The 144179-nt window shown below is 38.4% G+C and overlaps 4 protein-coding genes across 4 annotated transcripts; 2 read left to right on the top strand and 2 right to left on the bottom strand.

Moving 5' to 3' along the window:
• Positions 1–27963: 27963 nt before the first annotated feature.
• dnaaf4 (dynein axonemal assembly factor 4) lies at positions 27964–33046 on the bottom strand. The gene is made up of 9 exons (XM_067588707.1): positions 32703–33046; positions 32288–32435; positions 31592–31725; positions 31278–31494; positions 31055–31200; positions 30491–30600; positions 30256–30409; positions 28635–28740; positions 27964–28507 (listed from the first exon to the last, which is right to left on the bottom strand). The coding sequence occupies exons 1-9, from the start codon at positions 32823–32825 to the stop codon at positions 28389–28391; spliced, it is 1257 nt and encodes a 418-aa protein (XP_067444808.1). The 5' UTR covers positions 32826–33046; the 3' UTR covers positions 27964–28388.
• Positions 33047–40226: 7180 nt separating this feature from the next.
• On the top strand, positions 40227–55569 carry LOC137182473 (aminopeptidase N-like). The gene is made up of 21 exons (XM_067588704.1): positions 40227–40589; positions 41938–42244; positions 42938–43080; positions 43432–43568; positions 45620–45746; positions 46724–46878; positions 47701–47814; positions 47916–48059; positions 48267–48332; positions 48564–48629; positions 48740–48912; positions 49264–49340; positions 50680–50816; positions 50961–51016; positions 51411–51558; positions 51683–51774; positions 52691–52798; positions 52927–53094; positions 53189–53329; positions 54029–54110; positions 54538–55569. Exons 1-21 carry the CDS (start codon positions 40268–40270, stop codon positions 54694–54696), a joined length of 2922 nt encoding a protein of 973 aa, XP_067444805.1. The 5' UTR covers positions 40227–40267; the 3' UTR covers positions 54697–55569.
• Positions 55570–56833: 1264 nt separating this feature from the next.
• LOC137182474 (aminopeptidase Ey-like) lies at positions 56834–77588 on the top strand. Its single transcript, XM_067588705.1, has 23 exons — positions 56834–57101; positions 59048–59145; positions 63135–63251; positions 63966–64152; positions 64255–64397; positions 65597–65733; positions 65989–66115; positions 66767–66921; positions 67025–67138; positions 68410–68553; positions 69295–69360; positions 69501–69566; positions 70041–70213; positions 70513–70592; positions 70777–70907; positions 71063–71118; positions 72405–72552; positions 72755–72846; positions 73809–73919; positions 74003–74170; positions 74331–74471; positions 75573–75654; positions 76411–77588. The coding sequence occupies exons 1-23, from the start codon at positions 56959–56961 to the stop codon at positions 76573–76575; spliced, it is 2844 nt and encodes a 947-aa protein (XP_067444806.1). The 5' UTR covers positions 56834–56958; the 3' UTR covers positions 76576–77588.
• A 552-nt stretch (positions 77589–78140) lies between these two features.
• On the bottom strand, positions 78141–139869 carry LOC137182475 (synaptic vesicle glycoprotein 2B-like). Its single transcript, XM_067588706.1, has 15 exons — positions 139709–139869; positions 111241–111606; positions 106917–107143; positions 100488–100668; positions 98890–99041; positions 96757–96890; positions 96144–96233; positions 93847–93960; positions 92086–92174; positions 91829–91904; positions 91243–91331; positions 89162–89295; positions 85092–85292; positions 84199–84358; positions 78141–84018 (listed from the first exon to the last, which is right to left on the bottom strand). Exons 2-15 carry the CDS (start codon positions 111474–111476, stop codon positions 83835–83837), a joined length of 2067 nt encoding a protein of 688 aa, XP_067444807.1. The 5' UTR covers positions 111477–111606; positions 139709–139869; the 3' UTR covers positions 78141–83834.
• Between the last annotated feature and the right edge of the window lie 4310 nt (positions 139870–144179).

The following is a 144179-nucleotide window of genomic DNA, read 5'->3' as shown; positions in this document are numbered from 1 at the left end:
ATTCCTGTTTATTTTAGAATGGGGACCAGAATTCGAATCAGATTGAATTACATTTACAATTTTGTGTCAAATAAGATTAAACTTTCATGATCTCAGTGGGCCAAGAACAGTAAACAATTACAAAATGTATGAAGGGATGTGTGCAAACATTAAGATAGAGGCTGATCAGTTGTGTTACAACAGCTCTGCAACATATTGACACAAATAAAATGAATGAAAAAGATGCATAAAAAGTATGCAGATGTATAAAATCATTAAGCATGACAAATGGCAGAAATATTGCAGTACTGACAGAAGTACCTTTCAGAGATAGACAGACAAACCAACAGCCAGAGACATAAAGACTGAGGGGAGGAGACAGATTAGGCCAGGGAGAGGTCAGAGGTTCAAATCCCCAACAGAGACTCTGAAAAATGTAACCTTAAAAACTCCTCCCTGGATGGAGCATTAAAAGCCAACAGCCATTTTACTTGTGAGTGAGAGAGAGAGAGTACTAAGCGTATTATACTAAACTTAGCACAAAAAGTAAGGAAATTTGTGTTTGGTAGATTATTTCTTTGTTGTAACAATGCTTTTTGGCAATAAATCTCATACCTTTGGAAAGCCTGTTTATTTCCCTTTTAAATGGTATCACATTTGTAAGGAACATGCATTTGTGGGATGAGCAGCAGAGCTGAGTATTCGGGTTGCACCCATGAAAAATTTGCCAAATCTTCTCAAACAGCCTCTGCCATTGGCTCTTGTTTGGTGTTTGGCGGATTGGATGATTGAAGTTTGAAGAAACAAGACATATTGGCAATTTAAAAATTTATTTATTTAACAAACAGGAACCTCAGTAGCGTGTGGAAGAACCATACACAGCCAGAACAGCCTGGCACCTCCTCCTCATGCTAGTCACCAGCCTGGTCACACACTGCTGTGGGATGGCATCCCACTCTTCAACCAGCATTTGTTGCAAGTCAGCCAACATGGTTGTGTTGGTCACTCTGGCACGAACAGCAGGCCTAAGCTGATCCCACAAGTGTTCAATGGGGTTGAGGTCAGGACTGCAGGCAGGCCATTCCATCCTCTCCACTCCCAAATTCTGGAGGTAGTCTCTGATAAAGCCCGCTCTGTGGGGGCGAGCGTTGTCATCTTGGAGGATAGAGTTTGGTCCCAGACTGTGGAGATATGGGATTGCCACTGGTTGCAGAATCTCATTTCGATATCTCTCTGCATTGAGATTGCCTCCAAAGATGACAAGCCTCATTTTTCCAGTGAGGGAGATGCCACCCCACACCATCACACTGCCTCCAGCAAAAGATGTTACTCTATTGGTGCATCAATCAGCATAGAGTTCTCCGCGTCTTCTCCACACTTTGACCCTATGATCCAAGTGCTGTAGGCAGAATCTGGACTCATCGCTGAAAATAACGTTCCTCCACATGTTCAGGTTCCAGTGCACGTGTTGCCAACACCAACACAAACGGGCCTGACAGTATAGGGCAGTCATGGCAGGCCTCCTGGCAGCCCTATGAGACCGGAGATTGGCTGCGTGCAGTCTGTTCCGGATTGTCTAGGCAGTGAGCCGTCGGCCATATTGTCCTGCAAACCTTGAATGCAAATCTGTAGAAGACAGCCTATGGTACCTAAGTGCTGACAGGGTGAGGAAACGGTCTTCTTGGGGTGTCGTCTTCTTGGGACTCCCACTTCGCGGCCTGCCTCTGACATCTCCTGTTATATGGAACTTGGCCTTCACTTTGGATATGTTACTAGGGCTCACTCCAAATAATGCTGCAACTTGGTTTTGCGGAACACCAGCTTGAAGTTGCTCTATTGCACAGGCCCTATCCAGATCAGTCAAATGTGGCATGCCGATTCTTGGAGCAGACACCTACTGACCACTGTAGCAGGGCCCATGCTCACAGGTGCTGCCAATCAGGTGCCTGATTGGGTTGATTGGGGTAACAGAAGCTCAAAACAAGAGTCAATAGCAACAGCAAAATAAGCTGTTTGGCATTGGCAGAGAAGATTTGGCAAATTTTTCATGGGCGCAACCCACATACTCAGCTCTGCTGCTCATCCCACAAATGCATGTTCCTTACAAATGTGGCACCATTTAAAAGGGAAATAAACAGGCTTTCCAGCGGTATAAGATTTATTGCCAAGAAGCATTGTTACAACAAAGAAATAATCTATCAAACACAAATTTCCTTACTTTTTGTGCTAAGTTTATATTAAATGACTTGCCATGCCTTTTCCTCCAACCGTTGCCAAGATTTAGCCAAATTTTAAAGGAGAGGAAAATAAAGTCCAAACTAATAGTTTGAATTTGAACAATGTATTCCCAAAAGCGTAAAAAATAAAATCAACACATTTTAAGTATAGGCAGTAAGTAGTAGAAGCAAGTGGCAACCTCCAGGGCTGAAAAATGAAGCCAGTGTGGAAGCGCTAAAAACTGCAGTTCCTTGAATGGCCACTTTAGGCAGGCTCTAAAAGTCAAAAGAGTCAATCCCCATAGACTCCTATGCCCAACTTAAAATGCCAAACTTTACAGCAGAAATAAACATGTTTACAGCCTGGTACAAAAAACATTTTTTTGGTCCCTATAGCTAATTTCCCTTTCATGACAACTGTACAGAGGATGATTTTTTTTATTACTCAGCCATTTAAATTTTATTAAGCCATAATGTTATGCATAATTAAGAACGTAGCTTCTTTGAGTGACAGGTCACTAGCCGCTAGGTGGCTTGCTTCAGCAACCAGGCTTGATTCAACCTGCCTCAGCTCCATCTCTTTGCCCATTTTGGATTAGCTGGGAGTTAGGCGGAGTCAGGCACTGCCAAGATGGCAACGGCAAGCTCAAAATTTGAATGCAAATATAAATTGCAGACTGCCTGCTGCGCCACCTGACTGAAGCCAACCACATTAATATGCTATCCTGCGTGCCTCATCTATTCTAATTCTAGGGGAAACACTACAGTCTATGAGTAAAGGTAATTAAAAGTAAGCATAAGTAAGTATAAATGAGTAAAGCAGAGGTAAGGTTGCTTCCCACTATGACAAAGGCAGCCACCAGTTAGTCCAACTGGATGGATTTGGTTTATCAAGGATGCCTGCATGGCAACACTATACATAAAATAAGCAGAAACGGCAGATAGGTCGCACTACTGTGTTTAACAATATATCTTTAAACTTTACAGTTACGGCTGAAAATGACAAGAGAAATAAACAAGTTTGCCGATTTTACATATATCCACAGTTCAAATCAATTGCCAATTCTCTAACTGGAAATGACTGTTGTTCGGTCTGTTGTCGCAATATTACACTATGTTTAATGTTACTTGATTATGATACCTGCTCTGTTAGCACAATTTAGCTAAAATAGCTAATGTTAGCCGAAGTGTGCACTGCTCGGTGTTCCCAGTAAGCTTGCGTTAGCTTGGTTCCTTGGTAGTGGGGCGTGAAAGGCAACACCCCACACTCCTTATTTGCAAGCTCCTGGCTCCAAACGGAAAAGATGGCGCTGACCATGAGCTGCAACTCTGGGCTTCAAACTGGCTCCAATGAAACAAATGGGTGATGTTACACCTTACTAAGTCTATATATATTCTATGGTCTGAAAAACTCAAGTCTGAGCTTGGTTAAACGATGGAACTTAACATTATAATGTTATGAGCATGACAGGCTGACAGCTCTTTATTAGTGTCTAGGCTATGACCACTCTCTAACATAAGGTGTGCACATATTTGTGTGGTAGGAGAGATAACTACAGAATGAAAGGAAAGACTGGCTAGCTGTCATTTGTTTGGGGCTTACCTCAAATTAGTGGCTAGTTCAAGAAGAGGCTGACTGAGTGGCCAACTATTTATCGAAGACGTTCTTCTTCAAGTTTTCTTGTTTTTGGTTGGTCCAAAAGGAAACAAATTCAGAGGTAGTTGGCTCCAAGTGGTGTTCACACCACAAATTGACATGAAAGGTGGATCTGGAAGCTTAGTGACAAAGTGACCACTCGCAGGACTAGTTGGTAAACTGCTGTAGCTTGAACTAACCACTAACTTGCTAATTTGCTAGCTCACTATCCAGCTCACACTAGTCTCAGTCACAGTAACCCCCAGACTTACTTTCTATTTTCTCTCTACTGTTGTGTTTACTTCCCCTGAGATTTTGCTCACCATTGCACACCATTTCATTCAATAAAAAGGGAAAAGGGAAAATCACAAAAAGCAAGAGACATGTAAAATCAAAATTTAAAAAAAGAAACAGACTTCTTTTAATAGAACACTGACTAAATATTTTTGTGTATGGATTTAATATTCATATTTTGCTACTGCACTAGCTTACGTTCTTATGTACCTACTGTCTGTAAGCACTTCTGAGCATTATTTCAACAGTTAGTCTCTATTAGCACTTTTGTGCTCAACAAAGCAACCTGATCTTATGAGAAATTCACACATGAAAAGAACCCCAGACACTTTCCTTCCTTGACCCAAAGTAATTTAGAAGCCAGAAATGAATGGATTTATTTTTAATCATCAGCTAAAAACTGCAAAATATAAAAACAATAATTACACAATAGGAAAGATTGGGGCTAACCAGTACAAAATAAAAGGTAATGGTTATTTGTTACTTGAGTCATTGTGTGAGAGACACACGGACGAGAAGCAGACAGACAATCTAATCTGGTCTGCATTGAAAATCATCCCCTCTCTGCCTCTACGGCTCTCTTTAAACCTGAACCTCCCTCTAGCTACACCCCACCCCTCTCCACCCAGGACTAATCCCTGGTTCAACCTTTGATTTTAACTTCAACTTTCTCCCTTCATCCCGCCGTCTGCCCAAGCAGAGAGCGAGAGAGAGAGAGAGAGTGAACAGGGATAAAGTGACTAGTCAGCTTCCTGCTGCTTCTCTCTTCTTGTTCTTTGTTGGCTTTCGGCCCTTTAGCCTGCCTCTTTGCTCACTGCATGCGCACACACATGTTATGATATGCACAGTCTACACGTATATGCATGTGTGTGGTTTGATCTGGTTTCCTGGTGGACTCTATTGTGTCGGGGCAGGAAACAGCTAATCCAGTCAGATCCAACCCAGTCAGGGATCTGCTGGTCATATAATCTGACTGGCAGGAGCTCTGCTTTGGGAGAGCTTTACTTTAGAAATAAATAAAAATCTATCTTATTTCCATTGGGTTTGGTGTCTGTTGATGATAAGATAGATATCATTCCTATCCCTCAGATTTAAAGGAAAAAAAGGCTTGAAATTGCAATGTTCGTGTGAATTAATGTCTGTGAAATGGATATGGCTTCTTATGTTTGTGGGTCAAGTGAGGCCATCAGCTGAAAGCTGCCCAGTGTTAAAGCTTACCATGCAGTCATCAGTGCTTCAATGGCTGAACATTGATGTATGGATAATGCATTTGTGTTCATCCCACAAGTGTTCACTTCAAGCCTTTCTGTACCTGAAATTACATTTATATATTACAGATTTGCAACAATAAATGCCCTTTGAGAGAAATGTAATGTCACTCCAAATTATGTTGCTCCAAATTATGTTTCTGCAAAGTTGCAAAATAGTCATGTCTGAATGAACCTGGTCTGCCAATATGTCAAAAGAGTGATATTCTACAATTTCTCATTGTCAACAAATGCCATAAATTGATCCTACTAAGTTTTGTTTGTGTATCAAAGCCTGATATATATTCCTCAGGTTAGAGCTCCATTGTTGTCCAAAATCTATTAAGAACACATCACTGAGTGGGTGGGTGACATGTTCCTTCATTATCATGACTCAATCCCAATCACACCATCCTGCTGCCAGAAATACTCACTAGAGCAACAAATGTAGATTCATCCGCAGCTGAAAATAGTCCCCAACAAATGCACAATTTCCTTTTGATTGAGTAACGTTTGCTAAAAACTACAATGACCAGCTGTTTAAGAAAATGACTGAGCCTTTTTAAAAAATCAAACTATCTGTGATCTGTTTACGATTTATCTCTTCATTAGGAACCAGTGGGCTTGGGGTTGAGTGCCACAGACAGGGTAGGGAAGTCAGAAAGTATTGAGAGATGGACTAACACATTGTTGGCTTTGGTCTTTTCATGGGATTTGTTGACAATAAGAGAAATATAGTCACTCTTATCTGTTAAGGTCTACTTGACTTGCCATCAAGGTTGAAGTACTGTGATTAATGGTCCCAGTGTAAGAAAGCTGAATGCTGATGGAACAGGGCATTGCATTTTGTCTAGTCTCTAGAACTTGTTTAGATTGAGATTAATGGGTTAACCACATTTTTATGAAAATCTTATCCAACAAATATTTGGCATTCCAATAGAAAATACTGTGACATATTCCCTAGCTGTAATGAAATTCATTACTATCTTGCTTTTTAATGATTTACAGTGCATGTAGGAGAGTGAATAAAACATATTTCAACTATTTAATGGATCTCTTCAAGGGAACTCTTTTCTTCAACAAACTATATAATATGATGAGATTGGCAATAATTTGACCTATACATATTCACTCTGGCTCAAGCTGCTTATGCACTGTGGGGTTAAAATGATCCATACAGTAACATTATTAATTAAAGAACAATGGTGATGCATGTTGCTATAAGGACAATCTAAAATCCTATTAATTATTTTCCAAATTTTATAGACTGTAGTGTTTCCCCTAGAATTAGAATAGATGAGGCACGAAGGATAGCATATTAATGTGGTCGGCTTCAGTCAGGTGGCGCAGCAGGCAGTCTGCAATTTATATTTGCATTCAAATTTTGAGCTTGCCGTTGCCATCTTGGCAGTGCCTGACTCCGCCTAACTCCCAGCTAATCCAAAATGGGCAAAGAGATGGAGCTGAGGCAGGTTGAATCAAGCCTGGTTGCTGAAGCAAGCCACCTAGCGGCTAGTGACTTGTCACTCAAAGAAGCTATGTCCTTAATTATGCATAACATTACGGCTTAATAAAATTTAAATGGCTGAGTAATAAAAAAAAATCACCCTCTGTACAGTTGTCATGAAAGGGAAATTAGCTATAGGGACCAAAAAAATGTTTTTTGTACCAGGCTGTAAACATGTTTATTTCTGCTGTAAAGTTTGGCATTTTAAGTTGGGCATAGGAGTCTATGGGGATTGACTCTTTTGACTTTTAGAGCCTGCCTAAAGTGGTCATTCGAGGAACTGCAGTTTTTAGCGCTTCCACACTGGCTTCATTTTTCAGCCCTGGAGGTTGCCACTTGCTTCTACTACTTACTGCCTATACTTACTTACACTTACTTACACATGCTTCTTTGCGGTACTTGTACTTTACTTGAGTATTTCCATTTGATGCTACTTTATACTTCTATTCTACTACATTTCAGAGGGAAATATTGTACTTTCTACTCCACTACATATATTTGACAGCTTTAGTTACTTTTCAAATGAAGATTTGACACAATGGATAATATAACAAGCTTTTAAAACACAACACATCGTTAAAGATGAAACCAGTGGTTTCCAGCCTTTTTGGCTTTTGACGTCTTACAAAAAGCAGTGTGTAGTCGGGGTCACATTTCAGATGTCTATGAGTTGTTAATAGCTCCATCAAATAATGATTTTTCCCTCTAAACTTCTCATATGCTTTCATTTCAATAAATGTTCAAATGATCCAATATTTCACCAAAAATCAAAGATTAGAGGAAAAGTCCAAAAACTGAAAACAGATTTGTGTATCAGAACTTTGTTTTTTCTTCTTTCCTCTCCCATTAATCATCTCACGACCCCTCAGATTTATCTGCTGACCCTTTGGAGGGGCCTGACCCCTAGGTTGGGAACCACTGGACTAAACTAGCTAACTGTATATAAAGTAATGTAAACTAGCTCCACCTCCAGCAGCTACAACAGTAACATGCTGCTTCACTATTAATAATCTAATGATGTCATATATAATAATATATCAGTCAGAGGGACCAAACCACTACTTTTACTGCAATACTTTAACTAATACTTATGTAAATTTACTGTGGTAGGATTTTTCATGTGAGACTTTTACCTGTAATGGCATGTTTTTAAATTGCAGTATTGATGATTTTACTTAAGCAAAATATCTTCTTCCACCACTGCTATTTCAAATGTCTTTAAGTAAGTCACATACTTAAACATAATACACATTGTTGCACAGTGAAAAGAAACACACATACGTCATTGTTGGTCAATAGGTGCACTTTCACAGATAATGCCCCCAAACCTCTTGCTTGTCTTTTCTTTCTTTTCCTTTTCTTTTCTTTTCTTTTCTTTTCTTTTCTTTTCTTTTCTTTTCTTTTCTTTTCTTTTCTTTTCTTTTCTTGTCAGGATCATAAGTTCCTTTCTGGGGGAAAATGTCACCAGGCCTTGTGAGTAGAACATAATGTGCATTTTCACAGTGGAGATATTCAAATGGCTCAAATGGCTCATTTAAATATCCATTCTGAGAAAAACAAACACTTTTCATATTACAAGCAGACTGACAGTCTTACTGAAAATCACTTTTGATACTACAAGCAGAGCATCGTGTCCATTATCATTGAAGAAAAATTCAAAAGGCTGAATGACTTGCTGAAGGCTGAATTCAAAGCTGCACATAAAGAAAGAAAGATAAAAACATTTTCATTTCCTGTTTGAAAACTGTGTCAAGTCATTCTTTCTCATACAGCGAGCGTGCACGGAGACACACACGTGCATACACACCAGATTATGGTCATGGCGCCCAGCGTGAGTGCCATTCATTCTACTTCCTATTTCAGCTTTGTTTGATAATTTCAATTGGACTAAAGTCAGCAGCCCACGCAAAACAACCTGCATGTACACACACACACACACACACACACAGTGACTGACACACACTAGAATAAAGGAACAGCCAGGAGGATATCCCCATTTCTTCCATATCAGGGCTCCTTTGAAAGCTTTGACTCTGAGCTGAATGAGAGATTTCACTGAAGCCATTCACCTCAATGATCTGCTCTGATCTACTCACAATCAACCATATCTGTCATACATGGCTAGGTCTGAGTCCCAGGAGAGAGAGAGAGGGAGACAGAGAGAGAGAGAGAGAGAGAGAGAGAGAAAGAAAGAAAGAAAGAGAGAAAGAAAGAAAGATGTGTCAACTCATGCAAATCAATAGTGTCTAGATACGTTCACGTGCCACTCGCACTCTCCCTCTCTCTCTTTCTCTCTCTCTCCCTCTCTCTCTCTCTCTCTCTCTCTTTCACACACACACACACATACACGCACACACACAGCTGTTAGGAAGTCAATAGTGAGTGGTGGGACACTGGAATGGTCTTTAGTTCTGCCTTTTTCCACAACCAGACAGTAATGGTATCAATTTACCATGGGCATTACCAGCATGAACACACACACACACACACACACACACACACACACACACACACACACACACACACACACACACACACACACACACACACACACACAGAGCGAGTGATCCCTTAGTTAAAGGGTGATTTCATGGGGGTGTCTTGAGAAAGGAGAGGAAAGCTAATGTGTAAATCCCTGCCTCCCAGGTCCAGGTGCTTCTATGCTCCAATGCTTGTCAAAGTCAAATGCAACATTTTTCAGTCCATGCAAGTATAAAACCATACTATTTTTCTGTATTTTCAATTGACATTGAAAAATATTCAATTCAAATGTGTCTAAATCTGTTCTGCATTACCATATACACACATCTTTTTGTAGTACAGTTAACACACCATTTGCACTGGCTATTACAGTACCATCTATATCTGCATTTATGTATACCACTACCACACTATCTTCAGGTAACCTCATGGCAGCATTCAGTTATTCTAAATGAATACTAAATATATACATCTATTTTAAAGGCACTGCCAACACAAAGTTACATTTTAAGTGTGTTTTCCTTCAAAACATGGTATAACCCCTCTATCCCATATGACTATGAAGAATAACACACTCCTCAGAGGCAAGTCGTGATCAGTGGGTAATAAGGCCCCATGTAATGTATTATTTTTAATAACCACAAGGTAGGTTGTGGATTATCACTTATCTTATTGACATATTTACAGAATCTCTTGTACTTCATTGTATTCATTCTACTTTGTCATCAGATTCAATTTTCAAGTGACATTGGGTCTCATTTTTGTATTCCTCTCCTAAACCTCTCTGACTTTTTTCTGAGGTTTTCGTACAACTGTTCCCAGTAGGATTCAACAAACTCTCTTAACTGCACAAACTTGTCATAAATCACTTGTTTCAGCTTGATGAATGTCACCTGTTCATGAGGAGGTGAAATTCCCTGATATTTCATCATTAGCATATTTGACACCCCTAAAATGTCCATATACAGGTCTGTTTGTGAAGTTTCATTCACAAAAAATTTTCCCGAAGAGTAAAAAGAAGAATTTGAGGTTGTTGCTGTCAGAAATCAGCAGACACATTTATCAGTGTCGGACGTCGTATAAGAGGAACTGAAACAATAGACAAGATATTAGAGAAGAGAATATTACAGCCTACAGCAAGTGATGTTACACTGAAACACCCTGAGCCAGATGTTTACTACTACGGACATAAAAATCATCACACTGAAAAAACCTCTCAGTAAACAGTGATAATGCTTACCAGAATATTCATTTTGTATTATGTCTGTTTTAGTTATATGTTTTATTTAATTAAATGTCAGAGTCCAATTTAAAGCATTATGATTTTAGGTCAAACAAGTTCATCAATTACTTTTTTCTGTCAACATGATGAAAAAAATGTTATTAATTCATAAGTCTGGGAAAATGTTGATACTGAACATATGAATGAAATATTCAGTGACAACATATTTCAATTTTTTACACCAAAATATCAAATCTTGCAATACAATATCCACTGTTAGTAACTGCAGCAATATTAAACATTTTTATGGTTCTGTTTAGGCAATGGCAGCACTTGGTTAAGGTTAGGGAAACACTGTGGTCTTGGTTTGATACTGAAAAAAGTCCCAACGAATTGCAGCTTGAGACACAATGTTTATTAAAGTTTAACCAAAACCACAATCTTTCATTCATCTTCAATAAAGTGCTTTTGTTTCCTAAATCTAACCACACTAATTATGTGAACCTCAGTCTCTGGTGTCAAAATCCACCCCCCCACCACCTCCCTCCAACCTCAATGTGGTATATAAATGTGGTGCTCCAAAAACTACAAACATGATCCAGGCAGCGATTATATTTGTTAACACAATGTTAAAGGGAAAACTATTTAGTAGTAAAAGTGAACCCAAAAACTACTGTCTGTCCCAAACATTAAAACACTTTTAAGCCTAGCTGTGTACCATGCATTTGTGTATCAGTGTGTGTGTGACGCTGCATTGATCTACTACAGGTTTGATGTGTGTGTATGTGTGTATGTATGAGAGAGAGGGAGAGAGAGAAAACCAGAGTGAGAGAGAGTGGTGTGTGTGTGTGTGTGGCCTGCCCTCCCTACATCTTTAATCCCTGTAATAGAGTGAAGATCATGAATAGACCTCTAGCCTGCCCAGCCTGCTCCACTTCACCATATGTCAGATAGCGCTGCAGCTCTCCCCAAATTATCATTCCCATCATTTACTTAATATCCCCCTCCGCCCCTCTATCCCTCCCTTCCTCTCATCCATCCATCCACCCATCTACATCTTTTTGTGTTGAGAAAATTGTTGCTTTTCAACTTGAAAAGAGAGGAAGGAATGAAGGGCAATCCTACGTGACCAATTGCATTCTGACATAATAATTCTCTCCCTAGGGAGATAGAGGTGGACATAAAAAATGAGTTTTGTTAAATATCTAAAGTCTGATCCACAATACACTGAGGTAGTGGAGTGGCCTTATTTTTTTTTCAGAAATGGCAGCCATTTATTGTTTTCACCTGCAGGTTGGTGTATTACTAAACGCTAACACTGGTCAACCACGTCTTATTACTTATTTATGCCTATTCAAGTTGCGTGAAACCTAACTGCAATAAATTGAAGTGGCTTGAACCTTTTACTTTCCTGCAACAGCCAATCAAAATGCTAATATCACATGTTAATGTCACATGACATTCAATTAGCTACAGCTAGAACCTGCTGACATTTAATCAACTGTTAACAACAACCATGGAAAGCTAACAGGTAGTAAAAATGACCCAAAAAGAAATCACTGTGATTGCGCATAAAAATTCATTTCATGTTTCATGAAAGTAAATAGATGAATTCATACATGCTTCAGAAATAAAACTTACAGCATAGTTCACCACATGACCACAAGTAGCATACATAGTTTCATGGTGCAATGCTGGTACTCAGCTAGCTACTGTAGCTATGCTAGTGTTGAGGTACTTTATCATTGTTTTGTTGGTCAAGCCTATATATATGTGCCAAATAATATCATACTTATGAGTATGATATGTAAATAATGTGTAAATAATTACTTTCACTTACTAATCACAGATCTTGTGCTGTCTTATTTGTGAGATTTGTGGACCCCTGACAAACCACAAGCAACCACATTCGTAAGTTAATGGGATTGAGTTGTGAAGTGGGAGAAATAATTATCTGGTATCCAGGTTCTCAAAGTTCCATTCATGCTCTGCACTGACAATGTCAGGTGACTGAGTGAAAAAGCCTTGATAAAACCCACTGTATACTACCTGCCCAGCACCTAACAGCAGGCAGACAATGTTAGCGACTAGCAGGTGACCGTAGTGGAGCATTTAGCGGTAAGAACCATATATATCCCTCAGGTGGAGACCAAACCAGAGTTAGGATGAATATTGGACTTACATTCACTGGCTTTACAGATACGACTGACAAAGTGGCCAAAAAAGAAAAATACACAATTAATGGATCTTTAAGGAGAGAAGTCAAGTACAACTTCCAGGGAACATGGTGGAGGAAGCTAAATATGTAAGCTCTGCTCTGAGAAGCTAATAAAGCGTGCTTATGAACTGGAACCTGTGACACAGTGCCCTATTGAGAGAAAACTGAATCTATATTGTAGAAACCTGATAAAACATTGGGCAGTTTAAATCAGTTCTCTTTCAGATTCTGGGTCACTTTTGAATGAATTCAGCAACTACAATATGGAGTGGTACAACAAGCATTTCAAATTTTCCACAGACTGTCTTCTTCTTTATAGCAAAGGCTACTGAGGCTTGTGGGTACTGTAGTATTTGCAACTATCTGGTATATCAAACTAACTGATTACTCAGAAACTAAGTTGAGTGACAATATAAACCTGTAATATCATGAAATTATCCAGAGTCCTTTGCTTTTGTGTGGGGAACATTGAGGATATAATAAAAAGAAAGCAGTGGTGTGGGAGGATTTTACTCAACACTCCTGCATTGAAACCCACATCACTTTTTTTCTGTTTGCCTCTACACTGTAGTTTGATGAAGGTTTTTCTATAAGGCCATCGAGGCCCTGCTAAGCCACACAGAGCTCTATACATACAAGGCTCTGCCACCCGAATGCCTGGCTGATTATTCTCCTCAAGTGCCGCCGCTGCAGCAGGACTTTGAAGTTCCACATTCATCCATCTCTTTCTCCTTTCTCCCTTCTCTATCAGTGTTTCTGTCTTGCTCACGACTAATACCATAATGATGTAAAGAGGCAGAGGAGGAGGGGATTTGAATTAGAGCGCCATCTTTCTCTCTCATTGCTTTTAATGGCTCTTATTGTGAGAGCTGTCAGGTCACAAGGGCTCTCTGAAGGAGGGATAGGGCCATTCCTTCTGCCACTCTAGAGAAGGGATGAAGGGAGAAGTGGATCAGGAGAAGGAGTATGGGCCGCATAAGTGGGGTAAGACCAAAGTAGAGAGATGTGAGAGGCAGAGAGAGAGAGAGAGAGTGCCAGCGGTTGTTGGGTTTTAATTAAAATGCTCTAAGGAATCCTGAACAAGCCTCTTCTTTCTTTTTCTGAGTTCAGAGCTTAATGTGTTGGAAAACTCATCTGGGTTATAATGGGAGAGGGATGAGAGAGGAGTCGAAGAAGAGGATGCTGAGAGCAAATGAGAGGCTGTTTACAGATAAAGCCATTACCGTCCCTCGTTAATCAATTAACTCATTCTTGGATAATGAAAAGACTAATTAACTCCTGGTTAAAAGGCCATGGGAGGTTTGTGAAGGAGAGATGGTTGCTGAATTAGAGAAGTGCTAAGAGGTATATGACGAAAAAACAAATTGAACAATAGAATGAGCAAATCAGTCTTTTACAACCAGACTCTGCTCATTTAAAGTAGAATAAAGCGTTGCTTTAAAATGCAACATAAGTGAAAACATTTAAAGTGTTTTCCTGCGTGTTTTTCTCTTCTCCCTCTTCTCCCCTCTCCTTTCATTCCTCAAATATACCCTTTCCTTTCCTTTCCTTTCCTTTCCAGGGGAAAGCAAAAATGTTAAAACCGTGGTACTAAAACTGTGAAATAGTTCTTAATTGAAAAAATAATAATTTGTTACGACAGTTTTACCAAAACCCTCTTGATTATTTTAGCATGAATAATCATAAATAACATGCAGAAACAGCATGTAGCATTTAATTATGCAAGTCTACACTAATGTCTGCATTTCAAAACTAAATTACATTATCACCCACTCTTTCTTCTCTGATTTTGCTTGACCTGTTGCCAGTTGAGCTGATTATGATGGAGCATCTGTGTGGGCAAGTGTTGAAAGAATATACCGGCCACCTAGCAGATTCCTTTATTGGAGGTGTAGAAAGTGTAGGAGTGTGAATAAACTCCAGAACTATACCACACTTACTTCTCACTTTTGCAGTTTGCCACATGTCCACTGACATGTAGATTATGCCATCATGGTCATTTGGGTCAGATTGAATACATGTTGCAAATGATGCTCTCTAACTCCAGTTCTTTCAACTGCGTACAGCCCCTTCAGCATGAGGAGAAGCAAATGTCACACAGTTAAACCTGATTCCCTTGAGGTTTTGAACAAGCAGTGTCTTGGACATGGTACTATACCAATCAAGTACCTCTTGCATGGAGATGATGCTCAACTCAGGGCCATGACACCTCCAGACATTATGTGATGCTTCTCTACTCTAAAAGGCAATAGGTAATTTAGGAGGACTTATGGTACATTGGGGAGTTAGAAATAAGTCTGTCCTACTGTTAAAACAAAATTTAGACTAAACTGAAACCATGGAGGTACTATACAAGAGAAGCCAGACCAGGCTGTTCTTGAAGAGGTTTGAATCATATAATGTATGCTGAATGCATTTCTACCAGACAGTAGCACAGTGACATATACAGACAAGGCAGCATTGTTTAGGTGATGTTAGAAGGTTCATCAAATTGTCTGACAGCCACGTATTGAAATCTGATCATCTGATGTTCAAGTGGAAGTCTTGAAAAAAAAAAATCAAACCCCTAAAACAACTTTAAGACCCAAACTGAACCCAACCTGATGGTAGGAATCAGGGCACGAAGCACTGTCCTCTGTGTCAAAATCTAGATTGTCCTCCTAAGAAAAATTGCAGTCAGTTGTTTCCACAGCCTGTATATAAAGATGGGCGTAGCTAGGTGTGACATCACCCGTTGGTTTGCATTGGAGCCAGTTTGAAGCCCAGACTTGCAGCTTATGGTCAGTGCCATCTTTTTCCGTTTGGAGCCAGGACATTCCAAATAAGACATGCAAGATGTTGCCTTTCATGCTCTGGAAACACGCCCCATTACCTCAGACCCAAGCTAATGCTAGCTTACTGCAAACACCTAGCACTGCACACTTGGGCTAACATTAGCTACTTTAGATAAATTGTGCTAACAGGGAAGGTATCATAATCAAGTAACATTAAACTTAGTGAAATACTGCGACAACAGTCTGATTTAGTGTTTGTCCCGGAGCCAGGGAGAGCAGCAGGTGAGCCAACTGTCAATTACACCTGTCAATCACAGGTGTCAATCAACGCCCACACAGCAGACATCAAAGCTACTATGAGAAGTTGAAGCTTTTTGAATGGGAGCCGGTTGGAGTCAGAATCTAGCAGCCGTCAGTGCAAAACAACATAGCCTGCTTTTGCTCAAGTGACAGAAGCCCACTAGTGGCCATAGTAATAAGATGGGGAGCTAAGGAGGAAAACAGATGACATTATTATAGAGCGACAAAGTTAGTGTAGGGAGGAGAGTTGGGTGGATGGATGGGACAACAAAACATCCAACCTTAACCACGATGGTCCCCTAACCTTAACCAATTAAAGTTGAGGAGGTAGCAATTCGAACCCAAACCTCAAACCTAACCAAACCTTAACCATAGCATTGTTATGTCATAAAACATTATTTATTTTCCAACAGTGATTTGTAGTGGTTTTGGAAGGCACAGCAAAATGATGTTATCCTCATGATCGACCTATGTCTGTATGTGTGTTTCTGGGATTTCATCCCCACTGGCAAATATGATCCAAGAAAGTGAATAGCAAGCAATACAAGACTGACTTCACAACACGTTTGTGTCCACAAGTCCTAACTTGAAAAAACTTTACATGGACAGGAGTATGTGTTTGCATTTCTTGAACATGCACCCCTGCAATTACTTTACAGACAATATTAAGTCAATTTTCCCAGGGAATTTTTAAAGTTTAATTTAATCTTCTTTTATGCTACACTCACTTTGTTTTTCTTTTTCTCTTTCAGTGTTCCCCCGTGTCTCTGTCCTCTAACTGTGCTGCTCACTTCCCTGGAAAATGCAGTGAGAAGGGAAGTTTGTGGGAGTGGGTAGCAGTTAGATTTAAGTATCCAAGCTCCTTTCATCCAGAGAGAGAGACTCTATAAAAGAGGCAGTGAGGCATGCTTGAGGGCACGGAGTGATCTGCTGGCTTCTTCTACCTGAGAGGAAACACAGGACAGGACACACACACACACACACACACACACACACACACACCATACCAAAGGGCTGTCAAGTGCAGCTGAGAGAGGCTGTGAGTGGGGTAATAACAATGGGCTCCTGGGGCTACAGGGTGACCCCTAGGAGTCTATAATTCAGAAAGGGGTTAGTCTATCATTCATGCACTCACACACACACACACACACACACTCTGAACAGATTCACAGAGGCAAGACAGGCAGTTCATTATCAGTGAGGAGAAGCAGAGGGAGGGAGGAGGAATGAGGGAAGATAGAGGGAGGGCTGAAAGAAGAGGAAGGAGGACATAGTAAGGCAGGAGATTAGGAAAATAAACACATTTCTATAGTGAGTTACAACAGCAAAATAAGCTTCAGTTCCTGTATTAACAACATTACAAGCAACCAACAATGTGGAGAGCAAAGGTCAGGTCCGTAGAGACAACACGGTTTAGATCCCTGAGGACTTGTGTAAAAGAGAAGTGCAAACCTTTGACTTCAAGCACCAGCAACAGAACATGTTTTGGGGTCTCAAATCCTAAAGTTGTTATATAATATATATAATCTGTCATTTATGAATCAGAACCTTTTTCACATTGTCTCATTTTTGAACTGATGATTCAACGGGCAAAATTTCATGTGGAAATCAGTTAACTTTACATAAGGAGAACTAAAATAAGGAGAAGTAAAATTCCAAGTGAAATCAATTCATCATTCTCAGAGATACATTAAGTTTTAACTTAGAATTGCCTATTAGCTTCAGAACATTTATGAGTTTAAAGCACGACTTAAACCTATGAGTTTAATTAATACAACGCAATAACCAAATTGATGAAATTAGGTTTGTCTACAAAATATATTAGCTTTTTAGTATACATGACTGTAGTAGAAACCCCTCTTTTAGCTAGTATGAATAAAGTTATATAACAGAGACTAGTTATGTATCATAATCATAAACAAAACCATTTTCTCAATAATGAAGCTAGACCAGGCTGGTGGCTTTGTGAGGCTGTATTTATTAGTGCTTCGAGTTAAAAGCTAATGCTAGCATGGCAACATGCTCACAATGGCCCTCATCAATCAATCAAACGTAAAAACCAGTGCAGATCCGAGCGCTGAAATCATCTCACTACAGAGTTCACGTGTGATTCATGAAACGTTCGTATCTCACCACAGCATAAGAATGATCGGGCATCGATAAACGTGGCGGCTGAAAACAATCGTCATTTAAATAATCCCCTATATATTCTGGGTTCAGAGGCCTCACCCCTAGAGTTTACGACATGGAGATGCGGAATACGGCCAAAAAGAGAAACTTCTCAGAGGATGAAATAGAAACCCTAACGTCGCAAGTCCAAAAGAACAAGTTAGTTCTATTTGGCAGCCTGAAAAGTGGCATCAAAGGAAGTCAGAAAAATGCAGTGTGGAAAGAAATTACTGCTGCGGTCAATAGCATTGGCATCGACAATTGAGCTCCAGCTGAGGTTTGAATATTTAATTTATGCATCCGTGATATCTATTTATCTATCCATCTAATATCGCAATTCTTTACATTTAAGTGAAGAAAAAATGGTCAGACCTCAAAATCGCCACCAAAAAGCATGTTGCTGCCCTTAGGCACAGCACCATGCAGACTGGAGGAGGCCAGCCGGACCCTGGCCTTGCATTGACAAGTGGCGGAGGAGACACAGACGCACCACGTGTGTCCGAGCCAGATAATGGTAAATATTTAATAGCCTAGACTACTAGTATTATTTGTGGCCTGGCCTATATTTAAAATGTACTCTGTCGGCTACACAAACTGGTCCAGCGGCAGCCCCACCGAGCCAGGCAACCACCAGCTGTGAGGGCGCGTCCTCCGCCCCCCGTGCTGGCCCACCACCATGACCCTGGATTCTGACAGCAGAGGTCCTAGAGAAACAAACCGAAATTTGTAGGTCAATGGTGGAGATAAATCGTTCACTTCTAGCAATCATTGAAGAGCCTACTTGCCAAACATAAGTATTTAATACTTTACATTTTAGAAGCGATGAATGAGGTCCTGTCTCCTTTGTATAGCCCCCAGATAGGGCATAGGTTCATCTGGTTGCATCGGAACATCAAATGGCACCCTGTTATCCTGCGCAGTATTGTGCAGAACCCCACAGGCCAAAATTATGTTGCAAACTTTTTCTGGTGTGTACAGTAGAGTTTCCCCTGCTGATCCTCGATAGAGCCATCTGCCCTTAAGCAGCCTGACACAGTGCTCCACTGTGGCCTGTGTGCGTATGTGCGCACAATTGAATCTGCACCCAGTGGGGTTACCAGGTATTCTGTGAGGGGATAGCCTTTGTCACCTAGTACACACCAAAATGTTAGTCATTCGAATACTTTTAGAATATTACTTTAACACAGTAGTTACTCACTGAGGAGATGGCTCCGGCCCTGCAGCACGCCCTCCTACGTATTTTTAAGTGATGAATATGTGGCTGCATATGTTTAGATAATAATAATAATAATAATAATAATAATAATAATAGTATACATATAATTCATAAAATTCAACATTTTAGATGCCATATTTAACCTAACTATAAGTCTGGGAACCTCTGTCTGTCTGTGTCTGTCTGTCTGAACGGACACTGCACTAGTATGGTCTAATAACAATTATCCGACACAGCCAGATTTACTACTTTGCACCGCAAGTCCACGCTGACTTAAACACTTGTGTACACGAGTTGGGACTTGACGTGAGATTTGATATATATATATATATATATATATATATATATATATATATGTGTGTGTGTGTGTGTGTATGTATGTATGTATGTATGTATGTATGTATGTATATGTACATATATGTACATATATATACATATATGCAACTCAAAACACAGCAACCTAAAATATAACTGCAAAAAAAACAAATAAAGGCAATAACAGGCCACAGCCTCATATACAGCCATAGCTACAGTGTATTCACGACTGAAAGAATACATATCACTGCAAAGCAGCTCAGCAAATACACTAGTGAATTTAACTATAACCTACTAGCTAACAGAACTATCAAGTTGACTGAACAAACTACTCCTATTTTAGTCAACATACAATTTGGTTGGTTGATAGAAGTTAAAGCCTGGAAGGGGTTATAGTGTTGGCTCTGACAGGGGTATACAGTGATCCCTTTTTGTTCTGTATATAAGATTTTTGCCTTGAACTCGGAAAAGAAGAAATGTAATGACTCATAAATTATTTTCATATGATACAATACAATGTAGAAGTAGCATATAAATAGTGCATATAATTTAGTAATATATGCATACAATCTCTGCCAGTTGGTCTTTCTTCCAACAAATGTTGATATTCTGGCTCAAAGATGGCAATGATTAATATGCAAAAATCCAAGCTTTAAAACATCAAACAACATTTTGAGTAATGTGATGTCACAGTTGTCCCAACACAGTGCTATAGAAGATGTTTAGTTAGTAGAATATTGTTCTATGCACTGATAAGAAAACTATTATTGCATTAATGTGTGTACTATTTGCTCACTAACTTAAGAAGCCAAAGTCAAACCTCAGAATTAGAAACTGACTTAAAGAAAAGATTTTATTGACCCCAAAAGGAGAAAGTTACAGCAGTGCAGGAAACAGGGAAACAGATAAGAATAAATGCAACAAAAAACTACACTGATCAATATATTTGATATTAACTGAAATTTTATATAAAAGGCTTTCTCATGGGGTTAAAATCATGCAGAATTAACAGCAAGTCACCTGTTCTAAGAAAGCTATTTAGCCTCAATTAGCTCACAGTTTTGGTTTCAGAGTACATTCGTGGTTCAGTCTCATTGCCAGAAACCTTTTTCCAGCACACACACACACACACACACACACACACACACACACACACACACACGCACACACACACACACACACACACACACAGACAGACACACACACACAGTCATGCTTCCATCACTTCAGAGGACATTACATTGACTTACATTCATTTCCTGGAGACTTATCCTAACTTTAACCATGACCACCACATGCCTAACCCTAACCCTTACCCTAACCTTAACATAGTCCTAAAAGAACTTAAACTTTAAACACCACCTGCCAAGCACCAAGCAGCAGACAGACAAAGTTAGAGACTAGCTGGGGAACACAGTGGAGCATTTAGCAGCTAAAGAGACAGATATTTTTTCTCAGGAGGTGGTGGAGACCAAAACAGAGCTTAAAAGAGAGAATATTGGACTCACATCATCAGGTATGACTCCAAATCAATGCTAATGTTGTCCATGTGTTTTGATGTGTAAGTAGGCCATTGCTTTCAAACATGTTAGCTGTAAAAACGTTATAAATCAGTGATATGGTGGCAGTTGGATATCTGTCAACTCATTTTGATTTTTATCTGCCCCCTAGTGGTCAAAAATTGATGAATGCAGCTTCAAGGATATTTGTATAGATGAGAGAATCAAATATGTTGTGTTTTTACTGTAGCACAACTAAGTCAGGTAACATATCACCTACATCAAGACAGCATACGGTTACTGGTGTGTGTGTTTTCATGTGTGCCTGTGTGTTAGCAGATACCACACAGAGCTGTGACGAAAGGAGCAAAATACAGACATTTCACACACACACACATACACACAGAGACACACACACAGAGAGAAGTTTTTCAGCTCATTAGGCAGAGGGTTGCGTGTCTAATCAGGTTTTGTATGGATGGTGGAGGGTCATTATGATCTAATTTACCTTTAGTGGTCATTCAGCTGGGCTGAGAGGGAGGGAAGAGGAAGGAGGAGGAAGGAAGGAGGTGGGAGGGAGGGAGGGAGGGAGGGTAGGCAGATGAGACTGGATGGAAGGAAGGAAAGGGAGGAGAAGGAGAGGAGGAAAGGAGCAAGTCAGTTGCATCTCTCTTTCTGGTGATAGTCATTCAGTCATTATATTACTGTATTTTTAGTTTTGGCATTGTGTGGGTGTGAGCGGCTAAAATAAAGTGTAGCAGGATGTGTTACTGGAAAATAAAGTTGATTAAAGAGAAATTAGTAATGGGAAATTCATTTTATCTTTGGAGTGTAAAACGTATAAACATGTCTTTAGCAATCAGTAAATCTGAAGCTGGTAAGTTTATTCCCATTCAGTGATTTATTATACTGTGGCAACCAGAAACAGATGATTGTATGATAACATACAGTGTGATGACCATAACTTGGGAGAGACTCAGCGACCAGACATATGTCCGTTCTCTTTTTAAGAGCGGCTGGGATTGACACTAAAATGAGAATAGCTTGTCCACCTTAAAGGTCCGTCCACCTTAAGTGAGCCTGGTCAGGTTAGGCTAACCCATTGTCACTAACTTCGGAGCTAACCTCCTTCACTTTTCTAGAAATTGGGGAAACAACAGACAAGACTTTTCTTGGTCTTGAGAAGCTGCAGAGTTTATTAATTGACACACTGTAGCCTGACCTCTTACTGCTAACCTTTATCTCTGCTCCACTCACATTTATGTCACTTTTCTGCTGCTCTCCACACTCTCGCTACACACACACATTACACACTGCCCTGTTCCTTAAAGGAGCAATGTTACTCTCATAACAGTATCTTTCATGTAGATGCCCTTGGAAGAATGAGGAGAGGGAGGATTCTGGGATTTGATGCACTAGTCGATGACTCAAAACAATTCCACGATAATGTAGAGTGTTATCATGCTTGCACAGTGTGTGAGTGAAAATCATTAGTAGCCCATTGGTATTAATGATCGTGTGAAATTTTAGCAGCGGCGCTCACAGTTCTGCAGTAGCAGTGTATGAATATAGGGGAAACACTGTGTAATGAGTGGAATGAATTATGGATGTGTAATTATATGACCGGGAATTAGATAGGAGAAATTAATTAAAACAAATGAAATGAAATTATTCGCATAGGAATGCATAATTAAAGCTGCACTAATCAATATTCTTGTATGAACACAGATATCACATGTATGGTGAAAATTGTCAGTTGGAATGACAAACTCAGAGATTTATCACCCAACTCTGCATCGTAGCATCTTCTGGCTAATTGTTCTGGTTTTATGACCCACAAATTTACCTTTCTGGCTCACTCTCAACACCTGGTTTCCAGCCACAGTAGATAGCAGTTTTCATTGAAAAAGCTGTGATAAACCCACTGTACACTACCTGCCCAGAACCAAATAGCAGACACACACAGTTTGCAACTGGCTGGGGAACACTGAAGTGAAGCATTTAGCTGCTAAAGAGTTTGCTAAGAGGCAATAGTTTGCAATAGCAATATCATTCCTAAAAGGCCATAATATACCATGCAGGTTCAAAGGTGAAAATAAATAAATTATATATATAATTGTATAACTGTAGAAACTAGGGAAAGGCTATGTTACTGTTCCATTGTTAAGCTAGGTTATCCTAGCTAAATGCTGGAACTAACTCTCACACTGACATGAACCTGAAATGAATCTTCTCAACTGACATTTCAGTATATTGTGTTATAAGGAAAATGTCTTTGTTTTATTAATGCGGCACAATTTGCTCAAATTAACCCCTGTTTCTCCCTCTTTATTAATGAGCTTCACTTTCAAAAGAACAAACACAACCACAGAGTTACGTAGAGGCCAACTGGTGCTAACTTTGGACCCCAGGAGCTGGTTAAATTCCAAGCTGTTCTATGGTGCAGGAACATGTATACACGGGGGTCGGCTGCCTTTGTTCAAGTGTGTTAAATGGGTTAAAGAGTGGTGTCCAGAAGCAGCAGTGTGTGTCCTGGTCAGCGTGCAGGGATAAAGGCCTCCATATGGTGCTGGTCAGTCAGCTCCAGCACCCAGCCAGGAGGGCCGACCACCTGCCAATCACACAGAGCTCTCACAATAATAGGAAGGAGTTACTCGGAGCCTGCCCACACACACACACGCACGCACACACACACACACACACACACACACACACACACACACACACACACACACACACACACACACACACGCACCCACAGATACACACACACACACATATTGACAGAGGTGCAGAGCAAATATAAATTTCCAAATAGCATACCATGAACATTGGGGTCAATATGACGACTAATAAGGAACTAATAGTATTATTGTTACTATTACAAACACATAAAAAAAGACTATTGTGTGATGTCTGATGTTATCTGGAATTAAGATTTGGCACGACGCGCCCAGCTTTCATACATTTACTACTGGATATATTTGAAATTCCAACGTAGACATAAAAAATTATTTATGTTTTGCAAAATTAAATGGTATTATTTAAAAGAGTTACAATTTTCTGAAAAACTTATGAAGTTGTTTTTGATGAGGTCATGTGACCTTGAAGTTGCTAGGCTTTTATTGGGCCCCTGGCAGACACATGTCCCCGTTAAACCAATTGATAATTTATGGTGGAGAATCATTGGACTATAAGAGGAGGGATGTCAAATTGACTCATGCTCATACTCATACTACAACACTGAATGAGTATAAGTACATGCTAAATTATGCATGAAAGAAAAGTGAACTTGAAAAATCAACTCAAATTCAACAAAATTTCCCGGCACTTGGCTCTGGAAAAAGGATGTGATGTCATGTTTCTAATGCGAGTAATACCATGTACTACAAATGGTGATGAAACGCATTTGAGGTAGCTAGATGTAACAGGAAACACTTGCTTGAATTTGTCTGTTGTGTGGGTTTCAATACAATGAATGGGAAATGGAGCAAATATTTATAGGACGGCAGTGTAATGTGTCCATAGCTTTACTGGCTAGAGTGCTGCTCCACTGCAGTGCACTCAGTGCTGCTGCCACTGATGGTGGGAAGATACATAAATGAGTACTCTGCTGCTTAGCAGCACTCCAGTTGGAGGGAGAGGAGGAAATCTGGCACCATCTTTGATTTTAAAATGATTTGTATTGACTTTTTGTTTGTTTTTTTGTTTTTTTTTTGAGGTGGTGGACTTGCAGTGATACATAGAAATAATTTCAGTTGTTCACCAGTATCGTTTGGTTGCTTCTCCATTTTTTGAGTCTATTTCTATTTCAGTGTCTTGGTTTTATTTTAAAGGTGCAGTATGTAGAATTTAGTGGTATCTAGCGGAACGAACTTGGCAAAAATGTTTTAATTAGTGTATAATGACATGAAAATAAGAATTGGGGTTTTTTTTTTACCTTAGAACGAGCCCTATATATCTACATAGGGAGCGGGTCCCCTTCCACAGAGGCTGCCATGTTGCACTGCCATGTTCCACAGTAGCCCAGAATGGACAAACCAAATACTGGCTCTAGAGAGGGCCTTTTGTGTTTTTCACAAGTTTCAGGCCGCCGTAGGTTCTCCTAAACATCTGGAAGGGGAGGGGGAGGGGTGTTCAATTGGTTGCAATCTACAACCTCACCACTAGATGCCACTAAATCCTACACACTGCATCTTTAAAGAACAAATTGCCCATGTTTTAATCTACAGACTATCGCTAAACAGGGTCATAAAGCAAGAATCCCTTTTAAAACCATTAACTCTGTAATCAGTCCCTCCCCAGCCATCCAGTTGAATCATCCCTAGAGAGATGTGAAGAATTTCTTCATTACTTTTAAAAATAAAATAGTATGGATTTGGCAGCACATGAATACAAGTTACAGAGAGATTGATGTAGATTCTGTCCATCTTCAACACTAACACTACACTACACAGCACTCAGACTGATGTGGTCAAGGTCACTAATGACTTACTGCTGTAGATGCGGGCCTGTGCTCCATTTAAATTCTCCTTGAGTTCAGATCAGCTTTTTACACAGTGGACCACAATGTCTTAATCAGCCATCTGAAAAACTAAGTTGGCGTCAGTGATGTGGCTCTGGATTGGTTTATCTCCCATCTCTCAAACAGCTCCTCTCGGTTAAGCTGGGAGATGCGTCCTCTTCTTGTGCTCCCCTCTTCTGTGGGGTCCCCTTTTATTTACCATTTTCATGCTGCCCCTCTGGCATATCATGCGTACACATAATATTGATTTTCACTGCTATGCGGATCACTGTTATGCAACTGTATGTCCGGACAAAGCCTGGCAAAATCAGAAATAATGATAATCATTCCCTCAAGCCTCAGTCCCAACATTATGAACAGTCTCTCAGCTATAGTCTGGGTGCCTTATTTCATAATGTGAAAAGAGAGGCCTGGAACCTCTGTGTATTTTTTGATTGACAGTTGTTTTTTGATGCTCAGGTGACTAGAACTACGGACAGCTGCCCGTTACTGGCTGCCTGTGACTTTTAGAATTGATTTAACTTCCCCCCCCTATATCTGTGACCTACTCACATCTACTCTCATCCTATAGCAGGGCCTGAATGATTCCTGAATATCACCTTGTCACTAAGGGTGACTGGACCTTTGCTGTCCGGGCCCCTCAGCTGTGGAACTCTCTGCTTGAGGGTCTCAGGCAGGCAAACTCAGTGTCTTCTTTTAAATCTCTTCTTGAAACTAATTTTTATCTTCTGGCTTTTTCTTAACTGATGGTAATTTGCGTAACTATTCTGGATTATTTTGTCTTGATTTTTATGATTTGGATTTTATTACATTTTTATACTCCTTGTTTTAACTGTACAGCACTTTGTAACTTTGTTTTGAAAGGTGATATATAAATAAAGTTATTATTATTACTATTTAATACATTGTTAATATAAAATACCGATTAGAGCCTCTTTAAAAGGCCTATTCTGTAAAATACACACTCCTGATTGTAGTAAAATGGTCTAAAAAATATTCAAAAACGAGATGTGAAAGATGCAGATATTTCATCATTCTTTTTAGTTCCTAACAATATTAAAGAAGCCTTTCAATATGACTTTAGATACTGCAAGTGCACAAAAACAACAGGGTTTAGTTATAAACATAGTCAAATATAGCATACAGTGGAAAATGGTTGTCAGTAATGGTGTGCAGAAACACAAATTTGTGAATATTATACCAAAAAACTAAATGTTTTGACATTGTGCCTGAGAGTGTTTTGCCTCCTGTTCCAGACACCTACTGGGGAAAAATTTAATCTAAATTTTCTACCAGTCTTAAGACAGCTAAGTATTGTGGTGAATTCCCCGCAGGACCGTGTGTATGTGCCTCCATTTGCTCCATTTCCAAGCACTTGCATTAATCTTTTGTAATAACACTTGAGGCCTCTCGCTCGTCTATGAACGCTGGAATTGTGTTTATCTTTTCAAACGCTTAGAGAAGTCATTCACCGACAACCATTCACTCAAACTGCTCTGCCACAATGCAGCTCTACTACAAATCAAAGCCTCTTAATGACGCCATTCTTTTGACTGAATTTCAACCATTCGTAATTCTTTGGGGAGCTTTCGGCACATTTGATTAGGAGATTAAAAAAACAGAAAATTGGTCGCAGAAAAAAATAAGAAAAGCAGCTTTGCGGGGTGTTTATAGATTTCAATTGTGTCCACTGACAGAGGGCAGGGTGTGTGGTCGAGGTCTTCAAGTGCTACTTCACAGTCACACTCACATGTTTGGAAGGATTGGAGCTCTGATCTGCTTAGATCAGTGGACTGACAAAAAATCTTTTCTGGTAGCTCACATTTTAAAGCTGATATACTCTGTTTTGTAGAATGCTAACCTGCATTGAGTTATGAGTCTGTATTATGTCATATTAAAGGCATTTGAGAAGGCAGCATGTCAGAACCAGCAGCTAATAAAAGAGCTGTCTGGTAAAAAATAAAACACCAAGACATCACTTTTTTCAGAATCATCTGGCATCCCAACCAGGCTTCCCATGACCCAGCAGCACTGGGTCCTGACCCACTGTGGGCTCTGATCAGTTGACCTCAATTTGCACTTCAGATTCAAAGTAAAATGACCGGTTTGAACCCTGGCAAAAAAGGGCGTCACAAAAAGTCTGTGTTAACAAAGAAAAGCACAATATTGTAAATATGGTCTTTCACATGACAGCACTTTATAAAATGCTTATATCTGGTCTGATTATCTGGTCATGCATCCAGCATTTTGCATCCCAAAAGATTTTGCTTTTCTTTTTTTTTTTTTTTTTCACTAAAATTGTGATTTAAAAACTAAGCACTACTTTGGCCAGACATTTGAAAACACTGACTTCTTATATCAAAACTTTTCAATTAAAGCTGTTGGTGTTTACTGCATATTTGTAATGATATGGAAAAAAAGATGTAAATACACTTAAAAACACTTTGCTGATTTATATTCGACTGACATTAATATTCAAACATTTACATTTGATTCCAGGAGGTGCAACATTTGTCCACATGAGGGTGCTCTGCCCACACTGACAGAGGTTCTCCCATTCTGTCTACATCAAACTGCAACACTGCAACACACTTACATACATTTTCAGATCTGGAGCAGCTTGGTGCCTGCCTCACCCTGGTTCTAGCAGGGATTAAACCATAACATTTGACTCTATAGTTAGAGACATGTTGCAGCTTTTTGTTGTATGTGATCATTTATTAAACCCTGGTGTAACAGAAAAATAACAAACAATAAACATCCATATGAGATATGTCCATCTGCTGTGTCTCACTGTGTCTCAGGGTCAGCTGCAGTGCCTTGTATAATGTCCCTGATTCTTTGTGTGTCTGCCTGCAGCGCTTCATTGTGAGGGTCAATCTTCAGAGCTGCTTGGTAGTCTTGGAGCCCTGTGAAAACACGTCACAGCTATATCAGCTGCCAGCACAAAGTTGTTCTGCTTTGTTATTGTCAGTGTATTTTTAACAATAAAGTACAACATTTTGATGCATAGAATAAAAATGTTGCTGTTCAAACCTTCTGCATGGAGCTGCAGCTTGCAGAGAGCGGAGCCTCGGCGCACATGGGCTCTGGCTCTGGCACCTGCGTTGGCAGCAACAGGTGGAGTCAACAGTTCAAGAGCCTGCAGAGAAATATGTGGGAAGCTGTTTATACACATTTCTCATACAGTAAAAGCTACATATTTTTGGAATACATTGGGCCTCACTCAAGAAGCACTCGTACGAACAGATTCATTCTTAAAATGCACGTACAAGTGATTTAAGAACATTTGTGGTGTTCATCAATTTTGTCGTACGGTGGTCCAGACCTGTCGCACGTGTCATGAATAGATCATCTCTGCCTCTCTTCACTGGGGAGAAACACCTGATTGACTTACAGTTATAATGTTCTAATCTGAATTCATTTGGAGTTTAAATTTGATACCGAAATTAACAAAAGTTTAATATATAACTAAAACAAATGTAATGCAAAGTTACTGTTTTGTTTGCCATATTATCATCATCATGACTGCCAATTTACTGAGAGGTTTTTTAGATGTCAGGATTTTTATTGGCATATTTTGGCGCAGCAGCTTCTACATTTCAGTAGTTGCTATGAAACTTCTCTCACTCCAACAGCTGCCTCTGTCTCTCTGCAGCTCCCTGTCCAGCATCATGTTGTGTTGCAGCTGACAGTGTAACATCACCTGCTGAAGGCTGTAATATTCTCTCCTCTAATATCTCTGTGACTGTCACATGACCACCTCTCATATTAATCATGGAGTGATTTGCTTTAGAAAGATGTTTTTTTTTAGCATTATGGAAGTGATCTTCTGATTTTTGTAAAATCTTGTCCGTGCATTTATCTTCAGTTAGACTTGACTACAGTCTCCTTAAAAAATCGATCAGACAGCTGCAGGTGATTCAGAACGCTGCTGCTCGAGTCCTCACTAAGACCAAGAAAGTGGATCATATAACTCCAGTTCTCAGATCTTTACACTGGCTTCCTGTCTGTCAAAGAATTGATTTTAAAATACTACTGTTAGTTCATAAAGCACTGAATGGTTTCGGGCCAAAACGCATTTCTGATCTGCTGCTACATTATGAACCATCTAGACCTGTCAGGTCATCCGGGACAGGTCTGCTTTCTGTCCCCGGAGTCAAAACTGCACTGTAACATTTATTCTTGTATTTTATACCTCTCTTACTTATGGCTGTTTTTAATTGCATTTAAATGTTCTTTTACTGTGTGTTTCTTTTGCACTTTGCCTTGATGCTGTTAATGTTTTATATAAAGCACCTTGAATTGCCTTGTTGCTGAAATGTGCAATATCAATAAACTTGTCTTGCCTTCTAATGGCCAGTATGAACAGGAGGAATGATTACATCCTATCCTTTAATGTTGATGTGAAAATGAAAAGTTTCCAAAACTCCAATACGTTACTACAGGTGTCAATAATTTTTCACCTCAGTAACTTAATTGCACTCTTCCTCTTCTTTTTTTCTCACTTTTGACATTTTACTCCACAAACTCAATGGAGATATGACATTGATGTGACATAAGTATCACCTGTTGTCTTGTGTAGTTTAAATTTTATGTATGGAGCAGTGGAGCACAGACTGTCACAGACTATGTGTAACACACAGACAGTACAGACCTGAGAGGAATCTTCAACGGCCTTGTGAAGGTTTCTTAACTTCAGATGACACGCAGCTCTGTTTGAATACAGAGCTGGAATCTTTCTGTTGAGTCTGATAGCCAGGTTGTAGGCGTTCACTGCAGCCAGGTAGTTTCCAGTCGCAAAACATTTGCTGGAGGAAAAGGAGTTTATTTAATGATTTCATAATACATAAAAACAAGAGTTGACGTTAACAATGGTTTTGAATACTCACTCTCCTTTCTCCTTTAACCAATCTGGATTCCTCTCCTCCTCCTTCAGGTCCTTCAGCTCATTAACATCTGCATTCACTGCACATCTGGCTTCTGCTTGTTTTTTGAGCCACTGGTTGGATAAAAAAAAATAAATGCTATGTTATTTCATAGTATTATGTATAAAATATCACTTTGATGGACCCATGAAATATGTCCAAAGTGATCAAAATGATATTTTGCCAGCATAACTGAATTAAACTGATATGTAAACGACATGTATTTGAAAGTGACAGCTTGCCCATATCTGGACAATTTAGACACTTTAACTCCAAAGTATAAATGCAGATACTAATCTACTTCTGGACAGTACAGAAAAAGATTTAAATAAAATTTATCTTGCCACAAAAATCTAACAAATAACATAATATAACAGGTAGCTGTCAATTAGAGACACAAGTAACATATGTTAACACTATTGAAGGAATTGTATTTGCAGGAGTCTACATTGAATAAATCACAATTGTCAGCTGTAAATAAATTAGATTAATGATTTATTTCATAGACGTATCACTTCATGACTGTACCTCTTCCTCCTCTGGCACTCTGGACTCTCTGAGGGCTGTTGGGAAAACCCGTGGGGTGAATGTGACTCGAATATTTCCAGAGACTCTTGGAGGAGGCAGATCCACGTGTTTTTTCTTGCTCTTTGCTTCACTGCTGCCCCTTCCATCTAAACACAGGAATACAGTGATTAACATACCGAAACCAAACAGTAAGGCACATTAGATCGTGCAGGAAATTACTGACCAAGTTTGACCTTTCTCCCGCCTGAACATCCGTTCTCATGCTTTTCTGTCACGGCTTTCACCTTGTCTTGATCACCTCTTTGACTTTGGAGTTTTAGTTGGGCTTCTTCCTCTGCTTTTTCTCTCTGCTTCAGCTGCCATGCTTCCAGCTCTGCTGTGGTCCTCTCTCGCTCAGTGTCCTTCATTTTCTGGATCCTATCTCTTTCCTCCTTTTCAAGCTGTGAACAAATATGATCAGTTATTTAAATAAACATCCTTCTAGACATCAGAGCAGGTATTAAATTATCATTTTTGGACACTTAGTGAGTATCTTACCTTCATCATTGTCTCCAGAGCATATTTCTTCTCTGTATGCTGTTTCTCTGCCTTGGCTTTGGACTCTGCAGCAAGCTTCTCCTGGTGTTTCAGCAGAGCTCTTTCTCTGATCTCCTTCTTTTTTTCTTTATCATCTGAAACATATTGACATGTAATGGCAGATTTATCTGTGTGTGAAGGTTTGGGAGAAATTTAGTCAAATCAAGCAGACATTAAAAATCATATTGATGGGGGAGCATTTAGAGTCAGTGTTCCCTTCTAAGCAGAGAGTTGGGTGTAACAATTTAAGAGCCCAAACTGAAACACTAACATACTGATGTTTTCAGCTAATATTAGCTTAATCCATATATGTTTGTTGTATGTATTGTCAATCTTAAAAAAAATCATTTAAGTCATTTATCGAGCTAAAATTCCCAACATCTGGTTCTCTTTCTGCTTTTCTACATACATACATGCATAGAGAAATAATAATGCATCTGAGAAATAATAATGTGCATTTCTGACTATTTTCAGACACTTTATTCTCTCTCAGTACCTTTGTCACAACTCTATAATAAACTCTATAATGAGACATCCTTGTCAAAACTCTGACAAGGATGTCAAAAAATAATACATGTCATGGTTTGGGTTTAGTAGCAACAAGTCCAAAAGTAAAACAATGCCCTAATGAGCTGATCAATCCATGCACTCTCTTACTTGTGGTTATCATCAGCTGCTCCCACAGTTTGTTGGTCCTCTTATGCAAACTGATGACTGCAACTCCATTTCCAATCTTTGCTGTGCTTCTGTCATCATCTACAGGTTCAGACAGGACGGCTTCAAACAGATATGGTGGGAAATGCACCTGAGCAGGCAAGAAAGGGGAAACCATCCCAGAGTTCAGTGTGACGTACTGTATTGGATGAAACTCCTACAAGTTTAAATGTTATTCAAACAATGTCTAAATAAGGAGAGCAAGAATTGCCTAAATACTTTAAATAGTATTTGCAAGGGTTTTATTCGTGTATTTCGACGTGTTTGTGTGTAACTGAATTATTGGCAAAATGAACAGTGCGGTGAGACTAGCTACATAAAGGGACCGCCACGTTGTTGTTAATTAGGTTAACTTTACCTTCAGGTACTCGTCTGTACACAGAATATCCACCTTCCCGGCTTTCGCTCCTTTTAAAGGCACATTTATATAAACCGTCGAGTCTGTCTGCGTCCATGAGTAGTCTGTCACCAGCAAAGGCATTTCCAACACTGCCAGCCAGAGTCAGCCTCCTGCTGGAGTTGCACTAACAGCTAGTTGGAAGTCGCTTAAAACCAACTGCGTAAAATGTCGATGGAAAAAAATGGACTTCTGTGATAAAGGACGAAGAGTAATGAACGGTAGCTACCATAATACATTTACCAGCTACAGGTTCTAGTAGGCCTGCTGCTGCATGGCGTCTTGTCACTATGGTGACCAGAGAGCCCGCATGTTGCCTTCATGTCTATAGGAAACATCACTATTCCACAGTGTAATATGACGACGATGATTTATCGTCTAATTTTCTGTCGTTACACCTTTTAAAATTATACAAGAGGTAGTAAAGATCATCGTAAATCACATTTTTGATTTATAAAACCTTAATTCTATTTGTGGAAAAAGAAAAGAACACATTAGACGAGCTCTAGAAAAATAAATATTGTCGCCTATTTATAGTATACTTTGACACTCAAATTTGGATTAGATTAACTCGTCCAGTGGTTTTTGAGTGGGACGTTTGGCAATTTACTGTATCCCACACTGAGTTAATGATTCCTTGCTGTCTGGGTATTTATAAAAACAACAACAACTACAACAGCAGCAGCAGCAGCAGCAGTACAATAACTTTTTACTTTTTACTCTTTACAGCACAAAGGCAGAAGTACATAGTGCATGTCACATAGGAAATTAAAGGGGTTATTATGGGTGATGCAAAGGTAGAACTTGTGGTAGTCTAGTCATACCAACTTATGAATTGATTTATATATAATTTATACATAAATAGACAAAAAGCAGTAGACAAAAAGCCTTAATGCAGGTGTACAGTGCAGGTAGAATTTAAGACATAAAGCTGTCTCAGCAACTGACGCCTTCTCCTGTCCGTCCTCTTCTTTCTCTTGTCAGTGACATCCATTGGGGAGAGGGTGATGAATCCCTTCAACATATTCAAGGCATTATCTTAGCAAATTATTAATGGAACCTGTTCAGCAGTATTATAAAACTGAAAGCTTTCTATAAATGTTCTTATATGTCTTAATGATAGGTCAATATAATGATTATTAAGTTTTAAATACCTGGAATGCTGAGTAATGACCATAAATCAACAGTTAAACAAATTTAATTAATCTGACTCATAAATCAGATTTTTATACAAGCAATTAATGGTTTAGGCTCTGTCTGGTGGGAATGCTGAAGTCATGCTCAACTGTTAGTAAAACCACCAGACAGGAGTGAAGGTAAAACACTGACACATGTATAAGACAATGTTATCAGCCTGGTCAACGTGATACCTTTCAGGCATTTTCCGCTTTACTGTTGAGGCAGCTGGATCTTCTTTACAGAAGGCTGGTGGTGTTCAGTGCTTTTTAAATATACTTAATTTGTTGAGGTATCATTTCAAAGTTATTATAGGCCTTCCTCGCTACAATAAATGTATATTTATTCACTTGTTTAATTATTTGTATTCAAAGGTGATTTAAAGTTATTGATAATCTCTGTCTGTCTCTTCAGGCAAGAGGTCATGTTTGGACCACAGATGAAAAGGAATAAAAGTGGTCTTTTCACTTTAGTATGATACCACCAGAACTGTAGAACCAGACTCTGGTCTGAAGACGTTTCTATTATCTCTGATTTGTCTTGGTGTCTGCAACCAGTCTGGTTAATTATAGTGGCTTTTTTGCCTTTACTACTTAACATTGCTGGCTGCTCTAGTAGCAGACTGAAGAGGTTGTACTGCTGTCAGTCACGTGTCAGTTTTCTAAAGAGATGCAATGCTTTAACATCACCTGCACTGTCCTTTACAAGTGTTGGTAATGCTGATTTTCCTTTGTGTGTCTTTGCCATGTGAACAAGTGTTCTCATTTTAAACATGTGAAAAGATATCATACTTTCATAGTTAGCATGTAAGAATATTTAATTTCTAATGGAATTTTATCATCATCATCATTTATCAGTCGGACTGTCTGTCAGTTGGTTGCTTGGTCCACCACTTCGGTCCAGACTGAAATATCTTAACCATTAAATTTTGTACAGATATTCATGTTCCCCAGAGGATAATTATAAAGACTTCAATGATCCCTTGACTTTTCCTCTAGGGCCATCATCAGAGGCCACCAGAGGAAGTTCCCAGGATATCTTTTCGTTACATGGCTTCACTGAGCCTAACACTGGCTGTCCAGATAACCAGTACGATGAAGCAACCTATCAAATAGCTCAGTCAACTCTGCATTTTCCAGCTACAAGTGCATTCATGTGAAAGAGTTGTTAATTATGAGTGACATCATCAGAACCATGAATGAAGTACTTCATACAGTGTGAGATGAAACTGTGATGCCAAGTACCTGCAGAAAACTTTTATTTAGGGACAGCAAAAAGTCATATTCATCGAAGTGAAATGTAAATGATAGCCTGTAATCATACAACAGAATAAGAAGATGTAGAAACACTAGAAATAATTTCCACGTATTAAAAGTAGGCTAAGTCTTAAAATACACGTAGGAATTATTATATATGACTTAAATATTGAGTGAGTATTCCTGCTATTTAGTTGGATGATGAAGAAACCATTCTGAATATGTCATATAAAAAGAAAACTGAACAGAAACTTAAAAGTAATGCCAGACTGTTTCTGCTACTGAAGCAAAGAGTGGAAAAGTAGTTAATGACTGATGAGGTCTATCTGACCCAAATGTTGCATCTATAATCATGGGAGCCAATTATCAATGTAGATTATTTTTCTAATAAAAGACAACATTTGGTTTTTATTTCCAGCTATCATCACACAGTTGTCTTATGTTATTCTGATCTGCAGTGATGGAATCAGAGTGTAAAATCATCCACACTGTCAGCTGTCACTCTAGGGATAAAATAAACTTACACAATTAAAAAATGCATTATTATGTGTTTAGTGTCATAAATGATCTCTTCATTTGTTAGAAGCTCTGTTTTAAAACTAGAGTGGAAATAGAAAGCCTGGAACAATAAAATGGTTCTACTCACCTATAAAAATATATATTGCTCTTTTTTACTTGTCACTTAATTGTAACTCAGGACTTTTATTCATGTTGGGATCCTGTAGGAATGATGATTATTTTTTTCCAGTGATATGATTGGTCAGTGGTCGCGGTGTTGACAGGTTGTGAGCCAATCCTCTGAAGTTAACCTGCTCCGGATTACCATGGTGATGTAGTCCAGTAAAAAGTGAACCACAGTCATAGGACTGAAAACCCAGAGTTGAAACTGAAGTTACCTCGCTAACCCCAAATCCTGCTTCGTAGTACAGGCCTCTGGTCAAAACTTCACTTTGTCCAATACTTTGGTTTATGATCCAATACCTGCAAAACTAATCACATTCCCATCAGCCTCAGCTGTACTTGATGTTTAGTGCTACTTAGAAAACGTTAGCATGCTAACACACTAAACTAAGATGTTGACAATGGTAAACATTATACCAGCATGTGAACATCACCATGTCATTGTGAGCATGTTAGCATGCTGATATCAGCATTTAGCTGAAATCCCCACTGTGCCTAAATACAGCCCCACAGAGGTGCTAGCATGGCTCTAGACTAGTTTTGTTAAAAATTAAACTATATTTCTATTTCTTTTTAAAGATGTGCATCTTCATTAGGAAGCAATGGCCTTGAGTACCAAACAAAGGATAAGGAGGGAGAGGTGGTTTTGGTCTTTTCATTGGATTTGTTGACAATAAGAAGCTTAGAACCTCTCTCCACTCTTCCTCAGGAGATGGAGTTCACTCCGTTGTTATCTCCATGTCATTTCCATAATAACTCCGCAAACTGTCTGTGAAGATTCTCAGTCATCCAGGTCATGGTTGTCCAAGGAGGGTTGAATCGAGGGCAACTGGACTTCTTGGTTGTAGATACTTGAAGACATTTTGTCTCTTATCTAAGAGGCTTCTTCAGTTCTAACTGACTGGCGGGTATTTAACCTCTGTGTGGTCGTTATCAAGGTAATTGATACCACTTGGTTTGTTAGTGCTCCTGGCTGTTGTAATGACCATTTGTTAGAGTCGTCAGAGCAACCTGAGGCTAAGTGTAACTCAGCAAACTATAGCCATTGAGGAAGACAATTCAATGTATTGGAAACTCCAGAAAAAGTTAGTAAAAGGACCATGAGTTTATTTGTCAAACTTGCTTTCCAGTATCAAGAATAACTTATCACCTTCAAGAAAAATATAGAATAACACCACATCTTTAAAATCAACTGCCTAAATCAGGCTTTCTGTTGACCCTCAGTCAGAAACTCAAAGGCTCTGCATGTCATAATTCTATCACCAAACTGCACGGTAAGTAAAAAAGCTTTCCCTTCTAATCTGTCAGTGAACTCTTTCTTTCCTTTGACCTGACTATCAAAGCCAAAGAAACCTTTATCAGAGTATTACAGAGATAAAAACAAGGCCAGAGATAGCATCACAATTGCCAAGGTGATATTTTACAGACTGTGTGGTAAAACCTGTCTGTTCATCTACATTTACGGGATTCTATCGTAAACTCCAACATCATATCATGTGTCCTGAACAACAACTTATAAAACTATCAAAACTTTCTGTGTTGGACATATTGTTCTTGGTAGGCTGTTGATATCACAATCTCAAAGGAGAGTTTGAGTCATGTGAGATAGACCTTTAAACATTGGCTGTATCTGTACCTGTACTTTCTTGGCTTTATAGCACGTGTAGCATTTCCACATCTTTCTCAGATCTTAGGAAACACTGCACACTTTAACAAGTGCATGTATTTACAGTCCCCTTTAAACCTGAAAAACACATTGAACTACAGCTGACCCCAGAGTCCCCTCTCTCTCACTATAATAAAAGCCATATACTATCTTGGGCTGCAGGTATACTGTCAAGGTGAACTGGAAATATAAAATCTGTTACTCTGGTTACACAAACCACAGTAACATTTGAAGTGGTATGATAAAAACACCTACAATAATCAAGTCAAACATTACTCAACAGACATGATAAAATGGTTTATAAGACAGAACAGTTAGAACTCTATTCACAGTGTTGTACTGTATTGGCAGTGCATTGTGTTGTGCAATGAATTGTTGGACAACAGTATCCATCAACTCCACACTCAAAAATTAAGGTGGTTTATTCTGCATGTCTGCTTACTGGTATATTAACGCTGCATCAATTAATTTTCTGGCCACTTGGGGTAGTGGATCTGAAAACACTGACATACCAACAACTGACATATTTTCACCATATAAAGTTGTTATGATGAACATGTCAGCAGACGACTGATGAATGTAAGTCCAGTATTCACTCTCCTTTTAGCTCTCGTTTGTTCTCCACCAACTCTCCACCAAAAATATCTGGCTCCTTAGTTGCTAAATGCTCCAAAGTGTTCACTGGCTGTCTTTAACATTACAAGCTGGAAAACCAAAACAATGAGCTAAAAGAGTCTAAAAGGTGTTGTAGAGCTTAGGAGAACTACAGAGTTGGGGGATAATTCTCTGTGGGTTTGTTATTATGAGCAACCAATTTCACATTACACAAATTCACTTGGTCCATTGTTAGTATAAAAATATTGATAAGCGCAGCTTTAAGTGCAGTTAATTTTGTCATTTGTCAGTGTGAATGCACTACATACAGTCTGCAAACATACTACTTCATACTACATACTAGCTTAAATATACTTATACTATACAACAGGGACAGAGAAAGGGTCAGTCCTCCTTCAGGAAAACTGTGGTGGTTGATGTGTAAGCTCAATCACATAGGAAAAAAATGGCCCCAAAATGTAAGCTCTTTACAGGTATAAGGAGATATTGATATCTGATAAAGCCAGGGCAACCTATCGTGATGGTCACTTTCAACTATTTCTTCAGGTTTTCTGAACTGGCATAAACATCCAAGACATCCAAGAAAAAAGACTGAAGCCACTGACTAAACATTAAACTATTAGAACATCACCTTAAAACTTTAGTCAAAGTTGGGAGCATTGTCCAGTTTTCTGCATCATCCACTTTAAATCCCTGCCAAAGTGCCGTTGCTTTTGCAATATAAGAGGAAAAAGCCTTCTTTGAAAAATTTGTGAAATGATTCTACCTGAGAAGGAGGGTAGAGGGTTGATTTAGAGGCAGAGAGGCAACAGTAACCGGAAGGGTTAAGGGCTGCAAATGGATAACTCCTCTCTCCTCCTGCTCATCATGTGCTTTACAGCTTTGCATCCATAAAATGACATTCATAAAATGGTAGGGTTATGAAACTGCTCCCCTGTTAAATTCTAACTACAGAATAGTACATCAGATAATTTCCTGGGAGATTATGAAGAATGAAGGGAACAACAATGTTGTTGCCATTTCCTCAACAACATGTGGGCCCTATTTGCTAGTGCAAACACAGTCTTTATGCATTTTTCCTCATACGCAGGCCTTTTTTTTGTTTTTGCGTCTGCGCCCTATTTACTTTACTTTTTCGTTTTTTTCATATCTAAAGGATTTATGATGAGCCTGTACTAAAGTAACAATTTCAGTGTATGAAAGGATGCAGCCTTTAAATACAGAGAGGCTTTTGGCTTATTTGTCCCACAATTTTCATGACCCCCTGACATTTGATTATTACAATTAGGATTTTTCATGATCTTGTGATCTTAACAGAGCTTAAGGACACAAATGTCCTCTGAATTTTTATCTCAGGGAATATGGGGACCTGAAGAACAGCTTATATATACAGTATGTTTTATAATTTTAAGTTACACATAGTGAGATTTTAAAATATACCAATATTTTTTAGACTCAGCATCCTTAAATTTGACAAACTTTTAAGCCAAGAAAAATCAAGAAATACATAAATGAATAAATAAATAAGAGTTTTTCCTACCAGCACAAAAATCTCTCATAACATGAATGAATTAAATATACATAAATATACAAATTAACTGAAAATCTTACAGAATTTTCCGGCCTTCAAAATGATCTGGGGTAAGAGGGGGCTGGGCCCACTTAGATTTATGGCCTCAGTGTTTCCAAAATCTTTGCTATGGCCATGGGTCTTAAAATGTTTCAGTGTGTAAAGTGTGGATATGATGTACATTGATTTACATGAACTTTTCTTCTGTTTAAAAGGCTAGCGATTCAAATTATCTCAGTGACAACAATGCTGATAGTCAAGTGTAGTTTGGATGAACTGGAATAATGTCTACATTATGATATGAAAACTCTATAATTATGTCAGAAAATATAATTTAATATTGTTAGTATTGTAAGATTATAGTTAAAGGTCAGTTATTATAATATCTGACAGAGCCAGTTTTGTCTTCATCAGGTGGGGTGGGTGTTTACAATCTCACTGTTAATGTATCACCTGGTAAAGTGAATGGGAGGGGAAATGCTACCCATGGCTACATATAGAAGTTCACCTTCTACCCTTGCATGCACTGTCTCAGTGTGGGGCTCCATCGCAGGCAGACAACATGGGGAAAGGTTTCTACATCAGTAAAGCTGTTGGGATAGTGGTCATCATCGTGGGTGCAGGAGCCCTGGCTACTATCATAGCTCTGTCTGTTGTTTACTCGCAGGAAAAGGCTAAAAATAATGACAATAATGAAGTGTCGCCAACGGACGGAGGAACAACAAAACCACCTGTCACGACACCTGCCCCATCCAATGAGCCTTGGGACAAGTATCGTCTGCCCAAGAGCCTGGTGCCAGACCACTATAACGTCACCCTGTGGCCCCAGCTGACTCCAATTAAATCAACAACAACGAGACAAAATGAACTCTACATCTTTACAGGTAAGGCTTTATGTTATGGACAGATGGTTTTCTTAGTAGCATTCATCTGGTATTCAGAGCCTAAATCAATCCTCATCGTTTAACAAGGATTAAAACCAACAAGAGTTTGTAGGCATTCTTTTGGGAGGAAAAGGGGATGGAGATAAAGGCCGATAGAAGGCTGATAAGTTATATCTCTAAGGTAGTATGATGTAAAAAGAAAACGAGACATAATGAAGAAGCACTCATCTTTCAGGAATCCTTCTTCTTGTAGCTTGCAGAGTTTGTGCATCAGGCTGTATCCCATAATGTGCAGAAGACTGTTTTTGAGCCAACTTAGAAAGTGTCCACCTACCTCTTGGTGTTCATTATCAGCGACTTGCCACAGTGTCCTTTTTGTTACTACTGCCAAAGTAGTAGTGCATGCTTATAATGTGAGTTTTATGGACTAATAAAGAACACTGTTTCTTATCAATCTCTCAAGTATAATTTATAAATGCATTTCAAAGCCCCTGTTCACACCTGATACACCTATTCAGGGTTGTCAATTAAATCGTTTCAGTTAAAGTTGGGAGAGAAAGTTTCATAAGGTCACTTAACTTCATATAATGTGTGTTCTCCATGTAAAACTAACTAACCAGGGAGAGTGGTCATAACTCTGGAGAAGATGTCAGTCAGGTATGGTCTGTACACACCCAGAAGATAATTGGTGTGTGAGTGGGCTGCAGCTTTAAACATGTTATTGCCTACAAATAAAAAATGTATCAAGTGTATATTATACCAGTTTGAACAGCAGACATAAGAGAAAAAATGGAGGGAAAACAACACACCCTGCTTTACCAATGTCCATTTTAAAGGGATAGCACAATGTATAAGAATTTACATTGAGCTTGACAGCTTATTCTTGACCTTCGAGACAACAACATTGACTGTAGAAAAACATGGACAAAGTCAGTGACCTCACTTGTGTCTTTCTGAAGGGTGTTTAAAACTTTGATTCAGGTTTTCCATTCCAAGTTTATCAGTCAATAAAACTGTAATGTGAGTAAATGGGTTGGGTTTTAGATGGAACTGAGGTTGGATGAGCAAACTGCATGACATACATACACACATTACAAAGAGTGAAATAAACTTTTAAGACATTAACATCTCTTTGAAGACATTTTAATTGCCACTTTTTAAAATTTGAACAGAAAGTTTAATTATTTACTTGATTTTTAAAAGCCCAAATTACATAATTTCAATCATATCTAATAATATAATTTAATAAGTCAATGGATTTACATTCTCCTCCACCTGCTTCATCTTCTCCTCTTACTGCTGATACTTCCTACTGATCACAATTAAAGTTACTTCCATGTTGTTTCAGGTAATTCCAGTGTGGAGTTTGAGTGTGTTGAGGAGACTGACCTGATCCTCATCCACTCCAACAAACTGGACTACACCAAACTCGAGAATGGCCAGTGGGCAACACTCACTGCAGTGGGTAGTGAAGTCAAAGCCCCCCAAATCAAGTCTTCCTGGCTCCAGAATGTGACTCAGTACCTGGTCCTACAACTGGATGGTAAACTGATAAAGGGCCATAGGTACCAACTCTACACACGCTTTACTGGAGAACTGGCTGATGACCTGGGAGGCTTCTATAGGAGCGAATACATAGAGGATGGAGTGAGAAAGTATGTGCATTGGGTGTCAGATAATAGGCCTTGAAATATAACTAGTGCAAAAATAAGTCCAGAAAGTTTCAGAACTAAGAAGAAATGTTCCAAATGAGTTGTTACACAGGACATATGTTAAACCTTTTAAAGAAGTAGGATGACATTTTGGAAAATATGCTTGTTTGCCCTCTAAGAGTCAGATTAGATCTAATTATGTCAGTTTTGTGTCTGAACCAGCTTTAGCCTAGCTTAAAAAAAACTCAAAACTGTTTAATTTATGTTGTTAACAGACAAAGTTGTCACCAATACCTCATAGCACACAGTTGGTTCTTTTTGAGATGCCTTGCAGTCAACAACAATCAACACTTGGTTGAAGAGTGGCTCTGGTACCTAATGTTAACTGGACAGTCTCCTTTTAACATTTCTATTTCTCAATGTGTAATTTGTGATAAACAAGATACAAGATGTTAGTCAGTTTTGGAGCTTTTGGAAAGTGGATTATTTTACTTTTGATAGTGCTAGACTGGCAGTTTCCCCCTACTTCCAGTCTTCTGCTAAAGGCTTTGCAGGCCTATCTCTGTACTTGATGCACAGAGTTGAAATTGATATCAATTTTCTCATCTGGCTCTAAGTACACCAAACAAGCACATTGCTAGAAATGTCAGGTTTGTTTCTTTAAATATCAAGCTTAATTTGTCAATTTTCTGTCAGGGTTGTTGCTACTACTCAGATGCAGCCAACAGATGCCAGAAAGGCTTTCCCTTGTTTTGACGAGCCAGCCATGAAAGCTATTTTCCACATCAGCCTGATCCACGACAGTGATAAAGTAGCCCTGTCCAATAGCGAGGAAAAAGGTTAGTTACACTACAATGATGATTGGACAAGATTATTGTTGATTTACAAGTGAATATAACAGAATTTATATGGTTGACTAAAACTGTGGACAGAAGGATATTCTAAAGTGACACGTTTTTGAAATTTGAACTCAAACATATACAAAACAAAAACCTGTCAAAACTAGTTCTTGACAATTTGAAAGTTAACTTTGTGATCTTGGGTAGTAATATAAATAATGATCTGATATGATAATGATCAGTAATAAAGAAATTGATGCCAATGATTCCATTAATTTTTAGGCTATAGTCACTTTTTGAAAATCAAATCAAATACACATATTATTATATAATTAAATTTCTCTTCTACAGAATCAAGCAGCATCACCATCCAAAACAAGAATCTGCAAAAGACTGTTTTTAAGCCAACCAAGAAAATGTCCACCTACCTCTTGGCGTTCATTGTCAGCGACTATGCCTTCATCAATAACACCATTGATGGAGTTTTGGTAATTTGGATTTTGTCCCTATTTCATGAATGTGGTTTGTATTTCCAGGAGACTTAGCGGCATGTATTCATCCAGCGTCCTTTTTGATACTACACAGGGGACGCCATAATAGTAGGAATTTTAAAAATCCTGCACATGGTACTTTAAAAGAAGTAAACAGGTGTGGTTCATTTTTATGCCATTTTCTATGGAGAAATTCCATTATTGGTGACACAGGCTATGTAACTTTGTGATTAGATATTAGCTTGTTATCAAGCTAAGCAAAGTATAGTAAGCTAAGACAAAAAATAAAGTAAATCAAGTTTTTTGCATATAGTAGAAGCAACTTTGATGGTTAACATTAACATCAGCAGACATGGTAAAGTTAGCTGTTTACAAGATAAATAGCTGAACCTGAAAAGTCAAAAACTTGTGTGTTTCGGTTAAACTAGCTGACACTTCTTAAGCTGCAATTACTTTTTGAGCTTTTTTCAGCCATTTTTCAGTTGACTTCCCCCCTAAAATCCCTTGGCCATTCTTCTTTTAAGTAAAACAAAAGTCCCATTCTTGTAGTCATCCAAGGGATGTGATTGTAACTCTGAGTTTGTTTTGGAGAGAGGCACACATATTAATGATGTAACACAAATACAAGTTAAAGCTACTTTGTGTAGGATTTGCAGATTTCTAAGTCTGGCACCATCCGTTCATGTATCTAAGAAGACACTGTTGCACAAAGCAATGCATAATATAGACTGCACCAATTTTTAACAGGATTGAAACAGTTTCACTGGACTCTGACAATAACTAACAACATCTTAATAAAAACAGATATGTTTTGATGGTCCACCGGCCAAAAAACATATTTTTTGGCTGTCCATCGACCCACCAGGGTTTGTCCCAGTATGCCTGATGGCCAGTACACCACTGGCCGTAACCTACTGTTGCGGCTATAAAATGGCAGCCTGCAAGCTACAGAAACGTTGAATATCTACGTTTCAACACGTGAAATACGTAGCATATTAACATTTCAACAAAACGTATCATATCAAAATGTCAACAAAACATATTATGTCAACATTTCAACAAAACGTATCATCTCAACATTTGTAAAGTGACGTAGTTCACATTCGATCTATATGAGCTGATCTTTCCTGGGAGGAGGAGGGGTCGGTGGATGGTTAGTAACTTTGTTGGCAGCAAGTTGGAAGTCAGCAGAGAGCACGGTTAGAGACCACCTTGAAACCAATGTCCACTTCCCATTTCAACTGAAAAAAGCAGGTGTTTTTAGTGAGACATCAGGACATTTGCAGCCATTTTTCTGGTGAGAAAACCGGTTGTTTTTAGTGAGACATCTGCTGTTTTTATTTTATTTTTTATTTTATTTTAACTCAAACCATGATCTTTCCCTAACCCTAACAAAGTGGTCTTTGTGCCTAAACCTAACCAGACCTTAATTACAGCATTGTCACACCATAAAACATCATTATTCAACGGGTAGAAATGTTAATATGCTACATTTGTTGATATGATATGTATTTCACGTGTTTAAACGTATATATTCAATGTTTCTGTGGTTTGCAGAAACGTTCAATGCCGATGTTTTCTTCTAGAGATTGGGTTGAAAATGGTGGATAAATAGTTTTGAGCGTCATACGACCCCCACAATGTTTCACTATCAGAATTTGATTAATTTGGTCCAGTAACATTTAGAAAGTCTAGAAGAGCAGCATGATTAAAGGCCAAACAGCCAGCACAGGAATGTCGCGCCCGACATGAGACTTAAAAACTTTATATACTTTGAAATGAGAGATTTATCTCGTGATAGGCTTAATCAACATTGTGTGAACTCATTTGACAAGGGCTGAAATGTAATGTACAGTCATTTATATGTAAAAGTTCCGCACTGCAGGATTAAATCTCATTAAAAAAATCTGCACATAGTAGCTTTAACATCATGCAATTAAAAAGCTGAGATGAAGTTAAAACCAAGAAGATTCAATGATTTCTGATAATTATATTGACAGAAAAGCATTTTTTAAATTGTGTGCATATTATGTTTGGTGTGGTTTTAGATCCGGATCTTCGCTCGGAGGCCTGCTATTGCTGCTGGGCAAGGACAGTATGCCCTTAACATAACTGGACCCATCCTTAAGTTCTTTGAGAATTATTACAATTCCACATACCCTCTGCCCAAGTCTGGTAAGTCCACCACACATGATGATTTGACATAGGTCACTATGGAGTCAGCTACAATTCCTTATTACAATTGCAATTAACTACAATTGCTTGTTTTTTTTTGAAATTCTGTGTTTTCTTAATCTCTACAATGGAGGTGGTGAATGCAAATAATCCACAGTCAGAATGGCTCAGGTTGAAAAATATCTGAATTTTCCTTCAATTAATCAACACAACCCCATTTAAAACTTTCTGTACATAAAATTCCATGCCCTCTTTTCTCTGAGGACATGATTCATTTTCATGATCTATATGTATCTTTATTGAATTTATGCAATTAGATGTATTGCCTGAATAGCTTTTATTATGAACTCTCCTCCACATGTATTAAGTACAATTACCCAGTCACACATGTAATCCTCTGATTTAACTGCCCCACCACACCTCAGTGGTCAATAGTTCTTGCCATCATGTTTATTGCCATCATGTGCGTTTTTATGGTCAGCCCCAAATATATTATTCCTCATATTGTAGACTGAGACTTTGGCTGTCACTTCCAGTAAAACAGCTGTGTCAACCATTTCGAGCACCATATAAAACATTTGTCCTTCATTCTGTTCTTATCGTTTATTGATGCTAGACTTATCTGCTAACCCATGGTTACTTGTATCTCTCAGTTTAGAATTTTAATGACACAGCTGTACAGTGTCAATTATTAACAGATAAAACTTGATAAGTTGATTAAACAATCATGTACCCAAATTTCCAAATGTCTTCCCAGCCTACTGTTGAAGTCTCTAACTGAACTTTAAAAGGTGCCTATTAGAAATATTTTCAATAAGATTACCTTTTATAGAGATTTTTTAAATGTGTGAGGAAATAAATGATTCTGGGTCATCATCTCTCCAGATCACATTAGATTTTAATTATGAGGATGTGTTCATTTTAACTCAGCTGCATTTAGAGATAATAAACCACAAATAATCTCCTTCCTAATGCAGATCAGATAGCTCTGCCAGACTTTAATGCTGGAGCCATGGAGAACTGGGGTCTGATCACATACAGAGAGACAGCTCTGCTCTATGATGAAGAGTTCGCCTCTAACTCCAACAAGGAGAGGATCGCTACCATCATTGCTCATGAACTGGCTCACATGGTTTGTTTTTAACTCTGCCAACTTCATAATGTCTAACTGGTCTAACTCTTACTAGCTATTATGTTTCACTCTTTTATCTAAATAGTTTTAAACTGAAGAACTGAATTTGGAATGATTCTGCATGACCTTGAAAGACCTGAGGCCTTTTGCATAAAGTCTGGGTCGAGTCTCAAGTTAACTGAGACAAGTCAAAGTGAAGTCTTGAGTTTTGGACTTTTTTTTCATGTTCAAGTGAAGTTTTAAGTCCCTGAGGGCAAGTCCATGTCAAGTTCAAAAATGATCAAAACAGATTCTAAATCAAGTCTCATGTTTTGTCAAAGCAAGTCTTATGACAAGTGCTTGTGAGCAAGTACAAGTCAAATCAAAACTCTTTGTAAGCAAACATCATGTAATTTTCAAGTCTTTCATGTTAAAATTTTGAATTGAATGAATATCAAGATTGTCCTTCCAAAGCTGTATCGTTGCCATTTTTTAAACAGCTGAGACCAAGTTCTTTTAATGTATATATATACATTATATAGAAAGAGGTTCTCCGTGCATTTTTAGCAATGTGCAACTGAATCAGGTGCTTATCAGAAAAGACTGATGCACACTGACTGATTTGAAGGCTTTAATAGTGCAAGCAGAGCACTTTCAACACAACAGTTTCTTCATCAAAGTCTTTTAATGATTAGTCATTAAATATTCAATCTGTGTGGCTATGCAAAGTCTGCCTATCCCTGTCTTACTCATTTTTTATTGCTCTGGAATTTTACCAATTCAAAGCTTCTGGTTTGCTTCTTGCTGAATCATTCAAATTTTCTGTTTGTGCTGTTCCATCAGTGGTTTGGGAATCTGGTGACCCTGAGGTGGTGGAATGACTTGTGGCTGAATGAAGGCTTTGCCTCCTATGTTGAGTATCTGGGAGCAGACAAAGCTGAACCCAACTGGAACGTCGTAAGGATTACCCTCCCACCTCATTAATCTGTGTCATGCAGGATAGTGATGACAGTGATCAATGAAGTTTTGACCATACTGTCTTATGTTTCTCATAACAGAAGGACCTTATCGTGCTCAATGATGTCCACAGGGTGTTTGCAGTTGATGCCCTGGCCTCCTCTCACCCTCTGTCCTCTAAAGAAGAGGACATCCAGAAACCAGCACAGATCAGTGAGCTGTTTGATGCCATCTCCTACAGCAAGGTAACCTAAACAGCAGCTGAACACATTTCTCATCTTTAGACCAATCTGCCCAGATTATGCTTTCAGTTTCTCTCCCATAGTTCTCTCCCAAGTTTGCTTCTTTTTTCAAATATTTAACAAATTTGTCACAGTGCCCCTAAAACACAGATGCCTCATCTGATCTTGAAAACATTTAAAAAGCTAAAAAATATTTTTTGTTATCCTCAGGGAGCATCTGTTTTGCGAATGTTGTCAGATTTCCTTACTGAGGATGTCTTCAGAATGGGACTCACGGTAAGGACATATTATTTACCTGAAAACTTTTTTAGATGCAATTGTAAAGTTTAGTCCCCTTTATTTGACACTGTAAAAAAGTTCTAGCATAACAGATCCTGTGTGGTGTTTGGGTACACATGTCCTTGACAAATTAATTCTCTATTAGTGACATAACTGTGTGCATTTGATGACCCAAAAATACTCTTCCCAACACCCATTTATCTCCAATTTTTTCTGTCCGTCCTGCAGTCCTACCTGGCAAAATTTGCATTTGGGAACGCAGTCTACACAGACCTATGGAGCCATCTGCAAATGGCAAGTTCATTTCAATTAACATTTGGCCAATATATTAACCAGAAGGATCTCCAGTATATTCCAATCTGCTGTAGTTTGTCACATCAATGTCCCTGCATCTGCTTCCACAGGCTGTTGACAAAAGTAGCACTAAACTTCCTAACACTATCGACAACATCATGAACACCTGGGTGCTGCAGATGGGCTTTCCTGCAGTTACCATCGATACAAAAACTGGAAGGGTATCCCAGAAGCACTTCCTCCTGGATCCAGACTCTGAAGTTACTGTTCAATCTCCCTTCAAGTATGTATACTTCTTTTTTCATCCCTCCCTCTCAAGTTATTATTTATGTGTTTGTCTTTAATACTACTGCTGCTATGTAAATCACAACTATTATAACTCCTATCACTGTTACTACTTCTGCTGCTTATACTAATACACTGCTTTTATAATAATACAGTAATACTACTATCTTTAATACTATTATAACTACTAGTATTATCACAAAAAATAATACGCAGTGAAAAAGAAAAAAATATTATCTATCATTACTTTCTACTATTTTTTACTACTTGTCATTTTCATTTTAATGTCGTCATGATACAACTGATGCAAGTACATGTAGATTTAATAACACAGTTGTTAATCCCACAGCTATAAATGGATTGTTCCAATCAAGTGGAAGAAGAATGGAGGTGAAACTCAACTACAGTGGTTGATTAGTGAACAAGGTAGGTAGGATACACCCGTTTGCTGATAGTTTAATAAGTAGAGATAAACGTTTTTTGGCTTTTATTGATGATCAAGACAAGTCATTTGTATTCACTGGTTCCTTGATTACAAGCAAGTGTTAAAGGACATTAAAAAAAAAACAACTTCTCAGGATTTGACCAATCAGCAATCAATTATAAGTCAAAATAATGCAATACAGCATTAGAAACATAAAACTAAGCTCCAGACAGATAATAGCATGTTGAAAATACATTAAAGAATTATCTATAACATAACCCAAACTAGCATAACAAGAAGCCTAAACGCTTTGAGAAGATGAGGAAAAACAATCTGGAAGAATGAAAGAAACATGAATGGGCCAGTTGATTATTCATGACTGTATTGCACAAGTTTCAGATTTGCCACCACCTGTGGGGACTGGCTGTTATGACAAATATGTTTTTATAATGCTGTTCTAGAAATTACATTCAAAGCGAAGTATAGTATTGATTGCAAGGGGCAACACAATATTTCAACATTAATGATACTATGAAGAGAAACTGCTCTGCACAGGTACAATGCCAATGATTAAACTGGGAGCTGATTAAGTGCTAAAAGATAAACCAGCCTTAGCGCAATTTTGAGAGTTTTTTTGTCAGTGTCATTCTGTCATTGCCAGTTCCAGACTACATGACAACGTTGGTCAGTTGACATTGTTTTTTCCCCCAAAATGATCCACGTGAGCGTCTTCTGATGTGGTCTCCCTATCGGCAGGTTGACTGTTTACTGATCTACCATTTCTAAGATTGTGGTTGGGTAGGCACAGAAGCTCCTTGGTTAAGGTTAGGAAAAGGTCACGGTCATGGAAACCAACACTGATGTTGAGAAAAGAACAAAGGTCATCTGTATCAAAGTCACATTGATTGTCTTGCCTCCCTTGTAAGCTGCTTTGGATAAAAGCGTTGCCTTTTACAACGAAGTAGTGTTATGTTGTTATACCACCGCAAAACCTTATGATAATATATATATAGTATAGTAGTATTATAGTAATTCTGCTTTTGATTAAAAGAGTCAACAGTTATAATTCACAGTTGCAAGCTCCTTGTTAGGGAAACATAAACATTTTATTTTATGCATTTGAACAAATGACCAGTGCTGTCATTCTATGGTGAGGACTGTCTCATTATTCTATTGTACTGTAGCTGAAAGCTGAAAGCACAGATTGCAGACTGGTTCTTGTCTTGGCAGAAAGCTCACAGGCTGACTTAGCAGAAAATCCAATCATCAAACAATAATCTTAAATTTTTTGGTCTTATGCATGACAATAATTGATAACTCTGACCTCCCTCTCTTCTGTAGCCAAATTTGAAGAGATGAAGGCAACAACAGAGACTGACTGGGTGCTGGCTAACATCAACACAGTGGGTTACTACAGAGTAAACTATGACCAGGGCAACTGGAAAAAACTACTAAATATTCTGAGCACCAATCATACGGTAAGATATAGCTGTCTGATGGGCATTGATATGACCTGCAACTTTTCTGGATAACTTACAATAATTTATGACCTCTGCTTTCTTACACTGATTACATACACTTGATCTGAGTTGTTTTAATAGTAGTGACTCTTGTTTCTGTAGAGCATTCCAAGGATCAACAGAGCTCAGTTGGTGGATGACGCCTTCAACCTGGCCAGGTAAGCTCTGCTACTGCTGTAATAAATAGATGATTATAATGAAAGGAATGGATTACTGAGATGTGGAACTTGTTTGTTTTTGTCAGTAAAGCCAAAATACTTCATTAATAATGGTCTATGCATCACATTAATCTAAAACAGGGTTTATGGGGGAAATGGTCTAAAATTAGTCAAATATAACCACTACACAACATTGTTAGCATGACACAGATGCTGCCAGTCATTTTGACTCATTACTTTACCGTGACTATACCAAGGTAAACAACTATTTTGGCAAAGTATTGGAAAACAGGGTAAAACTGAGACACACAAGGCTATTACTGTACTAAATGATGATCAAGATGTTCAGAAATGTACATGGCTCCTTCATTTTCACAATCTTGTAATCCCAAAGAGCAAAGCTTATCGACACAGTGCTGGCTCTTAATACCACCAAGTACCTGAACAAGGAGAGAGAATACATGCCCTGGGAGTCGGCCCTGAACAACCTGGACTTCTTCTACCTCATGTTTGACCGCAGCGAGATTTATGGTTACATGCAGGTGTGCTTTCTTTCAGCTAAACACATCAGCATAAACATCAAAACAAATTAAATACAAAGAATTAACTCCTGTGCTTCTAATCTTCGTGGAATTATCACATTTCTTTGTTCTTCCTTGTTTTTAGGATTATCTGAGAAAGCAGGTCACCCCTCTGTTTAACTACTATAAAAACATGACCGACAACTGGAGCAAAGTACCTGATGGACACATGGACCAGTGAGTAAAGCTATCAAAAACATGAGCATACTGCTCTTGAGATCATATTTTTTAGGAGATGCAAAAAAAATATACACTTGCAAATTAGAGAGTTAAACATTAAAACAGTGTCACTGTATATACAGTTTGTCTCTCTCAGCAATGTGTTACACCTCTTCAAATGTTCAAAAGTCCGCCCCTGAGATCATCTTAGTATAAAGATGCTTTTGGAAAACAGGATCCCGGTTACAATGTGCAAGTAAAAGTACGCTCTGTTGTTAATTACATGAAAGATGTATAGTACCGTCTTTTGACGAAACTTGGTCAGTACTATTGTCTAATTTTAAGGACTATATAAAGTGTTTGATATTGTAACATTGTAACTGGCAGCAATAAAGGTCCTGATTTCTTGGGGCAACAGCTGTAGTTCATTGCACACAGCTCTATTTTAAGTTCTTTTTACATTTTGGTTGGGAACTGGTCAGTTGTCTCTGCAGCATTTAATCAATTTTGTATACTGATGGAATTCCTACCTTGTTAGCATCACTTTAGTAACATAACTGGCCAGATGACAGTCACTGTTTAGTTGTAAACATATTTAATGTACTTGATAGCTAGTAGAGGCTAGCATCACCACTGGCTATTACCACTTGTCCTTCTAGATGCTAACATGAATTATCTTGCAAAGCCATAACTAGCCCCACTGAGATGACAGCATTTTACCTGCCCACCATATGAAACTTTGGAGCAGTTGCTGAAAAACATCATGCTAACTATGACTAGGGAAATCTAGTCAGTACTGTTCAGATGATCCTTCTCAAAATAAAATTGTATTATCAACAACACTACTACAAAGCATTACTTCTTATCCTCTAATACTAAGACTCATACGCTTCATCTTTTCATTCTGGCCTCTTGTTAATACTCCTTCCTGCAGGTATAATCAGGTGAATGCTATCAGCCTGGCTTGCAGGACAGGTCTCGAAGAGTGCCAAAACCTGACCAAGACATGGTTCAAGAAATGGATGGATACTGAGAAAAATGAGTGAGTGTACATGTCAGCCCGATGTAGAACCTGTTGCCTCTTCACTATTTTAATTACTCTTTACTTTACTTAATGTGCAACTTTCTGTCTATGGTGGACTGAACTTAAAAAATGTCATCTTTCTTCAGGATTAATGCCAACCTCCGTTCCACTGTGTACTGTAACGCCATCGCAGCAGGTGGTGCTAAAGAGTGGGAGTTTGCTTGGGAACAGTTTCAGAATGCCACCATCGCTATTGAAGCTGACAAACTGCGCTATGCCTTGGCCTGCACGAAGCAACCCTGGCTACTCAACAGGTCTGCTCACACACAGCCTTATTAATACTATAATGCAGTATACTACAGCATATTACTGATCGGTACTCACACATATACTATACCCCTTCTTCAGGTACCTGGATTACACTCTGGATCCAAAAAAGGTCCGAAAGCAGGATGCCACATCCACCATTGTCTACATTGCCAGCAATGTGGTTGGCCAGTCTCTGGCTTGGGACTTTGTCAGGGCTCGATGGTCATACATTTTCACTCAGTGAGTACAACACAGTAGTTTTTATTCTCTACACCACTATATTCCCATGAAATATAAGATAAGGCACCAATTGTTCAGTCTACAATTCACTTTTTCCAAATGAGCAGAGCACTCAGTCATCTCTCCACAACAGTTTAAAAAGTGCTAAAATGAGCTTTACAGTTCTGAGTGAAATTTGTGTAAATATATATATATGGCTTGTGTTGGGTAACACAAATCTCAGTGACCTTTGATTTTCACAGGCTGAACTGAATCACAGTCCCACAATAAAATATTCATTGTAGCATAATCACATAATTGCTGAAAGGCAGCTTTATAGTCAGGTTTATTATCAGTGACAGCTTTTATTGACAATGCGTGCTCAGTTTAGCTCTGCCTGGGCCGACCTTTGCTCTTGACTCCTCATAAACCAATCAGGCCTCCCCTTGTTAAAGCATAACACAGGTGCTGAGTATATTTCAACACAATTACATGAAGCTTGAAATATGATAAAAGATGTACATGTTGCACTGGCAATAAAAATTTGCAGCCTCTCTTTGATTTACTGTGCATTGTACACTGTAAATACAGTTAATTTCTCAGCTGACTTTTTAGTGAAATTCAATGCTCAGTGAAAAGAAAAATATTCTCAAGTGACTAAACTGTTTACTTGGATACAACTGGCCCTGATTATCCTGTATGTTTTGTTTTCACTCACAGGTATGGTGGTGGATCGTTCTCCTTCTCCAACCTCATCAATGGAGTTACCAAACGCTTTTCCACTGAATTTGAGCTTCAGCAGGTTAGATATTCTACACCTTGTTGTCCACAATGTTTCTTCACAGAGAATTTTGCCCTGTTTTACCCACAATCAAACACATTTGTATCTCTACTTTTAGATATTGTTAGTTATGATATGCTATCAGATGTAGATGTATAACTTACCTTGCCCTTATAATACCTTAACCCTTCACACCATCTTAACATCTTGAGGTGGTGTGACTGGGGTTGTAGTAACCAAAAACATAAGCCATTACATACAATTTTACACACTCAACCAGTGTGTAAAATTGTATCTCTAGTCAGACTGGCCTTAAAGTTGCTTGAATCTGGGCCCGTGTCGTTTTAGGACAACAGACCTGTGTTGTTATTTGTTGCTGCCTGATTTCAAATGGCTTCATCACCTTCCCAAGCAAGACACTCATTTTATGTTTTGTTTATTGTTACAGCTGGAGCAGTTCAAGGCAGATAATTCTGAGGTCGGTTTCGGCTCTGGGACCCTGGCAGTGGATCAGTCCATTGAGAGAACAATCGCCAACATGAAATGGATCGCAGCAAACAAGCAAAATGTTCAGAAGTGGTTTGAAGCAGAGGCAAAATCTTTATGAGGCCTTCACTTCATGTAATTTAAAAATGCTCATTGTATGTAAATGTATCACAAGATACATTTAAATTTACTCTAGTTCTGCTTGACAGAGTGTGAAGTGTACCAAAAAAAAGGTTTTGACATATTTTGATCCTCTTTAAAACAAATTTGGAGTTAAATTTGCTGGCAGGGTGTTTGTTGTATACCTCAGTTTGTTTCAAGTCAAGCTGATTAGAACAGAAAAAAGAGAAACAGAGAATTACCATATATTAAAAAATCCTTGAATGTGTAGTACTAATTACAAAATTAAATATCGATACTTTGAGTGAGAAGGCCATGAGAATTTTTGTGTTGTTTTTTTTTTTTTACCTTATTGTAAAATCATAGTTTTTAAAATAAAATGTTTGTATTCCTTAGTGTCAGAAATTCAGAATGTTTTCTTGTAATGTTTGAAAAATTATTTAATGATGTTGTAATAACAAAATAATTATGTTGTGGTTATAACATGATTATTTTGTATATCTGTGTCAGTTGGAGTAAAATATGAGACATATTTAAACACACACCCTCATTGGCCTGTTGAAAACAACAACAAAATTAACTGCATTTTTACATTTGTACTTTCTTTTCTATGTTTAATATTGAGCCTCTGAAAGTGGCAACACTGAAAAACGTTTTTTTTCCACACATGTGCAGACATTTCCTGTCACAATACAAAATAATCTGTGGAACAACTGAATTGTTATTGAATACATTCTTTTATTCATTGTTCAAAATCTGCAAGATAATAATATAATAACCCCCATCTTGTACTGATATTGTGGATATTTGTAGATATTTCAAGGCAATGATTGTACTTTATTCTGGAAAGGAGAATAAACAGATTTGTTAGGAATTTACTGTATCCAGTCATTATTCCGTTCCTATGGATGATATTCCCGCTGTAGATGTGGTTGAATAAGGGTTTTCATGACTAGTTGTGCAACTGAAATGTCAATATTTTATGCTTCTAGACAGTAATCTAAATATCCTCTTGTTTCTTCCTTTTGTAAACTCTTAGCTGGTGGTAGAAATGAGCATGTGTTAGCTAAAGCTAAAGTTCAGATATGGGCTACTCTTTGTTTTGTGCAAATTCTGCACAATTTACTGTGAGTTATTAGTGACGAGTGAAGACAGTTTAGTACAGCAGCACTTGTTGGATTGTTTACAATTTAAATATTTAATGATATAAGTAATATCTTATGTACTTTATTTACCTGCACTAAAGAGGTTGCTCCTAAAGTGACAAACTTACTGTATGAAGAATTATCACCTGCAGCTCCCTTCAGCTCTATGGAGCCTGTTAGTGTCTTTCAGCCCATTGTTTTAGTTTTACGGCATACTGCTCTCATCAACCAAGGCAGCTGTTTTAAGCTAAATGGCTCTGATAAACCTACTGTACATTACTTGCCCTGCACCAAACAGCAGACATAGTGAGCAACTAGCCATAACAACTTTTTAAGGTGAGGATATATTAAAGTTGTATTAACTTGTTCTGCTAATAATGCTAATAATGTGAATAATGTTCTCCCTAATGACCAAAAAAAAATCAATTAATGCAGCTTCAATGTAATATTGTCTGTCCATATTCTAGTACTGCTACTTCTGCGTAGTGAGTACAGTATATAGCACATTTGTTGACTACTCCCTTTTCCCCGGTCAAAAAGCTTTTTTATGAACTTCACTATGAAGTGCAGAGAGTTTTATCTAGCGATGATAAGCTAATCAGCATTGTGTGAACACGTATGGCAAGGACTTTAATGTAACAGATGTTAATTTACATGTGAAAGTTCCACACTGAAGATTTAAGACATACAAATTTGACGTATTAATGCAACCGCAGAACTAGATGTTTTGGTCCAATTCACATTCCATATTTTATGAGCCACATGTGAACATCCACTAAACATTACTGTAGTTAATATATCACTCTTATCACACTTAGATAATATATCTCTCTTATTACACTTCTGAGCAGATAGTTATCAATAGTTTCCACCATGACAGCTGTTCTGTCATAATATATCATCCATTTATTCCAAATAGTGAGAGAGCTTGATTATAGAGGAACCGGGGGGGGGGGGGGGGGGCTGTTGTAGTTAAATGCTGGCAATCACTGGTGTTTGTCATTCTGCATGAGATCTGACTAAGAGAAGCAGGCATACTTAGTCGTGGGAGACTTTCCTCTCATTCATTCAGTCTGGATCTATCTGTGGAACTTCTGTCAGCTGCTGTTTGTTAGGCCATGGGGAAAAACTGCCGAGTCAGCAAGCTGTGCATTCTGTTCGTGGTCTTAGCCCTAGTTGCTGTGGCAACCATTGTCACATTGTGGACTATTGCCCTGGCAGGAGGAGACAATGGTGATGATGTCACAGCTCCTTGGGACAGGTAGGATATTGACATTTTACATATTAACAGATCTGCGTCCTTGAAGGGAGATACATATTGCTGCTCTACAGATCCAACGTATCTCACAGGATAGTGATCAATGGTGCAATATGAGTTAGAAATAATCCTGGATCAACATTCTAATCTTGGTTTAATTTAATCCTTGTTAGTGAAACAAAGACTACAATTCTTAAATGAATGAAAGACACACAAATGTACAATGTCCAAACCTCAGCTGCTCTGGAAGCTCTTTCCCATTGGCATCAATATTTCCCCATGACTACACATGAGAGAGCAGAGAGCTGCCCTACAAAGTGGTTTTTAAATTGTGCATATTACTTTCAAATAAACTTTATTACATTTGAAAGCAAAATGATTAGGTGTGCCTTGATATGTTACTATGGTGACACAACAGGCCTTTTTCTCAGAAGGCATTTTGACATGTCACAGTAAGAACAGCACAGGTGTAAATCATAACTTCAGGGTCCTGGTTTTGTGCATGTCGACTCACTGTTGCTGCTTTTCCTACTATGACAAATTGAAATGTCTGTTGTAAAAAAATGCCTATTACACTCATTTCATTTATGAGTCTTTATATCCAATTGCAGTAATCTGAGGTATCATCTGTTGACTGTCTGCTGTCCTGCACTAACAATCACACCTGTCCCAGTGTTCAAAATATGTCGATCGTGAGGAAAAGGATTCCGTGCACACTTTTTTATAACAATTTATAATATTTTGTGCATTTTATATTGTGCAACACCCTTTACTGCCTGATGGGTCAGCTTGCTAAATAATACTTGGCATAACGTCATACTATGTAATCTAGAAGATTACTGGATATTGCGGGGGGAGGGGTGGGGAGATGATCTTTGCTCTAACATGGTGCATTGTATTAACAACTTCTATAATAGTAATAATAATAATAATAATGATAATGATTGCACACAGCACATACTGTTTACATGATGAACATCGGCAATCCTGGTCAATATTTTCTACATTTCATTTAATTGTTTTCAATTTCAAATTTAAACCTGCAGCGGCTCTTCTCACCTAGAATATATTTTACATATTTTTTTATTGTAAATTTCTTTCTTTCTTTCTTTTTTGTATTATTAAGGATTACTTTTACTTTTGTGTATATTATGCACAATATTATGCACAGGCACAGTATAGACACTGTACCTCTGAAATGTAGTGGGGTAGAAGTATAAAGTAGTATAAAATGGAAGTACTCAAGTAAAGTACAAGTACCTTAATTATGTGCTTAATTACAGTACTTGAGTAAATGTACTTAGTTACTTTACACCACTGCCACAATCTTACTGTAGATCAGAAAACATTCATAATGGTCATTTTGGAAAGCAAAGACAAATGACCTATTCTGTCATTTAGGTTGGAAAACCTGTTGGGAATTTTAGTTTGGGATGATGATGATTTTGTAAATGTGAATAAAGACTTACACAGAATATGTATTATTTATCATATATATTACAAAATCAAACTGGGATTTTATTTAAAAAATATTGTGAATTATGATACAAGGTAAAGTTACAGTCAAATTCCTCATATGTAATCTGATTACCTACTTGGCAATAAAGCAGGTTCTGATTCTGATTCAGATGCAGTGCAATGTAATGCACATGGACTGGATAAATCTGGCTCATTTGCATCATATTGATTTATTGATGCCCACATAAAGAAGAACTGTGTAAATTCTGCAGTGTTTATGAGTATAAGTAACAGGCCTGATAGGGCAGATTTATTTCTTAATGAAGGTTACTGTGACACAGCAGTGTGTGGAGCTTGAGAGGAGTCAGCTCCTCAGACAGAACAACAATAGTGACGTAGGGTTTGTGACATCCAGGGAATGTCAAGCCTTGTCCTGCTTCTGAAAGAACAAGATTATTTCATTTAATAATCCATGTACGTATCTCCCTCAGGTACCGTCTCCCCACTGCTTTAGTCCCTGAATCCTACAACATCACTCTGTGGCCTCGTCTCAGCCCTGACCCAAACACTGGCCTCTACATTTTCACAGGTGAGTCACAGCAACAGCCCCACACATGGGACTGTGTGTACGTAATGTGTGCATGTATACCGTAATCCACTTTATGAGTTGTTGTAGTTTATTATTTGGTGTACCCACTTTTCTCAGACAATGTAAAGAGAGAGTGGCGCCATCTGACTACTTCCTCCTGTCAGTTATAACAACAACAGCAATCAAGACAATATGAGGATAAAGCAGAGAGTTCTTTTCCACTTAAGGGAAGTGAATTGCACTTCTTATTCACTGCACATGTGTGGTAGCTGCACTGTCTTCTGGTATATTGAGGTTTCCTAAAGACATGTACTTGGGGGTTCTGTCCATATGCTGAGCAGTAAATGCTGAACACACTGTCATTTTAAACAAAAAATAAAATAATTTTGTTTGCATTTAACAACAACTTAAACCTAATGAGACCCATCGGGGTGTGGTGGCTTGCATTTGCAAACCATATAAACTGGTGAAACAAATGTTTAATCATATAACACAGGAATTCCATTATAAAATGGAAATGTAAAACACCCAGTGGACATTTATGAGGCCAAAAATTCAATGATGGATTGGTTTTAAGTGGTACTGACTGGGCAAAAAGGCTTTTCAAAAAAAAATCTTAGAAGCTTATACTTGAGAGGGATAACTTAGGATTTTAATAGTTTAGTTATTTTAAAAAGTTCTGTATTTTTTGCATTTTATAAGCAGTTTTTAATATTTATTTTGGTCTTAGGTACTCTTCATATTTGTATCTATATTCTGTGACTGTGTGGCAGTTTTTACTGTGTTGTTTTTGCTGTGTTGTCTCTGTTGGAGATGGAGCATCGTTTAGACTGAGGCTGACCATTTACGTATGTGTCTGTTCCTCACTGGATAACTGTCAAAACATCTTTTTTCCCCATTCTGTAAACATGTAATAAAATACTGAATGTTTTATTACTAACTGATGTGGGAAAAAATGACAACCTTGCAACACATGTACGACATCTACTCCACATAAACTGTCACTGTCACTCAGTCTTTGCAATAAAATCTTCTAAGAATTTATGACTCCAGTTGTTACAATTAGAGTTCCTCTTGTTCCAGGAATACCAGAGAAATGAGTCCGCTAAATTTTACAGCTCAAACACCAAGTGATTTGCTAGAAGTCGATTTTTCACAGTGAATATTTAAAAAAAATCAAAAAAGACCTTTCTTTAAGAAAAATGAGAGAGCAATGATGGTTTATTGGTTGACATGGGCCCTATGAAGAGCATACTGTACATTTGTAGCCTACTGGTGTTTCACAAATGAACAATATATATGTAACAAAACATGTAAACAATATATGTAAAGGTGCTGTATATTGTTTACATGTGAACTATGAAATGCAGGATGAAAAACGACATATTCAACAATAAAAATAAACATATGAATGAGTAGATGAATATGAAAAACAAATTCATAAAAGATGAAGTGAATGCATAAATAAATATTGGAAATTAATTGGGAAATAATAATAATTATTATTATTATTATTTACTTCTCCATTGCTAAAAATGGACTATTATTTATTCATTCATTCAAATGTTTCATTATTCATATGTGTATGCTTTTCAGTTTTAATTTATTTATTAATTACTATATACTGTATATATATTTTTCAGTATTCAGTTTTGATAAATAAATCATTTTTCATCCTTCACATTAAAGGGCTAATGAATTGTGACCAAAGTGCGAAGCAAAGCTGTTAGAAACTGTTCTATCATTAAAAAACATTTTATTTATTTTATTAAAGTAGGCTATGAGTTATCTGTATGTATTTATATTCATTACAGAAACTATCAGATGTCCTGATTAATTATTAATTACTTCATTATAAAATAAAAAACATACACATATAATAATGTCTTTTAAACAATGCTTATTATTCATTATTTTAGAGCTTTGGTCCCTGGCTGGCCTCAAACCACCAACCTTTCAGTATACAGCTGAATGTGCTAACCGACGCATGCTAGTAGTTGCCAGGTTGTTTATTTCCTGCAAAAATCGATTAGTCTATGAAGTTTTTAGGAACACATGCAATTATCATGTTGAATAGCGTTACATTTTAACTAGCCACATTTTAAATGAAAATGGTAAACCTGGCAACCCACTGCCATTAATCTATGTTCAGCTGTTAACTGAGATCTTCACATTCTTCAACATATTATCCCTAGTTAAGCTGCCTGCACTCTGCAAATCATCTCACATCATACTGTAGTTCAGTGAGTCTCTATCTGGAATCTATTTTTTAGAAGAAGGAAAGATGACCACGCTCCCTGCCTGAGAGGTTACCATAAAAAGTTCGAACTGTCCTTCCTCTCAAACAGTGGCCGTGTTTTAATTGTCTAAGCATGGACTGAGTTGCATTATTCTTGTAATGAATACAAATAAATACATTTACTGCTTATTATACTATTAGCTACTTAATTCTGCAAAGAAAGCCAAACTTTACTTGTCCCCTGCTATTTTCACTGGTAGAAATAAGTAAAATAATAGAAATGCAAGAGGTAACAAATAATGCAATTAACTCTCACATATACCATGTAAAACAATCAAACAAACAAACAAAATAAAAATAATTCCATCATATATAGACAAATATCTGAGCTATTGACACATACAAATATCAAATATGTTTGAGTCATACATAAACATAATTTAAGACCATTTGGGGGTTCAGATGAGGTCAGAGAGCATTAACAGGACAGGGTTTGTTCCACCTCATTACTGACAGATAAGCACCACAAGCTGGTGCTGTTGGCCCAGAAAAGACAATGAGTTCCAGAGGTTTATCTAACATTGCTTGTAGTCCTGTAATCCTTCTGTGTAAATGATAGGCATACATAATGATAGGCCTTCTCTGTGTTGCTTTTGAAGAGTTTTGGAGGCAGAATGACCCTGCTTGTGGAGTATAATGATATAATACTGTTCACAGCAGCTCTTTTAAACATTTCAGACAATGTAGAGATGATGAGATAATAGAGTACCGGATAGTACAATATATAAGATAGAAAAAAACAGTGGACACTTTATATTGAATGCAATGTCCTATTGATAGAAATCGCCAAATTATTAATTTTTTTTTTGAAAGTACTGAACTATTTCATATACGTCTTAAAACATGTCTGGAAGGGATCTTTAACAATCAGTAAAGAAATACAAAAATTAATATGAACAAACATTTTAATACATAAAAAGTAAAAAATATACATGAATGCTGAAATAAAGTAATTACATGCATAATTGAATGGATCAATACATAAATGTTAATTAATAATAAATAAATACTTCAAAAGTCTTTAATTTAGTGCTCCTGCCTGGTTTACCCAACGGACCCTCGAATGAAATGGAAATACTGTTAAAAAAATTGGAGAAATACACTTATAAATAAAAACATAAATGTAACAAAACACAAATAAGTACATGTACATTTGTATAAATAAATAAAAAACACTTTTATTAATTTATCTCCTGATTAATTACCAGCATTTATTCACAACTGTTTTCATGTAATGGCTTAATTTTGTATTAAGTTTTTGTTTATTTTTATTTTTAGATTTGTTGATTACATTTTTATTGATTTACTTCTTCATTTGAGCATTTATTTTATTATCATTGATCAGTAATTTTTTTTGTCCAGCATAAAATAAAAGTAAAAAGTAAAAAAAAAAGTACTGTAATGCAGGTGTACGTAATCCACTTCTGTCTGCCATCCCATCTAACCAAAAGCTTCCCCCTTTTTCCTGAATTCAGCTGAACTACCTGCTCCATATGCGCAGTATTTAAAAATTATTCTGCTTTTTTCTTGAATTATTCATTATTCTTAATTATGCATTACTATTTATTACATATTGTTTGTTAGAGCTCATCCTCATTTGGCTTTTGTTTTTTGGGGGGGTTTTATTCGTCTTTGAACAAGATGCATTATCCAGGATTCATGTCTGTGCTGTTCTCCATACATCCATCAGGTAAATCCACTGTGGAGTTTGAGTGTGCAACAGAAACAGATCTAATCCTGATCCACTCCAACAAACTCAACTACACTGTGCAGGAGAACACACACATTGCCACGCTCATCGCTTCAGGTACAGTGTACATGTACACACACACACACACACACACACACACACACACGCACACACACACCCCCATGCACACTAAGAGGGAGAAAAAGTCTTAAGACGGAGTAAAGTAAACTTGTGAGAGACACAGTACAAGTCGAGATACAATATAAGCTTTTCACAAACACAGACAATATTATTTTCCATTAATGATTATTGAGCACATCTACAGTATGTTCTTGTCTTCTGCATAAAACAGTCACAGCTGCAAAATAAACAAAATAAAAAACAAAACTTATAGATGTTTTGAATTTCTTTATAGTTCTTCAGTCAGACTTCAAGTCTGACCTACTTTAAATAAATGAGCGAGGGAGGCAGGGGGAAATCTGCACTGATCTCTCCTAGAGAGCAGTTTAATTTCAGTTTCAATCAATTTTTTAACCACATTTTATGTCCTATATATGTCATATAAAAGCTGCTTCATGCTGCAAGAAGACATGGTTTTAAAATGAACAACTTGTGATGGATATGGATATTAAAAAACAGCAAGGCATTAATAATCAAACTAATATTCAAATGAAATATTAATAAATTCCCTTTTTAGGACTTAGGCATTTAGGAGTAGGAGTAGGGTGAAAGCCCTGAAAAGCTTCTGTTTTGTGAAGTCTTAAGTTACTGTTTGTAGAATGGCTTGTTTCTGTCTTTTTTTCGGATCCCTTACTTCTATTCGTTGGCCAGGTGGTGGGTCCGCTCCCGGCATTAAGTCCTCCTGGTTGCAGCCTGAGACGCAGTACCTGGTTATCCAGCTGAATGGTAATTTAAATCAACAACAGAAGTATCAGCTGTACACTGAGTTCACTGGAGAACTAGCTGATGACTTAGCCGGCTTTTATAGGAGTGAATATGATGAGGATGGAGTCAGAAAGTAAGCTCTTTATTCTCTCTTTGTCTATTTCTATATGTAGATGTGCTGTGGTGAGATCACTTCAGTTAGTATTTGTGTTCAGAATGTTTCACTCATTCTCAGGATTGTTGCCACCTCTCAGATGCATCCAACATATGCCAGAAAGACCTTTCCTTGTTTTGATGAGCCAGCTATGAAAGCTGTTTTCCACATCACTCTCATCCATCCCCCAGGGACTGTAGCCCTGTCCAACGGCATGGAAAGAGGTTGGTGCGGTTTACATGTATAACAACATGTTGTATTTGCAGAAACACACAGTTAGAATTATTAAACTAAATCATGCATGCAAACCAGATAAACAGCTTGCAAATTCCATAACCAGCCATATGCATTTCAGAGAATTCAGTATCTATATCCAAGCAAGCAAAGCAGGAAACTACCTCAGGGGCCCCAAAAGGACATGCGTATTCCTGGTGCATATTCCTGAATAAATGTGTGTTTCATCAAATTAATACAAATAATTGACATGATACTAACTATTAATCTGCAGATTATTTACTTGATTAATCCATAAGTCATTTAGTCTGTAAAATATTAAAATAGTCAATATTTTTCCCCACGTCCATGGTGATGTCTTCAATTTGCTTGTTTTGTCCAGCCAAGAGTCCAAAACCAAAATATATTCAATTTACTGTCATGCTTGATAAAGAAAAGCAGAAAATCTTCACATTTAAGCAACTGAAACCAGAGAACATTTGGCATTTTTGTTTGAAAAGTGACTAAGACAATTAATCAATTAACTAGTTGCTGATTAATTTCCTGTTGATCGACTAATCGTTTTATCCTTGCGGCTCTAGATTTATTCATACTGTATAGCACTTTTCTAGAGCAGAAGTCTCAAAGCGCTTCACAAGAAAAGACAATATCAAGACATAAAATATAGTATTCTACTATTGTCAAAATACACACTAATAGATTAAAATTACTGCTTTTTTCTGGTATTGCCTCTTTGTTTATTTGTTTTATTTCGGGAGACGTCATCTGAAATTTCATTGTACCTGAGTACAATAAAGATCATTCATTCATTCATTCATTAAACCTAAATGATCCTTGTGTGAAATTTTGATGATGGAGAGCTCTGGAAAGAAGCTACAGACAGCTGCCACAGTCAGTATAAGATTAAATGAGAGTTTGCAAGCAACTGCCAGTGAGAGATCAATAAGATCAATATTGCTATAAGTGAAAATACTAGAATGAAAGTCTAGAATGAAATGATCCAAGTGGGAATACAGAGAAAAAGAATAAAATCAAACCCATGAGGGAACATGTTCAGTATATACTCTGTAACAGAGACTAGTGAGGATCATTTATAACTTTCCTAAAACCTTTTCTAAAAATCTAAATCACATTCATTTGTAACCCACTGTTTAGCATTCATCTAACTGTGTGTTTGTGCTCTTTTCAGATATTGTTAACACTACTATTGATGCAGTAACAGTGACACAGACCAGGTTTGAGCCCACCAAGAGAATGTCCACATATCTACTGGCCATCATTATCTCTGACTACACACACCTGAGTGCTACACAAGGAGACACTCTGGTAAATGTTGATTATTGCACTACTTGGTGAATTAAATTTTAAAAAATGGATGAAAATATTCCTGCAAATGCAGTCGTCAAATTCAAGTTCCGTAATTGCTTTATTAAAGCTCATAATTCTTTTATAAATGTTACTGTAACAGCCCCCCCCCCCCCAATGTTTTTTTCACAAATTGCACCCTGTGTGTATATATACTGATATTGATAATACATAATAATACATAATACATGTAAGTGTTTGCTGTTATGTGTTCAGATCCGTATCTGGGCTCGCAGGAAGGCGATTGAGCAGGGACAGGGAGACTACGCCCTCAATGTGACTGGACCCATACTGGACTTTTTTCAGCTGTACTACAACATCTCCTACCCTCTGAGCAAGTCAGGTCAGGCTGCTTTATACTCATCTGAGGCCTGGTCAGTGTTGGCTGACCATTGTTGTGACTTGTTTTCTGCTTACCTATGCAGCTACTGTTTTCTGTGACTGCCCATTTCACACACATCTTTTTGACTATTTCCATTCTGTTGTTTGAAGAGTCTTGAATTATACACACCTGTTATGTCACACAGACAGATCCTGATTTCTCACTTGGGAAAAGAAACTGTAAAGTTATGTGACTCAGCAAGGACAAAGAAAATCATAAACAAGCATTGAAAAGTAAAGAAAAGACCAAAAAACATAATGATAAGCACAAAAAGTGATAAAATAAAAAAATGGGTTTAGTTAAACACAGGCTGCTGATAATTCAGACACACCATTAATACTGGATTTCTTCTGTCAAGAAAAGACTAGTATGGTAAATAATAGTGGTACACAAACATATAACATAGCTATATGATGATGTTGCCAAGGCTGAGGGTGATTGCTGCAGGGGAAGTGTGATTGTTTTAGTCACAAGCTTATCACAGTACTGCTGTGAAAATAATTTGTTTTTATTATAGTTGACATTATAGTTGACAGTTGATTATTTTTCAGTGCTTCACTCTCTTTAGTTCAGTTCCTTTGACCTGCATTAAACTTGCTCTCTGCCTCACAGATCAAATTGCTCTGCCAGACTTCTATTTTGGGGCGATGGAGAATTGGGGTTTGGTGACATACAGAGAAACCAACCTGCTCTATGACCCTGTGACCTCCTCCAACAGAAACAAAGAGACCACTGCCACCATCATTGCTCATGAACTGGCACACATGGTGCACTGAATTTTATATTGTGACTATGACCTGATGACTATGAAATGATTTATTGGCTGATTAGTAAACTAACTGACTGATGTGGTTACATTCTGTGTTGCAGTGGTTTGGTAACCTGGTGACTCTGAGATGGTGGAACGAGGTCTGGCTGAATGAAGGCTTTGCTTCATATGTGTCTTATCTGGGAGCAGACAGGGCTGAACCTAAATGGAATGTGGTGAGGATTTCATCTCAGTCTTTGTCTGTTGCCATATTCAATTCATTAGCCACCCACAATACGTGAATACCCTGCCCTCTTCCTTACTTCTACTGTTTTCTGTTGACCAGTAATGTGTTATTCATTTTATATTTAATTAAAAAGTTAAATCTTGAATTTATGTATTTTTTTCCTTTTATGCATAAAAATGTACTCATATGTCAGTGTTTTAATGTGTCCATATGTGTATATACAATATTCTTTATGCTTATACACACAACTTATATAGACTCATACACACTTTGGTTTGCACATTTTGAAAATCATATAAAAAATTGGAAAGTAAAATGTTACCGCATCTCTGCCATAATAAACCATACAATTTGAAATAGTTAAACGCTGTACAAAATTTTCAATGGTTTTTCATTTCATCAAAATTTTGACCATTGGTACTCTTTCCAGCTGGTATTGACATGTCATGATTGTATGCCAGATCTCATTTTCCACTATTACATTTCCCTGGTATCAATATTGAATTCCCTTGCCAGAACACACACTAGCTTGCATTTTACTACTGTAACATCCACATTCTCCTTAGTTTGAATTTCCCTCACTCCTCATTTGTTTATCAGGCATGTTTAGAACTTCCTGGTTTGATCCATGCACTATCGTCATTTAAATAGTGGCTGAATTAGAACTGTACATAGCCACAGTATTGCCTGACTGATACTGAATTTTTGAAGCTGATACTGATACTACTATTTGAGAGTTTTCAAGGAGAAAATGTTTTATTTAAATTAAATTAAATTAAATTATTATTAACTAATAATATGAGCCAATACTCAAATATTACATTAACATTTTTGACAATCCCTTAAACTAGGTCTATGAAGAATAGGGACTGAGATACGAACTGAGCAGGACATGTTACAGTTATAAAATAAACTAGTCAGTGCTCTCTGATGGACAAATAGTGTAATGGAGACACTGTTTTTAAATTACATCACACATGTCTTTGGCTTTTCTGCAATGCCATTTTGTCATATTTGTTGACAGACATATATACCAATAGCAATATATCTGTGATAAGCAAATATCTGTCAATATATCAGCCTTGCTGAGTCATCATTTGGTCTCAAGTGGAGAGTTATTGCATTTATACTGAAGAAAAGAACATGGTGTATTGATGGTTGTATTTATTAACTTATTCTTCTATGAATCCATTTTTTATCAGCTCATATACACAAAATATAATAACTATCTAAATATATTTCTGTGTCTGTTTGTTCCAGAAAGACTTGATTGTACTTGATGATGTGCACAGGGTCTTTGCAGTGGATGCCTTGGCCTCCTCTCATCCTTTGTCTTCTAAAGAGGACAGTATAATTTTGCCAGATCAGATCATTGAGCAATTTGACGCCATCTCATACAGCAAGGTACACAGTAGGGATGCACGATATTGGATTTTTTGCTGATATCTGATATGCCAATATTTCCAACTCATTGTGGCCAATTGCCGATGCCTATACTGATATATGTACATATTTTTTTCCAGCTGGCTGAGGAGACTATTACACATGCAAGCATAGATTGTACTAAGTATGATCAAGAAAGACAATATATGAAGGAAGAATTTAGGAAGACTGGAGTTCAGGAGCTCAGCATTAAAACTTTAATGAACCTGCCAAGTGGGTGGAGCAGTACAGTTTTCTTTGAGTTTATTAGACAGACAGGATTAATGTGTAGGATTAATCTCTGGTTCACACTCCGGAGCAGAAGGTGGCGGTAATGCACCTAATATGCTGGTTGCCAACCGCCATTATAAACCAAAAAGAAGAAGATTTTTTTTTCCAAACAGAGTGGTACATCCTGTCAGCCGAGGCGGTGGAGGAGATGGCGACATATCAGCCTCTCATAATTGGCAGAATTCACCAGAATTCGCCGATGCCGATATTTCATTTTAGAGCTTTTATCGGCCGATACCGATAACGTGCCAATAATGTCATGCATCTCTAGTACAAAGGCAATAACAAGATCATCTTATATATTTCAATTATTATCATTACTTTTTTAAATATATCCCACACCATAAACATGTACATTAAATATGCACTTACCATTATTTTAAACTCTTTTGTCCTGATCCATTGCCTGTGTGTGTCTCTGTGTCTCCTCAGGGTGCAGCAGTGTTGAGGATGTTGTCCGATTTCCTCTCAGAGCCTGTCTTTGTCCAAGGACTCAATGTATGTTTCTTAATTTATTTTTAGACAAACAAACATTATATGTACATTTTGGTTTGGCGTTAAACACCCTGCTGAGATGAATCAGGGACAAACTGATTCATGTTTATGATTCATAGCATTGTGTTTTCTTTTGTCCCCAGAGATACCTCAACCGCTTTGCCTACAGTAACACAGTAGGGAATGACTTGTGGGAAAATCTAGAAATGGTAAGATGGAGTTTGACTGTATGTTATTAATGTCATACCTAGAGAAGGCGTGAAATGATTTTAATAGATCTGTCAGAGCTGGTAGTGACTGTGCAACATTTATTAAAAACAAAACTGTATCATCTGCATATAGTGATACATGAGTATAACTCCTGATGGCAAAGGCCAGATAATAAAGGTCACAAGGGCCATTTTTTGTGAGTTCCTTTTGATGGAGGAAAGGAGTTCAGAGGCTAGGTTACATTAACCATGTTTTTTTTCTACTTTTGCAAGTAGTGCTCTATGTGAAAAGTGCCTTGAGATGACTTCTGTTGTGATATGGCGCTATATAAATAAAGATTGATTGATTGATAGTATATGCTGTACTGCCATAGTGACACTATAGGTTATGTTTAAATGTAACACAAATTTTCTAAACTAGATACATAAATGAAAATGTTTGACTTTGTAGATTATTTTCACCTTTGTCAACAGGTGGTGAAAGCCAATAATGTATCCCTTCCTCATCCAGTTCATGACATCATGAACCGTTGGGTGCTTCAGATGGGCTTCCCTGTAGTTACCATTGATACTGTCACAGGAGAGGTATCCCAGAAGCACTTTCTGCTGGACCCAGAGTCCAACATCACAGTTGAATCACCTTACAAGTACGCAACACTGCTACAGAATTTCACGGCAAGATATAGATATCTGAAGGAATTTTCTTCTCCTCAAAAGTAGTCATCCTGAGTTACATTACTTATTGTGACTCAGACAAACAGATCATTTTTAGAACCAGCATGAATGGGTGTTTGGACTACAATGAATTGATTTTGATTTCCTTGAAATATGTCTTAATATATAGAGATACGTATTTGTCTTTTCTTCCTCTTCTATCTGCTACCTGCTGTCCTCCCTCACTTGCCTCAGTCATGAATAAATGTTAAATGCATTTCCTCCTCCACAGCTATGAGTGGCTGATTCCTGTTAGGTGGATGAAGTCCAGTGAGGTCCAGGGAGATGTCTGGTGGCTTATGGAAGAGACAGGTATGAAGTAATATGGATTAATACATATGTAAAACATGGCAAGGACCAACCTTTTATATAAGAAGTTTGCAAAATACCATGATTAAAACATATGTTTTGCAAACATGATTTTGTTTGCTACCGTATGATAAATAACTGCACCTGGATACCCATTTTCTATCTCACGCTGTCTTTTCTCTCTCAGCTGTAAACGTGGAGATGAGGAGTGGTGATTTGTGGGTTCTAGCTAATATCAATGTGACTGGTTATTACCGAGTAAACTATGACCTGGGGAACTGGGAAAGACTCCTCGCTCAGCTTAATGCAGAGCACCAGGTACACAGTGAGATGTTAGAGTCTGATGGATGGAGGACCAAATTTGTTGTTCCTTAAGTCTTCATTCTCTCCTCATTTCTTTTTTTATTTCTTAACAGATTATATAGCAATTGTTTGTATTTCATATCATGTTTGACACAAAATCTGTTGTGCAGGTTATACCACTGATAAACAGAGCCCAGCTTGTGGATGATGCTTTCAATCTGGCCAGGTAGGTAACTTTATCCACCTGGAGATTTTCCTGCACTTTCACTTAACTCAGTTTAGATGCTTGGACTCATTAGTGTCTGTGAGTTAGAACCCAAATAAAACCAAAGCAACGTCTAATTACATGTTATCATTGTTAATGACAGAAAAGACCTTATCCAGGAAACACTGAACATACCTGCCATACAAAAGAAAATGTTCTGAAATATCAAAAGGGCTAAACAGCTAAACAAGATTGAAAATATAAACAAGACATGAACATTTTTTCTATTCTTAAAGCATAACTAGTAGTGGGGCCAAAATGAAATCTTTATCGAATATCATCAAAGGAGAACTCCACTGACTTTCCACATCATCGTGTGTTTTCAGGTAAACAAGCCCTTTGTGTTTCCAGAGGCAGCTGTGTGAAATCTGATAAATGTCCTCAAGTGATGTCACTTGAATCAGCGTCGGTTGGGGCTGAAGACTACAAGTTTGAAAATGAAACAAATCTGACAGAAGTGATGTTACCAGACCTCTGTAGTTCACTAATCATCTCTGCTGGAGGCTAGCAGCTCCAGACTATATTAGCCGCTACTAGCTTAACACACCATAATCTCCAACTTAAAATGTCAGCAGTGGGTAATGTGGGAATCAGGTTTTGAAAAGGTATAAAACCTGGAATAAAAAAGACGATAGCTCTGACTCTGCTGCATTGATTTAAAAAAAACCTGTTCATTATGAGTCCGACAATGTTATAGGAGTGCAATGCTAAATCAGTGGAGTAGTCTTTTGAGGGAGCTAGATGAAAGTTCATGGAGTCATTAAAATCAAAAGAGTTTGTCCCCCTGCAAGAATGACTGTGCTTGCCTTTTAGATTATGAGATTGTTTGTCCAAAGATGACATTTTGTCCCGAAAGCAGCCCTGAATTAATTTTTTTTTTTCTCTCCAAAAATGGAAAGAGATCGTCCTCTGGAGAGCATGAAATTTCTTCATACATTTCATTGCAATATCCCCATTAGGTTTAAATATTTCTTTTGTGCAAGATGAAAATTTGGCATTTTGGTGGTGCAAAAAGTGAGGATTTTTTCAGAGAAGAACATACGTAAGAATTTCTTATGTACCGCAATCTTGGACCAACAGAGAGACTGATTACCCATGTTAGACCAAAGTGCTCAAAAATACATACTCTAGTTCATCTTTATTTGATTTATCCAAACTACACAACTACATCAAAGATAGACATCTCATCTTAACTTGGGTGAACTTTATATTAAATAATCAAGACCATGTGTCTGCTCTGTCTGCAGGGCTCAGCTGGTCTCCACCACTCTTGCTCTGAGGACAACCTCCTTTCTGTCTATGGAGACTGAGTACATGCCCTGGCAGTCTGCTCTGGACAACCTGCACTATTATTATCTCATGCTGGATCGAACTGAAGTCTATCAGCCTATGCAGGTACAGGACATTATCTGTGAATGTCTGTGACAAAGACTGAAGTTTAGGTTTAGGAGGATTTTTTTTAGCACCTGGCAGCAAAGCAGCTCATGGACCCTTCAGGCAGACCCATTGTTGTCTGTATGCCCCCTGGTGGCCATTAGGAGGCAAAACATTGTCTACAAAAAAGTGTCCTTTACTCTCCTGTCTGTAACACTTTCAGGACTACATGAAGAAGCTGGTGACTCCACTCTTCCTATATTTTAAGAATATGACATCTGACTGGACCCGTGTTCCAGACAGACACACTGACCAGTGAGTATACTCACCCAGATACACAATGTAATACACACCGAACAAAAAAGCACTGAAATTACATAAAAAATTAATCACTGACATTACCTGTAACATCTGTGTGTGATTTTGAAGCCTCTAGTCCTCCACAGGAAAATTGAATTAGGTCAAGATTTTTACAATTTGTCACTTTGTGATTTGGCAGAGCAAAACTTTTGAGATCAAGATTTTCATATTATTAGCAGGGTTTGAACCTCTCTAGAATTGTTGCAAGTCTTTGGAGAATGCAAATAGTCAGTATACATTTTAAAGACTATTATTTCCATTATTCACTATGGCCCAGACAATATTTGCGAATAGTATACTACTATACAGTACCAAACCACATGCTATTCTCTGTTATGCTATGCTGTGCTACATACTGTTACAAAATATATGCTATGCTATAGTTTGTTATTCTATCCTATACTATACTATTCTATGCTGTGCTATATGCTATATCACACAATACTATATGCTATGATATTCTATGCTATATGCTGTGTTACACATATGCTATGCTATCCCATACTATACTATGCTATGCTATTCTCAGCTCTGCTGCGCTACATGCTATAATATACACTATATGCTATAATACTAATACTATACTATGTGATATACTATATACTGTGTGATGCTGTTATATGCTATGGTACACACTATGCAATACTATACTAAACTATAGTGTATGCCATGTTTTGGCATACTACACTACACCTAGCATAGTATACCCATAGTATGGCTCAAGACCTTTCTTTAAAAGACAATAATATATACTGAATGTACTATATTGCTCTATTGATTTCAAAGCTTTAATTCTTACTTTTTCAACACCCAAGATGACCCACAACTTTCAAGTAGGACATAATTTTACCACACACAGATGTATTTGAGAGGCAGAGAACTTAAGTTATCACTGACCATGTTTGTCTCTCCTGCAGGTATAACCAGGTGAATGCTGTCCGTATGGCCTGCAAGACTGGAGTAACAGAATGCCAAAACCTGACCACCACATGGTTCAAACAATGGATGGACAACCCTCAACATAATTTGTTAGTCTTTGATAATGCCCCTTATTTTAACATACTTTTTTGTTTTATGATAATCATTCAATTCAATCTGATTTTGTTGCCAGGATCAATCCCAACCTGCGTTCTGCAGTGTACTGCAGTGCCATGGCAGCAGGTGATGAGGCAGAATGGAAGTTTGGCTGGTCCCAGTTTAAGAATGCTTCTTCAGCCAGTGAGGCCAGCAAAATTATGTCTGCACTGGCCTGTACAAACAACACACAACTGCTGGAAAGGTGTGTGTGTGTTGTCTTTCCTTTAAAAAGATCAGGAAGGTAGTGCAGGAATGTAATAAAGAAGTTAGGTAATGGAAAAAAAGGAAATGCTGGACAAAGTACAAGCTTGTCTGTTTATACTCAGTTATTTGTGTCATATCTGTCTTTTCTGGCTGTCCAGGTATCTCTCCTACACCTTAAACTCAACTATGATACGTAAGCAGGACGTCTCCTCAGTCATCACATCTGTCGCCAGCAACAGAGTGGGACAGAGTCTGGCTTGGGACTTTGTCAGGGCACAGTGGAAATACATGTTCACACAGTGAGTATTATATTCAAGGTGATAAATACACGGGTGTGGCAATTTTGGGGTGAGTTGTAATGTGGTTCCAAAGGATGCTGAGGTAGAGCAGGTAAGGTAAAAAGCAGCTTCTTTGGCCTTTGTTCAACAAGACTAAGAGTCTACAGCCATGCCAGCAGTGCTTTGATCTAAATGCTAACATCAGCATGCTAACATGCTCACAAGGATAACTCTATGTTGCTCTATATCAGTTATAATGTTGTCTTAATTTAGTATGTTGGCATGCTAACATTGGCTAATTAGCACTAAACTTTATGTAGAGCTGAGGCTGATGGGAATGTTATTTGTGGTGCAGGTATTCTGTCATGTAAGTAATGGATAATTAGAAATTTGGACCTCCCTCGACCTGCGAGATGGCAGGTCGAGGGAGGTCCAAAGTCTTTACAAATCATCCCTTGGGGACCATGAATGTCTGAATCGAATTTCATGGCAATCCCAAAAAACAAAAATGTTGGCACTTGTAGAAAAATCAGAGGATCACTTAAGTCATTAGATTTCATCCTGGCGGGGGCATATACAGTATGTCTGTGCAAAATGTCATGGCTATTCACCTAATATTTGTCAATATATTTCACTCTGAACCAAAAATGTCAACTTGCTGTTGGTGGTATAGGAAAAGTCAGGGGATCACCAACGTCAGATTCATCCTTTGGGGACCATGAATGTCTGTACAAAATCTAATGGAAATACATTTAATAGTTGTTGAGAAATTTCAGTCTGGCCCAAAGTGGTGGACTGACCCACTGACAGACCGACATTACCATCCCTTGAGCCATGCTGCTACCATAGCTAAAAACATGGTTTGTAGTCAGTGAAGACAAACAAGGGAGTAGTCGAGCAAAAAACAAAAATAGGCAAAAATCATAAGAAAGCAGGCGGGGCAAAGGCTGGACATCTACATTCGACAATCTGGCCAATGGAGAGAGACAGTGGCACGGTAAATATACTAGTAATTGATCGGGCAAGTGTGCAGGCAGGTGATGGTCAGGTTAACCTCAAGCCTGTTCACCTCTTGAAAGTCTGTTTTACTCTCTTGTTTGACTTGAGTTTATATTTTTCCAGATACGGGGTGGGTTCCATCTCCTTTGCCTCTATTATCAGTGGAGTCACAGCAAGGTTCTCTACAACTGCTGAACTACAACAGGTATGTCCACCACAATTAAATATTTTCCTAGTTCACCTAAAGGGCACACATCATGCACATTCCCAGGTTTACAATTTTATTTTGGGGCTCTACTGGAATGAAATAAGGAGTTTTTGAATCGTAAATCTTTGCATGATTTACAGTTCAAAAACTCCTTATTTATCTTATACTTGTCATTTATGGAACCCCTCAGTTCAGCTTCTGTCTGAAACAGGCCATTTTAGCTCCTGTCCCTTTAAGGCACCCCTCCTGATGAGCCAGATGATTGGCCAGGCCACGGAAGCTGCCTCTCAGCAGAGTTCTGCCAGCTTCAGAGACTATGTAAACAAACAATAGTAGTAGGATTTCACTACTCTTTACTCTTTACCAAATATATAAATTTCTCAAATATATTCATACATATTCTCGCTGAAAATATGCAAGTGGACAATGCAAACAACCTGTGGAACAACCTTAGTAACAAAGGCCACAAAATGGATAGCTGTTTGTGGGCATGTGCGAATGATCTAACATCAGTTTGATGGGGAAGTAGATGTAATTTTGCATAAGGAGGCCTGGGCTTTTGATTTGAAGGCATCATTTTTGACGTAAGTTTTGTAACTTCGACCATGTTTAAAATAGACATCCGGCATAAAACAGTGTAAAAATGACAGATAATCACAAAAAGCATGAGTTGTCCCCTTTAAGATAAATTACTTGTTAGCCTATGAATGTCAATCTGTAGTCTGAACTGTTTCCCCATGTGTCCTCTGGCAGCTGGAGGAGTTTGTGGAGGAGCACAGTGCAGCAGGGTTTGGCTCAGCTACTCTGGCTGTGGAGCAGGCGTTAGAGAGCACCAGAGCCAACATCAACTGGCTGCAGCAGAACAAACGTGAGATCCTGGACTGGTTCACCAGCCAGACTGGACGTCAGATGGGCTAATACACAGTCAGGAAGATAGAGCTAGGAGTTGTGACTCATCTCACAGATCAAAAGTGTTTTCATGTTTTTCATTGTGAACAAAAAGAACAATAAAACAAATGCACAAACTCCTATTGAGAAGCAACCAGAGTTGCTTCTCATCAGGGGATGAGAACTTCCTCCTAAGACCGAGTCCTGAGTCGTAGGAGGAAGTATATCAGCCTCTATTTCTGCACTGGAATCTCACTTGAAAACTTTCAATTTTTAACCTCTTTTGTGCATCTTTTTCAAAGAAATATGTCCAGGAGATACTGTAAAATCTACTACATGTTGAAATATAGTCCTCAAAATGTTATTGTAACAGTGATTATACTGTCCGGTCCAGTTTTAATAAACCCTTAAACATCTGAAAATCAACAAAACTGGCTGTGCTGTTATCAACCTTTTCAACAGTATAGCTTGAATACATCTCCATGAAATCCTCATGCTCTATCTGGGAGCAAACTTGGTACATATGCTTCCTTCAAAAAAGAGATTTCTGCTTTTACAATTTTCTATGTTTCAGATCTTAATAAATTGTGTATTTCATCTGATGCATGCATGCTTGCAAGAAAGTATGTATTGGAAATTTGTTTTAGCATCATAAAGAAAGTAAACCTGGTCATTTTAAAGGAATACTATGGTTTACTACTTGGGCTTTATGTTAACAGCTTGAGTCATCAGTTCTGTTATTTATGAAACTTGTACTCACCAAAGTAAATGCTGACCTTGCAGAACATGATAACATCACTAGAAATAGGCCCAATGGAGCAAAAAAACACGACTGGTCAGATGATCACTTTTTTCTGATTCACTGACACTGACATTTGTTGGTAAAAAATAAGTATATGTTATGTCGCATATAATCTTCCATTGTTCAGGAAAATTGTCTGCACATACAATAGGTCATAGCTGAGACAGAAAGTTGTTTTCCAAATAATTTTGTGTAATTACAGATTTGTTTAACACCTACTATAAAGTATCTGATTGTTTGATTGCTTGTGTTTTTTACTTGCGACATTACATGCTTGCTCTCTTTCAGTTTTACCTCCAAATTGATCTATAAGTGATCTTATCAGGCTAAAGTGTTTGTTTGTGTTTATTACCCCATTGGGCCCACTTTCAGAAATTGGATACTGTATGTATGGTTTGAACTAACCCAAAGGTTAGCTTAGCTAAGCTAACTTATTAACTTTGACTAAACATAGTTGTGTGCACAGTTTTATCATCATATCATTTTGGTCTCGCTGAACAGACTGGTGCTAACGTGGGGGCTGGAAGTGTGCGGACAAGGTAAGCTGCCACCTGAGGAGGAGAAATGTGATTCCAGGCAACTCCAAAGTTTTCTTACGCATGCTTTGGCTTCTTAGCTGGCTAACGTTAGCCACTGGCAAGGCAATATCCAGGAATCATTGGAGGCTGTGAGAACAAAGTAGCTTCAGAGAGAGGAGGGGACTTAATACAGTCATGGGGGCTAATGTTAAGCTAGCTGTTGATGGTCAGTAAATACCTCTAAACTGTAGGCAAACCATGGAAGCAGACGCATGTTAGTGCATTGATGAACTCATTTTATTGGTCTGATTTGTCACAGCCACAAATACACACAGGTAACAAACAGAAATCAAATCAAACCATAAAACATTTTGCACAGAAGAAACTCTCCTCCATCAATGAAAAGAAAGACAATGATTCAAAATACAAAATATTTAAACAAAGAACAAATTATGGCTTTTTCTTTTTTTACAGTGGTGCCAGACAGACAACAGGTCCAAATAAAGACGTGAATAAATCAAAAACATACTATTCATAAGCCATTTCATTGTGATTATTGGAGCCATGATAATGCATCTACCAAACTAAAACAAACATTACTATCAAGACTTTTAAAGATAATCTTACACTAACAGATTTGGGCTTTCTAGCCGTACTGACCCATCCAGTACTAGTTTCGGTGATTGGAGTGGATAGTTGATCATTAAGAGAAATTTCTAAATAGGCTTTGTGGTTTGTCAGTTTGAACATCTCAACCATGAGGTCTGGGTCAAATGAAAATCCTGCAGATGGCACTGTAGCAGAAATAGTGAGGACTGCAGCAAAGCTTTTGCTCATTCTTAAAACTTGATTTGGGATGTTACAGTGCAAGAGAACAGAATCTTCTCTCAACTGGGATATAAAAGGAAAACTCACATGTTGCAAATGCCTTATTATAGTAGTGGTACAACTTTCCACAGAGCAGCAAAGTCTCAGTTACCAGCAGTCTGAGACATCTCTTCAGGTAAACTGTTAGTTAAAGCTTTGAAACTTTGAGTCAAATGAGAGATTTTTAAAGTAGGTTTATGTTTTATGATAACACATTGGCAATATTGCAAGCAGTAAAAAGGTTTTTTTTAAAAAATGTAAATAAAATTTACATTTAAAAAAAAAGGGGGAAAGGTTGTTACGCACGGACTCTATTGTTATGCAAGGACTGTCTTGTCTCACACGGTGTTGGGCAGGAGCATATTACTCGTTAACATTTTATAGAAATGTGGTTACTTTTTCAGTAAAGGGTGGTGTCAGAGATTACAATTTGAAATTGACATTACAGTAACTACCTCTCCATCACTTCAACATGTTGGAGCTCGGCTTGTTTGCTCTCTTACTATGTTCAGTGCACAGATTGTCTGGTGCTGCAGTGGAGTCTGTTTCTCCATTGCTTTGTTTCCCCTTTCCTTAACCTATATCTAACCTTCGTCCTAACCCCAGTAATCTCTGCAAAACCTAACCTAAGACCTAACCCCAACAACACACAGGGAAGCACTATTCTAAGGAGGACGAACTACAAAACAATACCAGGTAACTTCAAAGTTGTCTTATTTACAGAGTATCTTCTTAGCTGTCTTGATAACGTTATCCATTGGTAAGCCTACAATCAGAAATCAGCTGGTTTTGTTCATAGCTGGAGGGTGTGTGAACCCTGGTTTCTATCTCTACATTTATTAAATACAGAAAATGAGACCTGTGGGTGTAGCAGCTTTAGAGTTGTTGGAAGGCACCTCTAAGGAGCTGGGCTGAGTAAAGGAAGCAATGTAACACATTTTGTAACTCATTTCAGCTGTTAAGTCCTAAGTCTATTAATGTAATTGAGTTTCAAGTAATGAGTTACTTTTTGCAAGTAACTTGCCCAACAGTAATCACATCACTCTGCCACTTGCACCTTTGCTTTTGAATTATGAGCTTCAATATACATATTGAAATCTAAGTTGTTTTTGACATAATAACTGATGCTTTATTCCCATGTATAACCATTTTGACAGATGGTATGTGAAATCTAGGATGCTAACTACTGCATGTCTCTATAGAACCTTCTCCAAAATACATTTGATTCAAGACATTGCATTTGGCTGAGGGAGAAATATTGTGAAAATTTGACAAGTGAATAGTAATCAAGTGTGATTAATAAGAAAATCACAAATATGAATACACCATCATTGAACGTCTAATATTGTTATGTTCTGTGATAATTAATTATTTATTGCCTCTTTCTATGTTAAGTCTTCTGAGCCATTTTCATGATGAATGACTATATAAATAAAGTAGAATTTTCATTTCAAGGTGTAATCATATTGTCAAAGAAGCTCCACAAAGAGCTGCTGTTTGATTCTTAGTTAGAAGAAAACTCAAACACTGCTGCCAACACCCAACACCTTTAGACACAGACATGTTCAACAATTCAGCCTCAACTAGACAAGCAATTTTACAAAACTGCATTGTTTTCTTTTTATTCTTTTGACCCACCACCCACACTACACCCATTTAGGTTTTTCTTATCACTGATGAAAGAGATTCATTCCCGCTCTCTTGAACTGTTACAAATGCACATTTTTGCTGGCGCACAAGACAGGAAACAGCTTATGAATGTGTATCTCATAAAAATAAAGAGATGAAAGAAAAAAAAAGCAACAATCTATCAAAGGAGATTCTCATCCTACAGTAAAAAACCTTTTCAGCTCCAAGATCACAGCCAAAGTATGATCAAAGCAAAGCAGACGACAGCAGAGGGAGACTGAGGTTGAAATCTGCCTCATGCGGTCAGTAACAGAATATGCTCGGTTCAAATAGAAATGACTCTCTTTGGAAGACACTGAACACAGTCAAGCGCTCTCACTGTTGACACAATATCAGCTTTGTGTCACATGCAGAGTGGAAATCCAACCATTGATGCTTTATTTATCTGTGCAGCTGTTCCTTTCTTTTTTTGGACCCAGACAGTTTTAAACATACACACTATGTTGAAGACACATTGAAACATAGCCAAGAGAAAACATTAGACAAACATGCATCATTTACACAACCAGTCGCAGCACAAAACCCTTTGTAATAAATACATTTTCAACATTAAGCTGTACAAGAAAAAGAAAACAATGAACTCATTAAGTACTGTTCTGTACTGTATGTGGTTTGAGTTTAGCTTTTGAGAGTGTTGATAGAGAAAGTGATGAGATGATTTTTGAAACAAGCAAAAGAGTAAATCCGGGCAAAATCTGAGTGGTGATGATAAAAAATATGAAACTGCCTATAACTGAAAACAAGTCAGAAGATTTTTTTTTTTTTGAAGGGAACGGACTAGTTGACTTATTTGATATGACGTGAAGTGAACAGATTAGGCTTGATGTGATTTGCAGAACAGCCATTTTGTTCATTGTGGTGGACATCAACAAACAAACTAATCAAAGCTAAAGTGATGAAAAGGATTGTGAAATGATGAACACTGATGAGGTTAATAAATTACAAAGTGACAGCCAATTCAAATGCACTTCGATTTCACAGCTGATGGTTACAAACTGGCTTTCATTCATCATGTACCCAAAACTGCCATTTATCATGTAAGGTATTTCACTATTTTCTTATATATTAATTTAGGTACTCAATAAAATGGCAAATGTAATAACAAATGCCCATCACAACCAGTCACCAACAGCCAAAAACCCTAAATATCAAATTCAAAATTTACAATGATACATAACAGAGCAAAACAGCTAACATTTGAAGTTTTTACTTTATAAATGACTTAAATCATCAATTATCAAAACAGTTGTTGTCTGTCAACCACATTCAGCTCTACCTCAGTCATTTTTACTACTGCTGTCAGTTTTTTAAAGGCCAATCAAAAACCACACATGTGCACAAACTTTATTCACTGAGCCTGCTGTCAACAGGAACAATGGGAAATCTGATGTTTGCTGAGCTTCAGTGATTAAATCAATTTCCCTTTGACTTTATGACTGAGAGCACAAGGCAATTTATCAATTTTCTTGTTCAGTTCGTGAATTGCATCGGTTAATTTTGTTGTCTTCCACTTGGACTTCTAACCACAGACGGCTGACTTTACATGACAAATGGCAGATGCTTTCATGAAGTCATGTTTGTATATATCAGTATACCATTGATCTCCATTCACAAGCATTTTCATCATCATTTTCAAACAGGGAAGGCAGTATGTGGTCCCACTGCAGGATTTTATATTGTACATGCAAACAGGATGCCAAACCAACAGTGATGGTTAGTTTCCTCCACAGGATGGTGCAATAATGCCATTACTCATTTCAGGCCAAGGACAAGTGACAGTGGGACAATGAGGGGGAAGGTAACAGTTATTAAAAAGGAAAGAGACAGGGTTACATTAACACACTCAACAGACCTAATGTTATCTATGGTGGTTTTGTCTATAATGTACATCTGCTGAAGACAGAAAAGCAAATGTACACACAGTTTTACTGAGACATATTATGTCTGTGCAAGTCCAGCAAAATGAGAAAGTAGTTTCCCTGTGCTGAGGAAAGGAGGAGATCAACTTCAGACTGAGCTACAGACTAGAGGAGACGGTGTTCATACACAACATACAGCACATAGGACAGACTATTGGATCTCGGTACACACACGAGTAGTTGTTTCATTTCAAGTAATACTACTGCAGTATTCATGTATATTAAACCTCTCTATTAGTTTGATGCAATGAGAAGTCAGAAACTGCTAGTGAAATGGCACTGCAAAAACCATGGAATTCAGGTTACCAGTTGCAGGGGAAATTTTTACTCAGAGGAAAATTGCACAAAATAATTTGAATGGCTCCTTTAGGATAGATTCTTAAACTCTGTCGGCAACAGTAATTATTTTCCACTGTCTAAGTGAAATAAAAACTTAACAGCACACTGGGTCCTCCAAAATGTTGAATGTTGTAAAGGAGCAGATATATTATATCACTAAACAAAACTATGAAAAAAAGGGGAAGTACACCCACCCAGAGTTTCCACTAATATTTCCAGAAACAGTAGCCACAATTCAGTGTCATTATAAGTTTATATTTCCTTACTTAAAATGTGAAGACAATTACAATTTCATTTGGCTTTAACTTCCCTAAATTTCCCAAATAATTCAAAAATAAAATCATAAGTGAAAATGAGATGGCACAGCTACAGATATCATCAGTCAGACGTGACTAAGCTCAAACCAGAACTAGAAGACAAAACGACAAATTGCTGACAACTGGACAAGCTGAATGCAGTCATTAGTTGGCCACAGCTGTAAAGTCACAACATTACAAGAACAAGTAGAAGGAAACGTCAGAGAATTCCAAACTTAACAGCCTCTTTCACTTTTTCAACATTCAGGCTGATTTGTAGAAGAGCCAACCATTTTATAGACTCAGATATTTGCTAAAGTTGCTGGAAAGCCTTAAAAAAGCCACAGAAAGAATTTTCCAACATGTAGCCAGTATCTGACATTATTTCCCATCATGCATGTCACTGGTGGTAGAAATACAAGGAGCAGAGGATATTATAACCAGTTAGATCATGTGATTTAATCCTCACATCATCATCATCTAGTGTCTTAATAGATTCATTGTGTTATTCAAGGATCACACTTTTTTCAACAGAAATCATTTCTGAACACTGAAACTTGTTTACACCTAACCCCCCCCCCCCACATCCCATCCTTAGTGAAATGATCGACCGCTCCTCTCTGAAACCTTCACAAAATAAAAATGTTTTACACAGTTAATAAAAAGAAAAAAAAATGAGCTTGGCATTTTACATTTAATAGGTGTGGGTTATTTCCATTCTTGCTTTCTCTCAAATGCAAAGTGAAGTCAAATTCAGTTGTAACTCAAACAGGTTCCAACATTAAGCAGATATATTTTGGCCTCTTAATCCCCTTATCACACCCCCCCCCCCACCCCCTGCACTGCATCTCACATGACCTCACTGGAGGATTTTCTCTCGTGTGTCAGGCAGTCTGAGGGCCACCAGGCCGCCGCACACCAGTGCAGTGAAAGACAGGAGGATGGGGATGGCTTTGGTGATGCCCACAAAGCTGGCAAAGATAGAGCTGCCGAGTACCGCCGCCAGCTTACAGAGAGCATTCAGCACACCGAACGCTGTAGCCCTGGGAGACAGAAGCAAGATACGGCTTTTAACGACCATTCTTAAAGATCTTTAAACATGGCTTTTTTGTCAGATTTGCAAATTTTATATCAGTTTGCACACTAAAACAGACTTGTTTCGCATTGTTCATCTAACACATAATATGGAATATCAACACAGCTTTGACAACAAAGTCTGGTACCTTTTAGAAGCAGGGTACAGCTCCACGGTCACCACCTCAATGCCGTTCCATGCAGCTGCACTGACGCCACAGAACAGACACTGCAGGGCAATGATCGCTGATTGGCTGAAGCTCAGAAACAGCAAAAAGGTACAGCCTGCTGAAATGAGCATGGAGCCACCTGAAGAGATACACACAGATCCTACAATGAATCCTTTCTCACTGTATGTAATTTTAATATATTGTCACATATCTGTAGAACTAAGACTTTGGCTGAACTCAAAAAAGACTCAAAGAGAGAACAATTGTATCAGAACATCAAACTAAAGAGCCATCAGTCCAGCCCACAATGTTTGACGCAACACACTATAGGTTTACATTTACTATTTAGCCTCTGCATTTCAACAGAGGCTGATATATAACTGTAGGTTCCACATGCACCAAACTGACTGTAGACAATGTATACCCCACTACATGGGCCACAACTGTAGTGCACATGGACTACAAACAGGGCTGTATATGAACCATGTGTTGGGGCTTTGGGAGGCATGCCATCCCATCCATATTCCACTAGGTTAGACTACAATTCATTCAAGTCCTTCATTTTCAGGATGAAAATTAGCCAAACCCACTCCCAAATCTTCATGGTTTTCTTGCTTTGTACTAACTGAGAACTGAGATCAAATTCTAAAGAGTTTTCTAAACACTAACTATGGTATGGTTAAGATTAGGGAAAGATCGTGGTTGGTTTGGGTTTGGGAAGAGTTTCCATGAGTCCATGTTGGATCCAAAATTTTAGAAAACATGCACCTCACAGTTACACAGAAACTCTCTGGCAACAAAGGACACTTCACATCTAACCCTAATAGCCTGGCCTGCATCTATAAAATAAGATCAAACTTCCAAAACATCACCTATAATCTTGACCCTGCCGATCTTCTCCATGAAGAGGGCAGAGATGATGTTGCCGGGCAACACGGCCAGACTGCCCAGGAAGCTAACCAGGTAAATGAGAACGTCATTGTCCTCAACAGTGTCCAGGTGGCAGCCATGTTTGTTGTGCTCAAAGGTGGCATTCTCCATCTTGCAGTCGATGAACTTCTCCTCCCACAGGTCTACAGAGTACAAGGAGACCATGAAACATAAGATGGAATTTACAGAACAAGGTCAACTGATTAGCCTTCAACCTGATTCAGTGAAACATTTGTCAAGGTTTTGTATATCTGGAATATTGTTGGAAATTTTCTTTTTTCATTCAAACCTCTCAGCTCTCTCTGCAGTGGATATTTTGTGCTCTCTAAATTCTTTATCTCCTTTATTTTCCAATTTGTTCATGTCAGTTTTTTTTATTCCAGGTTGAAAATAAATGTAAAAGTTTTTACCATTTTTATCACTTGGGACCGCAGTTGGAATTGAACTGCCATGCTGTACCTACAGTAATGACTTACATGGCAGCACATTTCTAAAAGAGGTATAGATAATTTTTTGAAGAATTGTGGTCAGTATTGGAGGAATAATTGGACCATAAATTCTGTCTACTGCACCTGGGTTTTGAACTCTCAAAAACTCAGACAGACTGACAGACAGACACCATTTTTAAAGGCTTTGTTAATGGCTTTTTGGCCCTGTTTACACCTGGCATTAACATGTGTCTCCGGTGATCTGATCATAAGTGGACAGCTTTAAGTACGTCTGTTTACACCTGAGTGACCACTTGTGATTGGATCTCACTTCCTCGCTCTATATGCAAATAAACACATCATTTCCGTTTGCAAAGACTAAATTTGTTCGTTTTTAACCGGCGGGAGGACCAGCAGGGGTCCATGTATCCTTCGTCCAAAGCTGTGTTCAATTTGTTTGATAATAGGATAAACAAATATACAATGCATTGTGTGCCCCCTCACGAAAACCAAATGCCTGTCCTATTGATTTGCTCTAGCGCCACATCGGAATATAGACACATATATAGAGTTATATGCAGCGATCTCCCCGCAGCTACGTCTCTCCATTGAGAGACGCTGTTCACATCTACGCACAAATCACAGCAGCTTAACTTCATTGATTATTCAAATCTCCAACACGCTGACAGGATCGGTCAGGATCTAATGTTAATTAACGTTATGTGTTTTTCTACACATCCAATAGGTCAGCTGTTACACACACAGTCCAGGTTCATACAGTGAAACTGTTTGGAGTAAAGCAGACGTCCTCCTGATAAATCCTGAGCTCATTATGTTTAGCAGCATGGCAAAACTAAAAACTGTAGTTATCAACTTGACAGGACAGAGGAAACTATCCAGCAAAGTTTAGCTTCTGAAATATTTTTTTAGACAGACAAGTGAAAAATGAATGGTTTAATTTCTATTCAAATTGTTGATTTGATGAGGAAAACCAGTTAGCGAAATGGGAAAAACAGGGAAAAATAGAGGACGTCAGTTGAGTAGGCGGTCCCTCAATGTGGCCCAGGACACATTGCGTTTACGCTGCTAAATGAATGTGGTCACATGCGGCCCAGACCACCTCCGAAAGTGGTCTGAGTGATCGGATCTCAATGCGTCCTCAATGCGTCTTGGGTGCATTCACACCTGTATTTAGAGCTGTCCACTTGTGATCAGATCACCCGAGATGCATGTTAGTGCCAGGTGTAAACAGGGCCTTTGAAGGTTAAAGGACCAATTTTTTGGGCTACTTGGGTGCATTGAAACAAACACAACACTGACATTTTACCACCTAATTAGAGACCTTGTTGGGCTAATGTGTTAGCAAACAGTTGCCTTTTTACATGTCCAGCAGACAAAGAGAAACATTAGCATTCATTTGGAGTTGTGTTTTTGTCCACCTTATGAATGTCAGTTGGACAAAAACATCAAATGTAAGTCCAGGATTGACTCTCCTTTTAGCTCTGTTTTGGTCTCCACCAGCTCCTGAGAAAATCTGTCTCTCTTTAGCTGATAGATGCTCCACTTTGTTTACCAGCTGGTCTCTAACTTTGTCTATCTGCTGTTTGGCGCTGGCAGGTAGTGTACAGTGGGTTTATTAGAGCTTTCTCACTGAAAACAGCTGCACACTGCTGCTAATGTGAGGGTGATCCAAACCCTAAAGCTGCCAACTCAAAAATTAAAACAATGAGCTGAAAGACTCTTAACCGCTCTTTGGAGCTGAGGGGAAGTGCAGAGTTATAATTCTCTGTTATGTGGGTCTGTCAAGAGTTGTACATTACACAATGGGCCAAATCCATAAAGGGATTGCGTGGCTTTAGTGGCTGCTAAACCTGTGCAAATGAGACAAAAAGATGTGTAATTCACAAAGCACCTGTAAAAGGTGAAATTCATAGCTTGATTGATTGACTTCTCATACACATTCTAGCAAAGTTATGAAACACAACAAAGCTAGAAAGCTTATTTCCATTGTGTACCTTAATTGGGTGAGTGGGGGGAGTGCACTGAGCAGCATAATTTTACACACCAACAACATCACAAGAATAGAAAACACACAAATCCAAAAAAACCCCAAAACATCATCACCATTAAAGATATAAAGTACAAAACACTGACAAAATCATTAAGGAACGGAACACAGCAGAACCTTTTTAAGAACCTTTTTAAGAAGAAATGCATAGCAAATTGTGCTGCCAAGCAAATAGCGTCATGGTGCACCTGTTCCATTTGCATGTACATAAATTAGGTAATATTCATACATTCAGTGCAAAACTGGCCCCTTTCTATGCAAACAAGCCTTGTTGCAAAAACAGTCCAGTTCACAAAGACCAGCGCTAATAGCCACACACAGTTAGGGTGGAGTTATTAGCATCTTCAGAGAGTTGGTGTTAACTGCATGAATACTTACTCCTAGAAAAACACTAGAAACAGCTCCGCTCACTCAAACAGATGCAAAACAAGGGCAAATTGTGCTCAGCTGCAAAACTTTGTGGGCGTGCTTGCACCGGCATATCATTGGCACAAAATCTTTTGTGAATAGGACCTCAAAACGGAGCAGATTGCGAGTGAAAATGCCGCACAATTCACAGTGCTATTAGCAGGTGCAATCCATTCTTTGTGGATGGGGCCCATTATCTTTTGATCCATTGTTCATATAAAAATATTGATCGAGCAGCTTTAAGTCATTGTTGTGAACACCAAGTGGGATGCCAGGTTGTGAAAAATCATGTTGGCTGGAGTTTATTTTCCTTCAGCATGACATTTTAATTGTCTTTTTAGCTAGCTTTTTAGTTCATCAGGAAAAATCATCCAATGAACTGCTTACCTTTTGAAAATCTTCTGTAGAGCATCTGGTTTAAATCCATGTATTAATGACTTTACATTTACATCTGCAGACTTGTTGAATATTTCTAAAACCTCTTCATTAACTAATACTTTATTAACATTTATGATTGCAAATATCCTACTAACTTTTTCTGATGGCTTATAAGAGGGAGATATATTTAACAATTTGGCAACACAAAAGTTATCAATTGCTTATAACTGATCTATGAAAGATTCATAAATAATTTATTAAACCATTAATAGAGCCATTAGTGACATATTTTTAACCCTTTATAAAAGATGTCTTAGCATGAAGTGGTACCAAAAGGCTTAACCTTTTTTTGGAAATGTGATAAGAATCAGTACATTATACTAATATACTAATAATACTCTGCCTCAACAGCTGAGGTGTTAAATGTGATTGATAACAAGTAATGTGATTTGCAATGCAGTGCTGTGTCAATATGACATGCCTTATAGTGAAACACTGATGGTATGATTAATGACTTTGTTTCATGTCATGTTTCATATTGATAAGGACTTGAGCATTGCAAACATTTGTTTAACCTTTCTGGTCTGGAGTGGTTAAACATGTTAGTTTCTGGCTAACATCACCTCATGCCTTGTTTGTGGTTGATGACTGATGGTCAAGTACATCAGCTATCACTTTAAACCACACCGGATCTCTAACTTTCTCAAAGTCCTACTCCAGCTGAACCTACCTGTGTTATAGAAGACAGTGGAGCGGATGGTGCAGTTCTCAAACACTGTGTCTGTGGACCTGATGTCCTCAAAGCGACAGTCTTCAAACAGTGAGTCCTCAAACTTCACTGACTTCAGCTCTATACTGATGAACCTATGGGGATGGTATGGGACAAGCACACACACACACAAACCAACAGACAAAGAAAACATGGACTGACTTCTATCGCTGTGGCAGCACAGAACCAGAACGGACAGAATGGGCTCCACTGAACAGTAATTCACAGTGGTAAATCTGATATGCCCGTCACTGATAACACTGCCATGGAAATGAGTATTGCTTCACATGTGGACAGAGTGATCATCTCCATGGCGATATTATATTCTCAGTGGCAGGCCTACTGATTATTCTATTCATGATGTTTGCAAGTTAAGACCCATTTTGTCTGTTTTAATTCTGCAAAAAGCATAGAAGTTAAATGATATACAGTAGTGTAACATACACTGCACTGAAAACTCTCTGTTGCAGAGGTGAAGCATCCTTGAAGATACACTCCCTTATTTTTATGCACAGCCTAATCACAACTATAAATCCCCATGTTTCCAGCCAGCTCACTACTGATGTTTTAGAATTTACCTGGTGCAAGCCAGAAGATGCACTTGTCTTAATAAATGGAAAGTCAAAATCACATTCATGCAAACATAACAGGGTGCAAATTCACCGTTGGTGGAAAAGACCAGTAATATAATAATATTGTCCGAAGAATGAATGCTTTTGGGATTAAAAAGTGGATTTGTGTGCACTCTTGCTTCTGAACCAGCAAGCTGCGGAGGTCCCGACCCCTTAATGTAATTAGTCTTTCTTCGTCCATGTTGACTGCTGGGAAATGTAATTGAATGTATTCCATGGACATACAGAGAGGAGAGGGGGAAAAGAAGAGAGACTGGAGGGAAATAATGGAAAGAACTACCGAATTCCTGGTGAGTTTCAGTCAGAGGCTGAACTGAACACAAACACACACACACACACACACACACACACACACACACACAGAGTTGGTGCTTGCCGTTGCTCGCTAGTTTACTGCTAATGTATTCTGGCTGTTTGGTGCAAATTAATACAAATTATCCCATAGTCAAACTCGCGCAAGTAATGCAAGGTGAAAATTCGTTTCACATTTGGTGTGAGCACTTCATTACTTCATTAAGCTTGAACGCCTGTTTAGCTCTGCCTTCCCTCTGGCTTTAAACACTTTTATTCACAGTTTTAGTTTTAAAACATCAACAGTGAGCTCAGAGGAACTTTTGGGACTTGTGAGTGCTTTATTAGGTGCAGTAACAAAATAAGGGGGTGTATCTTTAATTACTTCAACCACATGACAGGGAACCTTTAGTATATGGTTGTATACTAAATAAAAGTATACCGTACATTATATCAGAATATAGTGATAAAATAAAAAAGTGAACCATTAGCATATGCAGTAAAGTGTTTACCTGTAGACATATAGCTAATGTTTCACATACACATTAACGCAGCATGCTGCTTTGTGATAACAACATAACTGAGAATGAAATGATTGATACACTACAATAACAACATTTGTGTCTATTGGAACAAGGTTCTAGTGGTCCTTTTCAACAGAACATGGAAAGGAGTACTGTCTACACACATGACTTCTCCTTGGTAGATTGAGTACTGCTGTGCTCTCCTGAGCATGTTTTAGAACAAGGTATTTTAGAAAAGTTACAAGAATTTCAATTCAACCAAAGGAGCAAGATCCCTAGAAAACACAGTACTGTAGCTTCACTGCATTCATGCTAAAAATCATAGATGGAGAAGGACAGTGGGTGCTACATACTGTAGCGTCTCTGGAAACATTCTGATGATGGTTTTGGAAAAAAAGTACTCTTATATATTGAAGGTGAATAAACAGGATTTTTTCCATTCTTATGTTGTCTCTTTGATCTCAGTTCAGTCAATTGAAACAGAAGATTTATAGGATTTTATTTAATTCTCAAATGGTTCGGTTGAAACAAAAGTTTAGTGACCTCAAGTCTGCAGTATATCTTTGCGTCTGGTGTGTGGCACAGTGGGACTTACTTGTCATTGATGTATTCCCCTTCTCTATGGATCTGGTTCTCCAAAGAAAAGTTAAAATGGAAGTTCTCCACTCGTTCTTTATGGAATACCTAAAAAGAGAGAGAAACGACATTAACCAGATCCAGGTGTTTGTGAACCAAACAGTGTCACTTCAGACTTAAAAAGATGAACAGATACACCAAATTTCATAAATGTTTTAACAAAATGATTCCATGCTTACTTGAGGGGGACAAAACATACCTGCACTGCAAATTCTCATATGCTGCACAACACTTTAAATGACTTGAAGATCTAAATTCTTGACAAATTCATTAATATTTTCAGCAATTCATACATCATTGCTTTCTCCAACATCAAAACTCATGGTGTTAGATCCATAATACTAACAGTGAATTAAAGATGAAGTGGGTTTATGGACATCGTTCCATGATCAGGCACATTGGACATATAAGGCCCAAAAAGTATAAAATCTAACAAGATGTGTTGTGTCTGTGAATTGACTGAGTTATGACTCTGTGAAGAAGGAGTACGTTTAGTGACAAATTGTGTCCTTTAGGTGCAAAAGGATAATCGTTGTTGTTGTTACCTTGACTTTGGACTGGTACTCTTCATGCTGAAGGTGTTTGATCATGTCAGGGAACCATACAGACAGACCGTAGAAACTGTGACAGTGTAGTTTGAGAGACGACAGAGTCAATAAAAGATTCACAGAACAATCAGAATGTAACTTTGTGCCACAGTAAGAACTGGCAGATGAAGACAGAGTCATATGGGTTGCTTTTAAATGCAAAAACTCTACTCTAGTGGTGGAAACGCTTACTTTAGATGACAATGTGAACTAACCTGAAAGCCATGCAGAACCAGATGATGGCCATGAAGAGTGTAGCAAACCTCAGCTCAGCAGACAGGAGAGATGCTACGTTCCTCAACACCTGGGACAAATATGCACATACAGCAGTGAACCAAGAACCAAGTCCCTCCAGATTTAGTCTCTATATGCTCCTTCTTCATAATGTAGTTCCAATATAAGGACCTGTTTTACACTTAAGTTTCCATATCCATGAATCCTATAGGAAGGTGACACATTCTGACCTTTGTCAGAGGGTGTCAATTGTCATTGTTGGGTGAAAACTTCTATCTCATGTTTTCAGGAAATGTGAAAAAAACTGCCTTTTTCTATAAGCTTGACCATGAGTTGAGTTACATTTTGGGTTTATGAGGCAGCTTTTACAACTGTTTCATCAGTCCAAGAAGTCATAATACTTACTCAGACCAAGGAAGAGCAATATCCTACAGTTGAACTGAAAATATTAAATTTACCAGTAGCATTGTTTCAGACATGAATGGAAATCACTTGCTTACTTTCTTCTCTTGAATGTGGCTGGACAGAGTAAGTCATACTTTAGGTTCCTAACAAGCCACATTCCAAAACTACTGTCTTCTGCCTTTAGACATACAACGACAAAGCTCAGTGAATGTCTGTCCTTTCCATTACACTGCATTATTGATGCATGTCTTAATCAACTCAAGACACAGATAACATTGCTGGTGTTTCAGGTGCCACTGTTGCTAGCATTAACATTTTACAGAGACCTAAGATCTGATAATCAGTTAAAATATTACACAGCCTCTAATGTGCTTTAATATGTTAATAAAATGCTTCTACCACTGAGTGGGTGCAAATTCAGTTTTCAAATTCTAGACATAGTCACTTTAATTTTGTATGAAATGTTACATAGAATTAACTATTATCGGAGGAAATGTAGAGTAATAAGATTAAGAGTTTACAACCATGCTAGCAAGTCTGTGAGGCTGTACTTGAACTAAACGCTAACATCAGAATACTAACTTGCTCACGATGAAAATGCTAGCATGTTGATGTTTAGCTGGTATAATGTTCACCATGTTCACTGTGTTGGTTTTGTATGAAGACATGCTAACATATGCTAATTAATCAATTAATAACCCAGCAAGTATAGCTAATGATGGGAATGTCATTAGTTTTGCAGGTGTTTGGTCATAAAACAAAGCACTAAAGTCAGAGGGTCACCAAAGTCATTAGAATACGCCACTTGGGAACCATGAATGTGTGTACCAAATTTTATAACAATCCAAGTAGATATTGAGATACAGTATATCACAGCATAAGAAAAAATGACTTGCTCGTGAATGTCAGAGGATCACAAAAGTGACCTAGAGGCACCTTGAATATCTGTTGTAAATATCATCACAATCCAGCCAATAGCTGCTGAGATATTTCAGTCTGATCCACAAATGTCAACCTCATTGTGATGCTAGAGGACATCATCACAGTCTAGATTTCATCCTCTGGGGACCATGAATGTGTGTAAAAACTTTCATAAACTCATAAAAAAAACTCTTAGTCTGTACTGGCAGAGTGCAACACTCAGATCACAGTGCTTACACAATTAGTTATATTCCTACAGTATATGAAGGCAATTTAGAGTCTGATAGTCTGTAAGACTCAGGAAACAGGCAAACAAGTACAGAGTACAAAAACAAACGCACATCATTACCACAGCTCCAACCACTGAGCCAGCACGTTGCCAGATGTGGTCTCCTTTACTGTGTGTTAGTACGTACCAGTTTACAGAGTGTTAGTGAGCGGACAGCCCAACGCTGTACAGCTGTTCCTGTAGCACTCTGAATCTCAATGAACTCATCCTCTGCTGTCTTAGGAGCCTTGATGTGAGTCACCTAAAAGGAGACCGAGAAAGGGAAAACAACATCAGTTTCTCCTGGATGCAACTAAAATTCTGTTGTGTCTGAAAGAGCTCTTCAAAAGTCAGCTCTTTAGTCATCAGTAAAATCTATAAATATATTTGTAGATTTATTAGTGACTTACAAATGAGACTTTCACACTCAGGGGGAAATAATCCATCACATTTAACATTCCTCCCAGAGGTTGTAGGAGCAGCATTTCGAGCTGATCTGGTCAATTTTTTAAACAGGTATTTTGTTAATATTTGATACTGGTCTTTTTACACTCTGGAAACTATGAACCACCAGCTTTATGGGTGAAACTATGTCTGTGACTGTGCCCAGCCATGAAAACAGCAGGTCTTATTACATCTGTTTTTTCAGTGTGATCTGAAACATCTAATCACACCAGCTCGCTGTAATTGTCAGTTCAGTCAGACACATTTGCAGCAAATGGTTATACAATTTACAAGTTATACAACTCTGATGATGGTCTCTAAATGGTAAATGGACTGCACTTATATAGTGCCTTTCTAGTCTTCTGACCACTTTTACACCACAAGCCTCATTCACCCATTCATGCACACATTCATACACTGATGGCAGGGGCTGCCATGCAAGGTGCCAACCTGTGCATCAGTAGAAACAAACTCATTCACATATACATTCACAATTTGGCAATTGGCCATTTGGGTTTCAGTATCTTGCCCAAGGACACTTCGACATATGGACTGGAGGAGCCGGGAAGCGAACCGCCGATTTTCCGATAAGTGGACGACCCGTTCTAACTCCTAAGCCACATTCGCCCCAATTCTAACTTAAGGTTAGAAGTTCTACAGTTTTTAATGGCAGCCTAAATAATGTTCACAACCTGTATCTACAGTCCAACCTGAAAATGAGATGAGTAGCAAGATACTTGACTCATTAAGTTAATGTATCTGTTTGAATGTATCTGACTTTTTAGCTGTCCAATCAAATCTGAAGGACTATTCGTCCTGCACTTTTGAGACTGTCCCATGAGGCAACTACCTAGCCAATAAAATATGTTAAAGTGCAATGTCACTGACGGTCGCTAGATGCTGGCTCTGACACACTCCAATTCAAAAAGTTAATTTTTTTTCAGTGAGTCATTATTGTCTCAATCTCTAAATTCAGGCCCTCTAATAAGTGTGCTGGTGGCCATTTTGGAAATTATTGCTCCGTTAATACTAGTAGCTTTGATGTCTGCTGTGTGGGCATTGATTGACAGCTGTGATTGACATTTGCATCACCTGCTACTCTCCCCAGCTCCAGGACTCACACTGAATCACACAATTTTCACAATATTTCACTAAGTTTAATATTGCTTGTGTCATGAGAGTGAGAGGAGCAGATGGACCCAAACGCAAGAGATGGCAGGCAGGCAAGATACGATGCAGAATTTTTAATGAAACAATACAAAAAGTCACTGGAGACACTGAGTCACAGGAAAAGTACCAGAAACACAGAACAAACACAGATGACTCGACAAGGACTGAACTCAAAACTGGACTATAAATACACACTAAACTAATCAGGGAATGGGGAACAGGTGACTAGACAAAAGGACAGGCTGGGAGTGGTTGGCTGAGGGAAACACAGGGAGCAGGGCAGGGCTGACGAGACTGATACAGGGCAGGTGTGGGGAAGACTCAGAGCAGGGCAGGGCTAATGAGGGTAATGCAGGGCAGGTGAGAGGAGTAGCACATGAACACAGAAGGAGAAAACACAGGGAAACCAGAAAACCAAAAACACAATAAGAACAGTCCGACCAATAAAGGCAACCCAAATGCCAGAAAGTGGGGGGTGGGAGGGGGGGCATCTGATGGATAATAACAACCAAGGAATTCAAAAGAACAAAAACAAAAAAGTCCAAAAAACAACCGAAAGTCCATTCAGTATGTGACAACTTGATTATGATACCTGCCTTGTTAGCACAATTTAGCTGTAGAAGTTAACGTTAGCCCAAGTGTGCAGTGCTCAGTGTTCCCAGTAAGCTAGCATTAGTTTGGAGGTAGCGGGCCATGTTTCTAGAGCATGAAAGGCAACACCCTGCACTCCTTATTTGGAAGGAAAGATGGCGCCAACCATAAGCTGCAACTCTCGGTTTTAAACTGCCTCCAATGCAAACCAACGTGTGTTGGACAGCTACATGTACTCACAGTGAAGACTTTTTCTGGCTGTCCTTTGGCCCTCCAGTTGGTGTCATGGACCTGCTTCAGGATCATCCACGCTTCATCATGCTTGGCATTCTGCTCCACACACACGAACACAGCAATGAAAATAACAGAGAAACTTGTATTAATGGAAAAAAATAAAGGACTAATTTGCAATTTCATCACCATTATCACACAGCAGTTTGTTTCTGTGTGTTTCCCTCTGAGACTTACTATGTACATATTTTACGGGAATGCATTGAACTCAGGCCTTTATGCATGCAAAGCATATGCAAGGTCACCATGGTACACTCCAAAGATTAAAACGGTGCAGATCAAGTATAAATGTGTAATGCATTATTGATTCATTCAGCATCAGAGGTCCTGTGTTCTTGGTTGAAATCACAAGTAATTTAACTTGTGTCAACATAATTTAGCTGGGAGAGTTCCAGGTTTAATGAAGCCCACAGAACCTTTTGAACTATAAACTGTCAGCCTTTCACCGCATCCAGAAAGAGTTAGAGTTGGAATGTAAAAACGCATGTAACCTGAATACCAATATGAACAGTTTCATTTTTGCTACAGTGAACATGTCCAGTTCACATGGCAGCAGTCTCACCTCCAGCAGGAAGCGGGGGCTCTCAGGCATGAAGGTGAGTCCAACTAGAGAGGCGATGGCAGGAAGAGCTGCAACCAGGACAAACACCCTCCAGCTGTGGAACTGGAACTCTGTGCCCATGCTGAACCCCCAACCTGCACACACACACACACACACACACACACATATATATTTCCATACTGTTCATGTAAGGATACTGTCATGACACCATTCATTACCATGACATTCACAATCATTGCTGGAAATTTTAAGTGTAGGCTTATGAATACAGTAAACAAATAATAAAAAAGGTCCATTCAAACTGACAAATGGCAAACTTGCTTTGCTTTGACTGACCAACAGTTAGCCAACAATGAAAGGTTCCGCACAGGCATTTTCAGTTATTCTGGTGGATAAGCCCAGTTGGCAGAGCCATGCTGGGAAAGGTCACAGACTTAATGCACTAATAGAGGTATGGTCACACCAGCCTTGCAAACAACAAAACTGCTTTCCTCTCATTCCTGAAACACAATGTGATGTCACAGTTCCGATGTGGGTAATAAATAAATGATGAGCATTGCAATGTGAGACTGTAAACAGTGTATGAGAGCCATGCTGCAGTTTGTGGTCTGGTAGTGTGATTTTTTAGTAAACATGGTGATGACACACGTTAGAATATTCTTCATTTCACAGTGCATGAGTGTTCCCACTGGTCAACCAAGCTGTAATGCCCCTTGAGGCCGGTAGGCTGCTTGACAGTTGGTGAGGACCAAAGTCGTAGTCAGCTTTCCCCCCAAATGGATACAATGAGCCCATTCCACACTTGACAACAGACTTGGTCAAGTGACACAAAGGTGAGATTTATGAATCAGAAGTGTTTTCATACAGTAGTTTTGGGTCCTACAAGAGAAAAGACTCCAAGTCAACCATTATCCCAGCTAGGCTAGTGATAGTCAGTCAGTCTGAGCTTCTCTATATTTTCTCTCAACCGTTCTTTTTTTCCTTCTGGTATTTTTGTCCAATAAAAAGTTACTGAGGATGGAAAATAAAGCTCTCCAAACCCAGTAGCTGGTTGTACCACCGTCTTCTTTCTCATAACTGTCTGCTTCCTGTCTCACCAAAAGTCAACACTGACAAGAAGGCTTGCTATTGGTCAACAGCTAAAATTTGCAGGTCAAAGTTCACTAAGGTTGAAACAGATGTGAAAAATATGTATGATTTTATTGGCAAATCCACTGAGTGCTGTGATTCCATTAGAATGAATTGAATTTACAGTTTTAAATGTGACTAGGCCTTTAAGCAGCAGTAAATTGCATTTGGATTGACAGCTTGATGGATCTGCTCACTGGGGGCCAGGTGGGGGCAGGTTGGGGCCAGGTGTCTGTGGTTACTGGTGGCCTCACCACATTTTAAAGGTGCAGTCTGTGATGTCAATAGACAGAGCTGGCACAGATAGTAAATGCAAGTCACTTTTTTGGGATGGTTTAGCTACTTCTGGGGTACATTTAGTGTTGTGTATGTTGTTGTTTAGGGTGCTGTATATTGGGTGCTGTATTTTTTTGCTTTTTGGGGAAGAAGAGTTTTCTCAAGAAAAACCTCCCTGCTTTCTTCTCAGCTCATTAAACAGCTTTTTAATGGTTAAAAATGTTGAGAGGAGTTGATGTGGTTGGCAGTACTGTTGTTTACCCCAAATCCACCTGCTGTTGTGAGCAATATTTTCAAAACTTTCAGCATGATTTTTTTTATTTTTATTTATTTATTTTATCTTTATTTTTTGTGAGGGGGAAGAGGGACAACACATTTTTAGAGCAGGCTTTGGGTGCCACTCAGGCCATTTGCTTTCTTAGCCCATGACTTTTTTTGATGCCACAAATCTCATGCGTATGGCATTAATGTGTATTCTGTTTTCAAAAGAATGAATGGCAGCATGCAGATTGTGTAGAAATGGTGACAGATTTACAACACATTTCATTTATTTTAGTTTATTTAGAAATTTTACAAATGTCAACATGTCAGTCCTGCAGTCCTGTCTGTATCAACCTCAGGGTTTAGTAAACTCTGTATTAGTAGTTGTAAAGTTTTCTCACATGGAGCATTAAAGGCATATTGTTTAGTGTTCACTACAGTATTAACCTTTTATGTCTAACTTCTTACCGTATCTGGGAATGATTCCCCAGGCAGTGAATGAGGCGTAGATCCCACCAATCATCCAGAACATACACAACCAGGACAGATGCTCTCCTCTCTTGTCCATCTGAAGGAACTCAGAGAAGTACGAGTACACGATTGGCACTGTGCCACCAATACTGAGAGACAGACAGTGAGAGAGAAAAGAAAGACAGACAGAGAGTTATAATCACTATTAAAAATTCCAAAAATATAACCACAAAAATAAACCAATTTTTCTTCATGGAGGAATAATTATACAAAAGTGTAAGAGGAAATAGATTTCAGATGCGTTATGGGCAAAATTAAGGATATAAAAAAGAAATATGCTCATTGTAAAAATGTATCCATTAAAGGAAGCCTTTAATTAGGAGTTTTGCCACAAACATTACAGGAAGAGTTAAAAGTCAGGGTGCAAGAACAAGGACAAAGGTTTTGCTTCTCTCAAGGGGAACAAAGGATTTATTTTGTGACACAAAGTAAAAACATGAATATTATGACATGGTGGTCCAGATGTGTTATATACAGTAAGGTCGGGTAAAGCATATCTACCTATGAGATGTGGTGTTGTGGTGTGAACTGTTGGTGGTGGTGTATCACTTGCACTGTGCTGTGTCTGTGCAGTATGTGACCTGATTTCTGAGTCGGAGTGTGTGGCTCCCTGTGGACTACAGTAATTCTGAAACAGAACACTCTGGTTGGTGTTTTATTGCAGTGACACAGCAGACTGTGCATGTAGAGCTTGGTTAAATGTATGATCTCCGTATTAAAGGACTGCATTAGTGGCCAAAAACTTATGAATCCTTTGAAATAGCCACTGAAAAAATGGTATGCAGAAAAAAGAAACTGTTAGACATCGGTGTCAACAATGTGACAGCAAAAAGGGACTACAGTACCCAGAAATCCTGTAAGGTGAAAGTACATTGCAGACAACACTGTTCTGCAGGTTAATACCAAACAATTTCAGAGCGACAAAAGAGGAATTAAAATCTTTCTTAGTGCAGCTTTGAAAATACATGGTTGTCAAGACATCACTGTTTTTTAGCTCCTAAAAAGTTTATAATTTCAGAGGTAATTATTCACTTGACAGCAGCATATATTGAATGAATGAATGAACGGTTTTATTTTTGTGTCTGGCCATTTACATGACCCATCCCTCATGGAATTATTCAGACACATGAGTTAACAACAAACCAAACATTCTGCACTCCATATAGAACAGAGTATGAGGATTTATCAATGTACACTGAAGATTTCATTTCTTTAGTCACCTGATGTTATGATGCTGTACATTTGATGACTTATAAACAAAATTACAGTCGATATATTTCTGAGCACTGAAACTCCATCCACTGATGAAATTTGGTTGAAAGCTCTGGAAAAAGCTTAAAAGTAGACCTTTTTTTGTCAAATATTTCTTATATGGCTTTTTACTCATGCCAGATTCACAAAGCATTTATGTATTCTGACATTTTCTAAAGAGTTATAATGTTATATAAACATAACTTATGTGTTAAAACCTGTTTAAATTGAAACAATAAATCTAGTGTGTGTGTGTGTGTGTGAGGTGTGTGTGTGTGTGTTACCCGATGCCAGACAGTAGCCTGAAGAAGAGGAAGAAGCCGTAGCCCTGAGCAAACGAGGACAGGAAGGTAAAGACACAGTTTATAGCTAATGCCACAACCAGACAGCGCCGACGGCCAACTTTGTCTGCCAGACCTCCCCACAAGAACGCTCCCACCATCATGCTCAGAAAGACGATCAGACCTGCAGAGAGAAACAGAGGCAGGGGGAGAGATTGTCAGTGGCATCATGTCAGTCAAGTAAAAAAACACACTTACAGAATGTTTGGAGCTGCCCAGTATGACCATGACCCCCCACCCCTGACAAGCTTGTGCAAAGCCAGGGATATAATTTTACCAACCAAAGAGCTTTATGTTATTTCAGAAAAAAAGAAAAGCCTTTTCAGTTTAAAACTGGTGGTCCACAGCCTCTTTGCTTGTTAACATCCCTCCATCCTGCCTTTTCTGTTTAAACTTTCAAATAAAATTATATTTAAACTTAGCCATGTCTTCTTTTCCTTTATTTAACCAAGTAAAAGTCTCATTGAGAGCGTGACCTTCACAGTCGTACAGTCAGTCTACGTGTCCTGAGCTCAGTTTTTGCAACAAGAAAACTGGATGAAAACTGGAAACAACTGCTCAAGAGTTAATTAAGCCCAGTCAGATGCTTCTTGAATTCAGTGAATATTTAGATGAAACTGTGACTTTGGTAAAGACTATGAAAACTAAGTGTTATGGAAATATGAATATATGATGTAAGACATGAATGTGCTGCAGCAAGGTCTTCTTCAAATGTGTGAAGAAAGTTATTTTGGTTAATAGCTGAAGAGATCTGATATTTTGAGAACATTTCTGATTTTTAGCTAAAAGATCAGAAGTACAGACCCATACTGGTTATTTGCAATTATGCTAATTAGATAGCCAAGTTGCATTGTGAGTAATGTAGGTGCCAGGTTTTGACAAGGAAGAAGAAGGCATGGAATAGGGCATGGTTCTGATGCCGTTTTTTTCTTTTTTTAATGTCTATTGTGAGTTCAACAATGTCAGGACTGCAAAGCTAAATCAATGCAGTACTATTTTAGGAAAGTATTCTAATATTTCTTATATTAAAATGAACTTTGTCAGCTTTGAAAGATTTCTTCTTTCAACTTTTTGTTGTTGCTCAGCATGATCTCCATTTTCTTTTTGCAAAATGCTGTAAAGTCACCATCATGTAATATGATTTATGCAACTTATTTAGTATTGGTAGCCTACTCAAAAACTGAAATTCTAATTTCCAAATTTCTATGTCTTAAGCATTCCAGGTGATATCACTTGGCTTAAAGTAAAGAATGCATTTGATGTTGTTTTTGAGTGTGAAAATGACACATTCAATTCATATTTGTTTACATTGACATGTATATCCAAAAGTTATTTTGCAAAACAATGTGACTTGAAATCTCAAAGTTTTGGCAGTTTTTCCATTTGTATTGTTTCTGAAAGTATTGCATTGCATTTGCAAAGTATTGCATTTTAGAAACTCAATCTAAAAAGGGCACCAAGGACAAAATGTGCAGGGAACCCCCGTCCACAGTGTCTGACAGGACGGTGTGAATAAAACAACCGTTGTTTCATTTTTCATCCTGTCATTTTCAGGCAGTTCAGTCCAGTTCACTTTCACACACTGAAGGGGAAAATGTCTCAGCTGCATGATGTCAGCACACTCAGCTCTTTCTGGCCTTAAAATTTCAAGACCTTGATGAGTAGTGTGCTTCTGCCTCTGCCAAGTATAATCCTAAATGGTGCCAAAGACTGGCACCCTGGCAGCATTACACCGCAGTATGCAGATGGCCATGCTGTCAGCGTGACTAATCATATCGTGTTGAGTCTTATCCATAACCCCAAACACACACAAAACACATGCTGTTTAGTTTAAATGTACATAAACCTAGTCTAAACAATAAATATGTACAGTATAGAAAGTTTAATTAAGACTAATGATTATTTTCATTATCGATTAATCTGCTGATTATTTTTTTGATTAATTTACTTCAGAGTCCAAGATCTTCAGCAGTCTAAACCCAAAGATATTCAGTTTACAATGATGAGAAAGAAAAGCAGCAAATCCTCACATTTGGGAGGTTGGGAGAGAATGTTTGGCATTTTTTCACTAGTGTTGCTTGAAAAATGACAAAATGAATAATCACTTATCAAAATAGCTGCTGATTATTTTAAGAAAAAGCGTATGCGTGACTGGCTGAGTTTGCTTCTCTAAGCCAGTGCTTTTCAAACTTTTTTCACATCAAGCACTTTGAGAACCACTGCTCTAATAAAGGCAAATCATGGAGTGTATCTAAAACTTGTGTAGATAGAAGGTGTATCTATTTTCAAACTGAGTATATGGAGCAGCAGTGAGATGCTGTACATCTCTTTCCAAGGTCAGGACAGAAAGTATCGATCATTCGCCGACTCTGTCTGCTGACTCAGAGCACAAACACAGACACACAGTCTTCCTCAGTGGAAAACACTGTTCTGGACCGAACCAAGGTAACGTGGGAGGAGGGAGGAGGTGTATGACAGGAGCAGAAAGATAGCGAGGAGGAGGAGAGCGTGGTAGGGAGACAGTGGAGGAGGTAGAGGGATAAAAACAGCAAGGATAGGTGGGCGGGTTGCTCAGATGAATCAAGTGCACCTGACATATTTGAGAGAATAATCTCATAGTTCTTCCAAAGTCTGCTTTTCTCTCTCAGTTCTTCAGATAACATTGATTTTTGATTCCATCCAGTTTGATCTCTCATTCCCAAACCAGCAAACAGTTGAGCACATATTGTGTGTGTGTACTTGTGTGTATAGACCTTTTAGATACACTCCAAAAACATGAAATACTATACACAAATAATAATGTATGTCTGATATTGTTTTTCCTCCCCAAAAAATTTCAATTACCTCATCAAAATCTCATTATTCTCCTTTATTATAAATTCCAGAATCTATATGTAAATATTGTTCATGTCAAAAGTTTATCTGCTGGACACAAGATGTCTCTTACTTCACTGTAAAGTCCATTCTCAATGTGTGTGCACTGGAGGCTTTCCACATACCACACACTTGCATACTGTACCATGATTGGCTCCAAAGTAGCGGTGATGTCACAAATCATGCTCGTAAGTACACATCTTAAACTTGACGAGCTCAGAGAAACTTTCGACTTTCAGCAGATGAATGTGAAAACAGTCTTCAAGTGTCAGACTCTGCACATACATCATTCTGCTGAGTGAAGCTCAGACATCCAACTGAGGGACCAAAAAGAAAAACATATTTTTGAGGTAGAGGGGGCTTTAAAAAAAAAAAAAAGATGTACTGACAAATTGAAAATGATGAGGATGAAAACACAGAAAGCATGAAACAGAGTATGAGAAACTTGTCTGCTGCTGAGTCCGGCGGTTGCAGAGGGGGAGAGAGGATTTTGTAAAGGTTGCTTAATAAGGACTGGTCACTAATTGAGTCCAGTTTAACACATTTCTTGATCAGACAGTTCAGTAGATTTCTTGTGCAGACAGAGGTCTGGCAATGTTGCAGCAGTTCATGCTGGTCACCAGTGGAGGTCACTAAAGGTCACATTTCTCTTTAAGGTGTATCACGTTTCACTCCTACAATAGTGCTGTATTAAATATATAAATGAAATATATGAACAATTCTGCTAACTGGAAATGTCATACACAAACAAACTCATATTGCTGACTCAGGCTTTATATCCAGCTCTTATATGAGATTCACTTGAATGTCTGAGTAACTAGATTCAACAGGAATGAAGAAATCTAATGACACCAAATCTCTTCTCTACATCTATAATGCATCAGTGTGACAGCACTGCAGCACTCACATTTCTGCCAACAGCCTCCCCTCTCTGCTCCTCCCATTTTTTGTTCTCCTCCCCCCCTCCCGCATCCTGCCTCTCTCATTTTCTTCTCCTCTCCAATGCTCTCCTCCTCTTTTATTCTTTCATTTTCTCATCTCTTTCTCCCCTCTTATCTCCTCCTCTCCACTCATCCTCTTTGATGTTTTCCTTTCCTCTTTTTTTCTTCTCTCCCTTCCACTCATGCACTGGGCCTTTTTTCTTTTTTCCCTCTTTTCACCTCCCCTCTCCTGCCTTTCCCTCTCTTCTATCCATTCCACCCCTCCTTCTTTTTCTCTCCTTCCTTCCTTTCCTTTTTCCTCTCCTTTTCATTCCTCCTTTCCTCCTGTCTTTTCCCCCTTTTCCCTCTCTGCTCCTCTGCGCTGCCCCCACTTCTCTTCAGTCCTACTCTCATCACCTCTTTCCTCCTAACAAGCAACATGTCTGCAGCCTTCAGATGTTTAAACATGCTAAACTATTTAACTTAAACATAGATAAACAAGCTCACAAGTAAGCAAATATATAATATATATAAATATGTAAAAACACATATGCTCTGCAATACATAAACCCCATATATACTACAGCTATACTACTCACCACCCAGCCAACAGGCGGATTCATTCCTGCCTCCTCAGTGTCCATTAGCTAATTACACTGCAGGACTAATTTGAGCCCTAAGAAGCTTCAGGAAATTATTGACTCTCCCTGGGCTGCTAGTGTGTGTGTGTGTGTGTGTGTGTGTGTGTGTGTGTGTGTGTGTGTGTGTGTGTGTGTGTGTGTGTGTGCATATATATATATATATATATAGTTGAGAGGTCTTTGTGCAACTTTATACGCTATATATATATATATATATATATACTATTGGAAAAATCCACAGCATTGCATGTCACCAGTCTCATTCTACATGTTATCAAAAAACATCCAATTTACACCTTACTGGATAATCTCACACAGTTTTTAATAATGTTTAACGATGGAAGATTAGAATAATAAAGCTTAATAATCTTGTAGAGCACATCTCTGACACTGTATGAATTATGGCTTTACAGGCAACAAATTGATTGGAAATGATATTCATTTGGTAATAAATGAAATGTAAAAATGATGAGAGTTTGTCACTGAGTTGATACAATGTGAGCAGGTTGTTTCAGCAATTATGTTTTCACACAACTATTCCTTTCATTCATGATTGTATTGGTTTGCTATGTAGACCCTGTCATATAGGAACCAGAAAAGATTTACACTTGAAGGATGATACTTCAAATGTATTTTCTTAATGTCATTAAGCCCATGCAGGTACGGTCCTGGAGCCATATAATACAGGGCATGTAAGTGATTGACACAGATCATCTTCTCTATGAAACAACATGAGTACAGAATAGCAATCTAATCTTCAAATAAAAGCTGGCATTCACTGTCCTGTCAAGAAAAATAACACCCAAAACAACCTATAATTACGTTTGAGTGACAGATGCCATCTAGCGGCCGTAGTAATTATGACCTTGAGCAGTGGTGCAGTTCAGATGACATATATATATATGTGGACAGATTTCCTCATTGAGAGGACAAGTGGTGGATGGAGGCTTTAACCCAGCAGCGGACTTTGCCACAGGAGGCCGTTGTTCATATCCTGTTTCCAACCGCGTGTTGGAACAGTTTTTAAAAAAAACATAACTACGATCATCCCCTAACCTTAACCCCATGGTTATTATTGTAGCCATGGCAACGATGTTGTCCTAACTTTAAGGAAGTAGTAACTTTACCCCACACCACATGTTTCTCTAACCTTAATAAAGTGATCATTTTAACCCAAACCATCATCTTTCCCTGAACCTAACCAGACCTGAACCACAGCACTGTCACATCTTAAAACATTGTTATTTCTGAACAGCGATATGTAACGGTTTGGGAAAGCACAGACAAATGTTGTCTCACTGATTACTGCTGATAGAGGCGCCCAGTTAGAAAACGCTCCTATGTGTCGTTCTGGAGTCATATCATCAAATCACCTATCTGGTTGTTTAATTTGAAGGACTTGTTGGCCTCAAATAATAACCTGAAAGGAACAAATAAAAGAACATAAAAATCTTTTAGTTTGGATGGAATTACCAGTAATCTACCTCACATGGTCAATTCTGCATAATGTACATTTCACATTTGATTTCACTAACTGTCAGAATTGTGGACATAAACCCAGTTCACAGTGTTCAACCGCTGACCTTGATACCTAACCATGCCTTTAATGTCCCTGCACCTGGATCTATGCGATTGTGTCTACTGGAAAGCATTTATGTAATCAGTTAATGAAGAATTCTTTAAGTTAATGCCTCCTTTCCACAGAGAAACTCTGACAAATACATTACTAGAACTCCTTCTCAGACTAAAAAAAAAAGAAGCAGCATTGTACTGTACTTCTGTTCAGGGGCGCTAAAGACTAACCGGAGAGAATCAATGCATTGCTACATCTGTTGTGGAAAAACACAAATTCCACTGACAGCAGCACAGACTTTACAGCAGAGCAACACTTGAAAGAAACCATCCTGTAAGCAGCAATAAATCATTAAAGCCCTTACCCAACATCCCTTTCTCTGCATTGGACAGACACAGATCCTTTTCTGCAGATGGTAGAACGAACGCAACCACAAAACATTCGACCCCGTCGGCCATCAGCGCCAGACCCAGCACCATGAAGAGGGTCCACTGGAACTTTCCATGGCCACAGTCCTCCATGATGTCCTCATACTGTTCAGATAATTCCTCCAATTCAGAGACTGCACTGCCGGCTGCTCGAGCTTTAGCCCTGGAATACAAACAGAGAAAGAGAACAAGTCATAAAAATGGCTGGAAAACACAAAAGCTTTTACACTGTTCTGAATATCTCCAAATAAAAGATGTCTTCCAAGTCTTTAAACAAGAAGATAAAACTCGTATTTGATCGGAGGGATTGGGGAGACTGATATTGCTGAAAATCTGATGTAGAATTTCACAAAGTTTCTTTTATTTTACTGTTGCTTTTCAACTTTTAGATCAATCAGATCTTCTGGTACCAACAGCCCTAGCAAACATCATATTTTATATACACTGTATGTATAAATGATGGCAATCTATGATAGACGAGCGAACTAGAAAGCCATTGGCTGTAACCCCAGGCAACCATGGATGCGTCTTCAGAGGACAATGAAGTGATCGAGCACAGGTGTCAACAACAGGAATGCAAAACAATATATGATGCATAGTCAGACACAAATCCCCATCCCAAATTTTAAAAAATACAGTGAAAAGAGAAAATAATAATGAGAAAATAATTTTAAAGATAAGAAAATATATATATATACAAAATAAATAAAAATATGAAACAAGGCTCTTGAGACTGAGGGGTCGACAGATGATAGGAGTGGTAAAATCTTTTTTCCTTCAGTGTGACACAGTGAACCAGTGAGTCAGAACAAAAGCAGATTGTCAGACAGGAGAAAGAATCAGACTGGATTTCTGCAACCAGCTGCAGACATGTCAACAGTCCTGTGAGCAATATGATCTGATAGTCAGCTTTTCCTCAGCACCTACAGGACAGAGGGCTTTTAAGTGAAGAGTTGATGCTTGAAAAGATTGCAAGACAAACTTAATGTCCACCTTAAGGTCTGAAGACTGAACCCTCCAAGATCTGAAATAAGGTCCCCTGCATGCTCCCCGAATCAAAGTACAAGGTTATATGGAATGTCTGAACGTCTTTATAGGGCTGACCTGAAGATATTTCTGCTCCAGTATCATGGAGGTAAATGTCAGTGTGTTATTTCTGTGGTTTGATGAACGGGGTCATTGTTCTTGGGTATAGTGGTAACGTTTAAGCAATCATCTGCAGTTGATGTTGCACCTTTTCAATGTCAGCTCATATCCGATTAAGCCACATGTTGAACAATCTGCATAGTTCATGTTAACATATTTTTTTGATCTGCTTCCCTCTGAACACTGCTGCAGGAGAACATTTGATCCAGTTTACTGCAATAACGACAATTTAAGGTTGTATATCTGTGAAACTGGCATGGTAGCATTAATGAGGTTTAGAGAAAGTGTTGTTGTTAGTGTATATACGATAGGGTAAGTAAATGAATATAAACCAGTGCATACGGACAGATAAGCACACTCTATAAAAATTGTGGGATCCCATATGTATTCTTCCCAGGACAAGACCAGATTTTGGTGAGAATTGCCGGGATCTCAACTCCCAGTATTCAACCCTACTAGTTAATCAGATAAACCGAGTATATAGCTTGTCGACTCCTGATTTAGAAGCAAAATACTAATGTTTCTGATTAAAGCCCCAATGTGTAGGATTAAATAATGAAATGAATGAAAATAAATTCATATGTAAATTTTGACTCCAGTGGTATTAAAGGCACAGTGGCAGACAGCAGTGACCCTGCATATGGACTTCCTAAAATGTACTTCATTTTGTTATTTTTCTAAGTAATACTATGATGACCCTGCCTCTTTTGGTTGTTGGAATGGCTGCTTGTCTTTGTGTTTCATGTTGTAGATGCCCAGTAGGTGTGGTCAGGTCATTGTTTATTGCGAATATCTGGGCCCAGTGTACCCAGTACTATAAGAGTGTACCCGACTTGTTCCATGAGGAGAAAGAAAGGGGAAACTCTGCTCCTTACTCTCCACACTCCCTATTTTTGTCTTTTCTTTTCCTTTTACCATACAACACTCCACTCACTATTTTACCACTCACACACACATGCCAACACTACCGACGTACTGACTGCCACACCTCATAGCATTTTGATATTTTTACTTGTTTCACATAAATGTTTTTTGAGCTGCTCATGACAATACTACAGACACAAATCTGCAGAATATAGTAGAGCCTTATTAAGAGCTAACTGGCTTCATGAGGTTTCATAGGCGTAATTATGCAAGCCATGTTTTGCACACCCACATATTCTTATGAACAGATGCAGTGAGCTACCAAGTGCACCAATTGTACACTGAAAATTAAGGACTAAACTATGAAATCAACCTTAACTTGGCGTCAGTTTCTTCACCATAATAAAGCCTATTTTAACGCATAGGTCGGCTAGGCTAACATACCCACCATGTGTAAAGATACACACAACTCATTCAACAACACCGTTCACTATCCCCTAAATAAAAAAGAGCTATGTGCCAGCTGTATCTCGTGCCTACAAATTAATCAAAATATTGGAATGAATTGTATCTCATGTGCACACAATAGCATTTTGAGTGCTTGATGTAGTAAAACGTGGCCTCAATATATATTTTTTCTCTATGATCACTCCAGGGCTCCGTACATTTCAAAATATATGTCATAATCATTATAATCATAATAATAATAAATATATAATCATAATAATTTGGATGGAGATCATCACAATGCCTTCATAAGACAAAGAACATATTTTTTTCTAATTTTACAGGCCTCCATTGGTTTCCATTTATTTCCATAGTGTATTTAAATCAATTAGCAGAAACTTACTTCATTATATTATAACACACCACAGTGAACATCAGTCTCTCTGCATCCTTTTTTAGTAATGCAGCTAAAGTGCAGACTGATTTAAAAAGTCTGCACTGCATTACCTCATATAATGTTAAACTTTGACAAAAATAAATGCAGACTTGGTATTTACACTGATGGATTACTGCACTCATGCAAGATTCAAGAGTCTGCTAAATGATTGTCACATTATACAAAAGTGAGTGGAAACCAAGACTGAGTTCACTGAGAGAAAAGGTGAGGTTTTCTCACTCCAGGAACATCACCATCCACCATTAGCATAGCACCATGGCTAATATCATCCTACTTCAAACCAAAAGTTTATATTGCTAGCAGTAGATCACTATGTTTCAGAGACTCAATAGTGTTTTTGTAACAAACCAAGCACCAAGCAAATATCTTTTTTGTCTGGTCTCAATATGAGGCTAATTTGTTATTGAACAATTATGGAAATTCATAAACACAAGTAATTTGTTTTTTGTCCGTCTTTCAGTTCAAGCAGTGGTCAACAAAGGTCAGCACAACTCAGGTCAAAGTTCAACAGATCCACGATAATGTGAGTCCTCTTTAATGGGAGCCTATTACACATATTTTCAGGTTTATGTTTTTAAGGGGTTTATGCTCTACTGGAATATCATCGTTTATCTTATATTGGCCCTTTATGCAGCCCATCATTTCAGCCTCTGTCAGCTCCTGTCTCCCAATGAGCCCGCTGTGTTCTGATTGGCCATCCTCTGGAAGCTGCCTCTCTGCAAGCTTCCGGCTCTGGAGGCTATGCAAACAAACTATAGTAGTAGGATCACAGTTCTTTTTCACGTTCTTTACTCCAAATGGAAACCTCTAGAATACATCCGCTCATGTTCAAGCTCTAATCAGATCTGAAATGGGAGTGGACAACAGCAACAATCTCAGCAACAAAGATTATGGAACGGACAGCCATTCCAGCATGCATGACAAGCTGATGTCATCTCATCAGGAAAGTGAAAAATCATATTGCAAACAGTGTTAAGGGCAGCTGAAACCTGGGCTTTTTACTTGCAGGGAGCATTTTACATACGTTCCCCACAGGTTTTGGAACTTTGACTATGTTATCAATGAATATTATAACAAAATAAATGATAGAAAATTGCAAAAAGCATACTATGACCTCTTTAAGAAGGCAGAGGTCTTAAGCATCCAGGACAGTCAATAGGTTGGGGAGAGGGTTGTGGTTTAAGAAGGTGTGGTATAAGTGAGGAGCAGCCTGAGAATGTTCAGAAAAGGTTGGTGTTTGAGAGAGTTGGGGCTACAAGTTGGAGGACTAAAAAGTTGGTGACATGAGACCCCAGTCTATAGTTTCTATCATACATTTCTACAAGAACAACTTAGCTGTGTCTCACCGTGCGGCTCTCTGTGCAGCCTTCACCTCGTCGGGATGTGGTATTCCTTGATATTCCCCTTCGTACATCTGGTCCTCTTCATCGTGACCTTCAGTCACATCGCTCGCTGCGTCCTCTTCCTGGGGAGGGTAGTCTGCCTGGTAGCCGTATCCATCAGGGCCACCGCCTTCTCCATAAGTCCCATAGCTGTCACCACCACCTTGGTGGTATATGTTGTTTTGGTAGGGGTCAGCCATCTTGGCTTGCTAGGCCTACTCTAGGCAGTGTACAGTGCAGCTTATTCTGTCACAGGGCAGATTATTTTGAACATATATAAGCTTTTCACAACACCAGAGACCGGTCGGAACTTTTCTTCAATTTTCACTCCTGAAAAAAAATGAAAAAATCTGGTTAGTTCATTTTTCAAAACAAAATGTGTTACATTGCGTTACATTTATATGCTGTTTTTTTGAGTTGTTAATGCACTTAACCACATTATTTTTCCTCAGGAGGATACAAAGAATTTAACTCCACTTTGATGTCAGGCTGTAGGTAGAGATGTAGATGTAGAAGGTAAATAGTTTGTTGTCATGTTACTCTCCACCTTCATCAACAAGGCTGACACAGGTGATAAGAAAGTCACTCCAGTGACCGATCTGCATGTAGTACATATACAAAATGTACAGACAACTGTGCATTTTATTTGTGTATATACTTGTCTACAAAAGAAACAGCCTTGAGTGAACTGAAAAGGTGGACCATCTTACATGTGTCATTACTTCTTTAAACTTGTACACTGGTCAAGAGCTACTCCTGGCTCCATCATGACAAACTCATGTTTTGCAGCCAAGCAAAGTTCAAACCCAGAGAACTAGAAAACTTTATTTCACATTAGTAGAGATCAAAATTTCCAAAGATATCTGTGTGATATGTCAGGCTGACTTCTAGGGAAATGATTCACAATACATCTAGATTATTTTTTATCTGATATAACAACGCAGCAATCATTGGTTGGGAAAATTCACTCTGTAAGCGTCATATACAGAATCTTCAGTGAAGTGTACAAACAGTGAAAAAAGTGTTTTCTAAATCTGAAGTGGTTATTGGGAAACTTAAGGGTAAAATTAATTGTTAGAGGTACTGTTTTTCTTTCTTTCTTGCAGGACCATAAATGTACCGTAGGAGTCACACAGACACACACACAGACACACACACACACACACACACACACTCATTCAACCGGAACACTTCCTCCTTGAAATGCTGTAAATGAGATCTGTCTCAGCACTGCACTGAGGTGCCACTGCTGTCTCTCACACCATCTTTTTCTCCTTCTTCTTCCCATCTTCTTTTTCTACTTGTCTTGTCTCTGCTGTCATTTTTCATCTCATCTCTTCCCTCTCTTCTCTGTGTTTCTGTCTCTTGTCATCTCTCTTCACTCCTCTGAGTGATGTACAGTAGTGGTGAACTAAAACTTTCCCTTCTTCCTCCTCACATTTACCCCCTCTCCTATTTTACTAATCCTGTCATTTTAGTATTTTATTGGGCATGGACAGTCATGAGTTATCTGCAGTTTCTATTTATGTAATACTGTTATTGTCTGTTGGATCAACCTTGTCTCCTAAAAATTACGTTTATATACTATACTGCAATGTGCTTTACAGGACTGTAATGCTAGCGGAATTACTTTTTCTGTCAACATAATGAGAAAATTGTGATTCATGAGTGGATGTGGATGTGATGATGAGGTTGTGAACCTCTCTATTGCCAGAGTGTTACATCTTGTCCACCTGCCATCCAACCGACCACCTCCCTCCGACTTCAGTGTGGTACATAAATGTAAATGTAAATTAATTCATTAAAAAAACATTGCCTGTGAGCATAATCCAGACAGTGATTACATTTGCTAACACAGTGAAACTGGGAAAACAATTCACACATAAACTTGTATTTTGTAATTTGTATATAAATGTAATTTCTAGGAGACAGTGTTGGTTGGATGCCCTTTACTGTGGGATACTCCTCCCACCTCAGCTCAATTAAAGTATAGTAGTATAAGAGTAACAATCAAAGTAGAAGCAATTTATCAACATACTAGTCATGCACAGATGAGGAAAAAAAATGAATGAATTTGAACACAATCATAAATGTAGAGGTCTTATGGACGGGGCATACTGTATATATTAGGGATGTGCAGAGGGCCCAGTATTTGTATTTGTATCTGTATTTGTTGAGGCAGCAAAATTATTTGTATTTGTATTTGTATTTGTATTTGAATAAAAGTGGAAAGAGCCTTAAAAATCCTGTTTTTGTTTTTGTTTTTATTACGCTTATAATTTTAGAAAATTAAAGAAAATTAAAGTGATGTCCAAATAAAGAAATATGTGTCATGTAGCAGGTGGATGTGACTCCCCTCACTGAGACCTGCTGATAGACGTAGCAGCGGAGCAGAGGAGCGACACTGAGATAGCAACTATAACTGACCTGCTCGCTGGTATTTGACATGTTTTGTTTTTTTCTTCCCAAAAACAAACAATTTTAAAAAATATTTGTATGAAACAAATGTTTGTAAAAAAAAAAAACACTATTTGTGCTTTGCCGAATAACATATTTGTATTCGGGCACACCCTTAGTATATATGTGTATATAATGTCACTGCAAGCTGAACCAAAGCCATTAATAATTCCATAGTGACTATGAGATTCTGCATACTGTATGAACTCATGGTAATTTTGCATCTCGTCAGCTTCCTCTCAGGAGAGGCCTTGCTGGCATATTCACTTAGTTTAGTCAAACTCTCACTGTGCAGTATGAACTGCTTTTAAAATAAAACCAAAGAGCTATTCATGACTTAAGCCAGGCAACACACCAGACAACAGTGTTAATGTATTCCTCTGTATTTCCCACTGTTCTGCAGGTGCACCATGCCTCTGGCTACAAAATGACTAAGAACTGGGTGCCCTTGACTGCACCTTGTGTTCTGAGCCATTAAAACACAAAAACAGAGCCCAGGGTGTCAGTTTACCTTAAAAAAAGTTGAGAGTCCTATGAGCCCTTCAGAAGCTACATACTGTATAAGAATTCAGTTCACCTATTCCACTTAAAAAGCAGAGATTACAAGGACAATAAGAGGCTAAACAAACACATACAGCAGTAGCTGTCCTATTATTATTTTTATTGATTATCTACAGAAGAATACCACAGGTGTAGGTGTTAGTGTGCATGTCTGTGTTGGTACTGTATGTATTTATTTTCATCTCCATTATATTTTCATTATATTAGAATCTCTCTCTCCCTCATTATAAGTCTTAAATATCATATTTAAATCAAAATTTACAAAAGATGACGTATGCAGAGACGTCAATATTATGACAGACAGCCAGACACACACATACTTATCACTTTGCCAGCAGCTGAATTCTGAAGGTTACAGCACATGGATGACTACAGTTTTACAGCAGAAGGCATTTATTTTACCAGCATCTATATGTATGATCCTGTTTTTACAAGGACGGATTTAAGCACAAGGTTGACACATTGCATCAATAATGTAAAAGGATGAGACGCCAGGAGCAGAGGGAGAAAGAGAAATAGACAAAATAAGAACAAGAGTGGGAATGAGAATGAAGTGAGAGAGGGAAATGAAGAGAATGACAGTGGGACAGAGAGCAGGGTCGGAAAATGACTGTGGAGAAACCTGAGAGCTGCGACAGATTGCAGGCCAGTTGTGTCCGATAAAACACACACCACAACACACTGCCCACATCAACATGATACAACACAACACATAAATATAAACTGTACATTTAGTATTCCTTTACTGATTGTTAAAGGGATAGTCCAGTGATTTATGCTTATATAAAATTGGGGGACTTACAAGAGATGGATTAAAAAGACAACTGTAAAAACTGATACAGCAGATACCTTAACTTTTATTTCCTAGTATGAGCCAAGCTCCAAAACCACTGGATCCTACACTTCCCACAATGCAGCTCCATAGTGTCTTTCCTTAGACATTCTCAGAAATGTCAATGTCTTTCAAACTCCATGCCTGCTTTTTGTAACACAGATTTTTTTGTTGAAAATTAATAGTTTTAAGACAAAACCGAGATAACCCAGATGATATTATCATTATTTCTCAAGACTTTGGAAAGCTCCTCCAGCACCACAGAACACATTATACAATGGTTTTCACAGGCTGAGTAGCACTGCTCATGATGTTTAAACTGATCTTCATGTGTTAAACTGTTGTACTGCCTCTCTAATAACAATGACATTTCATTATCAGTTGGATTATCTGAAAAATGCATCGTCACAAGGCTGAAACTGGGCTGCTTTTTCAGCTCATGATAAGTTGAGTTTTAGAGCTACATGCTTTTCAAAGGACAGTGGCACTATGAAGCGTACACATCCATACATGTACATGCACTACATATATACACACAGAGCACTTGCGGTGGTGGTATACTGGAGTGCATTATATTGAAAAGTGTTCCTACTATTTTGTCCACTCCATTAACATACATGAGGGGGACAAAGATATTAGGAACACTTTTTAATATAATGCACCCCAGTACACCACCAGCACCCACTATGACTCACCTTTCTGACAATGTCAACAAAAACTGGAAATGTATAAGCTTCATAAAAGTAGAATTTATGGCAGAGCTGTTGTATTGGATTGCATTAGATTGCACAGGCGTTCCTAATAAACTGCTCGCTGAGTGTATACACACATCCACCAATCTACATCTGCCTGTACACATTAATTCATCCAATCAGGTATCATTTTCACTACATTACTAATTGTTATGGAATAACAAAAAAATAATTTACAAAATACTTCAAATCAAAAGAGTATAATTTAAAATAAAGAGTAGTAATTGCAGTAGTAACTGTAGCATAGGCCCCTAACCCTGCCACAGCACAATGCAATAGAACACTGCAGAAAACAATACAACACACCACTACACAAAACCCCACACAAACTATGCAATACACAACAGCAGGATAACATGATAGAACTCAGAAGAGTGTGGCACACTGTAATGTGATATAATATGCAGTATACAGCACAACATGGTGTATAGTTGACATCTGTCATTGGGCACAGAGCTGTGCATATGGTAGTACATACAAATAATAGGGACAGTATTTAGCACCAATCAGAGGTCTTTATGAAATGCACTCACAGAATGCTAAATGGGTAAAACATGGAGTAAAAAATGTCACTGGCTGTGTTTCGAAGACTTTATTGCTACTGTCCAACCATACAGATGAATGTATTAGAAATCTATTACTGTAATCAATAAACACTAGCTTAGAATGAACAATGTTTGAAAAAGATGACGTAAGGTGCCTCTAAGTTTTTTCTTTTTTCTTTCTTTCTTAATCCTTAAAATCACTGTGTGTGTTCTCTGCCATCCTTCCTGTTTGTGTAGTCTTAGAGGTGACTGTCATATCCACCATATGGGAAGCCGGGAAGCCAGTCAGTGTCACTGCCAAGTTACACCCAAACCTCAGCTCTCCCCTCCAAGGCGCATATTCTCAGTCTGTAGCATAAATAACACTGTGGCACACTCACAGTGTGGGAATGAACAATGACCCTGGACTTTTGACTCAGGGCACCTGCCTAATGTCCCCTCATATATCAGTAATACACCAATAACTACAGAATATTTGCATATTAGTGAAATGCAAGCATTAATAAAACTAATTATATCTTTTTTTTATCTAATTTTTTTCACCATGCTATAATATCAAAGGGGTAGATGTCACACCAATATTCATCTGGGCATAAAACTCAACATATGTGAGTCTTGTTCACCAAACCTGTTCAACACGTCAGAGGCTATAATCACTGCAACTGTCAACACTGCAGAGCAGACACCTTTCAGCACCACACAACATGCCATGTGCACACAGTTGTGTTGAATGTAGGTGAATCATACAGACACATATCCCCTGTGTTGTTCCATAATAGTAATAAATAATAGTTCTCTCCCCCCAGCAGCTTCAGCCCAGCAGCTTAGTCGCCCAGGCTATTTATCAGGACCACAAGCCTGGTTCTTTCTCTGTCTTTCTGACTAATGTGCACAGCAGATCGACCAGGCCGGTGGCCAGTGGACGTCCTGGAACGAGCGGCTGTTCTGGAATTTTCCAGAATGTCCAGATGGCCGGATCACCCCTGACTGTGAGTAGATAAACATTAAGACACTGAAACCCAAGCAAGATTTGTTTCCAGACTGGCGCTACGGCGACACAGTATTCCATCTTTGATTAGTCCATGTCTCTACTCCAATAGCCAGCTGAGGCATTAGAATTTTATGGATCCAAATGAATGTTTGCTCTGATATAAAGCTCTTTAAAAGCATATCAGCGCAAGTTTTAAGGCTGGTCTCTATACTGTCAGAAAAACAAGTGCAATGCAGAGCTCTTTTAGGTTTGTCTGCTTGTCTTCATGGAAAATCCCTTTTTTTCTGAGAGTACATTGATGTATGACTGGACCTTCATTTCTATTATTATTGTGCTCACTGATTTCACTTACATTAGGTCCAAACTCATGTATACCCCCGACACGCATACATATACAACAAATGCATTACATTACAATATGAAATATACACAAACAAATCCTCACCCCTTATTTATTTTTTTTAACTATTATTAGTTTGTCCTATTTTTTGTTGCTGTTTTACATATTATTTCCCCCTTACTGTCTCCCCTTCACCCCACCTATTCCCTCCTTCACAGCTTGTGCATCTGAAGTCTTTTCTACACAACAGACTGCTCTTGTCCTTCTCTAATACACATACCTCACATTAACACAAGAACTACAGTACCCTGGTCACATCAGGTTCAATTCATAGTCAGTGTTAACCTTTTTTTACTGTTGCCTTTGTATGTGCTCAATGCATGTATTTCCTGTCATACCACATTTCAAATCACCCTTTGTGTTACACAGTGTCTTGTCTGAGCTGTTATGTCTTGTTTCACAAATAAGAATGAATTAAAATCAATTTAAAAAGATTAAATAAGTTCAAAGATGCATGACTGATTTTGCATTGTTTAGATTAATGGGTGATTCTTATGAATATAATTCTGTAAGATGTATGAAATACTTATTTCTCTTGGTTAAATCTCTAAAGCCATCATACAGCAGGCCTGTACTGTACATCATAGATTAAATCCAAAACTGGATTTATAGTTGATTGTTGAGGGGTTACAGTATAGCAAGAAACCTGCACATATAGCTGGGTTAGTTACGCCATAGCCTACACCATAACTGATGTGTGCCTAAGCACAGGGCCACCCTGATGGCCTAGGGTGTGAAGGCACTGTATATGAACTGCAATGCCACCAGTTCTCATCTGGCTGGAAACCTTTATTGCATGTGTTTTCCCATTCTTCTCTCCCCTCATTTTTGACATTTCTCTACTTATGACGATCCAATAAAGGTATGGAACTGCCCAAAAAGTAATTATTAAAAAAAACTACACGTTAGGATACAAAGGCTATGGAGATACATGGGGATTACAAGAACTGTGATTGGCTGCTCATGTTTTCTCTTACAAGTTTCTGATGCTAGTGGAGATGAGGGTGAAGACAAGTTGAAGAAAGACTGGGTTACAGTATCACTTGCTTTTCACTAACACACATTTCCACTGCAAACCTTCTGTTCACCAAGATCACTGCACTACAGTGAATGCACAACAGTAGTCCCCTATTCAGTAATGAGACAAGGTGAAATAGAGGTTACCTTAAAGGGGACATATTATGGTTTTTGTGGTTTATGGTTTACCTCTACTTCCCCCTCAAGCTGATATCAAATTGTTTGTGCATGCCCACAGACAGCCATTCATTTCATAGCCTTTGTTGTTGATGTTGTTGCTAAGGTTTTTCGGTCCGATTCCGCCTTGAAAATGTGTGGATGTATTTGAGAAGCTTATATTTCAAGTAAAGAACGAGAAAAAGAAGTGAAATCCTACAACTATTGTTTGTTTTCATAGCCTCCAGAGGTGGCGGGAGTCTGCCGAGGGGCAGCATAAATAAGGATTTTTTTTTAACTGGAAATCATGCAAAGATATTCCAGTAGAGCCCCAAAATAAAAATACAAACCTGAAAATATGCATAATATGTCCCCTTTAATAGAATGAAAATGAAAATTTAAAAAGTAAAAAATGTGGACACTGAGAGAAATATAATAAAAGCACAAAGTGAACATCGACGATCATGTACAATACATATAAATACATAAATATGACAAAATATGATATTCATTCACAAAAGAATTAGACTGAGACAGAGGAGATGTTAAAAAGTGGACCGCTACATGTTACTGTAGTTGATGCATTCATATTTCCTTCTAAAATAACTTACTGCAGAAATTTCATTGTCTCCTGCAATGTAAGGATGGACACCATCTGCAGTTTGAAGCATTGGGTGCTGTATAATCATGTTGGCATGGTTGTACATTTGTGGTTTGTGCTGCCCAGAGAACAGTCTTCTCTGCAGTCAGGACTCTCCTCTCAGCTCATTTGGAAAGTGTCTGCAGTGTTTAAAGTGCAGCTGATGTGACTGACCATTATTGAAGTCTGCCACAGCTCCACCTGCTGATGCATTACTCCAATTAACAATATACTCATCATGCTGAAGTGCTCTTGGCTTGAAAGAGTCAGCATCAACTGAACAAACTTAGCTAGCTCTCGAGCCAACAGGAGATTAGACCTTGTTATAGTAGGAAAAGCATGATTATTATATACAGATAATATGAAACAAATGCCGTGTTGTGATATATTTATGTAAGGACCAGAACACATAATACCAGAGGCCTGGAATTAGTAATTAATGAAATGCAGCATTATTAATGTTATCAGTTAAATGTTGTGACATGTCAAAATGTCTCCCATGCTGAGGCCTGATACTAACATTATTCAAACACTAGACACCTCTAAATGAATTGGTTTACTAGATATTAGTTAGCATCCTGTGTAGAATTATGGCTTGATCAGTCCCCAGGTAAAAAACACAGATGTTTACCATATTTACTCAGTTATGTTGAGATGTGGCTGAAATGCTAATTCAAATACATGAGAAAATGTCCACTGCTTCCCAGGAGGACTTCCAAGCAGTTGCATCACAGCAACTGAATGTCTCACATAGACAAATAACATCGGTATCAGCAGTGTATACATTGCAGACCTCTGAAGTTGACAGTATTTCAGGAAGATGAGGATGTTTCAGGGACATCTCTGTGTTCATAATTGCAACATGCTGGTAAGAATCTGTTACTGAATTCAGTAACATTTTGTCAGTATAGCCTCAAATTGGATCGAACTGTCAGAATCAGGAGGTAATTGTTTCCCCTCTATGCCCATCCACTTGACACCCAGTCAAAACAGATATCCACACAACTGCACATCTGAAATATCCAGCAGATGAGTCACAGTCAATGCATCGCTGCCATGCTGTGGCCAGATTAGATTAAAGTTGAAAGTATGCATGTCATTAGCACCTGCGTCTGGAACAGACATCTAGGTCAAATGCTAATTAGTCTCATTAAGGTGTCAGTATGCTATAATGGAAGGGCTTATAAGATAGTCAAACAGCGCCTGACACCCCCTCACCCCATGCACCTCTGTGATGTTGGAATTGCACTTGACAATTTTATTTTCTTTCCAAAACAGACATTTTGACAAACATGCCCACTCAAGCAGCTATTGACCAGGTGTGTGGTGGTGAATAAGTAGGCAGGATTTGAACGTCTCTTCAAGCTCTCCAGAGGTAAAATGAGGTAAGACATTTGCATTCGACATAACATTTATAAGGTGATAATATGTAATTGTTGTGTTTCCAGCATGTTGCGCTACCCCCAGAGTGGCTAAAAAAACATCTGTTAAGGCAGGGTTAAAGGGCCACTTCATCTTTCCTCACCATGCAGAACAATCGCAATTAGATTTAGCAAACTTTTTAAGATCTTCACAGCTGAGACTTCTGTCCAATACAACAGAGATGAATGCTGTTTCATTTGTGGCACTCAAATTATCCAAAACTTTTGTTAAAAAAAACTCAGTCTCAACAATAATCCACAGTCTTTGTTGTCAATAGTTTTCATTCTACTTGAGTACCAGCAGTGTATCGAGCATGTCATTTGCTTGAACTAACTTTGCTAAGATAAAATAAAACAGAGACTATAAAAAAAGTAAGTAATAGATGTGTTTATTCATTTAGTAATTCATAAAACTAATTTTAGTGGTAGTCATTTCTGATATTTACATAGATTGAATTGAATGAATCATGTTTTAAGACTATTTGATCTGTTTTAATCTGTCAAGTTGAAGTGAAACATCATGCACCGCTGCAAACACTGACAGTATCTGTCACTCTAGGTCCAATATAGTGTTTAGATGCTAAATTTCCACTACGTAAGATTTGCAGATATGTTTACTGAAAAATAATGCACTCTGTGGGATTACAGCCTCTTCAACCAATTGCTGAGATCTATAGATACACACCTACACACAATACTTTCTCTTTATCATTTTATTGTCTTTCCATTTATCTTTGCTCTCCTCTCCTATGAGTCTCTCACTGGTTGTAAATGAATCCATTTCCACAAAATGACTCTCTTGCCATTTGACCGATTGATCTTGCTGTGTGGTCAAGTGCTCCCTTTAGCTCTCTTATTCCTCTCATGCTGACACACACATACACACACACACAAACAGGGAAAATTTCGTTATTAACAAACCACTGAAACAGGAGGAAATTGTACATTTGTTGGGAACTATTTTTAATGGCAGATTAATCCCCATTTTGTTCTCTAGTGAGTATTTCCGGTAGCAGACTGGTGGATGTGGGTTTGCTTTAAATACAGCCATCTCCTGACTTATCTGTGTGTCAAGTGCAGTGTATGTTGTGTTCAAGCCCAAACTGCACTGCAGTAATCCCTGATCACAAGGATTAAACCTGACAACGCAGATCTGTGTGTGTGTGTGTGTGTGTGTGTGTGTGTGTGTGTGTGTGTATGACTTCCCTGCCCTATATCTTCGTGGGTAGCAGGCAGTAGTAAAGAAATGAAAAAAAGACGGACACAGACAGACAAACTTAAGTGTTCAAGAGTTCAAATTTGATCTTGTGGTTTTTGTCAGAGAAAAAAAGAAAGTGCACTCAGGTGAAGAGGAAAAGATTGGAAAGATAAATACAGGACTTTAAGTGCAACACCATTGTGCTCCATTTGTGAAGGTAGCAGTTGTTGGAAGTTTTCATTATGTGAACCACCTGTACTGTAATTTGTCTCCCACTGCAGACTAACATCATTTCTTTTCAGTGACAAGCCACCACATTTACTTTTGGTCTTTAGGCATTGCTTTGTGGATCCACAAACATGTCATAGTTGTTTATTGACATAATCCACAACATTGATGACCAGCTCTACTACAAGCACCCATCGGATGTCCAAGCTCCCCACCCTATTTCTATGGCTGAGTCCAGACACCTTAATGAGGACACTCATTCCAGCTGCTTGTATCCCCAATCTCATTCTTTAGTTCACCACCCAAAGCTCATGGCCATCGGTGAGGGTTTGAACATCTGGAAAATTAAGAGATTTGCCTTCAGGCTCAACTCCTTCTTCACCACAATAGTCCAGTACAATGCCTGCATTACTGCTGATGCTGCATTGACCTGCCTGTCAGCCTAACTTTTACTCTAAGCACTTCACTTGTGATCAAGACCTAAGATACTTGAACTCCTTCACTTGGGGCAGCAACTCACCTCCAACCTGGAGGGAGTAATCCACCATTTTCCATCAGAGAAATCATGGCCTTAGAATGGGAGGTGCTCTTATCCCAAATGCTTCACACTCATGAGGTGGTCATAGTCTCATCATGCATCTCAGCATTTTTTGAAGCATGTTTGTCTACACACTACTTTTATGTATTTTTCAGCCTCCATCTCACATGAAGTGTGCCAAGAAGTCAGCCCTTGAGGAGCTGTTTGTGGATGAGGACCCAGAGCTTCTTCAGGCAACGACCACTAAAAGCAGCGCCCCCTCCATCGCTGGGTCCAAATAGAGATTGAGATATACAGAAATCTGCCTTCAATCCCATCAGGACAAGACTCTATAGCCTGGTGGTGGGGGAAGCAGGACAGCCTCCCCATATTGTTTGCACTTTCAAACACATACCTATGTGTACAGGCCTCATCAATACTATCTGAGAGGGTTTTCTCCTGCGCAGGACATGCTATTAGTCAGGAGAGGTGTTGTATTTTGCTGGAGAAAGCAAATAGGATGATATTTCTGCAAAAGAATTGCTGAAGTTTGAAGCTGGAGTTTATAGAAGAATAGCTACTCAAAATGAATTTTGCTGTTATTAGTACTGTAACTGTTAGTATTAGTATTGAATTATTATAGTTGGATTAGGTTTTATTTTTATGTGAATTTGTTAAGTGTTTTGTATTTATTTATATTTATATAATTTAATTATATTTTAAACTGTTGTATATATGTTGTTGTGCAAATTTGCCTGTAAAAAAAAAAAGGTGTTCTTGACCGTCGTTTTGTGCTTCTTTGCTTTTTTAATTATCAGTTCAGGCACCAGTACCAATTTTTTTTTAATTGTTTTAGCAGCAGTATTGGAAACAAAACCAAAGGATACCCAACCGTAATCATTAGGTCCCCAAACTGGACACTGTCCTCTTCCCAGCTGCACTTTGACATCCTCTCCATGTTAGCCTAACAATGTCTAGAGCCTTCAGCATCTCAGACCTCTGCCAGTGTTATGGATGAAGCCTTCTTGACATAGAGTCTGTCAGCTAGTTTTAGTTCCTGAAAGTGCCCCTTCCACCGCCCCCAATTCTCAAAGGTGGGCGTTTTGGAGGACCAGATTGAACCTTCAATTCCTTCCCAAAGGAGAGGGGAGTGTAAAGTTTAAATTTCCAATTTCATCAACTGGAAGCTGACCTTAAAGCAAAAAGTGAATGTGTGAACACAGGTGGTAAAATATGACAAAAACCCGAATTTACACTATAAATTGTGATGTTTTACTTCAACATGTGATGAACAACTCAACAGGTTGATGGTAAATGTACCTATATATCTAAATTTTACCTGTACTGTAACTTAAACCTACCCTGTTATTAACAGCATCCAGACTGATACAAAGAACAAACAATTGAGCCTTGCTATAGTTTTATATTCACATGTTCAATATACTGTCCAATCATATATTCCCATGTCCTATCTCTAACACTAGGCAATCCATATAAACATTTGGCACTTATTCCACATGCACACACCAACACTGAGCTCTGCTACACTGCTGCCTGCTTTCAGTAATTTAACTCCTTAACCCTTCAGTGTTAGCACATAGTTTGTGAATTTTGATTTTTTTTTTTTTAAATGGTTAAAGCCCCAATGTGAGGATCCTGACTGAAATAGTGTTTTTACTGTACCTAACTTCCATTATTTACACTTTCCAGGACTGTCATCATTAGTCCAGTTCATGTGATGTATTTACCAGTACCTGATAACAAATTGGAACAGCCACAGAAGGTACAGTAGGTAACATCATCAGTTGTACATAGGATCAATTATTTCACATTTAATACATATGTGTACATATTTGGCCACAAACATGCTAGATGATGCACTTATCCAACGAGATTTATGATGCAAATGCAACAGTGGAGGCTTTGATTCCAGAGTTACTAAGACTACAAGCATTGCAGTGCAGTGTTAGATTACTTCAGATTCTATGATACACTTATGTCGTTTGATAGCTGGCCAAAGTTGCAGGACCATACCATTGTATCTACTTGCTTAATTCAATCATGTACCATTTGAAAGGTGAGACCATTTGCTGAAGGATTCTCCTCTTTATCAGTTATCATAGCTGCTAAAGCAGATTACTGTGATATATAAAGATGTGCTCTGTCTGTTATGTTTGGTAGAGTGTGTGGTTTCTTCTACCTCTGAAGCTCTTGATGAAGGCAGACCATTACTCCATTAGGCTAACAGCAATACACCATTAGTGGTTGGGGTGTTGGCCACTGGATTTATTGCTCCACTCTGTCCTACACATTTTGTTTATCTGCCACTGCTTCGTTCAACTCTTTGTTAAGTTTTACTATTTTCTGCGCTGATAGCCTGGTTAACTCAGCTCTGCACTAGTGCAGGTTATTGTCACAGCCAGATGTGTACTTAACATATACAACTCCTCTCAGGCATTTCATATCGCCTTTTCAAACTAACTCACAGACTCACTCTTACATTATGATTTTTAATATTGTATTGAGTATCTGCAAAGTCGCAAAATAGTCATACTGAATATATCAGCAAAACATTCACTGACAATGTATTTTATGTGTTTTCCCTACAGTATCCGCTTGTTGCCCCTAAAGCATGATTCATATTTTTATCATTCTGTTCAGGCAACTCAAAACACCTGATTAAGGCTGCAATAATCAACATTTTCATTGAAATAAAATTACTATGTGCAAGTCGCTTAAAGTAACAAACCCACAGAGAATTGTCACCAACTCTGCTGTTCCCCTCAGCAATAAGGAATTGTTTTTAGCATTTTTCAGCTCATTGTTTTGATAAGTTTTAACACTCTCATCTGTCTGTTCTCCAGCAGCAGCAGACGGCTGTTTTCAGCAAACAAACTCTAATAAACCTGCTGCACATTTGTCTGGTGGATGTCTAATGAGGCAACTGTTGAAGTCTTCCAATATTAAATGACAAAATATGTTGTTGGTCCAGGCAGAATGACACATACAAACATTTTCTGATATAACTCCTGTTATCAGTAGTTGTTAGTACACCATAATTTGACTGTGCTTCCCAAAAAAGTTACAAATCACCGTTGAAACAAATATTTTTTGCTAAAAATTCATGTCATCTGATTTCTTCTTTTCACCCATCATAGTTACTTAGGCTGCTAGAAGACTTCTGTCACTTGAGCATAAATATATTTTGGCCATTTGGGGGCATTTATAGAAACAACTGATTCTATCGTTTTTCCAGTCAAAAGTTTGGACACACTTTGTCATTCAAGAGGATGGGAAGGTGTGTCCAAACTTTTGACTGGTACTGTATGTTCATGTCATGTTAACAGGTTTCTCTACTGCCCCCACATGGCCAAAAAGTCACTTACTACTGCCTAAAGGTTAAGGGAAAATTGTTATCCACATGCAGAATGCAGGATGTGAACTGCATGGTCAAAGTTGTGTGCTTTGTACACCTGCCATCCACCCAAACCAACCGCTGCAGCACAAGAGTATAGCAATTTTTTGTCTGGAAAAAGTTCCCAGTGAACATAATCCTGGCAGTGATTACATTTCTACGAAAAGGTGTTTGGCAGAACTATTTATTGGCATATAATATTTGCATATAATTTTTGCTCAATGTCACCACCAGAAACTGCACTTCAGCCTCTCTTATCTATTGTTTTGGTTTTCTGGCCTTGTGTTTTCCGCATGAAAGCTCTGATTAATCCACTCTACACTACCTGCCCAGCACCAAATGACTGACAAAGATAGTAATTAGCTGGTGAACATAGTGGAGCATTTAGCAGCAAACGAGTCATTTATTTCAGGAGTTGGTGGAGACTAAAACAGAGATAAAAGGAGAGTGAATATTGGATTCATGTTCATCTACTGGACTCAAACACAACTCCAAATGAATGCTAGTGTTACTCTGAGTCTGCTGGATGCGTACAGTAAATAGGTAACTGTTTGCTAAAACATTAGCCATATGACCTTAAAGTGATGATATATAAGTGTTGTATTTACAACCGGTTCCTCTGCCACCAAGTGGCCACAAAAAAATAGTTAATGCAGCTATAAATCATGAATGAAGTCCTATTCTGCAAGTCTAAAGACAAATATACTAATTAATAGTTTATCAACACTACCTCAGTTACTTGTTGATGAGACTGTCATCCAGAAGTTAGATGAGACAAACCATGAAACAGGAAGTATAAAACAAGTAGTGATACAAACAACAAATAAATAATGGCTCTCACAAAAACAAGCATCTAAAAACAAGATTAATAAAATGAGGATAAAAATGCTTTCTGTGTCTCTTTGTGTAATGTGTTGTTTATGGGATTTTATCTCATACTCTCTTTATTGTTGTTTGGCATGTTTGCCGTCCTCTGAGCAGCAAATACAGCCTAATAAACTAATGACAGAGAGAGAAAGAAATCCAGAATGAGATAGGGAGAAAAAAAGAAAAAGTATGATATGACTCAGCAGTGGTAAATTATTTGATTGACAGTTGAAGAGCGATAAGCATTGATCCTTTGATCAATGCTGATAGGTTGTTTTGGTACAGAGGGGTGGGGAGCAGGAAATTAAAATCTGGGCAGACGGAGTTAGTCTGTCCCCCATCGGCCCCATCTCTGTCACATGACTGACACAGCTTTACCAGCCTACAATGACCGTCCCTCTCCTCATAAAGCACATAATTAATCTGATAGCACAGCCAGCAGGGTGTCTGCAGGTTTCAGCAAGTTAAATTTAAGCCTTTTCTTCACCCCCTGATTGCAAACCTAAAGGATGCTACTGTTTATTTACAGAGTACAGGGAAGCATGACAATGAATCAGCAATATTCCTCAGCATTGTTTGCCTGTGCTTTAAAAACAATGACATTGTGTTTCCATGAGTTTCACAGGTATGGTTGTCAGACAAACCTTACAGTTCAAGCAAAAAAGAAAAGATGATGTGCAATAAAATCATGACATTATTGCTAAAATAATGGTAAAAATAATTAACACTTAACACTTAACATTACATTAACACTATTTTAGGCCTGTGTGCTAAATAGAGTTACCTAGCACTATTGTAAAACAGAAATAACTCACATTTGTTATATTTGGATTTATGTTAAATTTAAAACTATTTATTTTCTTATGTTTATTTCAGACCACACATACACTGCTGCAATACCTGTATGTTCAACTTTGTGGAAATAAACAAACTCTCTTACCACAAGAGATTCTCTGATCACATTTCCATAGTGTACCAACGCAGACCAGTTCCGAGATTGGACTTCCTCACAGTCCTGCTTTGTGCTGGACAAAAGACAAAACTTATTAGGATTTATCTTCTAGGGAATTTAGCCAGCAGTTCTTCGGATACCTCGTTCTGAGGCTTTGTTGTAGTAACGTGGCAGGATTCTGTCTTAGATTTCGTCAAACTCATCTGTGTGGATTTGTCTAGGCTCTTTGCTTTAATTTACTAGCTCAGGGTTTACAAAAATAGACTTTGATTATGGCTTATATCTAATTAATAGTCAGACTGTAGATAGATATCTAAATTCATCTGTTGCACAAAGCTGTCAAGGTCTTGACTATCTTAAAGCTACAATATGCAAGTTTTGGGCAATATCAAGGGCAAACCACTCCTCTCCCTCTCCCTGCTCTGTTGTGCTCTGCCCAGCCCTTCACTTTGGAATACTCATGATATTCACTGGTAATTTCTCCCCAGGGACTGGAATTAAAAGAGCTCTTGCATTGGACTAATGCAGGTATCAGGAGTTTGCTAGCCAGTGAGTGAAGCCTGATTTATACTTCTGCGTTGAATCTACACCATAGGTATGGCATAGCCATGTTCCCTATGCCGTACCCTGACATGCACCTCCCCAGAAATGTAACTACACGTTGCGGTTACAAAGACCGCAACAACTGTGATTGGTCCACTTAGTAGTGTCGCATTTCCTCCTATGCATTTCTGACTGCTCCTTCTTCTCTGCCATTTTTGAATTGAGTTGAATGTGAGTTGGCAGAACATGGATCAAATCGAGGAGACGTTAACTGAGATCGTACACACTATCTCCTCCAACGTCTTCTCTTTGTTGCAGTAATTTCATTAAAAGTCAGGGTTGTTCAACATTTATTAGCTCCAGCTCCAACATGATCTACTCAGTTTCAGTCGCCATTGTTTGAAATACACAAAGAAACCGGAAGAAACTCAACACAGTGGCATAGAAACCCTACCGCCAACTAGTGCTTTCGTGGTGTAATTGCAGAGCCACGCAGACACACCAGCACACAAGTATAAATGCTCACAACAGCGTAGGCCACTTACGTTGGCTATGGTGTAGGCTCTGCATAGATTCAACGCAGAAGTATAAATCAGCCATAGTGATGTATTCCAGCAGCTAATGCTAGCATGGAGTCTCTGCACTAGAGGAGTAGTAGACCAGTAAGGTGTTCATGTATTGATTAATAGCAGTGAGCACGTACCCCTGACTTTGGCCTTCACTGATTGGTCAGAAGGGTGAGGCTCACTTAAAAACTTGAAAAGGAAATATCTCTGTACTGCTGCCAGGCTGTTCAATGAGCCTTACAGAAGCCTTTGACAACACCTCTCCGCATTAAGATATGCTTTGGAGCATATTGCAACAAAAGATGAGAAAAGCTGAGATTCTGTGGCTTTAAATAGGATTTATTTTCCATGAATTCTGGATAAATTAAGACTTTTTTTAAACAAAAAATACGGTTGACCCTGTGAAGCTACTCAGTTCAATTCACTGCAGCAGAAAATCTTATGTTGAAGAATTCAACAGTTGCAAGGACATTTTCCAGGAAAAAAGAGTAGCAAAAATCTCAACAGAGCTGAAATGTGGTAGGGCTCAGTACTTCTGCTAACTTGTCCATCAGGCCTAACTCTCTTACCTTTTATTTTAGTAATTTACATTTACATTTATTAATTCAGCAGATGCGTTTGCCCAAAGCAATGTACAATGAACAGTAGATCAAAATGAAGCCTTCTATAATAAGTTTTATATCTTTTTGAGAGAGAGAGCTAAAGAAGGATCAAGAAATGGAATGGAACAAGAGCATATTAGACTCATATTACTCTCAGAAGAGGTAATCTGCTGACCTAATCATGGTTGGCAATTGGTTCTACCACCATGAAACCAGACAGGAGAAGAGTTAGGAGTTAGGAAGGGTGCAGACCTGTTTAAGATCTAATTAGCTCAGGAGACACAGAAGGCCAGCTGATTATGGTTTGTCAAGGTGGAAGTTCATATCATCCAGTATTCTTAGTGGACAGTCGTCTTCAGGGATGGATGACAACAGCATGTCCAGCTCATTAATATAACTGTCCAACTGTCCTGGTGGACGGTAAACAATATCAAACAGAAAGGAACTGTCACTGTGATGGCACAGTATTCATATGAGAAATGGTTGCATATAGGCGATAAGTGGGTACATTTCCATTTGTTGTAAATTGGAAAGCCAGTTGCACATCATCGCCCAGATGATTGAGTAGTATGGAAAAAAGCATGATTGGTGGCAGGGATGAAATCAACTTTATTGACAGTGGACTGGCAGTTCCACATACCGACTGAAAAGAATGCAGTGTTGTAGAGTCTGGAGGTTATTATATTACATTGTCTTTTTGCATAGGAGCATTGCATTGAATGACAGATATGGTCTGCAAACACATGATGCGGGGGGGGCGGGGGGGGGGTACACCATATCAGACAAATTATTATTCAAAGCAGAGTATTTTTTTATGTCTTAAAACATGGCTTCACTGTCATTGACTGTAATCTTTGACTTGCTCAGAGTTTGTGTCTGCGTGTGAGAGAGATCATTAGTGGTACAGGAGAGGAGGGTTGTCTGAAACAGATGCTGAGTCAGATTGGAATCTGATGGTTGACTGATTTTAAACTTGGTGAGTGATTACACAGAAGCATGCACATACACTGACAAAAGAATATGCTTTTAACCAGCAGGGATTATGTCATCTGAGCTACACAGGCTTTCAGCAGAGGTGAACTTGGAAATACAGAGGAGGATGTGTGAACATCATCTACTCTTCCTGCGTCAAGGTACAGAGGGTTCAGGACTACTCTTTTCTGCTAATCACCTCTTCAACTGCAAAAGCAAAGACCTTTCAAACATTCCTGAGCCTTCTTGAAACAGTATGTGAAGTCCATCTTTCACTGCTCTATGAAACATGCTAAACAGTGGAAGAGGAAGTAGAATTGGCAATGGAGAACAGAGTATTCTAGGTGATTCTAATTTTAACTGTCTTTCTATTTGAGTCATGTGAGAAGTGTTTAAAGCATTAAATATAAGAATAGAAGAATAAGTTATTAAAAACAGCTGAGCCATGTTCAGAGAACTGCTCTTACTTGTGTCAAGGGAAATCTAACAAGGAACATGACATGTGAGGACATCTCTTAAAGCTGCTTTGTTGATTTTTTTTTAACCATTTGGGGGCAGTGGAACAAGCTGTAAACACAGCATTGCCATATTATTAAGTTTTAACAGATGTCTATTCAAATATTAACATGTCTAGCAGACAGAGAACAGTATTAGTATATACTCCCCTTTTAGCTCAGGTTTGGTCTCCGAAAATGTCTGGCTCTTTAGCTGCTAAATGCTCTGTTAAGTTCACCAGCTAGTCGCTAACTTTGTAGGTTATACAGAGGGTTTATCAGAACTTTCAGGCTGAAAACATCTGCATCAACAGCAGTGAGACTGAACCCTGCAACATTGTGGGCTGGAAATCCAAAACAATGAGCTAAAAGACAGTAAAATGCTCAGAAGAGCCTAGGGGAAAGGCAGACATGACTGATAATTCTTTGTGGCCTTTCACATTACACATAGTCACCTGATCCATTGTTAATATAAAATGTTGACTTAGTGAGGCTTTATGTATAAGTAATCTACAAAACGAACTGAGCAGGTCTTTGTTATTGCAAAATCCAATCCAAAATAATTTTAGCATTTTAGCTTCTTAGTTGCACCCTAGTAGATGTTATTGAGACGGACACTCGGAACGGATATTATCACATCTGTGTCATCAGGCTTGTACATTTTTTTACCAAGCTATTAGATTGGCTATAAGTCCAAAAAATTGCAGAAACTTCACCTTCCTTAATTGTATTGGTGCTGTATCTCCAACTTTAAAAAAAAAAAAAAACATGTGACCTCAATTTTTTTCGGTGTTCATCTAAAAATAACTTCATGTCACAACTTTTCGAAAATGCTATTAATTAATAAGTTGACACAAATATATGTTACCATTGATATAAAAAACATTTCACTCTTCTCATGTCTACAGAGCCCCGGAAGGGCCATAGAGAGAAAAAATATATATATCAAGGCCACGTTTTTCTACACTGAGCACTCGAAATGCTATTGCATGCATGTGAAATACAATTCATTCCTACGTTTTGGTTAATTTGTGTGCACAAGTTAAGTGTATATACAGTGAGCCAGCACAACAGACCAGCCTTTCTCCCCAAAGCATGAAGTGCAGTGCACCTGCTTCAACTATGTGGTGTCAGACTGTGGCTGCCCACTGCTCCTAAATAGTTAGGATGGGTTTATAGTATAAGAATATAATAGGATGGATGAGGATATGACGCAGAGTGTTAATTCCTGGTATATAAAATTATTTAAGTAATGACAGTAAATAATTAATTAACCACGAATTGTATCTCATGTGCATGCGATACCATTTTGAGTGCTCAATGTAGTAAAATGTGGCCTTGATATATATGTTTTGGGGTTTTTTTGTCCATGTCCCCTTAAGGGCTCCATACATCTCTCTGAATCCATAAATGTTCAGTGGCTCCCAGTGAGGGAGTGTTGTGGTGGAGGTTTATATGTAGGTTATACGAGCGGTCGCATTGGAACATTTCCACATCTTTGTTTATAGCACTGGCTGTTCGCCTGTGGTAAGCCAATATTCATTGACAAATTAATTATATATATATATATATATTTTTTTTTTTTTTATTGCAAACCAGTTTGAAAAGAGAAATCTGTCTGAACATCTCATTCACCTGTTCTTTTTTTAAAATTGAAATAAAGCACTGTATTGTTGAAACTGGGCGAGAAATTCTCAAAGGTGGAAAACTCAGACAGCTGCGACCAGCGGCTCCATGTTTGCTAATGTTCACTGACTCCAGATGTTCACAGCTATGGCTGCCTAAACTGAGCACGACCTGCTTCTCCCTTCACGTCTCAAAGTTATTGTTCTTGTCCGTAAAATCAATCCATTTGTTTCATTGGTGAAACACATAAATTAATCCCAGACAACCAATACTACAAATTTTAACAATGACCTGACAATTTATTTTCTAAAAGGACCCATAAACACATTCAATTGTATGCAAAGAAACTCCCCAAAACATGCAAGAAAATGAGGTAAACAGCTTACATCCACATACACCAAATTCATAACACACACAAACCCACACACAGTAATGTGCTTAGTTATAAATGTTGCAGGTGCTGCTTGTCCCATCATGAATATCAGATGAATATTTGGTTTCCTCCAGGCTAGTAGCTAGGTGTTGTTCATCCATTGCTGACTTCAGTCTGCTTTCACATCACTCTAAGGACATGATTGCTTAAAGAAGACAATTATGAAACACTTCATCATACCATCACATGAGACTTAATGTGTATGTTTGATCACATCCATCTGTCCATTTGCTTATCCAGGACAGGGTGATGGACCAACTGGATCAGTTGGTAGATGTAGCCTTTCTATTGTCCCTCATCAGCTCTGAGGACTTCTCTAAGTCATTTCTGTCTCGATAATTGTCAAACAGAGGCCTCTAGGGCATGCACACCCAATAACTGGCTCCTCTTGAGGCATAGGAGTGGCATTGACCTGTATATCAAAAGCAATGGCATAGCTTACCTTTTTCTTCACTAGCAAGGTCTAATAAACATAGATTACTGCAGCTACTCTATCACACTGTCCTCACTTTTGACCTGGGACTCTTAAGCAGTACAATGTACACAATATAAAGTTTGGTAAATCCAGAGGATGACATTGTCTGCAAACAGAGGAGATTTCAATCTAATATCACAAACGGACACCTTTCAGACCTCAGCAGTGCCTATAAAGGACGGGTTCACAATTTTTCAAGTGTCTTAAAACAGCAGTCACGTGTACATATGAACAGTGAAAGAGGTTTTCCTCGCTGTAATCATTCCTCCTGTTTATACTGGCTGTTAAAAGATCCCCTTCAAATGTGCTTTCATTGTAAGTGATGGAGGCCAAAATCAACAATGTGTCCACAGTCATTTTGTGCAAAAATGCATTGAAAAGTTGAAGCTTATATGAGGCTTCAGCAGTCTGAGTTATTCATATCAAGTGGATATCTGCCACATTTCATGTCTTTTTAGCATCAAAAAGACTCCCTCTTTGTGTTTCCTCAGACAGTGTTTCCCTGTTGAGCTGCAGTGGAAGTATAGTAACAAAAAGAGAAACTTTGGCACTAAAAAGACTGTGTGGATTTTGTCCTCTATCACTTACATTGTAAGTGCATTATGAAGGGATCTTCTAATGGTCAGTATGAACAAGAGGAATGATTACAGCAAGAAAAACATGTTACAATGTTCATTTGGGCTCCTGATTGTTGTTTTAAGACAGACTTGAAAAATTGTGAACCCGTCCTTTAAATCCTGCCTGTTAAAGATATCAACAGGAATGACAAGGTACATCATCACTGGTCTCATTAGTGACTAATATAACATTTTCAATGGCGTGAGTGAATAAAAAAAACTCCCCAGAGAGCAGTGCCTACCCCCCTGAAAGGAGGGCTGAGGTGGTGTATGACATCACTTTCAGTAGCCGTAGGCAACACTACATTTGTGAAACAGCAAGCACCCTGGACAAGAGACTCACCATGTACATGTACCTGATATAGTTAAGGTCTCATATAGCGACACCTAAGCAATTTCTCTTCACGCAGGAAGGCAATGAGATATGAAAGATCTGGGAAAAGATAGTGAGTGAACCTAGAATATTTGATCATAGATCTCTGTCCTCAAGCAAACTGTTCCCCAGAGCTACAAAGATACATTTAGCATTTTCCTGTTTGATGTGTATCAGCCGACAGCTAAAATACTCTTGCTTTTTAAATAAAATGCTGCAACATTTCAGCATTCAGGATACATTCTCCCACAGGAACAGCTCATGTTAATGTCAGGTTAGCATCATTTGCATACACATGTCAATTTCTGCTTCAGAATTTTGGAGCTTCAAAGATTCAAAACCTTTTATACTGTTAAGATCTTTACCACATCTATGAAGCCATGAATCCTTTTATGTATTATGACGCTACTTTGCCTCTTTATATCATGAGCATGACACATCCAACAACACACACACTACACCAGAATGGTGCTGGAGCACATCCATCCTAAGCCTCATGGATCTACAGATGAACGACATCATTAAAGCTGTATGGTACAGTCCTGCCTATACTCCTGCTCCTGTAGCTCACAGTGGTTCTAAATTATTTAAGAATTCTGTGGAAGTACTTCATTTGTCTGCCATGTCACACCACACACACACACACACACACACACACACACACACACACACACACACACACACACTGGACACAAGCGAATGAAAACATTTTTTTGAAATGAATCATTTGTTAGCGCCAACATAGGACATCTGCAGTGAGATGTATTGTTTTAAGTGCATCAAACCTCCCACCCACCTCAGGTGTGACAGCAGCTGTATTCAGCCCTCCACAACCTCTCTCGCCCACTCACTCACAAGCCAAGCCAAGCCTAGACTAGACCACACTAGCCTACCAGACTAGTTTGTGTTCCACTAGTGTTCACTTCACAATGTGAATTTTTGCTTAGAGTTTCTTTCATTGTTTTGTTTTTTTCATTCTTTGTATTGGAGAGTACACAGAACTGTACAACAACAACTTAAAAACATACGTCGATGGCATAATCCTACACTAACCTTGGCTCTGCATGGTGCTCTGTGCCACACTTCACAGTGAGCACAATTCACACTGCTGATCATGTGGAGAGGACCTCAAGACTCATCTCCATGGGAGGAATTTCAGCTGTATTTTCATCCTTCTGACACTTCGATTAGTTTAATGGATTAACTTTATTATTATCCCAGAGGGAAATCGGTTGGCAGTGTGTGCACAAAAACTTAACATACACAATAAAAGAAACATACATACTAAGAAGAAAAATAAGCACTAAAAAACATAGTCTGCACATGGCATACATTCTTCATACATAAAATAAAAACTGCTACAGGCATCAGACAAAACAAATGCACTTCTGTTTGCTGTCATTTTACTTGCATAACCACAATAATCGTGTGCTGGGCTCTGAGCACTGCCAGAACACTGTTTGAACTTCACAGCATTACTGTGCCTGAAAACATCCTGTGTAGAAAATCAAGAAAACTGAAGCTGCTGCGCTACTGACATGCTGTTGTCTCTAGCCAGCCTGTGTAGACAACAGTGTAAGACTCAGCTAAATATCAGGAGGACAGTGAATGGGTTATCAACCAAAATGTAAAGTTATTTGTAAATAGCAACATGGTTATGTTATCTGCACCAAAAAATATTATTACTTAGTTCATGGGACACTTTTTCACTAAATTTCATTTAAAGCTGATCAGTAGCTTTTGAGTGACGTGACATCCTTGGTGAAACCCACAGAGATGCTCAAATTTTATATAAAAAAAAAATACTAACAAGTACAGCTTTTTCCATTGGTCAAAGTCCACTCCCCAAGGTCAGTCCAAACATAACAGAGCCAGGAAGCACTACAGAAAACACTATACACCAATACAGAAAACATTCCACTGCCTGTAAACAGAGAGACACTAGAGGAAACATTACAGAGAACATTCCTCTAATGGGAGAGAAGATGCGTATTGTACTGCAACTGTAAGACTGAACTACCTTTCTTGTTTGGCAGACAGTCTGTTTTTATGACAACCTTTTCATCTAGAACAACTTTCAGCATTGAATTGGGAATGAAACTGATGTGATAAACTGTGTGATCAGAAAGACAAAAACAACCCTGCTCAGACCTGTGAAAGATGTAAGAGTGGAAGCTGGAGAGAGCTACAGAGTCAGCCCAGTCATTTATACAAGATTAATAATGCATCGTGTTCCTATCTACAGCAGGAAGAGACCTCACACACACACACACACACACACACAGACAGACACGCGTTAGGTACAGTGCAGTCTACTGTATCAAATCGGAGCAGAAGTAAGCTGCACTCTGGTACAGCACCATCATCAAATATGAGGCCAGCTGGTTTTAAAAAGGACCATATCAGTGTTTTTACATCTTTATCCTATATTTTGGGTCTCATTATGTGTTTTCTATGTAATACCTTTATTTCACTAACCTGACAAGATCAATTCTTCAGTCTTGAGGTTGTAATCCATCACACTGAACATCATGTCTGCTTCTATTTTTGTCAGAGTTACACTATTCTTTCATGGTATTGCAGTTGTAAACGCAGGGTGATTGCATTAGCATACAACAATAATGAAACTTTGATCAAAATAAATGCAGACGTGTTGTTCACTCTGATGGATTACCAAAATCAAGCAAAACTGAGTCTCTGCAAATTGGTTTTCATACTATACAGAAATAAAGAAGAGCATTAGATGTCTGGAGGGTAGGAAATATTCAAAAATCTACAACACCATGGTAGTCAAGCTACTATAGCTGGTACCAGTTTAAGAACAAAGCATTTGCAGTTTGTTCGAATTCCTAAAATTACTTTTATATTTTATATTGAGCCTTTACCTGACAAGGAGGTCAGGGTGGATGGATGAGTCAAAACCATTATTTTTTTCTGCTTCCAGTTAGCATCGGTTTCTTTTAGCCATGACCACAATTGTTTCCTAACTTTAACCAAGTGTTTTTTTGAAAACCCAAACCACAATCTTTCCACCCTGACCAGGTAGTTTTTGGACTCAAACCTATCCAAACTTAAACTAGAGTGCAAGAAGATGAGAAAGAACTCTTAAGAATGATTTTTGTAAGAGTAATTTGTAACAGTGTTTTGAAGGCACTGACAAATGGGTTAGTCGTACTGATAGGGGCACTAGATCAGACAAGACTAAGATTCTGCAGCCATGCTAACGGCTCTGTGAGGTTGTATTTAGGCACAGTTGTATTTATTTTGGGGCTTTGAATTAAAAGCTAATGTCAGCATGCTAACATGCTCACAATGACAGTGCTAATATTCTGATGTTTAAACCAAAGGATTGGACAAATTGAAATTTTGATCTGATAATGGCACTGAAGGAAACATCACCAAATTTGTTATAATTCTACATTCTACAACTTTTTATCTTTTGTGTATCTTTTTTTTTTTAAATATTGCAGTGAGGAGCCTAAAACCTTAAAATCACTGTAACTATGGATCTATGAGACCTCACTCAGCCCGTCAACATGGTCTTCACCTTGAATCATGCCATCCTTCCAAAATAGGTCATGGTTTTTAAAAGCAACGTGGACTCGCAGTTGGAAATAGGAGGTGACCAGTGGCCTCTTGTGTTAAGGTCCGATGTTTCGGTGACCTCTCCAACTTCCTCCCTACAAAAACTTTGTCACTCTATGATAACATCACCTGATTTCCTCCTTTGCTTAATCCTTTGCTTGCTCCTTTGCTTTGTCATAACTACTACAGCATTTGAGGGCACTGACTTGAACGTCTTTTTTGGTGCACTTGCTTAAATTACTGATTTTTCATGGGAGCACAGTCTCATTCTGTAGTATATAACTTCTTTTAGATAGTGCTTTGAGTTTGAGAGTGATTTAAAATGGTCTAACTCTGTTAATGTGGGATATCTGAAACGGTGCTGGAGGCATGCTGACAACACTGACAGCTGTACATTTTGGATGACTGCACTCATTACAATACAAGAAGCCCAGGCCACAGCTCAGGCCAATAACGATCCAGAGACCAAAGCCCAGCTTGATCATCTGCTACATGTTCAGCTTTTGATGTGGAATTCATGTTACATTGACGATGAGTCAACAGTAACAAAACAAAAGTCCATATCCCATTGTACAAATTTTCATGCTATTATGTGGCGTATATATATTGCAAGAAAAAGAATGTAAGGTGATATATATATGTGTGTGTGTGTGTGTGCATTGATTACATAATGCTGTTGGCAAGCAATCCCTGCTGAATAGGAGCTTTCGTGCTTCCTGTCTGTTATTAATACATTCATGCCCCCATTTACTTTGCCCCTTGTTAAGAACTCTAAATTCACTGAGTTCTCAATGTTAACAAAGCAAAGTGATTTTTTTTCTGAGATGTGTATGATCTGTGCACATACAGCTGGCGATCTACTGGAACAAAAGTTCGGATGTCTGATCTACCCATGCTCTAAACAGTACATTATCTACTTTCTGTAACTCAATCCAAAACAATATATTACACATGGCGATACTGTGTTTTATGTAAGGATGACACTTATTTAAGCCATAGAACTAAAGAAAAACTTCAATATGTGTGTTTGTGCTCCAAAACCTGAAAATAAATCAAATCCAAACACTTTTTGGTCCAATAATAATCTCAGTAAAGATTCTTCCATTACATTTAACATACAACACAGGTTTTAGCAATCAATATTAACTAAAATACAATACAAACAGCTGAAACCAGACCAAAAATCACTTGTCTTACCAGAAAAGAGTCGAACTGAAGTTTACATCCAATCGATGGTGTCCCAACCTCAAAGCAATTCTGTTTTATAATTCATTCACAGTCTGATATTATAGTCTGGAGTTCCTACAGAGTGTACGTAAAGAGCATCACTTTGACTACGCAGCCAATACACAGAGACACGACTGAGGGATTAGAATAGAAAAAGACAGCACCAGCCTCTCTCTCTCTCTCTCTCTCTCTCTCTCTCTCTCTCTCTCTCTCTCTCTCTCTCTCTCTCTCGCTCTCTCTCTGCAGCACTCCTCCCTGCTGCCACCCACCTATCACATACACAATGGCACAATGGTACAGTCCACTTCTGTACTGCAGTATGTGCAAGAACATTCCATGTGGCTGACGGGTGGGGAGAATCTGGGTCTGGTGGGGGGTAGGGTGGGGTGGACGCGCAGGGGAATTGAGAGAGGCAGATGGGTGGCCGGTGGGAGGGGGATGGATGGAGGCAGGGAGGGAGGGAGGGGTAGAGGAGGAGGTGGAGTAAGGGAGTGGTGGTGTCCCAGTGACAGATGTGTTGACTTAGTGTGAGTGCAGAGATGCTTTCTATACAATGATGGAAAGGTCTTGCAGTTTACACAAATACTACATTATGTTGTCCCTCTGTCTGCATGTGTCAGTGTTTTTGATGTCCGTTTTTTCCACCTTTTTACTTTCTTTGCTTTGCTTTCTCAATTTAGCTACTACAGCGAGGCTGTCTGCATTTCAGTGTCATCAGAAAGTGATATGGGTGAGAGAAAACGTACAGATGGACACCTCACGCATACCTAATAGCTGGTTCATCCTCATCAACAGCTCCTAAATTGAATACATTTTGAGCAAATTTTATCCTAAATACCTACCTAAATAAAATTTAGTAGACCTAAAATATTAGAGACACCTCTTAGTATAGCCCAATACAGTTCAACAGCACCACAAACTACAGTCTCCAAATGACCATAAATTAAATCAACACCTCTCTGAAACAGATTAAATATAAACCGTACATTATAACATTCATGAAGGTGGGATTTATTGCAGGGCTGTTATACTGCATTTGGTTTATCTAGGTGAACCTAATAAACTGGCAAGTCATGTATTAGCCCATTGGACTGACATAGGTGTTTGTCTGAGGAAGGTTTTATAAGGAGACACTTACCATTTGATTTCATTTAATTTCTAAGTGCAATTATAATAAGTGCATTAGTCTAATTTTGATAATTACCCAACTGTTTCATTTATCAGTCTGAAATCATTCAAATATGGATTTGCTGTATCACATTTGATCTGTTTTATGTCATTGCTGTCTTAATATCTTTAGGTATCTGTTGGTCAGACTGAACAAATAATCTGACGACAGCACATTGGACTAAATAATAATTGAATAAATAATTGATATCAAATCAAAATACAATACTTGTTAGCTATAGCCCTGTTGTATATGCAGGTGCAAAAGAATCATGTCTTTGTCGCTGAGTGATGCCTTAATGGTGTCAAATTTGGGGAGATTTTAAAAGGTTAGCTCAGATTTCAAACTTAAAAGCTGTCATCGTGGATCTGCTTTCTGCTTAAATCCAACGTCTTTGTGTGTGTGTGTGTGTGTGTGTGTGAGTATGTGTGTATACATCACTAAGGGCAGACCATATGGAGCATCTATTGTGTGCTCATTAGTACGTTCAAGCTGGGAGGGAAACCATCGAATTATACACACACACACACTCACACACACACAGATGTTGCCTGGTGTTTATTTTGCCCTTAGGCTGCCAAAGTATGTTGTAACAAGAGAGAAGAAAATGAAAAAGTACTCATAAGTTATAACTGTATATTATTATGCTTATCATTCGTCAGTATTAGATATGATCAAAAAAAAGTATTGGATTAGCATTCCAAGAGGGGAACAAACTGAAAATGCTGCTGTGTTGTTGTATCTGATTTGCAGAGGACAACTATGTTGTCTTCCCTGGCTTGTTAAGTTGAAAGGGAAGCATTTCTATTTTCATATTTGAAAGCTTACAGAGCAGAATGACAGGAAATGTGGAAAAACAAGGAGATGATGTTCAACAAAGGCCATTTTTAAATCCATAGCATTGTGCACTTTGACCACCAGGACACCATCAAATCTCCTGCTTTCCAATATGACTCTGGAGTCTAGAATGGTACAGTCATATTTGGCCCCAGACCACCCCCTCAGACATATACACATGGTTTGAGCCAGCTGGCCTCAATCCCCTCCCTAGTTGGTTTGGGTGGTTGGTTTGTTTGATCGCGGTCAGTAGATCATAAGGAGTAGAAAGCAATAGTCCATATACTCAAACACACACACGCACTGGATGGGGAAGATCCTTAATCCCTGTGGCATACTTTGGCAGTACAGTATAAAGCTGATGGCAGAGGATTACATCAGATATAATAAGTCAGCCAGTCAACCAGGCAGTCAGCCTTAAAAGCACTGAACACACCTCACAATCAAAAACCTGATTTCAGTATCATGGAGAGTCTACACTGACATTTCAACACATCACAGGCAGGGTAGTCAAGCACATGTTATCTTATTGCGCACTGAGGATTTAATCTGTCACCTCCCAACTGAGCATCAGACCTGTTGGACCTGATGATGTCATGATATTGTCATTATGTTTGACTTTTATGACTAAAACCTGGACAAGACTAACAATAAACCCGTTTAAACTGGTTAACACCAGAAATCTGAACACAGTGTGCTTGTCTGGCATTCTTGGAGGCCTGTTTTCTGAAAGGAATCAAAAAAGTATGTCTTCATCATTTATTCATGTCACTGTGTTTTATGTTTTTAGCCAGTGGCCAGTATGGCACTGTCAATCACTCCACCACTTAAATGTGTCAACTACTATTGAAGGAATTGCCATGAAATAATTTTTGGAATACTTTGGTTTATGACCAAATACTTGTAAAACTAATGACTTTCCAATCAGCCTCAGATGTACTTTGTGTTAAGTGCTAATTAGCATATGTTAGCATGCTAACAGATACTATGATGATTCTCACATGGTAAACATTAGACCTGCTAAACATCAGCATGTTATCATTATCATTGTGAGCGTGTTAGCATTCTGACATTAGGATTTAACACAAAGCAACGCTGCACAGTCTCACAGAGCTGCAAGCAGGACTGTGGATTTAGTCTTGTTATTATATCACACAGAATGCTTTTTGAAGCTAGAGCAAAAGTTGAAGACTGTCCCATTGCAGCTATCCTCACAAACCCATCTTGAATTCACCAATGAGCTTATTTCTCTCTCTCTCTCTTTGACGTTGCACCAAAACAAATCATGTCATCCCTGACTAATAAAGTTCAGTCAAAGACAGTTACGACAAGGAATAGTGGCAGGCAGTTAGTGTGTGAAAGCTGGTATCAGCAGCAGCTGAGTCAAGTCAAGACAGGTTGATGACAGGGGGGTTTGTAGTACTGAAAACTGAAAACATGTTAGTCACTCACCATCTGCACTGCTTAAAGCTAAACTTTGTCACACAGTACTAGTTAAGATTGTAAAACAGTTTAAGACTGTAATGCTTTAATTTTGATCTCTAAGTAGGCAGGAGAAGGTGAGAGATTTTGTGTCAGACTCAGACTGCGAGGCTGTGGCTATTTCCCAAATTAGTACATAATTAGTTAATAGTACAGAATCAGTACAAAAGGCTTGTTCATTCATTTTTTGCAAACACTGACAAGGAATTGACTATTTATTGCAAGTGGTTAAACACATATTTGGTGGAAAATGCTTTGCTCTATGAGGGAGCTCTCAAAGAATCTAAGCAGCAACAAGGATTCTGCTGGGTGAACCAATCCCCCCTTAACAAAGTCATAAATAAACATAAATTTTAGTCAAATTAACAATACCAAAAATATTGCACATAAGGAGGAGGTTGAGGTGGTCAAGGGGGCTACAGCAGGAAGCCTGAGTGTATCTGCAGAGTCAGGTTATAAGTGCGGTAGACATTCATAATTATGATCGGACATAACCCATCAGCTGATAGCCACACAGCTGATGAATGAGCCAGTGATTGTGGAACATGAATGGAAAAGCTGATGCCAATCAGCTAATGCAAATGATATTGCTATAAATCACTGTATATATGATGTAGCCTATTATCTTTTCACTCCTCCACACCACCAGTGCTGGGGTTCACATCAAAATGCTGCATTTTTAATCAGATGTTGTCTGCTCATTACCAAGGGAAATCAAAAAAGCAGAAAAAAGCAGAGATTTCTGATTTTAACAAGACCGTAGATGGATGACTCTGCAAACTACTGTTTGGCATAGATCCAGAAGGACTGCATTTCTGAGATTGATTTGCCAGGTCTGGCACAGTAGAGCATATTAGACTGGATTAGATTGGACTGGTCTGCCAAATAGCAATGCCAGCCCATTCTGCAGTCTGAGTACACTAAAGCAAATTCTAATTAATGAAAAAGATTTTG

This window comes from Thunnus thynnus, chromosome 5 (assembly GCF_963924715.1).
Source record: "Thunnus thynnus chromosome 5, fThuThy2.1, whole genome shotgun sequence".
Taxonomy (NCBI): Eukaryota; Metazoa; Chordata; class Actinopteri; order Scombriformes; family Scombridae; genus Thunnus; species Thunnus thynnus.
This window is presented reverse-complemented; position numbering and strand designations above follow the sequence as displayed.

What these genes read in the sequence shown, in the direction of transcription:
- dnaaf4 (XM_067588707.1), bottom strand. Translation starts at nt 32,825, where the DNA reads ATGCCTTTGCTGGTGACAGACTACTCATGGACGCAGACAGACTCGACG. An exon ending in GCAGCTGATGATAACCACAA is followed by an intron (nt 31,726 to 32,287) that starts GTAAGAGAGTGC and finishes AATATGTTTCAG; the next exon opens with ATGATAAAGAAAAAAAGAAG. An exon ending in CTCTGGAGACAATGATGAAG is followed by an intron (nt 31,495 to 31,591) that starts GTAAGATACTCA and finishes ATTTGTTCACAG; the next exon opens with CTTGAAAAGGAGGAAAGAGA.
- LOC137182473 (XM_067588704.1), top strand. Translation starts at nt 40,268, where the DNA reads ATGGGGAAAGGTTTCTACATCAGTAAAGCTGTTGGGATAGTGGTCATC. An exon ending in TGAACTCTACATCTTTACAG is followed by an intron (nt 40,590 to 41,937) that starts GTAAGGCTTTAT and finishes ATGTTGTTTCAG; the next exon opens with GTAATTCCAGTGTGGAGTTT. An exon ending in CTGAACCCAACTGGAACGTC is followed by an intron (nt 47,815 to 47,915) that starts GTAAGGATTACC and finishes TTCTCATAACAG; the next exon opens with AAGGACCTTATCGTGCTCAA.
- LOC137182474 (XM_067588705.1), top strand. Translation starts at nt 56,959, where the DNA reads ATGGGGAAAAACTGCCGAGTCAGCAAGCTGTGCATTCTGTTCGTGGTC. An exon ending in GTCACAGCTCCTTGGGACAG is followed by an intron (nt 57,102 to 59,047) that starts GTAGGATATTGA and finishes TATCTCCCTCAG; the next exon opens with GTACCGTCTCCCCACTGCTT. An exon ending in AACACACAACTGCTGGAAAG is followed by an intron (nt 74,171 to 74,330) that starts GTGTGTGTGTGT and finishes CTGGCTGTCCAG; the next exon opens with GTATCTCTCCTACACCTTAA.
- LOC137182475 (XM_067588706.1), bottom strand. Translation starts at nt 111,476, where the DNA reads ATGGCTGACCCCTACCAAAACAACATATACCACCAAGGTGGTGGTGAC. An exon ending in GGGGAATACATCAATGACAA is followed by an intron (nt 89,296 to 91,242) that starts GTAAGTCCCACT and finishes CCATCCCCATAG; the next exon opens with GTTCATCAGTATAGAGCTGA. An exon ending in CGGCAGGGTCAAGATTATAG is followed by an intron (nt 84,359 to 85,091) that starts GTGATGTTTTGG and finishes GTATCTCTTCAG; the next exon opens with GTGGCTCCATGCTCATTTCA.